Consider the following 144,179-nt stretch of genomic DNA (forward strand, 5'->3'; position numbering starts at 1 on the left):
ATTTTCTAACTTAACTACATTGTGATCAGATAATGTGGTTTGTATGACACTAGTCATTTGGCAATTGTTGAGGCTTCCTTTATAGCCTATTATGTGGTCAATTTTTATAAATGTGTTTCTTTGAAAACAATGTATTCAGTTGTTGAGTTTAATGATCTTATATTTGTTCATTAGTTCAAGTTTGTTAATTGTTTGGCTAAAATCGCCTTTATCCTTGATGTAGTCTTATTTTGTCTGCAATCTTTATTAATTGCTGGGAAAGGAATGTTAGATTATCTCACTATAGTGGTGGATTATTTTTATTTCCCTTTGGAATTCTGTCAGTTTCTTCTTCCTGTAGCTTGGAGCTCTCTTTTAGAGGTAGTGGTTTGGAACGTAAAAAAAAATTGATTCCTACTAAACAATGTCAGTGATACACTTAAAAGATTATATTATATTTGGTTCAAAGTGAATTTAACATTGATTTGCTCCCAAGTAATTATCTTAGCATTTTTATAAGTGACTAAGAATATTGTACGCTGTTATTTTTATTTGGGAATTAAAGTTTTCCTTCTAAATCAAAAGCTAGTGCTTATACATCCTCTAAGGGTCTCTAAGTTTATCATCTCATGAAATCCTTATAGCCTCTAGCACAGTGCTGGCTCTTTGATCTGTATCTTTAAAATACCAAAGGCTTCATTAACCATCTACTGACAGAAAGAGATAGTACACACTTCCTTTTTTGGTTATAGTAATGAAACTTTACCTCATTTGCCTCTGATTTTTATGTTTTGTTTCTCTAGATTTTCAACACATCATTATTTGAACCACCTCCTCCAAGATATGAAAATGTTTCAGATGTTCCACCTTTTAGTGCCTTTTCTCCACAAGGTATGCCAGAGGTAAAAATGCATGCAATAAAATAAAAATAACAAAGAGAACTTCCTTATACATACAAGCAATAATTAAAGAGGTATTAAGAAGGTTTTTGATGTAATCCAAATTCATCTTTTTTTACATTGAAGAAATAGAATTTCTTAGTAATAAAAAGGAATACATACTACTTTGTGTTCGTAGTTTTTTTAAGATAATAAAATTTACTATACTGAGATGGAGAAATCCAAAATGTACATTTATTGACTTTTGACAAATGCATACACCTGTGTAATTCAAACCCCATCAGCATATAGAATACTACTATCACTTCAGAAAGTACTTTTAAGCCCCTTCTCAATCAACTCCACACACTCTCAAGGCAATCATTCTTCTGATTTTTTTTTTTTGCCACCTTTGATTAGTTTTGCCTATACTAGAAATTCATATAGATAGAATTGATAGCATGTAATCATTTGTGTCTATTTTCTTTCACTAAGCATAGGGTCTGTGAAATTCACATGTTTTGCATTTATCAGTAGATTGTTCCTTTTTATTGCCAAGTAATTTCCATTGTATGAAAATACTACATATCTTACTACCACTGTATAACTTGGACTAATTTTCAAAGAACTTGAATGAGAATTTGAAATTGTTGCCATTTTCAAGTGAAGAGTACGAATGTCCGTTTTAGAAAATGTTATGTGGTTTACTCAATAAAGCAGTGTCGGGGCTTCCCTGGTGGCGCAGTGGTTGAGAGTCTGCCTGCCGATGCAGGGGACACGGGTTCGTGCCCCGGTCCGGGAGGATCCCACATGCTGCGGAGCCGCTGGGCCCGTAAGCCATGGCCGCTGAGCCTGCGCGTCCGGAGCCTGTGCTCCGCAATGGGAGAGGCCACAACAGTGAGAGGCCCGTGTACCACCAAAAAAAAAAATAAAGAATAAAGCAGTGTGTATAACTATCATCTGAGATGTCACAGTAAATCCCCAGATTCTTGCATAGTACTTTTTTTTAATAAGAAAGTTAAATTTGAAAGAGTTGAATATAATTTATTAATGTCTTTTAAAATGTTATGTCTCCTACCATAATATTTAACATTAAGTAGATTCAGTTTTGGACATACTGAGTTTCAGGTGCCTAAGATATATTCCAAGAAGTTGCTAATAGACAGTTGGGCATATTGAAGTATCACTCAATAGGGAGATAAGGGCTTGACTATCATCGAAACATCCTAAGTAAAAAATTTACATTTAGAATTGAATTTATTTATTTATTTATTTATTTTTTGCGGAAAAAAGGAAAAATAGCTCTTATTTTTCTTAAATCTGAAGAAATGACAGAAAATGTGTTTTTATTTTGAGGTGGAGTTTACATGTAACAAAATGCACAGGTCTTGAGTTAATTCAATAAATTTTTTAAATTGCATGTATCTATATCACTCAAAATAAGATATAGGACATTTCTGTGACTCCAGAAAGTTCTCTGGTGCCCCTTTCTGGTGAATTTTTGCCATATCCCCCTAGAAGCAACCACTTCCTGATATCTGTCATCATTGATTAGTTTGGTTTTGAACTTCATATAAATGGAATCAGATAGTAGCTATTCTTTTGTGTGTTGGTGGAAAATCAAATAACAGTCAAGCTAAGAAGAAAGAAAAGAGAATTTTATTTGAGTCAAACTGAGGATTATAACCCAGGGAACAGATTTGCAGAAGCTCTGAGAACTGTTCCATTGGTCAGGAGTTAGAGATGCAATTTTTTGCATTTCTGAGACAAAGAATTTCTGTGTTATATTGACAGGTTAGCATTCTACATAAAGTTGATCAAAGATGTTTTGGTCAATACAGCTCCCTGTATGGGATGAAAAAGAAATTAAAATAACCTTAAAACTACAACGTTGGTGTCTGAATAAAGCAGCCATTTTTCTTAAAGGTTGAGTACATCCTCCTGTTTGAGGAGGTCTGGTTAATGTACAATACAGATGCACATTGCACATTGGGAAAGGCCTACCACAAAGCAGGCATACTATTCTTTTCCTTTCTTAGACTGATTTCCCGGTCGTAGAAAAGTTTATGATTTTCCCTCATCATTTGCCTTGCTGCTCTCACTCAGTACAACGATTAGAGATTAGTTATGTTATTGTGTGTGTTAATAGTTTCTTCCCTGTACTTGCTGAGTAGAACTCTATTATGGGACTGTTCTACAAATTGCTTATTCATTCTCCTATTTACAAACAGCTGGACTGTGTCCCATATGGGCTACCTAGATTCAGCTGCTATGAGCAATTTTGTACAGGTGTTTTTGTGGACATATGTTTCCATCTTTCTTGGGTAAATACCTAGGAGTGTAATTGTTCTGCCACAGGGCATAATTCTGCATAACATTATTTTTCAAAGAAGTTATTTAAAGTGACTCTCTAATTATACATTCTTACAAGAATGTATGAGAGTTTCAGTTGCTCCACATTTTCGCTAACATTTGAAACTGTCTTTCTAATTGTAACAGTTCTAGTAGATGCAATTTAAGAATGTGTGTGTGTTTTTTTTTAACATCTTTATTGGAGTATAATTGCTTTACAATGGTGTGTTAGTTTCTGCTTTACAACAAAATGAATCAGTTATATATATACATACGTTCCCATATATCTTCCCTCTTGTGTCTCCCTCCCTCCCACCCTCCCTATCCCACCCCTCCAGGCGGTCACAAAGCACCGAGCTGATCTCCTGTGCTATGCGGCTGCTTCCCACTAGCTATCTACCTTAAGTTTGTTAGTGTATATATGTCCATGCCTCTCTCTCGCTTTGTCACAACTTACCCTACCCCCTCCCCATATCCTCAAGTCCATTCTCTAGTAGATCTGTGTCTTTATTCCTGTCTTACCCCTAGGTTCTTCATGACATTTTTTTTTTCTTAAATTCCATATATATGTGTTAGCATACGGTATTTGTCTCTCTCTTTCTGACTTACTTCACTCTGTATGACAGACTCTACGTGTATCCACCTCATTACAAATAGCTCAGTTTCGTTTCTTTTTATGGCTGAGTAATATTCCATTGTATATATGTGCCACATCTTCTTTATCCATTCATCCGATGATGGACACTTAGGTTGTTTCCATCTCCAGGCTATTTTAAATAGAGCTGCAATGAACATTTTGGTACATGACTCTTTTTGAATTATGGTTTTCTCAGGGTATATGCCCAGTAGTGGGATTACTGGGTCGTATGGTAGTTCTATTTGTAGTTTTGTAAGGAACCTCCATACTGTTCTCCATAGTGGCTGTATCAATTTACATTCTCACCAACTGTGCAAGAGGGTTCCCTTTTCTCCACACTCTCTCCAGCATTTATTGTTTGTAGAGTTTTTGATGATGGCCGTTGTGACCAGTGTGAGATGATATCTCAGTGTAGCTTTGATTTGCATTTCTCTAATGATAAACGATGTTGAGCATTCTTTCATGTGTCTGCTGGCAATCTGTATATCTTCTTTGGAGAAATGTCTATTTAGGTCTTCTGCCCATTTTTGGAGTGGGTTGTTTGTTTTTATAATGTTGAGCTGCATGAGCTGCTTGTAAATTTTGGAGATTGATCCTTTGTCAGTTGCTTCATTTGCAAATATTTTCTCCCATTCTGAGTGAACCCTATATTTCTAATAATTTGTCTATCAATGCAAATTAATGATTAGATTTTAATGAGAATGTTTCAGGTATTTACACATTAAGGATAATGCTTGTTAAGGATGTGTATATTTGTGTTCTGTACTTTTTTCCTGATTTTGTTTACATAGGCACTCTTTCTATAATGGTAGATTTTTATTTGCGTCCCCTATTTTATTATAACGTGATATGCTTGTACTTTTCTCTCTTTTCTCTTATGTTTATGTTTTTACACTTTTAATGGTCTACAAATTGCATTTTGGTTTCAGTCATCATTTCTATTGGGTGTTATGTTTTCTTTTGTAATTGTTTCAGCTTATATCATTGTTTTCCTTTCCCTAATTTTTCTTTTGGGTTAAGCCACCCAATTTCTTGAGTTGAGTGCTTAACTCCTTTCTTTTCAAGCTTGCTTAATGTCCTTACTGTTCAATTAGATATTCCTCTTTTTCTGTCTTATGATTTGTCCTAATTCTTTATTTTTAAATTTCAGCTTTATTGCTGTATAATTGACTTTTAAAATTGTAAAATATTCAGTCAACTTTATGGTGATTTGCTATACATTGTGAAAGGATTCCCCCCATCTAGTTAATTAACACATTTCCTTCATATATTTACTTTTTTTGGTAAGAACATTTAAATCCTACTCTTCTGGAAAATTTCAACTATACATCACGTTGTTATCAACTATAATCACCATGGTTAACATTAGCTCCTGAGACTTTTTTCACTGTGTACCCTTTTACCCTCCCTTCCCTGCCCTCCCCCGCATCCACTTTTCTACTCTGGTTCTGTAAGTTTTACTCTTTTTTTTTTTTTTAAGATTCCACATATAAGTGATACCACGCCATATTTGTCTTTCTCTGTCTTATTTTACTGGACATAATATCCTCCAAGACCATCCATATTGTTGCAAATGACAAAATTTCATTCTTTTTATGGCTGAGTAGTATTCCATTGTATCTATGTACCACATCTTCTGTATCCATTCAACCATCACTGGACATGTTGGTTGTTTCCATAGCTTATCCATTGTGAATGTGGGAGGGCAGATATCTCCTTGATATTGTTTTTATTTCCTTTAGCTATATACCCAGAAGTGAGACTGCAGCATCATATGGTGGTTCTAGTTACAATTTTTGAGGAACCTCCATACTGTTTTCCATAGTATGCACCATAGCTGCACCAGTTTACATGCCTACCAAAAGAGTGTACTTTTTGCCCTTAAATTCAAACTTTGAAATTAATATTGCTCTACAATTTTCTTTTACTTGATGTTAAATCAGTTTGTTTTGTCATCCACTTATTTTCAATATTTTGTACTTTCTTTAGGTTTGGCTTGGAAACTTCCATGAAGAGACTTGCTGCTACAGTGAGGTGAGAAGCCACCCATGCACTCAAGTGTGGGAATCTAGAGAGGTCTCAGGCACTTATACCCCCAACAGAGGAAACTCACAGAGCTGCAGACTGAGGCAGGACTTGGCTTAGAGAGCCGTCTCCTCTGGGAAATACTGGATTTCCTTTGGCTCCAAAATGCTGACAAGAGTGGAATCCTTCTGGTGGATGGACAAGCCTGGAGAAGATACCACCTCGTTTGTTTAAAAGTTCAAGTCTGAGTTCCAGCCCTAACATAGAGCTTGTTGCTTTTGTGTGGATAGAGAGGAAGCTCATTTGTATCTGGGGCTAGAGAAGGGAGAGGCAGCATCTTGTAGCTCATGTTAAATATTTGAGTTTTTTCAGCTTGAAATGAGAAGGCATTGGAAGTTGAAAACAGCATTTGACATGATATAATTTGCATATTTAACTAATCACCTTAAGTGTTCTGTGGACCCCTTGGGGGCAGGAGAAGTAGATAGAACATCTAAGTAATACAGGTGAGAATCGATGGTTACTGACTTAGGCCATATTGTTGAGAATGCACAGAAGTGGCCAAACTCAGAATAAATTTTGGAAATTGAAAATGATAGTTTAGATGCAGAAGGAAACATTTTGGAGAATCAAACCACATCTCTCTTCCCTCCAGCTGTCCCCTACAGAATTTCAGTAAGATTCTGAAATTTGAAGCACCATGTAAAACTACAGGCCAGGAGCAATGAAAAAGTAAGGCTTCTTTGAAGTTCTCATTGAGGAGTAGCAAAAGCCCATGTGTCCTCCCTATCACCATGCAGCTAGGCAACTCTGTGGTAGTATATTCTGTGGAAAACTGAAGCTGAGAGACTGAACTCCGGATCCTCAGTGGAGGATGGCAGTGACATGCTTGGCTGAAAAGATGATTAAGCCCTGTATTGAGATGGTGGAACCACATGATGGAAGCAGACTGGAATTACTGAGAAGGCAGCAGCCCTGGAGAGCAACTGGACCATAGTAGATCTCATATGAGCAAGGAGTAAACTTTCATGTGATAAGTAACTGAGATCTTGGGGGCTTTTGGTCCTTTAATTTAGTCAGTTGTGGATATGGCAGTGCAGAGAAATATGGGAACTCTGAGAAGCCTCTATGAAGACAGTAGCCTGGCTCATATTGCTATTTTAAATTTTAGAACCTGAAATTTTCCTTGTTACATTTCAGGGATATCACAATCTCTTCCCGGCAGATACACGCTCCAAATAGCCTAGGATAACAAAATGGGGGGTTTTGAAGCAAAAGAAACAAAAATAAATTTCAGAAAATATTTCTTCCACTACACTCCCTATGTTTTCACTTCACTTTTGTACTTGAAAGAACATTTCCTTTGCCCAATAAAGAGAAGCAATGTTAAAAATACAGTTTAGTTTTACCAGTACACTGGTTCCTAAATTAGTCTCCTTGACCTAAGTAGGCATTTCTCAAAAGAAGATATACAAATGGCCAACAGGCACATGAAAAGATGCTCCACATCGCTAATTATCAGAGAAATGCAAATCAAAACCACAGAGGGGTATCACCTCACACCTGTCAGAATGGCCATCATCAAAATGTCTACAAATAATAAATGCTGGAGAGGGTGTGGATGAAGGGGAGCCCTCTTACACTTTCGGTGGGACTGCAGATTGGTTCAGCCACTATGGAAAACTGTATGGAGGTTGCTTAAGAAACTACAAATAGAGCTACCATATGATCCAACAATCCCATTCCTAGGCGTATATCTGGAAAAGACGAAACCTCTAATTCGGAAAGATACATGCACACCAGTGTTCATAGCAGCCTTATTTACAATAGTCAAGACATGGAAACAAACCAAGTGCCCCTCAACCGATGATTGGTTTAAGAAGAAGTGGTACATACATACCATGGAATATTACTCAGCCAGATAAAGATGAAATATTGCCACTTGCAGCAGCATAGATGGACCTAGAGAATATCATACAAAGTGAAGTAAGACAGAAAAAGACAAATATATCACTTACATGTGTAATCTCAAAAACAATACAAGTGACTCTATATACAAAACAGAAACAGACACACAGACATAGAAAACAAACTTGTGGTTAGCTAAGGGGAAAGGGAGCAGGGGAGGGATAAATGAGGGCTATGGTATTAACAGATACACACTACTGTACAGAAAACACATAAGCAACAAGGATTTGCAAAACAAAACAAAAACAACAAAACAAAACACACAAGGATTTGCTATATAGCACAGGGAACTGTATTCATTATCTTGTAATAACCTATTATGAAAAATAATCTGAAAAAATATGTATATAACAATCACTTTTCTGTACACCGGCGACTAACACAATATTGCAAATCAAGTATACTTCCGTTAAAAAAAAAATTAGTCTTCTTGAAAGGATCAGGAGCTGGGGGTGGTAATGAAGGGGGTTCATCAAGCAATTCTATTGAAAATTCTATTTTATTTCAATTCAACCGGCACACTCAGTTTGGATACCCACAATCTGGACCACTCTTCTCAGGAAAAGATGCCCAAATCCAGCTGTTCTTCCATGTCCAGTAAGTTTTTGCTATACTTAATCTTGGAAAAGCAAGGGACATTGACAATGACAATTACATAGAGGCAAGGATAGAGCCACCTTTGTTCTCACTGCCACGATCTCTCCTAGGCCTCTCTCCACTTCTGAAAAATAACAATCACGAGTCCAGTGTATATTCATCAAGTTTGTAGACAAAAGGCTGTGAAACCGAAAGTAGTATGTCGTGTTGGTTTAACAACTTACCCCCACCATCACCTTTTAGAAGAGTCAGTATTACATCACAGGTGCTCAATAAGTGCAGCTATAGATATGTGCTTGGCGGGTGAAGGAGAGAGAATATGACCCAGAACTTGATACAGTATTATTCCTCTTCAAAATAAAGTCCTCTCAATATGCTGAAATGGAGTCCTCTCTGGACGCCTCCTGCCCCTTGCACGATAGGCCAGTAGTACATTGGGAAAGACCTGGGAATTCTACTCAGGATATCTGGCGTGCTGGTTTCAGTAATGTGGGGGTAATTACTTGGCCTCTCTGATCCTCCAGTTAAGAGGCAGCATATTGTTACCAGATTTTTTTCAGAGATTTCAGGAATTTTTAATACAACATGAAAATTCTGATTTTTGTGCATCATTTTCCATAGTGTTTATTTTAATAATGTCACTAATGGCTTCTAAAAGGCTTTACAGTGCTGGGCATAAATTAAACCCCCCCCCCTTTTTTTTTACCATTTCCTAATCTGCTGAATTCCAGTTATATTTATTATTTATTTTATTTTAGTGAAGTATAGATGATTTACAATGTTATGTTAGTTTCAGGTGTATAGCGAAGTGATTCAGTTGTAAATACATATATATCATTTTTTTTCAGATTCTTTTCCCTTATAGATTATTACAAAATATTGAGTATAGTTCCCTGTGCTATACAGTAGGTCCTTGTTGGTTATCTATTTTATATATAGTAGTGTGTATATGTTAATCCCAAACTCCTAATTTATCCCTCCTCCCCCTTTCCCTTTTGCTAACCATAAGTTTGTTTTCTAGGTCTGTGGATCTATTTCTGTTTTGTATATAAGTTCATTTGTATCATTTTTTTTCAAGATTCCATGTATAAGTAATATCATATGGTATTTGTCTTTCTCTTTCTGACTTACTTCACTTAGTATGATAATCTCTCAGTCATTCCATGCTGCTGCAAATGACATTATTTCATATTTTTATGGCTGAGTAATATGCCATTGTGCATAATATATACCACATGTTCTTTATCCATTCAACTGTCAGTGGACATTTAGGTTGCTTCCATGTCTTGGTTAATGTAAACAGTGCTGCAATGAATGTTGGGGTGCATGTATCTTACTGAATTATGGTTTTCTTGGTGCAGCCACTATGGAGAACAGTATGGAGGTTCCTTAAAAAACTAAAAATACAGCTACCATATGATCCTGCAGTCCCACCCCTGGGCATATATCCAGAAAATCCTGATTTTAAAATGATATTTATTTAAATAATTTAAATAATAAGTAAACAAATAACAATACTGTGTGACCCAACACCCTGCAGTTCAAAGAAAACATGCCTTTAGGTTAGCGTTTCCCCGTGGACCACCCTTTCCAACTCTGAAAACAGCCCGACCCCCTTATCTCTGGTTGACGGAACAGGAGTAAACCTAGTGTTTATGGCCTATGGAGTGAGTCATTGTTTTTAACACCCCCTTTCTCTGTATGACAAAATTATTTTGTCATAATCAGGAAACAAAATGAATAAGAATACTGACTGGAAAGGAAATGCAGAAAGTGAAATTTTCAGTTACTGAACATCGTAATGAAAAAGTTTTTTTTTTCAGCCTGAACTTCATTGTAATTGATCTTTGCACATTTGGGTTAAAATTTGTCAGTATATCTTGACTCATAGTTAATTGAAGAACAATTTTTTTTGGATTTGCATTTTATTTATTTATTAAAAATTTTAAAATTTGAAATATAGTTGATTTACACTGTGCAAATCTCTGCTGTACAGCAAAGTGACTCAGTTATACACTTATGGACATTCTTTTTTAATATTCTTTTCATTATGGTTTAATCACAGGATATCAAATATAGTTCCCTGTGCTATACAGTAGGACCTTGTCATTCATCCATTCTGTATATAATAGCTTGCATCTGCTAACCCAAAACTCCCAGTCCTTTCTTCCCCTACTCCCTTCCCCTTTGACAACCACAAGTCTGTTCTCTATGTCTGTGAGTCTGTTTCTGTTTTGTACATACGTTCATTTGTGCCATATTTTAAATTACACATATAAGTTATATCATATGGTATTTATCTTTTTCTGACTTACTTCACTTAGTATGATAATCTCTAGTTGCATCCATTTTGCTGCAAATGGCATTATTTCATAAAGAACACGTCTTATTAATTTAATTTTAAAGTTTTCTTTCACATGGAGCAACCAACATACAAATAGGAAAAATCTTAAACTTAGGGCTAATTTTGTCAGAGTCATAAAAAATCTCATTTCACATTAATTTCCAGAAATCACAGTGCTGTCCATGTCTGTTTCTTTGGGATTGAATTTATCATCTTTCATATGTCTCTACAGTTGAAAATTTTAAAATACCAAAAAACTCCACATGGTCACAGGGAATGACAGAAATGATGGAATTCAAATTCTGTTTTCTTATTTTTATAATCCCATATTTTGATTATCTCAAATCTACTGTTTAAATACAGGAATCAGTAGTGCTATAGAAATTGGCAAAGCGAATTTTACCATAGTGAGCATGAACTGTTATGGACTTACTTTTAAGGGTATGTGTGTAGCTGAGTCCTCATTAGTCCACAGTTAACTTCAGCGAAAAGTTCTCTAAATTAAATTCTATGTGGGACACAATATCTATTAAAGATAAGTAATAAAAATATGCTAACTTGAAGTCTACATATACATTATTAAAATTCAACAGTAATTTCAATATTTATTTAGAATAGAGACTAAGACAAGATTTTTGGAGGGGGATTATTTCATCAATGCTATTTATTAGAATTTCTGGCACATGGAGACTGAGATTTAGTCATTCTGGAAAGATGAAGCAAGCCATCCAAGAACTCAGAGTTCATTAGCAGAAGACCAGGACTGGAACTCAGATATCTTGTTTCCTAGCACTGGGTAATAAGATGGGTAACACTGCAACATGAAACAATTCCTCAGGACTGTAAAAGGGAAATAAAAATAATTATTAATTATTTTAATATTATACCAACCATTAATTTATTGCTTATTGTGAACTAGGCATTGTGATATGTGTTTTATATAGACTGTCTCATTTAATTCTCACAACAACAATTCTGTAATTATTATTCCCATTATGCAGATGAGAAAACTGAGGCTTGTGAGATGTGTGTCATCAGAAAGGTAAAGGTGGGAGAGAGCACATTGATCAACAGGGCTGTCTAGAGCTGTGAGCTCCTGCTGCAGCCACTGCCACTTTCCCTCCCACCTCCACCCACATAGCAATTCATCTTTTCACTTTTGGGTTCTGGGAATTTAGGTGGGGTCTGAGTTCTAGACTCTAACAACCTGTGGGTTTGCAGGTGTAATATCTAATCTTCATTGCTTGGTGAACGAGAGAGGGTGGGACAGATGTCACCCAGGGCCCTTCCTCAGTGAAGCATGAACCCCTTATAATGATAGTACGTTGACAACAGTAGCTCCAATGGGATCCAGACAGCCTGTGGGCTGCTCTTTCATGCTCCCAAATCCTGTTTGTGTCTGGACCTTTAACAGTTTGTCTGGGAGAGTTTGAAACTGCCTTGTCTCAGGTTACCAATTAGAAAAATACAACCCCTGTGTACTGATACTTACTTCTCATTTTTCACTTTGTATTCTCCTCACTCAGGCTATGAGACTTGGGCTGGAAATCCTGCCCTTCCTTCATAAGATTCCTGAAGCTAAAACATTCCAGCATTTTGTGATTTAAAAAAAAAAAAAAAGGTGTTCTCCCTATCCTGGAGAGGCAGAGCAGTAAACAAATAGATTTCTCCAAAGAATAATTAATAATTCAAATACTTTTATCAATTAATAGGCTACCAGTATACTTAATAACAGAGGCTGAAATATTTAATGTTGTATTTGTTTTTCATGTTCCTCTCTGCTGCCTTAGAAAGCTGTCTTCATATTTTATTTTCTCATTGCCCCTTATGTCCCCTCATTTGATGTAGTTTTTGGAGGATTTGAGGCAAGAGGCAAACACTAAGAGGTAGATTGCCACTTGGATGTTTGACTTAGTATCTTCTGTATTTTGGGGAAACACAAATTGCTAGGGACTTGGAATCTGAAGAACAAGATTTTAACCATTCTTCTGGCACTAATTTGTGTTAAATTAGGCAAAAATCTTAACCTCTGTGGGCCTCAGTTACACTGCTTGTTAGGTGAGAGTAATAACCTCAACTCCCAGGACCATTCTGAGAATTACACTCTTGGCATAGAGTAGGGGAACAAAAAAGCTTCTTTCACAGGGACCACAGGAAATAGGACCTAAATATCTGATGTGTAAATATTATGCACCTTGAAGTTAGAACTGTGTTTCAGATCTCTGGAATATTCTTTTGTATACGACAAGAGTTTGTTCTTCAGTTTGACTCGCCATGTGTTTGCTGCCTATTTGTGTTGGCTGCATAATCTAGAGGTGCCTTATTTTCCTGGTGGGAATAGTGGAGAGGAGAATTTTGTGCATCCTTTGATGTGGCCAATCCTTAACTTGAGCTTTTGTCTGATGCCAGAGACATGATTCATCTCTGAGACCATGTCCTCGAGAAGTACTTTTACCCATGAAAGAGCAGAAAAAAGCCCCGGCTCTGATGTTTGACCAGGTAAGGGAGAGACTAGCTTGAGAACTGCTCTCCTTCCACCTACAGACTCCCGGAAGAGGAAAGCACAGGTGCTTTCACCATGAAACTAATAAAACCTGAGTCAGAAGCTTTGAAGTTGTTTAAAACGTTCAGAGATCTGGGCTGCTGCCGAAGTTGGAAGCCTAGAGTGCATAGTTTTCTTTTAAGGATACCACTTACGATATTTTGATTCTGAAAGTTCAAGATTATGAAATGGGAACTGGAGGCAAAGGAAGCTATCAGTAAATCGATCTGTGTAATAAAGTAATAGGAATTTCCTATTTTTCCTGGTGGTCCCCAGGAAGTGTTCAAAGGCCTCTGAACTTGGGGAAGCATAAGGGAAAATACAGGCAAGAGGAGAGGGAAGAGTACCACAGATGTTGAGGATAAGGGTCTGAGAAGAGAAACAGCCAGGAAAGGACATTGGGCTGATATGGTCAGGAAATGTTACAAGAGAGCCTTAATAGTCAGTTGTAAGTTGTTTCCTCTTCTGTGCTCTAATCTTCTCCTTAAACCTGCTACTCACATCAACTCTGTGATTGTGATGACCTGGGGCATGGGGAAGAGGGGCTGTGTCCATGCTGAAGGGGACAGCAGGCCCAGGGAGGGTGACAAGGCACAGATGACCATAATGATGATGATCTGAGGAGGAGCTTGGAGAAAAGATGATGGAACAAATAAGAGATGAGAGAGAATGCAAGCATCCCCCCAGCATGGAAACTCTCAGAGGATCTGACTGGTGATAACTTAAACTCAGTGCAGAAAGGGGGCTCTCATTTTTGTATTTAGATAGTGAAAATTGTGACCTCAGAGGTGGAAATTTGGACCGAAAATGCAATACTCTGAGCTGGCTCAGACACATGTCCACCCAGAGAGTAAGGCCAGGCCAACTTGGATCTCAAAGAGGGGAAGATACCGATGATCTGTGCACAGACACACTCCACTTGTGGGTTGTGGGAAGGTGGTCAGACACCCAGAGGCTCAGAGCACACTTCCCAGGCTTTACCGGGCTCAGCTCATCAAAGAGACTGCCAGAATTTTAAGAGGAATTCCCATCAGAGTGGGAGGATAGACCAGCACCAGGGGAATGAGAAAGAGAGGAAGAAAATTCCACTTAGAAACAAGAAACAGAACCAAAGAACAAAGGGTGGAATTCCAGGAAGAGAGAACAGAAATTTTCTCCCCAAGGTGAAATGTGTGTGAAAATCACTTTTTCATTCAGAATCGTGGCGTCTGTAGTATTCTGGGGAAAGCTCCAGAAAGTCAGACAACTCACTTCTCAGGAAGTCATATATGCATGAGGCTGCAAGTGCAGAGCACAGAGCAAGCCCAGTCACATAGCTCTTTTTTTTTTTTTTGGCTGCGTTGGGTCTTCGTTGTGGTGCGCGGGCTTCTCATTGCGGTGGCTTCTCTTGTTGCAGAGTACAGGCTCCAGGCACATGGACTTCAGTAGTTGCAGCACATGGGCTCAGTAGTTGTGGCTCGCGGGCTCCAGAGTGCAGGCTCAGCAGTTGTGGCACATGGGCTCGGCGGCATGTGGGATCTCCCCAGACGAGGGATCGAACCCGTGTCCCCTGCATCGGCAGGTGGATTCTTAACCACTGCGCCACCAGGGAAGGCCCAGTCACAGAGCTCTTGACCTCACTTGTGTGTTTTCCACCTCCCAGCCTTGCCTAAGCCATCCTTCCCCTCTTTCCAAATCTCTGAATCATCTTCCCATGCTAACTGTATCTGGAAGGCTTGTGTCTGCTCCCATCAGCCCTCAGGCATATCCCCATGCAGAGCTGACCGTTGACTGATGTGCAGAACTAAATGCAGCTCTTCCTTTACTGCATTGAGGGGTATTTTTCATATGTGTTTGCTCTGGATGCACTGAAGTCTTTCTCAGGGAAGGCTTAGTGGCTTACAGCATTGGACATGGGCTCCAATCCTGGCTCTGCCTCTTTTTAGCTATATGACTGGGGCAAGTTCACCTAACCTAGAAATAGAGAAACAGTAATACCCACCTCACTGAGTTGTTGTGAAGATCAAATAAAACTACACATGAAAAGCACTTACACGGTGTCTGGCACATACTAAATGCTCAATAAAAAAGATTATTCGGGCTTCCCTGGTGGCGCAGTGGTTGAGAGTCCGCCTGCCGATGCAGGGGACACGGGTTCGTGCCCCGGTCCGGGAAGATCCCACATACTGCGGAGCGGCTGGGCCCGTGAGCCATGGCCGCTGAGGCTGTGCGTCCAGAGCCTGTGCTCCGCAACGGGAGAGGCCACAACAGTGAGAGGCCTGTGCACCGCAAAAAAAAAAAAAAAAAAGATTATTCACTGGAACTCACACACTGCTGGCTGGAGTGTACATTAGGACAACCCCTCTTGAAGATAATTTTTTGGTATATATTATATATTAAAGCTGAACATATACATAGATTATGAACCAACAATTCTACTCAAAGGTAGATAGTCTTTTGTTAGTTTAAAAGATCACCGTCTTGGGAAATATGTTCTGAGTTCTAAAGAGCCAACTAACAAAGTTTTGAAATACAACCTAAGTATAACTTGAGGACTGTTTTGTATTTTATTAATAATGCTGTGGTTTGGTACTCTTTGGTACTTAAATTCCTGAGCCTTACTGGCTTGAAGTTTTTGGCATTCTGTGGTTAGGTTAGTCACATGGTCATGTTTTGGAATTTGGGGCTGTGTTATTAGAAGAATAGTTACATCTTGGGTTGACTTGAAATTGACTTGGAATTGCCTGACTTCCTCAAATAGACAAGAGTAAGTCCCATGATGCTAGGCCACTAGCAGAGTTTCTCGGTGTGACAAATGTCACATTGAAATGCTTGACAATTTTCACCGTTGAGGACATTATTACTTGTGTAAAAACTAAACTCTCATCAAACTCTCACTTGGTGAAATTATACTCAATGTTCTCTTATTCTCTCCTCAGTAGAATTTTCACACTTGGTTGTAATGTTTTATGAATAAAGCCTTACTGAAATATATTTTGGTGTAATTATGAAATTCTTGGCTCATTCTACTTCTCTTCCTACCACTTTCCCTCTTCCGTTGTATCTCCTCTGTAATGTTTTTAGATATCTCATAAATATAAACATATTATGACATACTTTACAGATGACTTTTAGTTTGAAAACTTGCTGAATGACATTGTTGATATGACAAAAAGTTTGAATTTAAGGCACATCATTTTGAATGGCTCCATTCTATGGACTAGGGCTACCCAAAATGTGCTCCACAGGGCAATGCTGGTCTGGGATCTGCTTGCTACCAGTCTAATGACATGCATACAGAACTTGAGGGTAAGCATTTATAAGCTTATATAAGCAATTTCTCAGAGTAATTTTACATCTGTTGAGTATGTCTGTAATAATATCTTCCAAAGAGAAGTAAGTGGTTTGTCTCATGCTGTTGCTTCTCTTCCTCTTTTTCTTCCTCCCCACCCTCCTTCTCCTCCTCCTCTTTCCCATCATCCTCTTTCTCCTCCTCCTTCTCTTCCCCCTCCTCCTTCTTTCTTTTCTTCTTCTTGTCCTCCTTGTCTTTCTCCTCCTCTAGATATAAAAGTCCATGATATTTACATAAGGTACATAAACAATTGTTCCTCTCAGTCAATGCAATGGCAACTTAGTTTAAACCATTGTGGGAGGAGGTCATGAGAGGACATGACTGCTGGTTGACCCATGAACTGGACCTGGGCAATCAGAGGCTCCTCACTCCTCCCCTATCCCTGGAATGTATGTTCTGCCCACTGCTCCCAATGCTGGAGCCATTTTCAAGGATGCAGCCTTGAGAGAGCCTGTGTTGTTGAGATCACATGGACTGGATATGTGAGTTTGACTGAACCCAGTTAAGACCTCTGTATAAACAAGGTTCTGGGGGCAGGTGCAGAGATCTACTCACCTTGTGGTCGCCCAAGACAAGCCTCATATGTAAGTTCCCTTGCTTATCAAATCTGCCACCTACCAGTCTGGAGTGATCTTCCTTTCTTCAGTCTCTCTTTGCTTTCTGTGTGTGGGAGCCAGTTTCAAATTTCACCCAGGGAACTTCTGAGGTTGTGAAGCTGTAACAGGGAAGAACCAAATCTGACTACATGTTGGATCTGTTTCTTTTACTTTAACCTTTGCTTTCCACTGCTTTTGTTCACTAAAAGGATACTGTCTATACATAATGGCCTGCCTCAGGGGAACCCTGCCCCTCTGCCTGAATGTTAAACCAACGTGCCTTTGTTCAGGGAAGCATCCTGACCCTGTCCACCTGTGGATGTCTGCAAGAAAGAAGAAATTAACACACCCCCTCCCCGAGGCTGGCCATTCTAGGGGACATTTGCAAATCTTATGCCTTTTTTACTTTCCTTCCTCATCTCCTCCCCGTCTCTGTTCTATAAAAGAAATTGACATCAAATCCCGACAAGATGGTTTTTTGGAGACACCTAGTCTGCCATTTTCTTGGTCTGCGGGCTTTCCAAATAAAGCTGTATTCCTTGCCTCGACACCTCATCTCCCGATTTACTGGCCTGTCGTGCAGCAGGCAGAACGAGCTTGGACTCAGTAACAAACCAACAACCATTATTTAAAATACCCCGTTTCCTCTGTAGCTCCATTTAAAAAAATTCCGTTTTGCAACCTGCATTCTTCGTTGAATAAAGTCCAGTTCTTCAGCTTGATCTCCTGTATCTTTCATAACATAGCCCAATATAAGTTATATAATATCTCCTTATTGTCTATTTAAACCATTTCCATTCCCAGAATGTGTTCTCTGCTTAGGTATTTATTAATTTATTCACTCATGTAATGAATATTTATTTAGCATCTACTAGATGCTGGGCAATGGGTTTCTGCCACTCAGTAGTTTAATAACTAGTACTTCAAATACATACCTGTTTTTAGGGGACTAGCTCAAGTCTTGCCTTCTCCATGAGGTGCAATTAGAAAAAGTACTGCCTATCATGAGAAAAGTTGAGAATCAGAAGACTTGGCTGTAAATCCCAGCTGGTCAAGTTACTTTACTCCTTGAGTCTCATTTGCATATTCATCTGTGAAATGGGGATGATAGTGATCTTTTCTTCATGTAGATTTATCTTAAAAAAAAAAGATTATGTGGAATAATGATGTAAAAATGTCTGGCATAACACGAAGCCACTCAATGCTATTTTCCTCTATTCTCCTATGAAAAATTTTACTTTTTATTAACTCTGCCACAAAAGGCATTTTTTTTCCTGTCCTCTACACCATACACATTCTAAATTAGTTCCTTTATCTGGTACTATCTTCCTATTCCAACTTCCCCTTTTGCTGGAATCCTCCCCCACCCTCCCTTCCTTTCTCATCTGCCCCAATTCTATATATTTTTTCAGGATGGGATTCAAAACCTCGCTCCTCTGTAACTACTCACAGGTCCCTTGACTTTCTGGCATTTTCTTATAGAACTCCTTCAGCTCTTAGTCATGTTATCTTGGGTGTTGTTTGCCATCTTATTAACTCCATCTTGTCTGTCTAATGAAAATAAATATTCTTTGATGGCAAAGAGAATGTCTTATATGTTTATATTCTTCTACTCCCTGGAGTATAGAGCATACGATAGGTAGTTTAAAAATGCAGCAGAACCTTGACACTGGTGAAGGACATTGATTGGTAAGCCACGCTATAATGCAGATGCCCAGTGGCTAGCAGGATCTAGTGCTCAGGTGCTCCTCTCATGCACACCATCCTCACAATGCCACTGCACCCAGTTTTTCCTTCAGCAAAATAATGAAGCCATGAACTTGGACATTCTGTGCTTGCAAAAATCTGAAATTTCAAGGGTAAAAGCTTCAGATTCCAAGGGTATCTTATGCTTTTGATAAAGCTGGTTGTACCCAAAAATACTTAATGGGAAAATTCTTATTTGGCCAATTATACTGGCATTGTACTGCTTCAGCAAGAGACATATCTCCAAATACCTGTCAAGTGTGGGTTGGAAGGCTGGTTTCTGGGTAAATATAGACAAGGGAATAACTGCTAGTTCCTGCCTGGAGGCTCTGGACCTGCCTGAATTTTCCCAGCTCTGAAGGAGCAGATGCCAAGCACTCCTTTAGGTGCTCAGTGAACTTCCAGAGGCCACATCAGCTGTCTTCAAAAGTCCCGCTCCAGGAAGTGTCCTTTCTCAAATATTCCATCTCTCAGTAGCTCTACCCAGTAACCAACTTTCTGAAGAATATTGTCTGGCAAGATGGAAGGATAAAGCAGGGTTTTGACCTAGAAAACTGTCTTTTATTTAATTTGAACTTTATTTATGTTGATTTTATTTGTAAAAATTACTTCAAAAGGAAAAAAAATTCAAATTTCCACCATAATATTAGGAACTAATATTAGAAATAACATTCAAATTATGGCTAACCCTAATGGAAAGCTTATAATGTACCTGTATAGATTTTCTTAGCCCAGATAGATATATGAAAGCAGACTGCAGGCTCAAAATCCAGCTGAAAAAAGAATTAATTAGAGATTGCCTCTTCCACCAGAGGGCAGACAGCAGAAGCAAGAAGAACTACAATCCAGCAGCCTGTGAAACAAAAACAACATTCACAGAAAGATAGACAAGATGAAAAGGCAGAAGGCTATGTACCACATGAAGGAACAAGATAAAATCCAAGAAAAACAACTAAATGAAGTGGAGATAGGCAACGTTCCAGAAAAAGAATTCAGAATAATGATAGTGAAGATGATCCAGGACCTTGGAAAAAGAATGGAGGCAAAGATCTAGAAGATGCAAGAAATGTTTAACAAAGACCTACAAGAATTAAAGAACAAATACAAACAAACAGAAATGAACAATACAATAACTTAAATGAAAAATACAGTAGAAGGAATCAATACCAGAATAACTGAGGCAGAAGAATGGATAAGTGACCTGGAAGACAGAATGGTGGAATGCACTGCCATGGAAGAGAATAAAGAATGAAATGAAATGAGGACACCCTAAGAGACCTCTGGGACAACATTAAATGCAACAATATTCGCATTAGGAGGAGAAGAGAGACAGAAAGGACTCGAGAAAATATTTGAAGAGATTATAGTTGAAAAATTCCCTAACATGGGAAAGGAAATAACCACCCAAGTCCAGGAAGTGCAGAGAGTCTCAGGCAGGATAAAGCCAAGGAGAAACAAACTGAGACATATAGTAATCAAACTGACAAAAATTAAAGACAAAGAAAAATTATTGAAAGTAACAAGGGAAAAATGACAAATAACATACCAGGGAACTCCCATAAGGTTAACAGCTGATTTCTCAGCAGAAACTCTACAAGCCAGAAGGGAGTGCCATGATATATTTAAACTGATGAAAGGGAAGAACCTAAAACCAAGATGACTCTACCCGGAAAAGATCTCATTCAGATTTGATAGAGAAAACAAAACCTTTATAGACAAGCAAAAGCTGAGTTCCGCACCACCAAACCAGCTTTACAACAAATGCTAAAGCATCTTCTCTAGGGAAGAAACACAAGAGAAGGAAAAGACCTACAATAAAGAAAGCAAAACAATTAAGAAAATGGGAATAGGAACATACATATCGATAATTACCTTAAATGTAAATGGACTAAATGCTCCCACCAAAAGACACAGATTGGCTGAATGGATACAAAAACAAGACCCATATATGTGCTGTCTACAAGAGACCCACTTCAGACCTAGAGACACATACAGACTGAAAGTAAGGGGATGGAAAAAGATATTCCATGCAAATGGAAACCAAAAGAAAGCTGGAGTAGCAATTCTCATATCAGACAAAATAGACTTGAAAATAAAGACTATTAGAAGAGACAAAGAAGGACACTACATAATGATCAAGGGATCAATCCAAGAAGAAGATATAACAATTGTAAATATTTATGCACCCAACATAGGAGCACCTCAATACATAAGGCAAATACTAACAGCCATAAAAGGGGAAATCGACAGTAACACATTCATAGTAGGGGACTTTAACACCCCACTTTCACCAATGGACAGATCATCCAAAATGAAAATAAATAAGGAAACACAAGCTTTAAATGGTACATTAAACAAGATGGACTTAATTGATATTTATAAGACATTCCATCCAAAAACAACAGAATACACATTTTTCTCAAGTGCTCATGGAACATTCTCCAGGATCGATCATATCTTGGGTCACAAATCAAGCCTTGGTAAATTTAAGAAAACTGAAATTGTTTCAAGTATTTTTTCCGACCACAATGCCATGTGACTAGATATCAATAACAGGAAAAGATCTGTAAAAAATACAAACACATGGAGGCTAAACAATACACTACTTAATAACGAAGTTATCACTGAAGAAATCAAAAAGGAAATAAAAAAATACCTAGAAACAAATGACAATGGAGACACGATGACCCAAAACCTATGGGATGCAGCAAAAGCAGTTCTAAGAGGGAAGTTTATAGCAATAAAATCCTACCTTAAGAAACAGGAAACATCTCGAATAAACAACCTAACCTTGCACCTAAAGCAATTAGAGAAAGAAGAACAAAAAAACCCCAAAGTTAGCAGAAGGAAAGAAATCATGAAAATCAGATCAGAAATAAATGAAAAAGAAATGAAGGAAATGATAGCAAAGATCAATAAAACTAAAAGCTGGTTCTTTGAGAAGATTAATAAAATTGATAAACCATTAGCCAGACTCATCAAGAAAAAAAGGGAGAAGACTCAAATCAATAGAATTAGAAATGAAAAAGGAGAAGTAACAACTGACTGCAGAAATACAAACGATCATGAAAGATTACTACAAGCAAATCTGTGCCAATAAAATGGACAACCTGGAAGAAATGGACAAATTCTTAGAAACGCAAACCTGCCAAGACTGAATCAGGAAGAAATAGAAAATATGAACAGACCAATCACAAGCACTGAAATTGAAACTGTGATTAAAAGTCTTCCAACAAACAAAAGCCCAGGACCAGATGGCTCCACAGGCGAATTCTATCAAACATTTAGAGAAGAGCTAACACCTATCCTTCTCAAACTCTTACGGAATATAGCAGAGGGAGGAACACTCACAAACTCATTCTATGAGGCCACAATAACCTTGATAGCAAAACCAGACAAGGATGTCACAAAGAAAGAAAACTACAGGCCAATATCACTGATGAACATAGATGCAAAAATCCTCAACAAAATACTAGCAAAGAGAATCCAACAGCACATTAAAAGGATCATCCATCATGATCAAGTGGGGTTTATTCCAGGAATGCAAGGATTCTTCAATATATGCAAATCAATCAAAGTGATACACCATATTAAAAAATTGATGGAAAAAAACCATATGATGATCTCAATAGATGCAGAGAAAGCTTTTGACAAAATTCAACACCGATTTATGATAAAAACCCTGCAGAAAGTAGGCATAGAGGGAACTTTCCTCAACATAATAAAGGCCATATATGACAAACCCACAGCCAACACCTTCCTGAATGGTGAAAAACTGAAAGCATTTCCACTAAGATCAGGAAAAAGACAAGGTTGCCCACTCTCACCACTCTTATTCAACATTGTTTTGGAAGTTATAGCCACAGCAATCAGAGAAGAAAAGGAAATAAAAGGAATCCAAATCAGAAAAGAAGAAGTAAAGCTGTCACTGTTTGCAGATGATATGATACTATACATAGAGAATCCTAAAGATGCTACCAGTAAACTACTAGAGTTAATCAATGAATTTGGTAAAGTAGCAGGATACAAAATTAATGCACAGAAATCTCTGTCATTCCTCTGCACTAATGATGAAAAATCTGAAAGTGAAATCAAGAAAACACTCCCATTTACCAGTACAACAAAAAGAATAAAATATCTAGGAATAAACCTACCTAAGGAGACAAAAGACCTGTATGCAGAAAATTATAAGACACTGATGAAAGAAATTAAAGATGATACAAATAGATGGAGATATATACCATATTCTTGGATTGGAAGAATCAACATTGTGAAAATGACTATATTACCCAAAGCAATCTACAGATTCAATGCAATCCCTATCAAATTGCCACTGGCATTTTTCACAAAACTAGAACAAAATATTTCACAATTTGTATGGAAACACAAAAGACCCCGAATAGCCAAAGCATTCTTGAGAATGAAAAACGGAGCTGGAGGAATCAGGCTTCCTGACTTCAGACTATACTACAAAGCTACAGTAATCAAGACAGTATGGTACTGGCACAAAAACAGAAAGCTAGATCAGTGGAATAGGATAGAAAGCCCAGAGATAAACCCACACACATATGATCACCTTATCTTTGATAAAGGAGGCAGGAATATGCAGTGGAGAAATGACAGCCTGTTCAATAAATGGTGCTGGGAAAACTGGACAGGTACATATAAAATTATGAGATTAAATCACTCCGTAACACCATACACAAAAATAAGCTGAAAATTGATTAAAGACCTAAATGTAAGGCCAGAAACTATCAAACTCTTAGAGGAAAACATAGGCAGAACACTCTATGACATAAATCACAGCAAGATCCTTTTTGACCCACCTCCTAGAGAAATGGAAATAAAAACAAAAATAAACAAATGGGACCTAATGAAGCTTCAAAGCTTTTGCACAGCAAAGGAAACCATAAACAAGACCAAAAGACAACCCTCAGAATGGGAGAAAATATTTGCAAATGAAGCAACTGACAAAGGATTAATCTCCAAAATTTATAAGCAGCTCATGCAGCTCAATAACAAAAAAACAAACAACCCAATCCAAAAATGGACAGAAAACTAAATAGACATTTCTCCAAAGTAGATATACAGACTGCCAACCAACACATTAAAGAATGCTCAACATCATTCATCATTAGAGAAATGCAAATCAAAACTACAATGAGATATCATCTCACACCAGTCAGAATGGCCATCATCAAAAAATCTAGAAACAATAAATGCTGGAGAGGATGTGGAGAAAAGGGAACACTCTTGCACTGCTGGTGGGAATGTGAATTGGTACAGCCACTATGGAGAACAGTATGGAGGTTCCTTAAAAAACTACAAATAGAACTACCATATGACCCAGCAATCCCACTACTGGGCATATACCCTGAGAAAACCATAATTCAGAAAGAGTCATGTACCAAAATGTTCATTGCAGCTCTATTTACAATAGCCCAGACATGGAAAGAACTTAAGTGTCCATTATTGGCTGAATGGATAAAGAAGATGTGGCACATATATACAATGGAATATTACTCAGCCATAAAAGGAAACAAAATTGAGCTATTTGTAATGAGGTGGATGGACCTAGAGTCTGTCATACAGAGTGAAGTAAGTCAGAAAGAGAAAGACAAATACTGTATGCTAACACATATATATGGAATTTAAGAAAAAAATGTTATGAAGAACTTAGGGGTAAGACAGGAATAAAAACGCAGATCTACTAGCGAATGGACTTGAGGATATGGGGAGGGGCAAGTGTAAGCTGTGACAAAGTGAGAGAGTGGCATGTGTATATATACACTCCCAAATGTAAAATAGATGGCTAGTGGGAAGCAGCCACATAGCACAGGGAGATCAGGTCGGTGCTTTGTGACCACCTAGAGGGGTGGGATAGGGAGGGTGGGAGGGAGGGAGACGCAAGAGGGAAGAGATATGGGAACATATGTATATGTATAGCTTATTCACTTTGTTATAAGCAGAAACCAACACACCAGTGTAAAGCAATTATACTCCAATAAAGATGTAAAAAAGTCACCTTAGGGGATAAAAAAAAAAAAGACAAGAAAGGACACTACATAATGTTAAGGGAACATTCCTAGAAAGAGATATAGCAATTATAAACATTTGTGTACCCAACATAGGAGCACCTCAGTACATAAGGCAACTGCTAACAGCTATAAAAGAGGAAATCAACAGTAACACAATAATAGTGGGGGATTTTAACACCTCACTTACATGAATGGACAGATCATCCAAACAGAAAATTATTAAGGAAACACAAGCTTTAAATGTCATAATCGACCAGATAGATTTAATTGATATTTATAGGATGTTACATCCAAAAACAGCAGATTACACTTTCTTCTCAAGGGCACATGTAACATTCTCCAGGATAGATCACATATGGGGTCACAAAGCAGGCCTCAGTAAAATGAATAAAATTGAAATCATATCAAGCATCTTTTCTGACCACATCGCTATGAGACTAGAAATCAATTACAGGGGAAAGAAACGGAAAACACACAAACACATGGAGGCTAAACAATACGTTACTAAATAACCAAGAGATCACTGAAGAAATCAAAGAGGAAATCAAAAAATGCCTAGAGACAAATTACAACAAAAACAAAATGATGCAAAACCTATGGGATGCAGCAAAAACAATTCTAAGAGGGAAGCTTGTAGCAATACAAGCCTACCTCAAGAAACAAGAAAAATCTCAAATAAACAATCTAACCTTACACATAAAGGAACTAGAGAAAGAAGAACAAACAAAACCCAAAGTTAGTAGAAGGAAAGAAATCATAAAGATCAGAGCAGAAATAAGTGAAATAGAAATAAAGAAAACAATAGCAAAATCAGTAAAACTAAAAGCTGGTTCTTTGAGAAGATGATAAATAAAATTGATAAACCATTAAACAGACTCATCAAGAAAAAGAGGGAGAGGACTCAAGTCAATAAAATTAGACATGGGGCTTCCCTGGTGGCACAGTGGTTGAGAGTCCACCTGCTGATGCAGGGGACACAGGTTCATGCCCCGGTCCAGGAAGATCCCACATGCCATGGAGCTGCTGGGCCCGTGAGCCATGGCTGCTGAGCCTGCGCGTCTGGAGCCTGTGCTCTGCAACGGTAAAGGCCACAAGAGTGAGAGGCCTGCGTACCGCAAAACATAAAAAATAAAAAAAAATTAATAAAATTAAATAAAAATAAAATTAGACATGAGAAAGGAGAAGTTACAACAGACACCACAGAAATACAAAGCATCCTAAGAGACTACTACAAGCAATTCTATGCCAATAGAATGGACAACCTGGAAGAAATGGACTAATTCTTAGAAAGGTGTATCCTTCCAAGACTAAACCAGGAAGAAATAGAATATAAGAACAGACCAATCACAAGTAGTGAAATTGAAACTGTGATTAAAAATCTTCCAACAAACAAAAGTCCAGGACCAGATGGATTCACAGGTGAATTCTATCAAATATTTAGAGAAGAGCTAACACCCATCCTTCTCAAAGTCTTCCAAAAAATTGCAGAGGAAGGCACACTCCCAAATTCATTCTATGAGGTCACCATCACCCTGATGCTAAAAAAAAAAAAATTACAGGCCAATATAGATGCGAAAATCCTCAACAAAATACTAGCAATCAGAATCCAACAACACATTAAAAGGATCATACACCATGATCAAGTGGGATTTATCCCAGGGGTGCAAGGATTCTTCAATACATGCATGTCAATCAATGTGATACACCATATTAAGAAATTAAAAATAAAAACCATATGATCATCTTAATTGATACAGAAAAAGGTTTGACAAAATTCAACACCCATTTATGATAAAAACTCTCCAGAATGTGGGCATTGAGGGAACCTACCTCAACATAATAAAGGCCATATATGACCAATCCACAGCAAATACCACTCTCAATGGTGGAAAACTGAAACCATTTCCTCTAAGATTAGGAACAAGGCAAGGATGTCCACTTTAGCCACTATTATTCAAAACAGTTTTGGAAGTCCTAGCCATAGCAATCAGAGAAGAAAAAAAATAAAGGAATTCAAATTGGAAAAGAAGAAGTAAAACTCACTGTTTGTAGATGACATGATACTATACATAAAGAATCCTAAAGATGCCACCAGGAATCTGGTGCCACCAGGAATTCATAGAGCTAATTAATGAATTTGGTAAAGTTGCAGGATACAAAATTAATGCACAGAAACCTCTTGCATTCCTATATTTTAAGGATGAAAAATCTGAAAAGAAATTAAGGAAACACTCCCATTTACCATTGCTATACAAAGAATAAAATACGTAGGAAGAAAGCTACCTAGGAAGACAAAGAACCTTTATACAGAAAACTATAAGACACTGATGAAAGAAATTAAAGATGATACCCATAGATTGAGAGATATACCATGTTCTTGGATTGGAAGAATCAATATTGTGAAAATGACTATCCTACCCAAAGCAATCTACAGATTCAATTCAATCCCTATCAAATTACCAATGGCATTTTTTACAGAATTAGAACAAAAATTTTCACAGTTTGTATGGAAACACAAAAGACCCCAATGGCCAAAGTAATCTTGAGAAAGAAAAACGGAGCTGGAGGAATCAGGTTCCCGGACTTCAGACTATACTACAAAGCTACAGTAATCCGGACTATATGGTACTGACACAAAAACAGAAATATAGATTAGTGGAACAGGGTAGATAACCCAGAGATAAACCCAAGCACATATGTTCACCTTATCTTTTATAAAAGAGGCAAGAATATACAATGGAGAAAAAACAGTCTCTTCAATAAGTGATGCTGCAAAAACTGGACAGCTACATGTAAAAGAATGAAATTAGAACACTCCCTAACAGCATACACAAAAATAAACTCAAAATGGATTAAAGATCTAAATGCAAGTCCAGACACTATAAAACTCTTAGAGGAAAATATAGGCAGGACATTGTGACATAAATCACAGCAAGATTCCTTTGATCCACCTCCTAGAGAAATGGAAATAAAACCAAAAATATACAAATGGGACCTAATGAAGCTTAAAAGCTTTTGCACAACAAAGGAAACTATAAACAAGATGAAAGACAACCCTCAGAATGGGAGAAAATATTTGCAAATGAATCAATGGACAAAGGATTAATCTCCAAAATATTTAAACAGGTCATGCAGCTCAATATCAAAAAAACAAACAACCCAATCCAAAAATGGGCAGAAGACGTAAATGTACATTTCTCCAAAGAAGACTTAGAGGTGGCCAAGAAGCACATGAAAAGCTGCTCAACATCACTAATTATTAGAGAAATACAAATCAAAACTACAGTGAGGTATCACCTCACACCAGTTAGAATGGGCATCATCAGAAATCTACAAACAACAAATGCTGGTGAGGGTGTGGAGAAAAGGGAACCCTCTTGCACTGTTGGTGGGAATGTAAATTGATACAGCCACTATGGAGAACAGTATGGAGGTTCTTTAAAAAACTTAAAATAGAATTACCATATGACCCAGCAATCCCACTACTGGGCATATACCTAGAGAAAACCGTAATTCAAAAAGACACATGCACCCCAATGTTCATTGCAGCACTATTTACAATAGCCAGGAAGCAACCTAAATGCCCAATGACAGACGAATGAATAAAGAAGGTGTGGTACACATACACAGTGGAATATTACTCAGCCATAAAAAGGAATGAAATTGGGTTATTTGTAGAGACGTGGATGGATCTAGAGATTGTCATACGGAGTGAAATAAGTCAGAAAGAGAAAAACAAGTATCATATATTAACGCATATATGTGGATCCTAGAAAAATGGTACAGATGAACCGGTTTGCTGTTCAGAAATAGAGACACAGATGTAGAGAACAAACTTATGGACCCCAAGGGGGGGAAGTGGCAGGGGGTGGGGGGTTGTGGTGTGAAAAAAAAAGAATTAATTATATAGGCCTTAATAAATTGATATTGGAAACTTTTTTTCATTATTTATTTTAAATTTCAAGAACAATTATGAGACTTGAAAAATCGAGAAAAAAGAGAGCACTAACTGTTCTTTCAGTGGAGTGGTCCTTAGTGTTATCTAGCTGATCCTCCAGAGATTATTTGGTTGTATTTGATTATTTCACTGTCTGGTTGACTAATCTATTTCATAGCTGTTTAGGGATAGAAACTAAGTTGTAGAAAACCAATAACAATCTAAGTTTTTCCAGTCCACAGTAATGCAAACAGTCTTGTCCATAGAAATGCAAAGACTCTAAAAAACAAAACAAATGAAGAGGGACTTCCCTGGTGGCACAGTGGTTGAGAGTCCGCCTGCCGATGCAGGGGACACGGGTTCGTGCCCCGGTCCGGGAAGATCCCACATGCCGCGGAGCGGCTAAGCCCGTGAGCCATGGCCGCTGAGCCTGCGCGTCCGGAGCCTGTGCTCTGCAACAGGAGAGGCCACAACAGTGAGAGGCCCGCGTACCGCAAAAAAAAAAAAAAAAAAAAAAAATGAAGAAAGAGTCTCATAGAAACAGTGGATAAACTGGTGGTTGCCAGAGAGGAGGGGGAGGGGCTTTGGACCAAATAGGTGCAGGGGATTAAGAGGTACAAAACTTCCAGATAGAAAATAAATGTCAAGGGGATACAATGTACAGCATATGAATTATAGCCAATAATATTTTAATAACTTTGTATGGTGACAGATGGTTACTAGACTTATCATGGTGATCAATTCATAGTGTATATAAATGTCAAATCATTATGTTATACACCTGAAACTAATATAATATTATATGTCAACCATACTTCAATTAAAAAAATTTAAAAAAGGAATGCAATGGCATATTGTTGCATAGAGATAAAACTTTTAAATGTAAAATTTATATTTAATTGACCTATAAAATTTTAACCAGTTTTGTGTTTATTAGCAAAATCACTTCAATGTTCCTATTTGCACATATATATTCTCCAAAATCTCTTACTAGTACACTCATTAATTAATTGAATAAACAAATTCTTTGACATATGTTTATTTTATGTTTGTTTGAGAGTCATAATTTTACCTTTTAGAAAATTATAGTTTGGCAGTTTGGGAGGTTACACTGAGAAGCCCAAGTGGGCTGTCTTGGCAAAGTATCAAGTAAACCGCATTTCTGGAGAAGTTCACTAATGTTTATATAACCTGGACACATCCTTTCTTGGCCTCTAGAGTGAATTCCAAGTAACGATAGAATTTTAGCTTTGCTTACTCTGTTTCTCTAGTTTTTCTTCTCTGTCTACTGATTTTTTTTTTCTGACTTTCCCATAGTCAACAATATATTCCCAAGTGGTTGCATCAGTGACTGGAAATTTGGTTTTATAGCATAACCATTTGATGATGTTTCTAGATGATGCAGATGAATTCTCTGTTGTGTGAGAAACAACAGAGAAACTGATTGGTTAGTCTTTTTTGTTTGTTTTTCTGTTCATCTATATTTTCATGAGCTCACATCAATTCAGAATTTTGTGCCCCCTGGGAAAGAGGATAACTCTTTAAGATCGAGACCAGTTTGTCTTTGTATTTCTGTGTTTATCCTCGACTGGGCTGAGATGTGAGACTGAAGCCATAAGTTCACATTCTTCCCATCCTTATTTCTTCTTTCTTTCATAATGTGCAGCAGCAGGTAGAGAGATCTCTTGAAGGTTACTCCAAAGCCCATGGAAGTGAATGTTGTGGTAAACCTCAGGCTCTGCTGATGGGGGCCAGGCCATCTAGGAGCAATGTTGGCACCAGGCTCGGTCACCTCTCTACCACTTGTGGCGGCTAAGTACAGACAGAACACGGGTAGCTCCCCAGGAGGAAGCTCAGCACCACAACAAACCCCAACAAGAAGACAATCCTTGGGAAGGTCAGGAACAGGTGCTGAATAAGAAAGACAGTGTCAACAACCTGCAAGTGTCCAAGGTCTTCGATGTAAGTCTCCAGGTACAAGTCAGGCACCACCAACTGGTCCAGAAACAGTGCTCTCCACAGCCGTGGTGGCAGCTTAGGCTGTCACCATCAAGAGGAAGAAGAGGAAGTACCTGGTGTTCCAGGCCCCAATGCAGTTGTTCACCCACACACAGTGATGGTCAAACTGATGTACACACCAGTTATACATGCTGCAGTGCTTGGATCATGCTGGTTTCCTTAAATCACATGTGGAGCGCTTCACGTTCTTTGGGAACATCATTTCATCGAATTCATAAACTTGAAGAAACAGTAATTCGTTTGCTTTTGTTATGGTACCAGGGTTGGTTACACAACTTAGGGCAAAAACAAAAAAAAAAAACAGGTTTACAACCAGCAGCAGATAAGGCAGAAAAAGGTAATACAAGGAGAACTCCAGCTCTTGACAAAGGCAAAATATTTCCCAGGTGTATAAACTATCCCTTGCAAGATGAGATGGCATAAACTATCCCTTGCAAGATGAGATGCAGGATAACGAAGGTGTGGTTCCATGTATGAAAGTGGTAATGAAGCAATCTTACTATGGCTGTCCAAAAGCATTCTGGAATCATACAGGAAAAAGAATCTGAGCTCCTCCTCTGACCAGGCCTTTCAAGCAATGGGTTTTTGAGCAGATGCAGATTGTAACAACACCAATCAGCACCAAAGCCAGGTAGAACAAGAAGAGAACCAGAAAGTCCATCCTGGGGGAGGTGATTCAGGGTCCCCAGCCTACATATATCTTTTGTTTGGATAGTTTTCAGCTGGTAGCTCTGGCATTCCTCCTCCAAACATTCACAGAGAATTCAAATGGCGTCTACTCTTGTGCAGTGGCATCCGCCTGGCACAACAGGTGGCACCCAAAGCTGCAGGACATGGTTCCTCTAAGACAGCAGTCCCTAACTTTTTGGCACCAGGGGTCAGTTTCGTGGAAGACAATTTTTCCACCGAAGGTGGGGGAGTGGTTCAGGAGGTAATGCGAGTGATGGTTCAGGTGGTGATGTGAGCAATGGGGAGCGGCAGATGAAGCTCCACTCACTCGCCGACTGCTCACCTCCTGCTGTCCGGCCTGGTTCCTAACAGGCCACGGCCCGGTACTGGTCTGCGGCCCAAGGGTTGGGGAACTCTGCTCTCGGATGCTGGATCTGGCACCGGGATCCTTACATAATCTTAGTATGTCCCAAATTCACAGAAAATGAGAAAAGTAGTTTTAATATAGAAAATGTATTATTTTTTTAAATTCTTTTTTACAGATACTATTAACTCAGAAACATCTTAAGAATTTAAGTTCACATAATAACAGTAAGTCTCTGGCAAATCAGAATGGTTTAATAATCTTGGTTTTATGAAAAAAGCTAAGTCTTCTCTGATTTATTAGTGTTAAGTATAATACAAGAATACACTTTATTTTAAAATAAGAAGTGAGTTTGTTTTCTCATGAACATACTAGTTAATTTGTACTTTCTCAGTGAGTCCTTCCCTGACTTAGAACACTTCAAGTTAAGAACTACACCTTAACCCCTGATTCCCAATTGCCTGACACTGCCTTACAAGTATTTTTCCTATAGAACTTATCATCTTCTAACATACTATATAATTTAATCACTTATTATGTCTACTGTTTATTGCCTGTCTTTCTCAGGCACACGGGAAGCTCCATGAGGGCAAGGGCTTTTGTTTCATTTGCTGACATAATCCAAGAGCCAAGTAGATGCTCAATAAATATTTTTGAATAAATTAATATGGAATTGAGGCTGAATGCCAGCAAAGATGGGAAGTCAGTAACAGGATATATAGTCAGCCTGACCAGTTCCTGAAAAATAACTTCTCTCACTCCTCCCCAGACTAGACACTAGAAAATTACAGAAATAGCAGCAGCCCTCAGAAATTCTCAGAACCTGATGTTGAATTTCTGAGGTGTCCCTGAGGGGAGGATCCACTGATCAGGTTGAGATATGAGAGTGGCTGAGTCCAGACTTCCAACACCAAGCTTCCTGTCCTGAGGTGCTTCAATTTCTTCCTGGCCCCTAAACTAGGCAAGAAGGCACAAACTAAGATGAAGGCCCTCATCCCTCCCCCAGCTAGGGACACTGATAATCCATGAAAATATGAACTCACAGAGCAAATAAGTGAGGCATCTGAGGAGAGAAAAGATGTCCAAAAGAAAGTTCACATGCTGAAAACCTATGTCTGTGAGATAGGCTGGGACCTGGGAACTGGGACCTTTACTGGAGTGCTTGCACCTGGGAAAATGTCTCCTCCAGCAACAGAATACAAAGAAACCTATAAGGGACTAAAAATAATTGCTTGCATGTGCAGTTGGGGCAAATTATGAACAATAAGATACAAAAAGGCCAAAACCCAACTGCCACTTCTGAGGTGTCGGGAGCAAAAGCAGGGTACTGTGCATGATCCCTGCACACAGCACCACCAAGACCACATAGAGAAATATTGAAAGACCCCAGAATCAGATTGCTAGAGTTTTTCATGTGATATACTTTCCGGAACAGCCTTTACTTTCTGTAGTAGTTTGAAGCCTGCTTCAAATACAGTGAAATTTCCGTTCATATGCATGTAACCTATTTAGGTTTCAGGCTTTCAAACTAAATTTGATCTGGCTGAAACTTATTCACATATTTTTGTGACTAGCCTGTAATTAGCAAAGAGCGAGAGTAGGGGGAGAGAGGGAAGGAGAGAGAGATACAGAGAAGGAGATTGATTATGTAGTTGTGTTTATGGGACGTGAAAGTCCTGGCAGTTAAACCTAACCACTTTCGAGTATTAATATTATGAAAATAACAGAATTGAACTTCAGGTTCACTTGTAGGAAGGAAAATCTGAGACTCCTTTCCTCCTTTTTTTTTTTTTTTTTCCGGTACACGGGTCTCTCACCACTATGGCCCCTCCCGTTGCGGAGCACAGGCTCCGGACGCGCAGGCTCAGCGGCCGTGGCCCACGGGCCCAGCCGCTCCGCGGCATGTGGGATCCTCCCGGACTGGGGCACGAACCCCATGTCCCCTGCATCGGCAGGTGGACTCTCAACCGCTGTGCCACCTGGGAAGCCCCTCCTCTTTCCTTCTTTCTTGCCACCTTTTCCTTATTTGGGTTTCTGTAGCATGTGTGGTTCGTGCTACTTGCTTGGCAATTAGTTAGCATTGATCTTACTCTCTGTACACATTCATGTACATTTCTAGTCTTACCCTTGTGACCGTGGAAGTAATAATACCTCTCAGGGTTACTGTAAGTCTCAAAGCAGATTAGGTATGTAATGATGCTTGAAAAACTATGGTACTAAATATAATTCTAGGACACCAGCCAAGGGATCTGGGGGTTCAGCCAAAGTAGGGTTATGAATCTGTGTACTGGGAACAAACACTGAGGCAAGGGCCTGTTTGCACACACTGGGTTAGGCAGAAGAAGGTGTACATCTCTGGGATTCATCCTAACCCTTGGTATACTGGCCCACTGGAGAGCAAGACTGGCCCTTCTGATATGAGCGCCACTGATGGCTGGACTGAGGTTCCAGGCATAATGGTTGTTTTGAAGATTGACTTGGGTACTGGGGAAGGCCTTGACTGAGGTAAAGACAAATTGACTCTGGCTTTCAGGCAAAGACAGAAGAATGTTGTAGAGAACTTGCTAGTCACTTTCTCTGTAAGGCTTGGTAAGATTAAAAATAGAAGTGTTTTCACTATAAGAACAAAATGGAGTTTTTAAAAAAAATCTTGAAACTTCTTTTTTAACCTTTTAAAGAAAGTCCTAGGCTACCAACAACTTTCTTCCGGAAGAGCAATCCTTAAGATTTTGTATTTTCTTTTGTGATTTATTCTTTGATTTTTGTACCAAGAAATGTAAATATCAAGGGAGAAAACCCCTCAAAACCTCGAAAATTCTTGTTGAAAATTAAACCACGTTCTTGAAGAGGAGAAGAAGAATGGATTAGTAGACTGAGCACTGGATGGTGATTTAAAAACTTGATTTTATCAGCTTCCATATTCTTTTATAATCCTTTTTCCCCGAGTTTCCTGGGGGAAGGGGGCTCAAAACATTGTAGATAACAATATAAGGGCTATCTATGACTCCCAAATTTCTAACTCCAAATTCTTCCTTGAACTCCGGCTTTTATATCTACTACCTAATTGGACATCTTCTCTTGGATGTGTAATAGGCAACTCAAACCCAGCAAAGTCAAAATTTCCCTCTTGATTTCCAGCCCTCATAAACCCATTCTTCCTCTAATCTTCCTCATTTCACCACCTTTCTCCCACTTGCTTAGGCCGAAAACTTTGGAGTTATTCTTGACTCCCCCCACCACCTTTTTTCCCTAAAATCCCACAGGCACTTCAGGAACAAATCCTGTTGGCTTTGCCTGGATGAATTTCCTCGATCTGACCATTCTTAGCATCTTCATTGCTCCTTCCTTGGTCAGCACTGTCATCATCTCTTCCTTGGCAAATGCCACAGTCTGGTGTCCCTGCACCCGCTCATAAGCTTTTACAATCTCTTTGCCACCCGGCTGCCAGACTGACCCTTTGAAACCTAGCTGAGATCATGTTATGTACCTGCTCAAACCCTTCTCATGTCATCAACATGAGGTCGATCTCCACTGGTGGCCTGCAGGCTCTGGGTAGTTTGGCTGGCTTTCTCTCGGACCTCACCTCCTTCTACTTTTCTTCTCCCTTGCTGCCTCCAGCCATACTGGCCTTTCCGCTGTGCCTCAAATGTGCCCGACCCCTTCCTAGCTCAAGACCTTGCACTTACTGCTTCCTCTACCTGAAACCCAGAGACACCATGTCTCCTTCCTTCCCTCACTCACATCTTTGCATAAATTTCCCTGACTCAGCATATCCTTTCCCTACACATGCTTTTATAAAATGTCACTCCAACACCCTTTATCCCCTTCCCTGCTTTATTTATTTTTCACATCATTTTTAATGTCTTTCATTGCATCTAGATTTATTCATTCATTTGAATATTGAATGTCTCTCCCATTAGAATGTAAGCTCCTTGAGGGCAGTTTACACTTGAAAGCAGCTGAGCCTAGACTGGTGTCCACATAAAGTAAACACTTAATAAATATTTTTTCATGCATTAAGAATGAGTACTGAGGGTGATGGTGGGATAGCTAGGGCCTTCAAAAAAGGCTGAATTATTTGTGGAGATAAAACTGTTTTAGGGAAGGGGTGAAGTCTTTCAAAATAAATGGTCAAAAATTTATTAACTTCCAGAAATTGTCAGTTCATACATGCAAATATGCCTAAAGTTTAGTAAAGTGACACACTACAGTTGTTGGGCAGCCTGCGATTCATGTGGAATGTGCTCTAATAGGACTTTTGACATCCCATCCTCTACCGAGGCAGCTGTGAACAACCAACCTCAAAAGCTCACATTATTTACATTGCATTACAGGCCTGGGCTTTTCCAAGAATAAACAAGTTACTAACTATTTACACAGACTTGCTTTTTTTCCCCCCACTGCAGATGAGCTAAAATGGATTTGAATGTTACATTTCTCAACTGGTCTTTTGCAACAGTTTTTTTTCATCCTTCTATCCTTATCTTTTCTGATCTCTCCCTCTACTCTTGTAGGAACAACATGCTGCATTGTGCAACAAAGGTTTAATATTATCCCCAACCATTTAAAATGATATATTGAATGAAAGGAAAGTGTGTTGGATTAAGAATAGTGGAGAAGAGATTAACATGAGGATATGTGCATTAGAAGCATCCTCTTTTGGACTCCAAAGTCACTCACTAATTTCCTACTCTAACTTATTTACCAGCAGGCTTCCCAATTCTGCTGTATTTCAATTCCAAGAGTCTAAGTGGTGGAACCAAGGCAGAGATTATGGCATTTTGAGTATAATAGATGCCTTTTAGTCTTGCCATGTTGACAAGCCACTTGGGGATGGGAATGAGACCAAAGACAGGGTCAGCAGATGGAAGATGATCAGAAGATGCTGTTTAGGCCTACTCAGGCCTGTAGGAGAGAGACGCAGTGAATCTTTTGACCTAGACTTTTCTATGATCCATTATGGGAGTCTAAAACTCCAACCTGTTGACAAACATTATGCATTTCCTCTCAAATGGTACTTTGCTAGGTAATTTGGCTATAAATATTCACAAAAAACCTTCAATATCATTGTACATATAAATGAAAGCACTTGAAGACCCTGTGATATGTTTTAAACATATCACACAGAATTCCAAATAAAAAACGGTAGTTCATTTGTGATCTACCATGTGAAATGGAAGTCCAAGGTGTTTCCAAAGAAACATTTGAAAAAGAACAGAGGACCTAGAAAGGTGGGTCTGCCATTTCACACCAGGCTAACTGGAAGAGAGCTTGGTCCAGCCACAGAAAATTTAAGGCTGAGCTGTTAGGGAAGCCCCTCACCTAGGTGAATCCATTTGTCCTTCAGTAGCCTTTCTGGTACTTTCCAAATAGTTATCACTGAGGTTAATAGGACAATACACAGAGGTCATCAGAAAGCAAACTCTGTTCTGCTTCCTCTTGATCTCAAAAGAAGCAGTCAAACCACACTTTGTTCAAAACTGTTATTTAACTGAATATTTTTGCACTGTTATTCTGAAAACAAGTGAGGAGCATATGTTATAAATTATTTCTGCACAAAATTCCTCTTTCAGATGAGCATATAAATGCTCTGACTGAGTTCTGACACAAACAAAATCACTATTTCTTGTGCTTTAGAGAGACTATATCTTTCCAAAATACATACAACTATATCTGGAAGCCAGTTCTCTTACTCAACAAAGGAATAAGGATTTGTAAGAATTACTTTCAGGGAATGGAGGTTAACTACAGTCAGTATATTATTTGATTGTTGATATAATTTGGAATTTGGAAAAGAAAAATTTCAGGTCACTGGTTATCAATCCTTGTGGTACTATAGCTCAGCTATCTCAAGGGATATACACAAATTCTCCAAAGCATCTCAAAACAAAATTAATTCTAATTGTTTCAAAAACAACAATTATAGAGCCCTTATAAGGTACCAGGGACTATCTAGAGTTCTACATATTTTGACTCATATATTTAAGCCTCTAAATATCCCTAGGAGGTAAGAACCATTCTTACTGTAATTTTACAAAGGAGGAAACTAAGACAGAAATTAGGGAACTTGACCAACCTCACAAGGCTAAAAATAGCAGATCTGGGGTTTGAATTCAGTCAGGCCTCAGAGCACATGCTTTTTGCATCCAGTAACATTCATTTATTTAGTGAAGTGTTTACAGTGGACATGCCCCTTGGCTAGCCCTGGACATAAGGAGGACATCTGGCTGGTTGTGCTCGGCACCAGATGCCTTCAGGCTGATGTTTCATTGCTATGGGGTCCCTGTCACAGCTGACCAGATTGCACGGCCTGCACAGATAATTGCACCACCTTGATCTCCTTGCTTATTATTTAAAACAAATAATAGGTTTATTGAAATATAATTCACATACCATACAATTCCTCCATTTAAGGTGTACAATTTAATGGCTTTCAGTTATTCACAGATCACCTTTAGCATGTCATCCATCACCTTTAGCCACCATCACCTTTAGCGTGTCATGCCTATTAGTAGTCACAGCTGCCCCCTCCCTCCAGCTGCTGACAAGCAGTAATCAGCTTTCTGCGTCTATGGCTTTTCCTATTCTGAACATCTCATATAAATACAATCATACAATATGTGGCCTTTTGTGTTTGACTTCTTTCACTTAGTGTAATGTTTTCACATTTCATTCATGTTGTAGCATGTATTAGTCCTTTTCTAAATTGCCAAATAATGTTCCAATATGTGAATTTACCAGGTTTAAAAAAATCCATTCCTCATTTAATGGCCATGTTTCTACTTGTTGGCTATTATGAATAATGCTGCTGTGAACCTTTGTGTGGACATATGTTTTGATTTATCACAGGTATACACCTAGGAGTGCAATTGCTGGGTTATGTGGTAACTCTATGTTTAGTGTTTTGAGGAGATGCCAGACTGTTTTCCCTCCTTGCTTATTGATACTAAGAAGTTTTCCTCAGCTGACTGTTTTTGCAAAAGTGACTTTTCTTACTCTGTAGAATCAGTTGACATTGGAAAGCAGGGATGCCAGATTCAACATCTGGTTGGCTGTAAATAGCCACTTTCAGTAACAGAAACAAAATGGAAAGTTTAGAGTAACCTTGAGTAACTGCTCCATCCTTTTTTTTCCAACATTTTAGTTTTTAAAAAATAATTTTCTACTTCTTATACTTTATTTATTTATTTTATTATTATTATTATTTTTGGCTGCGTTGGGTCTTCATTGCAGTATGCGGGTTTTCTCTAGTTGCTGTGAGCTGGGGCTGCTCTTTGTTGTGGTGTGTGGTTTCTCATGGTGGTGGCTTCTCTTGTTGTGGAGCAAAGGCTCTAGGCACGTGGGCTTCAGTAGTTGTGGCACGTGAGCGTAGTAGTTGTGGCTTGCTGGCTCTGGAGCGCAGGCTCAGTAGCTGTGGGGCACGGGCTTAGTTGCTCTGCAGCATGTGGGATCTTCCCGGACCAGGGCTCGAACCCATGTCCCCTGTATTGGCAGGCGGACTCTTAACCACTGCGCCACTGGGGAAGTCCCCAGTCCCTTCCTAATATTGTCTTTTTAGTGAGTGTATGAAACAAATTTAATAAATGATGGCAATAATTATAGCTAATATCTGTTGAACACTGTAGATGTTCCAGTCTATGAAATATGTTAAATGTATTTTATCATCTAATTGTAGAAGTACTGAAAATTTATTTTAATTGAAATGTAGTTGATTCCCAATGTTGTGTTAGTTTCTGGTGAACAGCAAAGTGGTTCAGTTATATGTATACATATATATATATGTTCTTTTTCATATTTTTTTCTGTCATGGTTTATTACAAGATATTGAATTTAGTTCCCTGTGCTATATAGTAGGTTCTTGTTGTTTTCTATTTTATATATAGTTGTTTGTATATGCTAATCCCAAACTCCTAACTTATCCCTCCCCTCCCTTTCCCCTTTGGTAACTATAAGTTTGTTTTCTATGTCTGTGAGTCTGTTTCTGTTTTGTAAATAAGTTCATTAGTATCATTATTTTAGATTCCACATGTGACATCATATGGTATTTGTCTTTCTCTTTCTGACTTGCTTCACTTGGTATGATAATCTCTAGGTCATTCCATATTGCTGCAAATGATATGATTTCATTCTTTTTTATGGTTGAGTAGTATTCCATTGTATATACATACCACATCTTCTTTATCCATTTTTATGTTGATGGACATTTACGTTGCTTCCATGTCTTGGCTATTGCGAATAGTGCTGCTATGAACATTGGGGTGCATGTATCTTTTCAAATTAGAGTTTTCTCCGAATATATACCCAGGAGTGGGATTGCTGGATCATATGGCAACTCTGTTTAGTTTTTTGAGGAACCTCCATACTGTTTTCCATAGTGGATGCACCAATTTCATTCCCACCAACAATGTAGGAGGGCTCCCTTTTCTCCACACCCTCTCCAGCATTTATTATTTGTAGACATTTTAATGATGGCCATTCTGACCGGTGTGAGTGATACCTCATTGTGATTTTGATTTGCATTTCTCTAATAATTAACGAAGTTGAGCATTTTTCATGTTCCTTTTGGCCATCTGTATGTCTTCTTTGGAGAAATGTCTATTTATGTCTTCTGCCCATTTTTTTGATTGGGTTGTTTGTTTTTTGTTATTGAGATGTATGAGCTGTTTGTATATTTTGGAAATTAAGCCCTTGCCAGTCTCATCATTTGCAAATATTTTCTCCCAGTCTGTATGTTGTCTTTTTGTTTTGTTTATGGTTTCCTTTGGTGTGTAAAAGGTTATAAGTTTGATTAAATCCGATTTGTTTATTTTTGCTTTTACTTCTATTGCTTTGGGAAACTGACTTAAGAAAATGTTGCTATGATTTATGTCAGAGAATATTTTGCCTATGTTCTCTTCCACGAGTTTTACGGTGTCATGCCTTATATTTAAATCTTGAAGCCATTTTGAGTTTATTTTTGTGTAGGGTGTGAGGGAGTGTTCTAACTTCATTGATTTACATGTGGCTGTCCAGCTTTCCCAACACCACTTGCTGAGGAGACTGTCTTTTCTCCATTGTATATTTTTGCCTCCTTTGTCAAAGATTAATTGACTGTAGGCATGTGGGTTTATTTCTGGGCTCTCTTTTCTGTTCCATTGAACCATACATCTATTTTATGCCAATACCATGATTCCTGTAGTTTTGTAGTATTTTCTGAAGTTTGGGAGGGTTATGTCTCCAGCTTTGTTCTTTTTCCTCAGGATTGCTTTGGCAATTCTGTGTCTTATGGTTTCATATAAATTTTAGGATTATTTGTTCTAGTTCTGTGAAAAATGTCATGGGCAATTTGATAGGGATAGTGTTATATCTGTAGATTGCTTTGGATAGTATGGCCATTTTAACAATATTAATTTTTCCAATCTAAGAACATGAGATATCTTTCTATTTCTTTGAATCATCTTCAATTTCCTTTATCAATGTTTTATAGTAGAACTACTAAAATGTAAGATTAAAACAAATAAGAATGACAGACAGCAGTATTTTATCTGTACTAATGAGTAGGTAGGAAAAAAATGGTTTAGCTTGAAGTGAGAAAAACTAAAACAAAAGATAAACTTCCCTAGATGGAAAGCTGTTCAGAAGAGACCCACTTAGATGGGTTAAAGATAGTTTCATTGAGGGCATTTTATTTTCGGGAAGAAGGAAAAAGAGTGAATTATGAGTATTTTTTCTGGGTCTGCATACTCATGATACTATACCAAGGTTTGAGTTTTCTATAGGTACACAGAATTTGTTGCCAAAGTGTGATAGAAGCTAGTAAACATTAACGAAAGAGAAATGAGGAACTATTCTTATACAACATTTTTATTGGCTTTTGTTAAAAGCCTTCCTGTTGCAAAGTGCCCACCTCTTACATAGTATGAAAATCCATTTGAGTAGGTTTGCCAACTGTAACCTACTTCAAAGACCAGTGAGCACACATAGAGTCAAACAAACAAACAAACACAAAAACAATGAGAAACAAAACTTATACAGTATGTTGTCTGTGATATGTTTAAAGTAAAGGCGGATACATTTATATTCATCATAACAAATGTTAAGGTCAAAAAAGCCACTGCTTGTAAAGAATTATTATAATTTGTATAGTAATGCTATTTCCTATTAAAAGAATTATAATACATGTCAGGGAGTCCACAAGTAGGCTTCTTCCTGGAAATAAAAACCAAACTTATCAATTTGCCTCAGTGTATTAGGTAAGAAAAAAATGACCGGTGTCTAACTGAAGCGTGCATTGTGTTGATTCTGATTTTGTGTAAAACTGACCATATAGGAATTTTCCATTTGGATTAAAATTCTGAATCCAAAACTAAGAAACAGTTTAGAAGCATAATTATTTTCAACAAATTCTAAATTTCCCTTAGAATTGAAGGCCATGGGAAGAATACGTAACCTGAGTTCTGATTTAGTCCTTAAGATCCGGTTACCAGCTGCTCTCGGTCATCTTCATTCCTTAGGAAAGACTAGACTTTTCTATTTAGCAACCAATCCAGGAACTAGATTTCAGCACACTAACCACATCTTCCTTTTCTGTATCATACTTGTACGCTTTGGGTCCTGAAAAGAAGTAAATGTAGCCTAAAAGAGACAAAGTTGAAATTATGATTACTGAAAATGACTTGCAAATTTATAAATGGGATTGTCTTGTAGTTGTAACTTTCTTGAGGTAGCACCAAATGGGGACTGAGAACGTGTCAGGTGGCAGTTAGCTAATCCTCTTCACAGCTCTCTTTGAGCCCTAGAACTTGACACCCCTAACATGTTGATCATCTCTCATCTCTCTTCTCATGCCAGAGGTGGTTTTTGCTTCTACTCAGGCTGTTCCCCTCCAGGAAATCCAGCTCCCACTGTTTTCTTTCCCTAATCAAACCTCTAGCCATTCTTTAAAACCCAGCTGAAGTCCCAGCATGAAATCTACAGCACCTGATGCCTGTTTTGATCTTTTCTTCCTCAGATCACCTCTTGCAATTATTGTGAAGACTACCACACAATTCAATACTAAATTATAGATTGTCTTGTTTTCTAGTAATTTCATCTGTGTTGGATAGAGGGTCATTTCCCAAAGAGAATAACCATTCCACAAGTGCAGAGACCATATCAGACTGTATTTGCATTTCTGAACAGTGTCCAGCTCTGTGCTATGTACTCAAGAAGAATGTTTTGACCGATTCAAAAGATCCAATTAAACTTATTCAACCCACTTCAATTCAATTCAACTTTCCCAGCTATGTGTTAAATTTCAGGAGTTGGGTGATGGTGTGGGGAAAGCCCCTGGGAAGGCTGAGAGTATGTGCATTTTAAAGATGAAAAAGGTAATTTTGACTGGATGGCCTTTATGATGTAGCTGACTAATGCACTGAAGGTATACTTTTAAAACTTTCCATTTGTAAAGAGAGAACCATAATGACAGACTTTTTATACTCTTTCTGGTGGTTAATCTTTTTAGCTAAATTTATAAGGGACTCAGGGACAAAAAAATAAGAACCAAGGACTCCCATTTGGAAATCCATCTTCTTCTATGTTACAGCAGAGACCAGATTTCTTGTTACAATTTCTATAAAGAAACTTTACAGTGGAAACACTCACCATTTAACTCCATAGCAGCATCTATTTGGCCATTAACTCCTGAAAATTCTTCTTCAGTATTCTTTGGATAGTCCTTTTCCATTTTCCTTTTTCGTTCATCATAGCTGGAAGAAATATTATTTCATAAATAATATAAACAAGAAGTACTTATCGATTGTAGAAGACACTGCGCTATCAGGCATATTTAGCCAGGGCTGATTTATGATTTACTTTAGATCTCTCTCTGTCTCTCTGTCTTTCACACACACACACACACACACACACACACACACACGCACACACATTCTGCCATTTCTCTCCCAGTTTCCAGAGATTCTGGGAACACTAGTTTGGGAGTCATTTGCTGTAAACATTCTATTGTTAAAAAATTTGCCAGATATATTGTTTAGAAATAGTTATATTGTTTAGAATTATAGGATCATATTTCTATAATTAAAAAAATACTACCTTTCAATGGGAACTCTGCATATATTTTTAGTGCTTTATTTACTGTTGCAATTTCTGTCTCTCTTTTGTTCTCTATGTATGAATTTCTTGGCTTACCAAACAGTTAAAAACCCTTCACAGAGGCTTTCATTAATGAGCTTCTTACTGTGTACCCATAGAGGAGGGATTGAACAAATAATGCACAGTGAATGAATAAATACATGTGTGAATGCTCAATAGATAAAGACAAGAAATGAGAAAATCTGGAATAATGGAGACTGCCTTTTAAATTGTTTTAATTGAATTAAATTTTTTTGTTTCCTAGAAAGATTATACAACTGACCAAAAGAGTAGATTAGGTTTTTTTTTTTTCTGAATCCACAACTGCCGTGCAATGATAACTCTGAAGATTGGTTAATACCTCTCTTTGTGATCTAAATTACCCCTTGTAGAAAAGACTGTGACTTGTATGAATCAGTATGACTTGTATGAGTTCAGCATGTAGGCAGGGCAGACTCTTTTCCCTTCAAGAAGTTTTCATTTAAAGTGTGAGAAAGTCCCTTCTTCATTAGCTTAGAGCTCCCAACGCGGACATTCCCAAGGTGGACACGCCGCTGCTTTCCCACCCAAAGGTCAATTTCTCCTGTGTCTGGGCCACTGAGAGTTTCCTGCAGCAGCAGATCACATCCACCTTCTCCTGAAATGTGCCTTTCTTGTAACTATGACTGCACAGGCCAGGGGACAGATCTCTCATGATACTGAGCAGACCAAACGTTGGGAAAGAAGTATTCAGGCTGAAACTGACTAGTGGACTGAGGTGCTTTATGGGGTGTTGCGGATAGGAGTGGAAGCTAAATCCTAGAAGTATCAATAGGAGTCCAAACTCCCTTTCCAGGAGAGCTATTAGAATCTTCCAAGTAGGCCAAGGGGAAAACCAAGTTATATGAGTTACTGTAAGCACAAATAAACATGGAAGCCATTTACCATATTTTGTTGTCATCAGAAGTGCCAATAAAGAGTGGGGACAGGACACCTGTATGGTATTAGAAGCAGTGGTTGCAAGGTATCAGGACTGTAATGAGGGAAAGACTGGAGAGAAAGAACAGCCAGGCATATTGCCTCTCCCATGGCTTAGACTTCTTTTGTTCTGAAATCTAGAGTCAGACACTGAAAGTACAGGTTGTTTACATATTAATCTCTGTTCACTAGGTTTTCTTCTCTCAATTCCCTGAGGCAGTTGTACTGGGAAAATGGATGCTTTGAGTGAAGGGAGTGAGGAAGATAATTCCAAAGCTTAAAATATTTGGGGAGAGGGATGCAAAAGGAAGAACAAAGAAGTGACCAAGAGACATTTGGTGTCTGTGGATATAGAGGAAAATGTGGTGGGGGGATGCCAGAGAACATGACATTTTGAATTCTTTGCTTAATGTTGACCCCTAAGCTCAGGGAAAACGGTGAAAAGCCTTTCATGTCTTTATCCTCTTTTGTCTGCTCTGAATAGAGGATTAGAAGCTGAGCTATTATAATTAGAGCTATGCCTTACCTTTGTGTTCATTAAACATTTATGAGTGATTTTGAGAACTTAATCACCATTTATATTGTTTTATGGCAAAAGGTGTTCTCAGTTCCAAACAAGTGACTGACTAAAGAATATCTATAGGGAAACCTATTACAAGTTGGGATCTGCTTGTATATTTAAATTGGATTGAGAAATCTGGAAAGTATGAAAGGAGAGAGTAAAGATCTTTTCTGAGACTAGAAATACTGTTTAAATAATATAGGAATAAGTTTTAAAGAGAAAATGATGACTATTAATCCAATAGAAAAATCTGAAAAAGAAATCTTTCTCTTTTTATCTGTCTGTTTAGTTTGCTAAGGTGGGTGATGGTGACATCTAAAATCTTATATTATATATATATATATATATATATATGTTCAGAGGATAATGGAGGTAATAATATTATATGTAAATAAAATTTCAAAAGAAATTTTAGAGATGCAATGTCTGGCTGAGAATTTTAATTTTCAATTGCATTTATAAAAACGTAGGCAAAAATTTTGGCAAAACTATGAAATCATTTTTTTTCCTCCATCCCTTCTACCACTTATGTATTTAATAGTCCCTCTCCCTTTCTGCCAACCCCCTCTCTGCCCTCTTGCCTCTTATCCTATAACTGCTTTCCAAAGAGTATTACTCTCAATAAAATCTATCTCAAAGTATCAGTCTGACACATAAGTCACCATTTTAAGATTAGCTGATAACATGTATATTTCATTTGGACCTTTTACGTAGTCACTGTGTAGATGGGCCTACATAATTAACATAGGGTTACCTACTTTTCATTTTACCAAGTAAGAACATTACCATCAACCCTCAAAATAAAAATTACCACCTATTTCCATTATCATTTCAGAAAGAAAAGAAACTTTAATACTAAAAAAGGCAGAAAGGACATAATCTCAGAATAAAAGATGGTTCTTGCCAATAATACTGACCCAGATCACACCCCCCTGTGTTTATTATATTGTGCTATTTTTATTTTTCTGTGGACTGCTGAAAACTTTGTGATGATCTAGCCCTTGGTTTTTGGACAGATATTTGAGGATTTCTGTTATAGAGCAAAGAGTGTATAGTCAGATGGTTCTGGGTTTGAGTTCTGACTCTGTTACCTGCTGGCTCTGATCAGGGGAAAGTGTTCTGAGCTCTGAACCCTGGTTTCCTTATCTGCAATACAGTAGTCATGAGGATGAGAGAAATCACACACACACAAACACACACACACACACACACACACACACACACACGTGCCTGGTACATGTTAACGTCAAGGTCTGGCCCAAGCTATAAGACTTTGTAGTTTATTTTGGCCCCAAGAACCAATAACTGACTGGCTAGTATGACATTTAGTGGATGTTGCGATTTGGTCTGGGATCCTAAGTCACCAAAGAGTTTAGTCTTTACCTAATTTTTTAAACACACTTCATTAAGATAACATGCAATAGTAGGCAAGGTTGAGAAGAGGAGAAAGGAGGGCTAGAGAATGTTGGAGGTAGTCCAGAGACCTCAGCAGAAAGGGGTTAGGAGGTCTACTAGTATGTTGAGGATTTGGCTGAGGGTAAAAGAAAATAAAATTATATGACAGGATGAGAATTATGGGCATGGGTATTTTAATTGACAGTAAATAAATAAATCAGTGGTGAAGAGAATAAAAGGTGACTACGTATGGTAGATGGGACGGATCTCTGTATTTGGATTCAGAGGGCATAAAATATATCCTCAGATGGACTATTTTTAGCTGTGTGACCTTGATCTAATCACTTAATCTCTTAGATGCAATATTTTCAACTATGAAATCGAGATAGCAATACCTACTTCTCAAGACTGTTGAGAAGGCAGATGGGAAAATGAGAGAATATGAGAAAATACTCAGTGTGATTCCTAACACATAATAAACCATCAATATTTGAATACTAAGAAAATATTTATTGTAAATATACTAGAAACCTGCTAAAATCGTTGCATATGTTTTCTCATTACTGAGGTCTTTTTTGTGAAATCTAAATATCAGCTAAAAATGATTGACCAGTAATTATGTTTATGTCCTTTAAGGGTATTTGTTTAATCATTTAATATTGATCAATGGGTATAGATATTAACTAAATCATTACTGACAGTGACACTTTACTAGTGATATTGCTATAGATATCTGATGTGGTTTTTCATATATATTATCTTACTCTCTACCTTTGTAATCTAAGAATTTGGGGACTATATTGGTAAAGTACTTGCATATTGTTTAACTGTGTGCTCAGACCTTAGATTTGTTAGGAATTTCTGGTGTTTTCATTGTGATGATTTCTAACTTATGTCAGTGGTAAAACTTAACTCCATTCTGCCTTCTTTGAATTACTGAATAGGCAGTTCAGTCTGCTAAAAGATGCTTAAAGAAAATGTGAGAAAGGATGGCAAAAAGAGGAATTTATTGGTAAGTATTTATGGTATATGTTTCAGGAAGTTTCTTCAAGGAGACCTTTCTAGTGAAATCTAGTGGAATTTCTAGTGGAATCCCCTTTGAAGTTAATAATCCACTCCTAGCCAGGAATCACATGGCTTTCATGGAGGAAGGGACCTTTGTGATCTCACTAGAGAGGGCAGCCAGGAGAGTGGTCAGGAATGAAGAGAATGGAGAAGAGTAAGAAGCTGCCATGTACCATCCTAGATAAGGGTCAGGAACCAGGTCCCCATGAGGAAAGTGACTGTGAGAAAATTCTGAAACAAAGAATTAATAACAATGTTGAAATGTATTGATGGTCTCAATTACTATCTTACTGTATGATGAAATGCAAATTTATATCTCCAGCCTGAATTCTCTGAATTCAAGACCTGTATTTCCAACTGCCTTCCAGACATATCCATTCATCGGTCTCACTAGCATTTCAAACTACATATGTACAAACTGGAATTCCTGTTTACTCCTTTAATTTTGCTTTACTTCTTAATTTTATTCTTTCCCTATTGAATGGCCTTAGCTTCCTTGTAAAAAATCAACTGAGCATAGATATATGGGTTTATTTCTGGACTGTCAATTTTATTCCATTTACCTATATGTCTATTCTCATGTTAGTTTCACATTGTCATGATTACTTTTGCTTTCTAGTAAATTTTGAGATTGAGAAGTCTGAGCTCTCCAACTTTGTTCTTCTTTTTCAAAATATTTTGGCTATTCTGGGTCTTATGAGTTTCCGTATAGATTTTAAGATCAGCTTGTCAGTTTCCCTGAAGAAACCAGTGATATTCTGATAGGGATTGTATTGAGTCTGCAGATCAATTTTGGGAGAAACTGCCATCTTAAAAACATGAAGCCTGACCCATGAACATGAGATATCTTTCCACTTAGATCTAGTTTAATTTCTTCCAACAATGTTTTGTAGTTTTCATATTACAAGTTTTCTACTTGTTCTGTTAAAATTTATTTCTTAGTATGTTTTTCTTCTTGATGCTATTGTAAGTGGAATTGTTTTCTTAATTTTATTTTTGCATTGTTCATTGAAGTGTACAGAAATACAATAGATTTTTTTCATTTTGAACACATACTCTGCAAACTTGATGAACTCATTTATTAGTTATAACAGTTTTTTTTTTCTTTTGAGGATTCTTTAGGCTTTTCTATGTAAAAGATTATATGACATACAGATAAAGATAATTTTACTTTCTTTCCAATCTTTTCTATCATTAATTTTTTATAGCATTCATTCTTGCTTAATTGCCCCACTAGAACCTCCAGTAAAATGTTGAATAGAGTGGTGAGAATGGAAATTTTTGTCTTGTTCCTGATATTAGGGGGAAAGCATCCAATCATTCACCACTGAGTATGATATCAGCTGTGGGTTTTCATAGATGCCTTGTATTAGACTGAAAAATTTCCTTCTATTCCTAGTTTGTTGAATGTTTTTATCATGCAGTGGTGTTTGATTTTGTCAAATGCTTTTTCTACATCTATTGAGATGATCATATGGTTTTTAATTTTTTTATTCTATTGGTATGGTGTATTATATTAATTGATTTTCAGATGTTAAACCAACCTTGCATTCCTGGGAAAAAAAATTTCCCCTTGGTAATTCTTTTTATATGTTTCTGGATTTGGTTTGCTAGTACTTTTGGAGGGTTTTTGCATCCACATTCACAATATATTGGTCTGAAGTTTTATTTTCTTGTGATGCCTTTGTTTGGTTTCCATAGAAGGGCAATGCTGGCCTCATACAATAAGTTGGGAAGTATTCCTTCCTCTTCTATTTTTTGGAGGAGTTTGTGAAAAATTGGCAATAATTCTTTAAATGTTTTGGTAGAATTCACCAGTGAAACATGTAGGCCTAGGTTTTTCTTTGTGGATAATTTTTTAAATTATGAATTAAATCTCTTCACTGGTTATAGGTGTATTCAAGCTGTCTATTTCTTCCTGACTCAGTTTCATCACTTTGTATATTTCTAGGAATTTGTCTGTTTCATCCAAATTTTCTAATTGATTGGCACATAATTGTTCATTCCTTTATAACCCATTTTATTTCTGTAAGGTTTGTAGTAATGTTCCCTCTTTCATTTCTGATTTTAGTAATTTTGGTCTTTTTTTTACTAGGTCAATTTAGTGAGCAGTTTGTCAATTTTCTTGACCTTTTCAAAGAAACAAATTTAGTTTTGCTGATTTTCTCAAATTGTTTATATATTTTCTACTTCATTCATTTTCACTGTAATCTTTATTATTTCCTTTTTTCCTGCTTATTTTAGGATTAATTTGCTCTTTTTTCCAGTGTCTTAAGTGGGAAGGTCATTGATTTGAGTTTTTTCTTCTTTTTAAACATGGGTATTTACAGCTAGAAATTTCCCTTTGAGCACTGCTTTAACTTCATCAATAAGTTCTCATATGTTGTATTTTAATTTTCATTCACCTTTACATATTTTCTAATTTCTCTTGTGATTTCTTCTTGTCCCATTTGTTGTTGAAGAGCATGAAGTATAATTTCCACTTATTTGTAAATTTTCCAGTTTTCCTTCTGGTATTGATGTCTAGCTTTATTCCAATGTGATCAGAGAAGGTATTTTGTATGATTTTAATGGTTTTAAATTTACTGAGGCTTGTGTTTTGGTCTAACATGTCATCTGTACCGGACAATGTTCTACATGCACCTGAGAAGTATGTGTAGTCTTCTTTTGTTGAGTGAAGTGTTCCATAGATATCTGTTAGGTCTAGTTGGCTTATAATGCTGTTCATGTCTTCCTTTCCTAATTGCTCTTGTTGTCCAGTCGTTCTGTCCATTACTGAAAGTGAAGTATTGAAGTCTCCAACTATGATTATTTCAGTTGTGGTTTTCTCCCTGCATTTTTGTCAGTATTTTTGCTTCATCCATTTTGGGGCCCTGCTGTTAGGTTGTCTTATATTCCTGGTAGAGTAACCCTTCTATCACTATAAATTATCTCTCTCTATTCCTAGTAATACTTTTTATTTTAAAAGTATTATTTTAATATGTTTTGTTGCCTGGTATTAGCATAGCCACCCTGGCTATCTTATGGTCATTGTTTGCATGATGTATATTTTTTCCATCCTTTTACTTTCAGTCTATTTGTATCTTTGAGTACACAGTGACATCTTGTTTTTTTATCCAGTATGACAACCTTTGCAATTTGATTAGATTGTTTAATCTATTCACATTTAATATTATTGATATAATTAGATTTATATCTGCCATTTTGCTTTTATTTTCTACAGGTCTCATATCTTTTTTAGTTCCTTTTTTCCTCCTTAATGTTTTCTTTTGCTTTAGTGAAGAATTTCCAGTGTACCATTTAAATTTATTTTATGAGGTTTTTACTTCATTTAATAAAGTTATTTCCTTAGTGGTTGCTATAGAGCATACCATATATATTTTTTAACTTAACATAATCTGCTTCAAAGTTTATATATAAATGTATATTATATTTCTATATGTTATAAGCCCAACCATATATATATATATATATATATATATATATATATATACACACACAGCTTTATACAGTTAATTTTAATTAATTTAAAAATCAGTTAAGAGAACAAATACACATTTATACTACCTTTTATAATTACATAATTACATTTACTGGTACTCTTTTTTTATGTGGATTCAAAATTTCAAATAACTGTCTGGGGTTACTTGCTGAAGCCTGAAGAATTTTCTTTAGTACTTCTTGTAAGGAAGATGCTAATGACAAATTCTCTGTTTTTGTTTATCTGGGAATGTCTTTATTTTGCCTTCATTTTTGAAAGATAGCTTTGTGCAATATAGGATTCTTGGTTGAGAGTTTTTTCTTTAAGCACTCTGAAGATGCTTCCCACTACTTTCTGGCCTAACTGGTTTGGCTGACTTCCAGTCTTGTCCCCCTCTAATCCAGTCACACTGCTGCCAGAGTGATATTTTAATAACACAAATCTTAATGGGTTACTTCCTTGTTTAAGACATTTAGAGATATCCCTCTTTTCTATAAATTAACACTGATCTCCCTAGAAAGACATAGGCCCTCCATGATCTCCATCCTTGGACCAAATCTCTCATTCTAGCCCACATTCTAATCATACTGAACTACTTGAGGTTTTCCTCCTATACACAGGCTTTTTTATGCATCAGTGCTTTTGCTTCAACTGCTCTCTCTGCCTGGAAGCGCCCTTCACCTCCTGTTTGGGAAACTCCTACTCAAGTCTCAAGATGAAGCTCAGTCACTGCTTCCTCTAAGAACTCTTTCTTGACAATTTTACTAGAATTGGCCATTTCCTCTTTGTTTTGCCCCACTGATCCCTGTGCAGTCTTTTACGAGGCCACCTGGATTATCTTAATTACTTATCTATACATTTACCCTCAACTGTAAGACTTGTTGAGGGCATTAATAACACCCAATATGAACTGAGTACTTACTATAGGACAGGCATTTCACATTTTCTCATTCATTTCCACAACTCGATGAAGTAGTTACTATTTCTGCCTCCATCTGCCTCCATAAACTAAAACAGAAAGGTGATCCAGGTTGCCAGATGACTGCTGTTAGAGTTGATATTAACACTCTCTTACTCTTGTCTACACTCTTATAAACAGCAAACTTTGTGCCTTCTCATGTGTCAAGGTCCTAGTACAGATCCTGACATGTAATCATGCCCAGTATATGTATGTTGAATGTGGTAGTTTGGCAATACATTAAAAAAAATTAAAAAACCAAGATTTTGAACTCCACCCATCTTTTAAATTTTTATTACTTATTATTTATTTCTCTATGGTGACTAACTATAAAATCCTTAAATAAACAGATCCAGTTCCAGTATTCTTGGGGTATCTAGGAAGGAAAGAATTTAGAAGACTGTATCCTATTTTGCATCAATCATGCCTCCATATATATAGAAAGAGTGATTTAGGAGTGGAAAAGGGCTGGAACCTGTAGATTTGTAAGTCACTTTACACAAAATTTAGAAAACACTGACCATGTCAAAGAATGATGGAGTTGATAGCGCCTCCCCGTCCCCCCGCCCCCCCCACCCCCCCCCAGTTCTCAGGAACTACTTGGTGTAATCACTGCTCTGGTATTAGTAGGCAAGGGAGAACATCTATTGGGAGAAATTAACCGTAGGTAGTGGAAGTAATGTAAAGAAAAAAACTGGCTGGATCATTTAGGCCTTCTAGGAAAAGAAAAGGAAGGAATGAAAGCAAACAAATGTATGGGGAAGTAGCCCTTGTTAGTAAAGTTTAACCAGTATGTCATTTGGTAATGTAGCATGTGATGGCATCAGCATGGCAGAACCCCCTTTTGGATTTCACTTTGTAGTTCTGTGAGCTGCTCCTCCGTAAGTTATTATCAATATTACACTGACATGTGGGTTCTTACTCTTACAGCCTGAATCAACCTAGCCCCAAGCCAACACTCAAACCTCAGTGGAGGAATTCTTCAGTAGTTTTCTCATGCCATTTCATTCACTAAAACGGGTCCCCAGCCCTAGGGGTTCATGGAGAATTTCCCTGACAACCTGCACATCCAGAGACTTTTCTTCCCTTGGCACATTACTTGTGTCACAGACTGAACTAGCATGAGGACCAAAGAAGAACCTGAGGAATGACTAAGGAAAATAAATCCTAACACAATGTCAATGGGTGTCAATAGTAAAATTATTCATCTGTAACTTGAGGCTTCTGTATTTTTTGAGTGTGTCCATGTGCTTTACCTATAGAACTTCATTGCCTCCTTTGCTTTTTCCTTCCAGCCCTCTTTCTTCCTATTTAGAATAGGATGTAATGGCTGAGGCGCCATTGACCACCTTGAATCCTGTGGCAACTATGAGAGTGGAAGCTACCTGTTAATACTAGAGCAAAATGCCAGAAGGAACTTGGGTCCCTAATGGCCATGGACCCACCTTACCAGCTCTAAATCTGATAAACTTCAGACATTTTACATATATGAGAAAGAAAGACCCTTATGTGTTTAGGTCACAGTTATTACTAGGTCTCTCTTACTAGCAGCTGAACATAATTTCTAACCAATATAGGCTTTACAAGACAATAAGATGTCATACTCATGCGTGAAATGTGTGGAATTCAGGGGGATTTATTAATAAAGATGATATGTTAGCTTTTCCTGAACTTTTTTTTTTTTTTTTGCGGTACACGGGCCTCTCACTGTTGTGGCCTCTCCCGTTGTGGAGCACAGGCTCCGGACGCACAGGCTCAGCGGCCATGGCTCACAGGCCCAGCCGCTCCTCAGCATGTGGGATCTTCCCGGACTGGGGCACGAACTTGTGTCCCCTGCTTCGGCAGGCGGACTGTCAACCACTGCGCCACCTGGGAAGCCCTTTCCTGAACTTTTGAGGTTATTTGAAAATAACCTTTTCAAGGTTATTTGTCTTATTCCTTAGTATGTAAACCGGTGTCTGTGTTGGAGAGTATGAAGTAGAAGACTCCGATTGCTGAAATGACTGTCTCTGCCTTGCCAAAAGCAGAGATTTCAGTGCAATTTCAGGGCCCTTCAGTATTGAAAAAGGAAATCCCCTTTGACCAGCTCTTTGACTGGATTGCTATTTATAGGAATACTGAAGTTTAAGCAATCATTTGTTAATTATCACAACTTTTAAAGCAATTATTTGCTAATTACCATATAAGTTCCTACTGTTACTGAACAGTCACTCTTTTTGAGCACCTATTATATGCCAGGCACTGTGCTAGGTATGTACATGTATTATATCACTTAATACTCTCAATAACCTGGGGAGGTTAATATCAAAAGTGCCTACTGCAGTTTCTTTTCCTTTCCAGCAAAAGGAGCTCTTTAATATTTGTATTAGTGCCCTAGGCCAACTTTTTAATGACTTTGTTTTATCTAGATTACTAAAGACTTTTCCTTAATAGACATTCACAGAGGTTCAGTTGGAAAGGTTCAAAATTATTTCCTCAGGGGGATAAGGCATCATTAAAATCAGGGACCCTCCCCTCCCCATCTCTAAATTTATGGAGTATTATAAACCTCTCACCAGGCCCCTTGTGTTAGCCGTTAAGCCTCAGTCCTGCCTGGTTGGAGGTCCATGCTTTACTGCGGGTGCTGGTGGGTGGAAGATTAGTCCAAAGACCAGGTGATGAATGGAGAATGGAAATAGTAAGAGAGTGGATAATCCCCCCAAGGAGAATCAGGCTATGAACAGGCTTTGACAAATAACCAAATAATCATAACTCATACTCTCACACACTTGCTCATACACGCATCTCTGGATGCCATTCTCTGAAAACCTAAAATGGGAGTTGGATTTCTCAATATCTATCTTCCTGTATGTCAACACGGTGATTATAGCCACCTTACCTTAAAGAAAGAATTTGGAGAATATGCCCAGCAGATATTAGGGACTTAATAAAGGAATAACTATTGCTATTTCATAAAGGAAGTTCTGAAAGAAAATTAGCTGGCTTAGTGGTTTAAACATTGGACTGGAAGTGACAACTCATGACAGCAAGTAGTACTTTGAGCAATGCTACCAGGGCTTTCAGTGGCCCAGAAAAGTCAGCAGGGTCCACATTTTGACATTCATTTTTATGAAATAAATTTTTCTTTTCATGAAGTATATCTGTGCTTCAGTTATATTACTTTCTCAGCTCTAAATTGAAGAAGATAACAGATATTTATTTATAAATTTATTTTATGCCACAGAAATGGTTATTAAAATAGATAATAGAAAATAGAATGAAAACCTTTGGACCAAAGCTGGGTCCTCTGCCAACCAGACCCTAACAGGGACCTAAAGTGTTTAGCACAGTCACCTGTTTAGAGTCTGTTTTGGTTTCTTTCTTATAGTTCAGAAAAACAAGCAATGCTAAAGTGAGAACTGTGAATAAAGAAGGAGCAGAGGCAGCGCTTGACAAAGAGCTGCACTCAGTTCTCTAACATGAGTCAATTAAAGTGGTAAGATGAGGCAGGAGAGATGAGGTGTGACCCTGTGTGCAGTGATTGGATCTGCTTACAATAACCTCCTGCAAGACAGGCATGGAAATGATATGTAATCCTCCTTGAATAAGAAGAATCTTCATGTTCCGGGTTAAAGGAATTAGCAATAAGGCCTTTGCCTTTCAGTAAAAATTTCCTTCAAGGAGCCCCATAGTCATGACCACATTCATTTTGCACAAAATCACAGACTATGCTGGAATGCATAGATACTCAAGAGGAAATCAGTTCTTCTTTCAGGCATTCCCAGTGGGTAATTATATACTGGGAGTGCTACATCCACTCTTTTAGGCCACTGGGGGTCCAGTTAATGAGTGATTTGAAAGCTTTGGATGATTCATGTGCTAAAGACCAAACAATGGGATTATTGAATGAATGTTTCACTTATTTGGACGGTTCAGTACCTTGAAGACAGTATCAACCATCAGTAAATGACACCCCAGTGGCTGAGAAGAGTCAATGGGCCTATAGCAAACTTGCCTTGCATTCTTTTCTGCAAAAGCATTTTTCCTTCTCACTGAATACATCTGGACAATCAAAAGGAGAAAAGCCATACCTGTAGTATTCATCTCCCACAAAGAAAAGGGTCTTCTGTGCATCCTTGAGATAGACGGCAGCATCTATTCGCTGCACGTATCTTGGGAACCCAAAGTCATAAATAGTCCGAGGAGTACCTTGCATTTGGAATCCTCTTGTTATCCAGTAGTGGGGTCCTGGAAACAGAAATTAAAATTTACAAAAACTCTGTACCATTTAGTGATGCTCTTTACTCATGAGGATTTCTATGCAGGATCACAAATAGGGCTAGTTTATCGGATATTTACCATGGCTAAAACCTAGTAGGAGATAAAAGCCCCTATTCAATTCAGTAAAAGACTTAAAACTTGCTCTGGAGGCAAAATCCCTAGTGACGCCTTAAGAAAGCAAGAATATTGATACAATTATGTTTTAAATTTAACACATTCAATTTTTTCAAGATAACTTTCATCTGTATAATCTCATTTCAGTCTCATATATGTATGAGAGACAAGGGGCAAGCAACTCACAAAAGCTGATTCTTGCTTAAATTGGCACTAACCTTCTACCCTTAGCCCTCAGCATCAAGAAAATACAAACTAAAACTGATAGTTATCACTTATTGGACAACTTCCATTGGCTAGCCATTGTCATATCTTCAAGGTTGTTATTATTATAATTATTTTGCACAGAAAGAAATGAAGACTGAGAGCAGTTAGATAACTTCCCAAAGTCACTCAAGTAGTAAAGGTCTGGAGCCAGAGACATATTGTATGCGTCCACCTCCTGAAGTTGCAGGCGTCTCTCTTCTCTCAGCTGCTTGTATTGTTCTCCTGAGGGTTCCATGCTGATTTTTGTGAATTAGAGGCTCTCAGAAGAGTATACCATGTCACTCAGAGCAGAGGTCCAGGGGACAGGGACTAGGTTTCTACCTTCCTGGACACTGTCACTTATCACAGTGCCTCACTAGACGACATCTTTGGCTCTGAGAAGAGTTTGATAGTCACTGTCACTCCTGTCATGGTCACAGTACAGAAGAGGGGTTTTTCATCCGCAATCTGAGGAAGAGTGACTGGAACATGCTCTGTGATAGCTAACAAATGCTGACAGTACTAGGTGTTCCAAACACACCAGGCACTGTACCCTGCCACTTCTTTCTTTGAGGGTTCTTTAGGGTACCTTTAAAGAAGTAAGCTGTGCCCCTCTCAGCCACTTCATAAGCTGCATCCACATTGGACATAAGCTGGGGAAAGGAGCTGGTGATGGTGTTGGGCCGGATCCCTGACATCAAGTGAACCTGCCGACGCCAGAAAATCCTATTGGGCAATGGAAAAGAAATCAAGATCAAGGGTTGACTTAGATCTTCAATTGAGCCTGGGCTGAAATATACTGCAAACCACACTTCAGAGGCCATTTCTAAATGCCTCTTGCTCTTGCCTTGTTTTTAAGGAGAACATAATTTTTTTTAACATATCTGGGACAGTCATAGTCTAACCAAGTTTGTTTTATTTATTTATTTTTGATTTTTTTAAATATCTTTATTGGAGTATAATTGCTTTACAATGGTGTGTTAGTTTCTGCTTTATAACAAAGTGAATCAGTTATACATATACATATGTTCCCATATCTCTTCCCTCTTGCGTCTCCCTCCCTCCCACCCTCCCTATCCCACCCCTCTAGGTGGTCACAAAGCACCGAGCTGATCTCCCTGTGCTATGCGGCTGATTCCCACTAGCTATCTATTTTACGTTTGGTAGTGTATATATGTCCATGCCACTCTCTCGCTTTGTCAAAGCTTACCCTTCCCCCTCCCCATATCCTTTTTTGACTTTAGTAAACAATTTCTTCTCCCTTTTCATTCTTTTAGCATCTCTGTAATCCTCTTTCCTTCATTTATTTAAGGATGTTCAAAACATGAAAGGATAGCAAGGGTTGACATCAATAATTTATACACTTAAGCTGTGCACCTTCCTATTCCAAGTATCATTTGCTACAAATTTCCCTTTCCACTTCTGATCTTTTAAAAATTAAAATCTCATAAAGATAAATACCATCCAGGTGCACTTTATGGATATTATATAAATGAGCCAAACTTTTGTGGTTGGAAGAGCCTAATTATTTCCTGTAAAAACTGCAAAAACATTAACAATTATAAATGATGTTGCCTATGTATTTATCTACTGAAAATGTTTATATCTTTGCACCTAATGGCTACTTCAGAGAAACTCTGGTACACATACATTAACTTAAGATTTATCAACTCAACCACCCATCTATCCAGTATTATTTATATAAAATTGTGGGAGTATACAAGAGGGTACTGGGCTGAAACCTTCAATGCAAATGAAGTCCACTTTGAATTTTGGAGATGAAAATCATTCTTATAAAATACAAATAGTTTACCTGACTCCACAGAAGCTAGAATCAACACATAAAATTATTTGCAGACAGGGAAATTGTAATAAAGTTCTGACATTTAATTTTCCATATAGTAAGTTTAGGCACTCCTCAAATCTTATGTTGAGTTTTAGTTAATTTAACAAATATTTATGGAGCACCTATCAGCAGGCACTGAGGTAGACGTCAAGGATGAAACACTGAACAAGACTCAGGCTCTGCCCTCAAGAAGCTAGTAGTAGAGGCAGATAAGTGATTAGACAATGATAATTCAGAGCAATTCGTGCAATGAAGAGTCAAGCTCATGATGCTCTGAGAACATAGAGTGTATTCCACAGGAGGGATGTGTCATTCCATCTAGGGGGCTGGCGAAGCCATCCAGGTGAGGCACTTTAAGCTGATGACAAAATCTAAAGGAGAGCTGTACTGAGAGAGAGAAATACTTCATGTTCCTAAGCAACATCAAGAGGCAAAAGGAAAAGCACATCATGTTTTAGAAGGCTGTAAGCTGGAGCTGCAATTCCAATGCTGACCAGTATCGCCAAGTCTGTTCCATAATCTTTTTTTTTTTGGTTCACTAAATTTATTTTAAAAATCATAAAACGTTTCTTACAAAAGAGTATTACATTCTGCACACTGCTCTGAATAGATGCCAGGGACATATGGACTATTGTTACTTTTCCTCCCTGTCCCACCCCCCCCAATGTTACAGTGACCACAAAGCAAAGTGTTCACAATAATTACGTGGGGGAATTTTTTTTTTTTTTTTCGGTACACGGGCCTCTCACTGTTGTGGCCTCTCCCGTTGCGGAGCACAGGCTCCGGACGCGCAGGCTCAGCGGCCATGGCTCACGGGCCCAGCCGCTCCGCGGCCTGTGGGATCTTCCCGGGCCGGGGCACGAACCCGTGTCCCCTGCATCGGCAGGCGGACTCTCAACCACTGCGCCACCAGGGAAGCCCAATGGGGGGATTTTTTTTAAAACCACCAACAATGAACAAAAATTAAAATTCACTCACTCTGCTGCTGTTTCAAAATTTCAATGTTAGTTTCTGCACACCCTCCCCCACCCCCACCCCGGTTTGTAAGGAACTAAAACATTACATTTGGTGAACAGCAAAGATTTCACTGCATCTCAAATGCAGGACACCTATGAAGCAGAGGAATGTTGGCTTTTTAAACAGAAGCAGATAAAAAAATATGATGCAGGACTCCTTCAGTTCTTCACTAGTCTTAGATAAACTTTCCAGAATACTGCTTCACACTATAAAAAAGAAAAAAATATCTTGCATTAGAATCCTTCAGCATCTGCATACTGCTTCACACTGTCCTGCAGCAAATATTGTGCATTCTGTATCTGGTCCTGTGTTCCTATAATGGTAATGATCTGATCTTTGGACCCTTCTAAAGGCTCATCAATTTTGATCGAAGCTCCTGAGTCATGACGGATTTGTTTAATCTGCTTACCAATTTTGCCAATAATAGATCCAGCCATAGATCCAACTATATCTTTGGGAATAATTACTTGTGTAGTAATAATAGGTCCACCAAGAGCACCATATGAGTCACGACCCCCTGCATAGGAATAATCATATCCAGAGCCACCCTGTGGTTCATAAGTCATCTGCCACTCTGATGGGCTCCATGTATCTCTTGCAGAGCCCCAGGTTTCATCAGCACTGAAACCAACCATGCCATCATAAGTCTCCAGGTCTTTCTCTTCTGTCATAGGCCATTAGATCTCTTCCTCTAGGTGGCGGTGGAGGAAGAGGAAGATTCCGAGCTCTGCCACCACCCCGGCCCCCTCGTCCAGGAGGAGGTCCTCGACAAGGGCTCCTATCATCATAATCTCTTTTGGATGGAGGCATGGGACGCCCACCCCGACCAGGAGGCATTCTGTCAAAACCACCTCTTCCCCACATGGGAAATCCCATGGGACATCTGGCGGTCATTGAACATCATTGAACCATCATAATCATAGGTTTCATCGTAAAAATTGGGATCATAAGGCTGAGCATGTCCTTTGATGGGAGACTCTGATATAAGATCAAGGATGATCTTTATGCACTCTACAACCCTATCAGGTTTTCCTCCAATAAGAACGACTCTGTCAGTGCATTGAGGACGACGTTCCTGGAAAAGCTTGATTGTGTCTGAGTGTTCTCTCCAAGTTCTCTGATTTTAGCACCTTTGACCCCAATAATTCCTCCAGCCAGACTCTGGTGAATCAACAGTCTCAACTCACGGTCAAAGTCGCTTCCTTTATAGTGTTGGTAATTTAAGCATTCCACAGCATCAGATTTGAGCCGGAGCTGGCTGGTTGCAGTGGGTGATGGCAACTGCAGGCCCTCTTCCAAGGTACGGATGATTTTCTTCAGAATTTCTCCAATTGTTTCAATATCAGCACTGATACTCAATATGCGCTCGGGGCCACTGCTGTCTGGGACTCAAACACTGGCATTGTAGTCTGTACAGAGAGCCTTAATATTCTTGCCTCCTTTTCCAATCACTGCCCCAGCATTCTTGCTCTGAAGCAGAATGCGTAATTCAACCATCTCATCAATGCTTCTAGATCTTTTAAAAGCTTATTCCTCTTCCATATCTTCAGGAGGGCATTTACCAAATTTGCCATTGGTTTCGGTGTTGGGAAAGGTTTCCTCTGGCTGTTCAGTTTCCATTTTCTTGTATTAACTAGACACACCAATCTATTATTAAATATATCCTTGCAGGGCAGAACTGAAGTGTTCTGCTGCAGTTGCCAGGCAAGGCTACCATCCCTATGCCGCCGTGCTGCCTCAGCCCTGTTTCATAATCTCGTAAATGCAAATAATAATAACTTGCCTATCTCCTGAGATCCTTATGCAGATCAATTGAGATAAAGCATATGAAAGTGCATTATAAACTGTAAAGTGCCACTTGGCTGGATATTGTCCATTTTTAAAATTATTATTTGGGCATCTACCATAGACAATACTTAGTGTGGCAGGAGGCCATTGAGGGTACACTTCCTCTCCCCAAGCTTTACACATCACAGCCTTATCTAGACCATATGTATTAACAGATGGAAAACTGAGACCCAGAAAAGCTGATGGGCCCAAATGTCAGCAGTGGTTAGGGGCAGACAGAGCCGATTAGACTCCAGCTATGTTGATTTTCATCACATGTTCTAACTAATCTACTTGCTCTTTCCCAGACTATGACCTCCGGTTTTTCTCTGTTTATAACTTGACCCCTTACCCAATGAGACCTAGCCTTTGCTGAAGGCCAGAGGGACTGCTTTCCCCCTCTCCCTTCTCTTCACCATCACAGAAAGAGCACAGGTTTGGGTATCCAGAAGAATCAGGTAATGAAAATAGAAAAAGAGATCATGTCAACAGTCCATAATCTCATCTTTGATAAGGAGGACAAAACAATGGATTAACTGGGAACCTGATGAAGCATCCAAAAAGCAAGTGTTTTACAATTAATTCAATTTAATACATACTACTGAAATGCTGACTCTGCTCAAGTCACTGTGCTAGATTCTCATTAAGTCACAAAGCATGGCTTTCAGGCAATTATAATAGTGGGGATGAAGAAATGAGAAAAGTGGGCAGGGGGAGCAACGCTACTGGAGTCTAGTGAAGACAAGGGGTGACATTTTAGTTTACATCCTACAATGCACAGGACAGCCCAACATGACAAAGACCAGTCTGGCTCAAAATATCAGTAAGTACCAAAGTTAAGAAACCTTAGTTAAAACACTTAGACATATTATAATGTATACACTGTATGTATAAGGTAGTAATAAACACTACCTATATGTGATATATGTGTGTAAAGTATCACAAATTCCAAAAGAATCTGTACTCATGAAAAATTTCAGTACATTAATGAAGAAAAATTATGTCTGCTGGGTAATAAAGCAATAGAACACATATTCAGAGGATTTACAAACTTAGAGCTATAGATTACAATAATTAATAAATTAAAATTGACAAAAAATGTATAGCAAGTAACCTCCTAATACAGCTGTAAATGGATTTAAAATATAAGCAAAATGAAAATCTATAAAACTGTTGTAAAGGAACAGCTAAGGGGGATGTAAAAAGGTATTCTATGCAAATGGAAATCAAAAGAAAGCTGGAGTAGCAATACTCATAAGAGAAAAAATAGACTTTAAAATAAAGACTGTTAAAAGAGACAAAGAAGACACTATGTAATGAGCAAGGGATCAACCCAAAAAGAAGATATAACAATTGTAAATATATATGAACCCAACATGGGAGCACCTCAATATATAAGGCAAATGTTAACAGACATAAAAGGAGAAATTGACAGTAACACAATAGTAGTGGGGGACTTTATTGTCCCATTTATGTCAATGGACAGATCATCCAGACAGAAACCCATAATGAAACACAGGCTTTAATGACACATTAATGACAGATTAACTTAATTGATATTTAAAGAGCATTCTATCCAAAAGCATCAGAACACACATTCTTTTCCAGTGCACATGGAACATTCTCCAGAACACACCACATGCTGGGCCACAAAGCAAGCCTCAGTAAATTTAAGAAAATTGAAATCATATCAAGCATCTTTTCCTACCACAATGCTATGAGATTAGAAATCAACTAAAAAAACACAAACACGTGGAGGCTAAACAATATGCTACTAAACAACAATGGATCACTGAAGAAATCAAAGAGGAAACCAAAAAATACCTAGAGACAAATGAAAATGAAAACATGATGATCCAAACCCTGTGAGACTCAGCAAAAGCAATTCTAAGAGGGACGTTTATAGTGATACAAGCTTACCTCAGGAAATGAGAAAAATCTCAAATAAACAACCTAACCTTACACCTAAAGCAACTATAGAAAGAAGAACAAACAAAGCCCAAAGTTAGTAGAAGGAAAGAAATTATTAAGTTCAGAGCAGAAATAAATGAAATAGAAAGGAAGAAAACAATAGCAAAGATCAATGAAACGAAAAGCTTCTTTGAAAAGATAAACAAAATTGATAACCCTTTAGCCAGACTCATCAAGACAAAAAAGGGAGAGGGCCCGAATCAATAAAATTAGAAATGAAAAAGGAGACGTTACAACTGACACCACAGAAATACAAAGGATCATGAGAGACAAGCAACTATATGCTGATAAAATGAACAACCTAGGGGCTTCCCTGGTGGCGCAGTGGTTGAGAGTCCGCCTGCCGATGCAGGGGACGCGGGTTTGTGCCCTGGTCCGGGAGGATCCCACATGCCGCGGAACGGCTGGGCCCGTGAGCCATGGCAGCTGAGCCAGCACGCCCAGAGCCTGTGCTCCGCAACGGGAGAGGCCACAACAGTGAGAGGCCCAAGTACTGAAAAAATAAAAGGACAGCCTAGAAGAAATGGACAAATTCTTAGAAAGGTACAATCTCCCAAGGCTGAACCAGGAAGAAACAGAGAATATGAACAGATCAATCACAAGTACTGAAATTGAGTCTGTGATTTAAAAACTCTCAACAAATAGAAGTCCAGGATCACAGGTGAATTCTACCAAACATTTAGAGAAGAGTTAACGCCTATCCTCAAACTACTCCAAATAATTGCAGAGGAAGGAACACTTTTTTTTTAATTTTTCTATAAATATATAACTATATTTATTTTGAATATTAAATAGTTATTAAATTAAAAGCAGTTTATTGAATCACACTATGCATCAATATACAGTAAAAATCTTACAATTTAAAAATGTACACGATTTAAACTGAAAGTTCATTAACTATTATATTGCCGTGAACCTCTTACAACCGTGTTAAAGCACAACAGGGAAACCTCGGAGGTGGGATGGCCCCACGCCTCCTCATTTGCTGCTGGAATGAAGCAGTGGGTACTCACAGCGGGCCGCTGTTACTGTCTATCTACGCCCGTGCCAACTTGAACTTAACCATGTTCCAGCCATTCAAATAACAGGTTGTTGGCGATTCAATACTGTCCACACATCTTTTAAGAATTAATTTACATACTAAAGAGTGTTTTACTTTTTGATAGCCAAAGCTTGGGCCAGCCCCGTTACTAAGGAACGTTGTTTTTGAGACTTACACCTGAAGTAACTGTGTACATCCATTCTATTTTAAGGCTACTTCTCCTAAGGCTAATATTTTGAAGACCCTCGTAACTGAAGCCCGGCATCTCCAGCCTCACACTTGGTTCACTTCTGGAATTTTCAGATGACGGGCTGAGTAGAGTAAAACCAGGAGCTGCCTCCCTTGCACCTGGGCCCTCAGGACAAACGTACAGAAAGTCATTAACCCCACGAACACCCTGTGGAAAGTGTTAATAAAAGAAGTAGGCTTTGAAAGGGGATTCAGGGCAGCAAGACATAACAAGACCTTTCTTAGATAAACCCATTTTCATAGAAACAATCGCCTGTACACTCAAAAATAGAACAGATACTCTGTTCTCCATTCAGCTGAACTCATTCTATGAGGCCACAATCACCCTGATACCAAAATGAGTAAAAGATACCACACAGAAAAGAAAATTATAGACCAATATCATTGATTAACATAGATGCAAAAATCCTCAACAAAATACTAGCAAACCGAATCCAACAATACATTCAAAGGATCATACACCATGATAAAGTGGGATTTATCCCAGGGGTGCAAGGAATTTTTGATATCTGCAAATCAGTGTGATATACCACATTAACAAATTGAAGAATAAAAATCATATGATCGGGCTTCCCTGGTGGCGCAGTGGTTGAGAGTCCGCCTGCCGATGCAGGGGACACGGGTTCGTGCCCTGGTCAGGGAAGATCCCACGTGCCGCGGAGCGGCTGGGCCCGTGAGCCGTGGCCGCTGAGCCTGCGTGTCTGGAGCCTGTGCTCCGCAACGGGAGAGGCCACAGCAGTGAGAGGCCCGCGTACCGCAAAAAAAAAAAAAAAAAAAAAAATCATATGATCAACAGACACAGAAAAAGCTTTTGATAAAATTCCACATCGATTTATGATAAAAATGCTCCAGAAAGTGGGCATAGAGGGAACCTCAACATAACAAAGGCCTTATATGACAAACCCACAGCTAATAACATCATACTCAACAGTGAAAAGCTGAAAGCATTTCCTCTAAGATCAGGAACAACACAAGGATGCCCACTCTTGCCACTTTTATTTAACATAGTTTTGGAAGTCCTAGCCATGGCAAGCAGAGAAGAAAAAGAAATAAAAGGAATCCAAATTGGAAAGGAAGTAAAACAGTCACTGTTTGCAGATGATATGATACTATACATAGAATATCCTAAAGACACTACCAGAAAACTATTAGAGCTCATCAATGAATTTGGTAAAGTTGCAGGATACAAAATTAATACACAGAAATCTCTTGCATTCCTATACACTAACAACAAAACCTCAGGAAGAGCAATTAAGGAAACACTCCCATTTACCATCACATCAAAAAGAATAAAATACCTAGGAATAAACCTACCTAAGGAGGCAAAGACTTGTACTCCAAAAACTGTAAGACACTGATGAAAAAAATCAAAGATGATACAAACAGATAGAAAGATATACCATGTTCTTGGATTGGAAGAATCAATATTGTCAAAATGACTATAATACCCAAGGCAATCTACAGATTCAATGCAATCCCTATCAAATTACCATGGCATTTTTTTGTAGAACTAGAACAAAATAATTTTTAAAAAAATAAATTTATCTATTTATTTTTGGCTGTGTTGTGTCTTTGTTGCGGTGTGCGGGCTTCTCACTGCGGTGGCCTCTCCTGCCGCACAGCATGGGCCCTAGGCGCGTGGACCTCAGCAGTTGTGGCGCACAGGCTTAGCTGCTCCGCGGCATGTGGGATCCCCCTGGACCAGGGCTCGAACCCACGTCCCCTGCACTGGCAGGCGGACCCTCAACCACCGCGCCACCAGGGAAGCCCAGAACAAAAGAATTTTAAAATTTGTATGGAAACACAAAAGACCCAAATAGATAAAGCAATCTTGAGAAAGAAAAACAGAACCGGAGGAATCAGACTCCCTGACTTCAGACTATACTACAAAGCTACAGTAATGGTACTGTTACCAAAACAGAAATAGAGATCAATGGAACAGGATAGAAAGCCCAGAAATAAACCCATGCACCTATGGTCACCTTATCTTTGATAAAGGAGGCAAGAATATACCATGGAGAAAAGACAGTCTCTTCAATAAGTGATGCTGGGAAAACTGGACAGCTACATGTAAAACAATGAAATTAGAACATTCTCTAACATCACACACAAAAATAAAGTCAAAATGGATTAAAGACCTAAATGTAAGACTATAAAACTATAAAACTCTTAGAGAAAAACATAGGCATAAATTGCAGCAATATCTTTTTGGATACATCTCCTAGAGTAACAGAAATAAAGACAAAAATAAACATATGGGACCTAATTAAACTTAAAAGCTTTTGCACAGCAAAGAAAACCATAAACAAAATGAAAAGACAACCTACAGAATGGGAGAAAATATTTGCAATTGATGTGACCGACAAGAGATTAACCTCCAAAATATACAAGTATTTCAATATTAAAAAAACAATCCAATCAAAAAATGGGCAGAAGATCTAAATAGACATTTCTCCAAAGAAGACATATAGATGGCCAAAAGACACATGAAAAGATGCTCAACTTTGCTAATAATTAGAGAAATGTAAATCAAAACTACAATATGGTATCACCTCACACTGGTCAGAATGGCCATCATCAACAAGTCTACAAATAATAAATGCTGGAGAAGGTTTTGAGAAAAGGAACTCTCCTACTCTGCTGGTAGGAATATAAACTGGTACAGCCACTATGGAGAATAGTATGGAGGTTCCTTAAAATACTAAAAATAGAGCTACATGTGATCCTGCAATCCCAATCCTGGGTATATATCTGGAGAAATCCATGATTTGAAATGATACATGCACCCAGTGTTCATTGCAGCACTATTTTCAATAGGCAAGACACTGAAGCAGTGTAAATGTCCATGGACAGATGAAAGGATAAAGAAGATGTTGTATATATATATACAATGGAATATTACCCAGCCATAAAAAAGAATGAAATAATGCCATTTGCAGCTACATGGATGAACCCAGAGATTATCACACTAAGTGAAGTAAGCCAGATGGATAAAGACAAATATCATGATATCATTTATATGTGGAATCTAAAAAATGATACAAATGAACTTATATACAAAATAGAAATAAACCCACAGACACAGAAAATGAACTTATGGTTATCAAAGGGGAAAGTGAGGAGGGATAAATTAAGAGTTTTAGATTAACATATACACACTACTATATATAAAACAGATAACCAACATGGACCTACTGTATAGCACAGGGAGCTATACTCAAATTTTTGTAATAACCTATAAGAGAAAAGAATCTGAAAAAGAATAGATATACATGTGTGTATAACTGAATCACTTTGCTGTACACCTGAAACTAACACACATTGTAAATCAACTATACATCAATTAAAAAAAAAACAGCTGCAGGATGTATTGGAACTGGTAATGAAAATAAACAGATCATATCAACAGTCTGTAACCTGCTCTTTGATAAGGAGGGCAAAACAATGGAGTTTATTGATATTATAGACCTGCTGATAAATATTTAACCGCCCTGTTTATCTTTGTGTAACCAGGAGCCACTGCTGTGCCTGGCAGATAGTCAGGGCTCAATAAATATCTGTTGGCTAGATAAATGGGTGTCAGAGGGTTGTGTGGAACTCATCTAATGATCAGTTTTCATATTCTCTGAAATTTTCATTCTCTTTTACTAAAGAACAGCAATTAAATCATCAAGTTTGAGATGAAGTCACTGGTAACATTCTTGAACCTCTTTGCCAGTCCTGTGAGCTCCTTGGAGCAAGGTCATGTATGATTCATCTATGTATTCTCAGGCTTAGCAAGTGCCTGGCACATCTGGGACTTGATTCATATTTGTTGAACTTTTCTTTTTTTGTTTTACCCCACTGTTTTCACTCCCCATCTACCTAAACCGATCCCCTCAGTCTTTCATTTTCAGGAGAGACATTCACCTCTTCTTTGCTGACTGTCAAGGTAATCCAGCAGGAGCTGATGGGTGCTTTCATTTTCTACTGTCTTCACCCCTTACTCTCCTTGACTCTCTTCTTCTCTGTCACTCTGTTCCCTCGTTTCAGGGGAATAGGTGTCTTTCTTCTTTTTATCATTTTGATGCTCTCAGTTGAACTGATGCTTCTCTCCCCTGAGACTGGACACTGTAGTGCAGTGAAATAAGAAAGGGGTGCTGGAGACCTTGTTTTATTATTGGATGTGTGACCTTGTATGGGTTACTTAATTTTTCTGGAAGTCAGTTTCTTTCTGTCAAATAAGAATGATAATAATAATAAACCTGTGCTAATATTTCAAAGGATCAATTGAGACAATGCATATTAAAGCATTTTATAAACTCTGGACTACTCTTACAATTATTTGTAAATACTTTAAGGAGACATGTTTTTACTCTACAAATTTTTTAATTATGTAAACTTAGAGTTTATCAGTAGAGATAAGTTTCCTTCTAAATTTGTCTCGCTGATATAAAATTTTGTCCCTGGAAAATTTGAAGTACAGACAGTCACATCATTGGCCAAGAAGCCATTCATTTGAGGGGAGCTCACTAACCAGGGCTGTTTATATGAGGATGTTTCAGAGGCCAAAAATCAGACATGAATCATCCATCTCACTGAACCCAAGAGAAACAGAGCTTATAAAATTAAAAACCCACATGTAGACAGTGGTTAAAATAGCCAAAGCTGTGCACAGTGTCCTTAAATTAAGTGTTTATACCCATCTGAGGAGCCTACAGAGATCCATATTTATAAGTCGTAACCTGTGAAGATGTAAAGAACCTCGTCCTTAGTCAGAAGGAGGGTGTTCAGAAGAAATGGCAGTGAATCAGCAATCTTAGTACACCTTCTGCCTCTTTGTCTGAATTTGTAGTACATAACAGAGAATCAGTCTAAGTAAATATAATGCCTGTGTTGACTTTCAGTGACGCAACCTTATAGCCAGAAAAGAAAGATCCCCAGGGAGACTGAAGGAGGAAGACTTCCTCTTTAGCTGTGCAAGCTTTCCTCAAGCCCACGGAACCCTGGGAAATGCTAGGTTCCAATGGTGCCATCTAATAGCAGAGGTTACTGATTTTATTGTCCCTCTTTCCCAAAGTGCTTTGCATTTCTTTTTCTTCATTGGTTCCTTTTCATGTCTTCAAATGCGCCCAGGTATTTCTCATCTTGAAAAAAATCCTCATTTGACCCTGCTGCCTCTTCCAGCTATTATCTTAACTCTTTGTTATTAACAAGATTCTCAAATGAATGACCTACATCTACCATTACCCTTTGCTCCACACCATTTGCCTTTTCACTCCTCGGGATCTGGGTTCATTCCTTACTATGCCACTAAAACTACATCCCTTCATCATCCTGGCCAGTCAGTCCTGTTCTTCAGTCCTCAGTCTGGTGACCTCAGCAGCATTGTCCACTATTGATCACTTATAGAAAAGATAATTCTCTTTTCCCTGGTTTATCTGGGGCTCCATTATAGGGATTCTGCCTCTGAAGTCAAGTAGACCTAGGTTAAAAATTCTAGCTGGGAAAAAGAACAGTGTGGATTAAATGAGCAGATGTCTATAAAATGCTTAGCAGAACACACAGCATATTGTAAATGATCATAAAATGTCAGCTATTGTTATTATAATTATTAGAGTTTATTTTCAAATCTTTCAGTGCTTCCTCCATGTGGGAGATTCTATAACCTATGAAGGCTCCGACTGTGATCTCTCCCCAAGCACTGGCTTATTTCTATAAAACCCCACTAGAATTGTCATCACCTTAAATTCGACACATCTAAAATTGAGTTTTTCTTCATTTGTCCCATAAGTCTTTTGGATTTTCCTATCTATGTGGGCCATGCTGCTTCCTTTTCCATTGTTCTCACCAAATCAGTGTCCAAGTCCTGCTGGTGACTCCTTCAGGATGCCTCTTACATTCGCCCTTCTCTTCAATCCCTACTTGCATGACTCTTAACCATATGTTTCTTTCCATTCGAATCTAGTATACATAACGTCTTTCAAATGTGACAATTAGTGATTGACAGATGTTTTTAAATAAAGAATCCTATTTTGAGAATAAAACAGAATGTGGAGAAGCCTAGCAAACATTTTTGGGAAACCTGGATAGTCTAGAACCTCATCCTTCTTTACCCTGAAGGTTGGGTAAAGATTGTGGCTCTTTACCCAGCCCACAGGCCAAGGGCCCAGGAGAACAGGAGCCACCCCAAAGTGCTTTTCCTACTCACTCCAAATGCATTCCAGTCAAAGAGCATTCATTCATTCAAGTCAAAATTCAGCGTTCTCTTCGTAGTTCCACTGCACAGTCAGAGGTTATCTATGTGAGTGATAAGATAGACTCAGCATCATGAGTCAGCAGACCCGGGTTGCAGTGGAGGGTCTGCTGGGCTGAGAGACCTGGGCCTAGCTTTCTTATCTCCAAAATGAAGGATTAGGACATAATCAACCTTTATGCTTATTCCATATGTAAAATGCTATTATTCTTCTAAGGTCTATAGCTGATTGTGATATTCTTGATTTTATTGCTAAATTATATCATGTAAAACCGAGAATAATCAGAGAGATGCGAATATCATTTGGGTATGACTGGAGTTCCAGTCACCTCGAGGAAATCTGGGATAACTTTAATATTTTGTCATCTATTATAAGGAGAAATCTATATGAATTAAATATATACATATATTTATATATATATGAAAGTAATATATACTTATGACTTTCAACTTATTATAGCTGAAGTTTATTTCTCTTCAAACAGAACATTTGAATGTACCAATGTACATTTATACACTGCAACAATCTCACGGTGACTTTAAAAGACACTGCATTCCATCTTGCTTTGGAAACAAACTGTGTGGTTATTACATGCACAGCCTGAAATGTCTCATCAACAGGTTATTGTTGGTGATGGGGAATTCCAGGCTGGCAGGTGGGAGAGAACAGACTGGGAACTCTTTCATCATGGCCCCCAGGTTGCCATGATGGCTGTGGCTTGAAAGAATTCTTTGTTCTTTGTCCAGGCTTAACAAGCACTTGGGGACTTTTGGTGACAGCTGGTAGGAGATCAGAGCCATGGGATTCTAGCTCTGGACAGCACCTTAGGAGGTGGTTAGGCAGGGAGGTTAGGAGCATGGGCTCTAGCAGAGGACAGTGTGGGTGTGGGTGTGAGCTTGAACCAGTTGTCTTTTCTATGTCTAATAAAAAAGGAATAATAATCCATACCTTACAGGGGTGTTGTAAGGAGTTGATAACAAAGAGCTTAGCATAGTAAGTACTGGACACACTGAAGTCGCTATGAATATCAGACAACACCTCATTTTAAAGAGGAGAAATAGAGGTTCAAAGTCCCAAGTTGGGTCAGTGGCAATTCCAGTGTTGAAAGGGTACCACTGCTGGCTCCTTCTAGCTCCTCCTAGACCTTTGGTATTACCTGCCCTACCACAATAGCTCATCAGATCAGAAATGGGAGAAGATGACAAGGTGATGGCTGAGCAGATACAAGTTCGCTTTCTTTAATCCCTTCCCTAACCACTCCTTTCTAAATGTCCCTTATATCTATGCCTCCCTTTCTATTCTGTTACCACCCTCAGTATTTACAGTCAAGATTTAGTCAAAGGATGTATTATCTTCACTTAGTCATGGCAATTTTTGAATGCTCACAGTTTGATAAACAGAAGGTTAAAAAAATTTTCTTTTGCTTTTTTAAGAAAACAATTATAATTGCATGAAAGGGCATAATACCTTTGACTGCACTGTCTCCTTTGCCTCTATCACAAACATTGATATTACCAAAAGAGTAAGCTGTGTGCTGCACTGGGGCACAAGTGCTACATGCACTTGTATGGGCAGCAGAGTCTGACAAGGTTATCCCTCAGATGAAGCTGATGTCATCTTGCACGGTGTCCAGGATTCCTGCTCTGTGCCTTGCCTATCACTCCTGGGTCAACGTTTACTGATTCCCCTTTGGTTTACTTTTTGGTTATAAACAATAAAAATAAAGTAAATAATCAATAAGTCTTAATAAAAAAGATAATAATTAAAAATACCTCAGGTTGTTTCTAATCCCTAATCTGTTGTACATGTTTTTTGATTTCCACTCCTAAATATAGTAACTGCCTTTTATTGAGTGCTTACTGCGTGTCTGGCACATTAGTTGCCCAGTGTCACCTGATCAGTAAGAAGCATGGCCAGATTTAAACCAACTTAGCCTAAGTCTAAAGCCTGAGTTCCTGGGCTTTCCTCTCATTTGCCTTTGAAAATCCGATGCCCATTCATTATTGAAGCTGTTCCTAATTTTTAAAAATCAGAAACAATCCAGATGTTCATTAATTTGGGATTGGTTAAATAAGTTAGGACAGATCTGTATATTAGGATAATATATACATACATAAAATAAAGATGAAAATTAAAATTCATTGACATGGAAACATGAGAGATAATTGAGTGAAAAAATGTACAAATCAGCACATCCAGCACATTACAAAATCCCACTTTTGTGGACATCCCTGTCTCCCTCCCATATTTACAATAAATCTCTACCCAGAGAAAAAGTCTGGATGGACATCCAATAACATATTTAACAATGTGATTACTCTGTGTTATGAGCTGAATGTTTGTGTCTTCCCGTAATTCATCCCAACCCCCAATGTGATGGTGTGATGGTATTTGGATGGGACCAGTGGGAGGTAATTAGGGTTTGATGAGGTCATGAAGGTGGGGTTGATGGGATAAGTGCTCTTATAAAAAGAGACACCAGGACGTTTTGTCTCTGTCTAAATGTGCACATGAGCACACAGATGGCAGTGCTTTTTGAATGTCCCTCTCCCTCATCTAACCCTAAAGTGTACAAAAGCAAGGGGACTATTGATCCATCTTTATAGCTCCAGTCACTACAACAGTTTTTAACACTCTGTATGAGCTCAACGACCACTTTTCCAATGAAGAAAAAAGAAGAAAAAATAATGTCACACATGCATATGCCTGAGCCACCTCTGCCTATTCTGATGTGGTTGAATTCAGTCCCCAGTAAGGGGAGGAGAAGAGGTGAGAGTTGGGATGTTTCTCTTGCTGTCCAAGGAGAGAAGTAATTATGCTCCCTGAGAAGCCACAGAACGAGGAAACAAGGAACAATTTAATTTAAACTCATGAGATTTCCAACACATCTTCATGTTTAACCTTGGTCATTATCTGCTTCTAGTAAGGGGGCTTCCAGCTTGGCCTCACCCACGACTTCCCTCAGCCACAGGAAGCCCAGCAACAGCCTCAGCATCATTCAAACACAAGAGTTGAAACAGGTGTCTTTTTACTAATTTGTTTTACCATTGATAGAAAATAATAAAACTATTCAAAACACTGACACTCTGTCTAGGTGCTATCACCACACTAACTATTCACAGCAAAATGACATCAAGCAGACTGTTGTCTTCTCTACTTCAAGCCAGTTAGGCCTAATAGTTACCATTGGTATTACCCAACCATACTTAGCACCCTTCACATCTGCACACGTGTATTTTTAAATTCCATGTTATTTATATGCTCTGGGTCTATTATTTGTAACTTAATGAAAGAGACACCTGAAAAATAGGCAGCTTATTTAGAGCTTTACCCTTTACTTCAACCTCACTTATTATCAGAAGCCTAGAGCTCACAGGTAGGCCTTCCCTTACAGGCTTTTACTCCAAAGCCTTAATTATCAAACTGCTAACACACTGTACACCAATGCCTGAGCCCTATTATTTACTCTTGTTGCTACTTCCCTAGCAGCTGCCTATAGTGTTCAAATTATTTTCTTCACCTGTCTAGCACAACCTCATTTTTCAACACTAATTCTAATGAATGAAAATAATCCTCTCCTAATCGATTCTATTAAACACCTTTCAATCAGAAGCATTTTCACTAGATTTTTTACTTCCAACAAGATTACCCCAACAACTATGCCCTACGACCTAAAATGAGCAGCTCTCCCTGTAGCTGTTTCAGGTTTTATTCTAGCACTTGAACTTAACTTTGTAACACAAAACCTAAAATTTAATTCCCCTTTGCACCTGTATAAATTTTCCAACCTCTTCAGGGTTTTTCCGATTATTACTCACTGTCTGTCACCATTCATCAACATTTCAGCAAGCCAAAAAGTTAGCATCATTAATATTACGTTTAATTTTGATAGAAAACTTTATTCCAGAAACTACTTCTTATCTTCAGATAAAAACTTCCACATTGGGACTTCCCTGGTGGTGCAGTGGTTAAGACTCCGTGCTCCCAATGCAGGGGTCTGGATTCGATTCCTGGTCAGGGAATTAGATCCTGTATGCAGGCCGCAGCTAAGAGCTTGCATGCCACAACAAGGAGCTGGCAAGCTTCAACTAAGGAGCCCACCTGCCGTAACTGAGACCTGGCACAACCAAATAAATAAATATTTAAAAAAAAATTTCTACATCAATTTCAAACCAAAAATGTTTAATTTTCCTCTTTTTCCTTATTACACTAATGTTAAACTTACTTATTTTACTTTTTTAAAAATTTATTTATTTATTTATTTATTTATGGCTGTGTTGGGTCTTCGTTTCTGTGCTAGGGCTTTCTCTAGTTGTGGCAAGTGGGGGCCACTCTTAATTGCGGTGCATGGGCCTCTCACTATCGCGGTCTCTCTTGTTGTGGAGTACAGGCTCCAGACACACAGACTCAGTAATTGTGGCTCACGGGCCCAGTTGCTCCGTGGCATGTGGGATCTTCCCAGACCAGGGCTCGAACCCGTGTCCCCTGCATTGGCAGGCAGATTCTCAACCACTGCGCCACCAGGGAAGCCCCATACTTATTTTCTTTTGATGAATAATCTCCATAACAATAAAAATACTAAAAAATAAAGATCAACCACCTACCACCACTAATCATAGCTGTATCTGATACTATAGCTACTCCTATAGCTCCTATAGTATCTTCACTAAAAACCCAGGATCTCTAGTGTCGTAAATTACTCAATCTCCTATGCTATTAAAGTTAAATACCAATGCTATCTCATCATTCTTTACAACTCACAGAACTACTGAAACTTCTATTAGTAAGCCCAAAAGAAACATTCCTAAAACAACAGTAATAGAAACTCAAACCTCAGGGTATTCTTGAGTAACTAAAGCTGTAACTAAACACCCACCAATATTGCCTCCTTCTCTGTGCTTTCTGACAGCTGATAGTTGAAAAGTCAGGAGGCCTTGAGAAAGAAGCGTTTAGGAAGAATACTAACTTTAGAACCATCCACCCATCTATCTATCCACCTGACTATCCATCCATCCATCCATGAATCCATCCATTCTTGCAACAACCTCTCTGTCCATCTTTCCATCTATCCACCCCCATTAACAAATATTTATTGAGAATATACTATGTGCTCTCGCTAGGGATACAGTGGTGAGCAAAACAGACATCAGATAAATCTGGGCTGGTGTCATAACTCAGCCACTTAATACAACTGTGTCACTTTGTGAAGTTACATGTTCTCCTGAGCTTCTGTCTTCATCTGTAAATTTGGGATTCTAACTCTGCTTCACAGTGAAAAAGGTTAGAAGAAACACTGTACTCATACCAAAAACAGTACAGTGGCAAGAGCACAGTAGGTGCTCTTTGGGTTTTGGCAGTTCCATATCTCCCCAAAGACTCCTGCCTCCCATCCAGATGCCACACAGGACAGCACTTCTGCATGATTGCCACCCATGGCAGCAACAAGGTCCTCTAGAGTGACGTGTGTCTGGATACGGAGCTGAGTTCTGATAAGAGTTGGTGGCATGTCTTAATGCTTACCGGTCCCTGAAGAACAGGAGCTCCTTTCCCAGCATTGTCACAGCATCAAAGGCTGAGCTGGAGTCACAGAGGTCGGGGATAGAAGGATTATGAGGGGGGCTGTGGGGCACAGCGGGCTTCCCTGGGAATGTCTTCCGAGGTCCTAGGATTCAAAGCAACTTGGTAAAAATGGTACCAGGAATGTAGAGTCTGTGCACTTCTGCTCCAGGGACCTGCTTTCACTGTATATGACAAGGTAATAAAGAGCATGGCTGTCGATGACAGGCAGACCTGGGTTTGAATCCCGGCTTCATTAGTTGCTGACTTGTGTGATACAGGTGAACCTCTCTAAGCCTCCGTTTCCTCATAGTAAAATGGGGCAATAATGGTACCTACCTCAGAAGGTTTTTGTGAGAATTAAATAATGCCTAAAAAGCACTTAGTGGAGTGCTGGGCATATAATAAAAGTTCCAAAAATGGTAACTATTAATTTCATTACTATGCATAATTTCTTTGATAGCTATGGGTGTTTCAAATTAGGAATCTATTTTGAAAATTGCCTCTGATTTTTTTTCTTTTTGATAATTAAGTACTCTTGTTCTCAATAAGATTATAACTTTCTTGTGTGTTTTCTTATTGTTTTCAAACAACTTCTGGGTGTCCTTCCCTGTGCACAAGCCTTTTCTTAGGCACCCAGAAGAGACTGAGCAAATTCTTGGGGCACTGAAGTACCTTGGAAGTGTTTGCCATTTAAAGTTATCTTCTGGTGGACCCTCTTGGAATGTAGGACCCGCCCTTTGGGAGAGGTGCTGGTGAGTTTTCATCCCCCATTCTGTTCCTGAGGACTGTCTGCCAGCTACAGAAGAGTGAGCTGGGGCTGCCTGAGCCACTGCCCCTCGCAGATCTCTGTGCTTGATGGAGTCTTGTTGTGACCAGAGCTGAGGATCAGGGAAGGAGTGAGGCACAGGGAAGGGTCCACTAAGAGTGAGAGATGGGTGAGATCAGGGTGGAGAAGGGTCAGCAATGGGGCGAAGATCTGAGCTGGGGTGCAGCTTTGGGAAAAGATCAGAAACTGGAAATTGGTCAGATCAGAAGTGTGCTGCCAGGCACTCTACCAAAGATCAGGGTGCTCAGGTGGTCAGGGGTGGCTGATGTGTGTGCTTCTTGGCAATATAAAACCATGTTTCTGCATTTTGTTCACCTGTGTAAAAATGGCCATGTCAAAATATATGCTGCAGCTCCTGGCCGAGTAAGAGTGGCCATCAGATGGTGGTGACTCTCTAGTGCACAAGGACCCATAAAGGGCAGGCATGGATTTGGAGTGGGTTCTTCTTGGTGGCCACAGGAAGTGTTTCACATTGGAGTCCTAGGGCCAAATGTGTTATATGGAGAGATTCACAGTATTTTTTCTTCCTGTCAATCAAGGCCGGAGCAGGACTGCCATATACCCCTCTCTGAAGCGATACAGCTGGCCGAACACGTTTGGGGATGAAATTTGTCTTTTATGCCTCAGGTAAAATCTGACTGCCCATTTCTGTGTGCCCATTTCTGACTGCCCAAATCTGTGTGCCCATCTCTAAGCAGCAGATGGGCTGGCTGGCATGCAGGAAACATGGGCGAGCTGGACTCTACAGACCCTTTTCTAGGCTGAGAGGAAAAGGAGGAACTCCTATAACTAAAGCCTGAATAACCAGGCTCTGAGGCTTAAGGAAAAGTCAGTTTCCTAGATTCTTCAGCTTTTCTCCATCAAACACAAAAAAATGTCAAGGTCTAATGACGTTTCAAGATTTCATCTCATGGATTAACAGATTTTTCTTTCTGTTAAGCAAAATTGGATATAGAGTTCCTAATAATCCTTTATTACCTTTGAAAGAATGTTAACGCTTGAGATCATTTTGAATATTTTGGGATAGTTACTGTCTTCGAGCCTCAGCTTTCTCAACTATCAAATAAGGAAAACATTTCACACCCCACAGGCTGATCCTGAGGATGGTAGGGAGATGACTCATATGAGCATGATTTACAAACTGAAGATTGCCTATATGACTGAATGGTACAGTTATTACCATTATCATTGCTATTTTTAGGAAGATAAGGTCACTTATCTGCAAATGGATAAGCGTGATATATATGAACTATAAAAAATATCCATCCTCTCCCAATGTCTGACTCCTGATCGACACTCAAAATACACACAAATGATTGTATTTTCTATGGCCATCAAGGGACCAATATGCTCCGGAGGAAAGATGTAAAATTTAATTGTACATCTTACAAAAGAAAGCAATACTCATATCTGGTAAATAAGCTCTTCATAAGAGGGCATAGCTGGGGCTGTAGTTTCTAGCTTAATCTTCACTTATGTAGGCAACTTCTGACAAAGTATACTTTCTTTAAGTTGGAGACCAAATGCCTGTCACTTTCAGGGTTTGTGGTCAAAAAAAGCGTAGTGATTGTACCGTACAGTGCCTGGATCCCTTTCACATCATCCTTGGGAAGGTGGAATCCATAGGGATGCTGATACTTATAAGTTGGGTACATCAGTGCTGATGGGTCTGTGGAATGGGCCAGGCCCAGTGCGTGGCCAAATTCATGAGCAGCAACAGTGAATAAATTGAAACCTAGACAATATGAGAGAGAAAAAGACAGCATCAGCACAAGGTTTTATTTTCAACATTTCCTGTCTTCACAGGAGAATTTATGCCCAAATCACAGTTTATTCATTTTCTTTTCATAACTGGGTTATTCAAAGGTTGGTAGGTTGTCCTGGCACTTAACTTTGCTGACTTTAGTCCAGTTCTCCGCATCCTGGCTAGGAAGGGCTTGGGGGTGGGAGAAGATGGAAATGTAAATCAGTTCATTTTGTTCATTGTCAATGGTGCTCAGTAGATTGATAAAGAAGGGCCTTAGATCTAACAGTGGCAATAATACCTAGATTTAGGCCACAGATGCCTTACTAGTTCCCTGCCTACTCCCTTTTATCCACACAAGTTTCACACTGAAGATTTCCACATGACATGCATGATGTTCTAGAACTTTTATACCCATCCCCATCGTACTTCTCAGGAAAGTACTGACTCCCCTCAGGTCATTTCTGAATATAGCCTATTTCCAAGTACAAGTAAGAATCAAAAAATATTATGTAGTTGAAGAAAAATTGAGCTGTGTGTGGAGTAGGGGATTGCTGCTTCTTGAGATTATACACTATGAACCAGAGATCAGAAAAGTCTACAGCACATTTGAGGGTGGATCTTTTTCCCTTACGGTGTTCCCTTTTGGATTTTTGGCTTACTTGTTTTTCCTAGCCAGCCCCCCTAGTTAAAGGGTGGCTTGGGACGTTGAACCTCAAGGTTTCATGATGGAGGCCCAGAAGAAGGTACAATATTTTCCAGGTTATGGTGAATTGTGCATATATACCATTCATTCCCATAGTCCACTTCTCAGCATTGTCGAAATGTGTATCTCCTCCCAGGCCTTCTCCAGGTGCAAATGCATGGGCTAGAGTCCCCCGAGGCCCATCGAATGGATAGGAATCCCCGTGATCTAAACAAGTGGGGAGAAACACCAACAGGATTTAGTCTTTCTAGCAATTTTTGAAGGGTACCTAATATCACAGTGAACAGAAAACTTTTTCAATAGCATTGACACTTCTCATACAAACAGATTTACTTTTCAATATTCATTTTTTTATAAGAAGAAGCTTACATGCCAATGAGTAACCTATCCATTAAAAAAATAAAAGGGTTATTTTGTATTTTAAAGATAGTAAGCATTAAAAATAAAAAATGTTCTTTTGATACTGTATTTGTTGCAATGTCTATTAATTGGCACAAGGCATACTGTAGACTATGACCATGCCACAGATTACAAAAGGAGAAAGAGCGGATGGTCATTCAATCGCAACCTTGTCCACTGACTGGAATGTGAACACGTTGGCAGAGTGCTTTCAATGTATGATTCGGGGTTAGGTGGGGAGGGATAAATTAGGAGTTTGGGATTAAATATACACACTACTATATATAAAATATAACCAACAAGGACCTACTGTATAGCACAGGGAACTATACTCAATATTTTATAATAACCTATAAGGGAAAAGAATCTGAAAAAGAATGTATATATATATATATATACACACACACACATATATATAACTGAATCACTTTGTTGTACAACTAAAACTAACACAACATTGTAAATCAACTATACTTCAATAAAAAATAAAATTAATAAGAAAAACAAAAAAACAAACAAAAATATGATTTGACTAAGACAATTATAGTAAATTGAACAAGTGTGTGCTTTCTGTTTCTAGAGCACAATATAATTTAAGGAAGCATCAAAAAAAGAAAAAGAAAAAGAAAATTTCTCTGTAATTTTGATATACTTTCATGCATAAAACTCATGAAAGCAATAAAGGTGTTTATAAAATTACAACTTTCAAAGCTTAATATGCTTTTGTATTATTATCTACATTTAATTAAAAGTTCATTACAAATATAATAGAAAAGGAGGAAGAATAAAACGAGAGATATTATAGAAACTACATTTCACAGTTTTTCAGGATTTTCGTGAGGATACCTTGTTTTATTAAAAACCAACAAAACAAATTCTGGTGTGCCATTTCCCAGGTTTCAGTGCAATGTTGTTTAATCAGATTACATGCCCTGAAGGCCTGGTTAAATGGCAGCACAGTCCTAGTTAACTCTGTTTTAGGGAACAGAGCACAAGCTTGGAAGATCAAGAGACAGCCAGATGTTAACTCCATCACCTCCAGAGCTGCCCTGAGCCCACTGCCCTGCTAGTTCACTGGGGGGTGGCCTTGGTCCTCTGGGAGAACAGGATCTGCCATGGACCAGGCCACACCCAGGGCCACCTCTCAAGGGGTCACACTCAGGACTTACTTGATCTTCTCTCTCCCAGCTTCTAAGCATGTATTTCCCCAGTGACATCAGATTAAAATTAAGATAAGGACTTGAAATAGAACACTTAGAAATGTTATCTGTGAAGGGGAAGAGGCAGTGATACTCACCTTGACTCTGAAGAAACTGAGAGGGGAAAGGAATTACATGGCCTTTCCATCATCTATTACTAGACATGCTTCTCTGAAAAGGGCTCCACTCCTCGCTGCGGGGAGTTGGGGGATGGAGAAGTGGGCAGGTTGGAGGCAGGCCTGGCATCTCCAAAAGATGGTATGCAAGTGTGGACAAGACGGCAATGCCAGTCACTCTCCTAAACATTGCTGCACGGGAAAGCTGTCAGGGCTCCTGTGAAATTAATCCTCAGTGAGGATTCAAGGTGGGACATCCTTGGCTAATATGGGAGGGGGTATATGGCGATGGGTATCATCATGGGAATAGAATGAGGTCAGATGACCTTCTAGCCAATGGGAAAGTTAAATCTGACAGCATTTGTCCCTGATGGGGCAATACCACTATGAAAGCTGATTATGCTGAGTCCATTCTACAGCTCAGTCTAATGATGACAAGAAATGCTGAGAACTCCTCTGGTTTTATATTCTGACCAGACGAAGATTGTGACTTTGCCATGACCTTGTCCTCTGCCCTTCACAACTGTGTGAAGGAGGATTGTGCTGATCACATGGATTAAATACTGTAGAAGGAAAAGTGTTGAAACATTTCTCCTCTGATTAGTAGACAAAATCTAAGAAGCACCACAGTACCTCCAGTTTCAAAAGATATCATAATATCTGCTTCTCCTGAGTTTATTCTGACAAAGCTCAGAGGGACGGCGCTACTCCAGGCCTGCAGGGCCATCTCCACTGCTTTGTCCACTTCTGCAGAAGTCATGGAAGGTGTGTATTTGGATATTCTGTGAAAACAGAAGGAACATGTTTTGCTTTCAGTAAGTGCTCCTAAGTGAAGAAAGCAAGAATTGCATCAAGGTTGTATTAAAAATAAAAATATTGAACATAAATCTACAACTTAGATTTTTTTCTCCAAAATAATAATTCTTATTTTGCTTTCATATTTGTTAAATTACTGAAACATGTTAAACAGTAAGAAAAATGAAGGGGAGAAATGAAAGAGTTGAGATAATCTGGTGCTGAAACAGTTTGGCTTTCATTGTTATTATATATCACTAACTTTAAAGAATAATACCTTGTGTAACTTTAAGAGTAGCCGGAAGTCCATTTTCCCTAAAGTGGTTTTAACTGAGAAGGGACCTCTTTCCCCAAAAGGTACTGAAAATTTTCAATTGTAAAAAATAAAAACACAGAGTTTTGAGGGTTTTCAAATTCTTGTTCAGAGACCATCAGGATTTCCCCAGGGCCATGGGGGAATGTTTTTTCTTAAAATAATATGTATCTTAAAGGGGAAGTGCTAGCTCCTCACAATGATGCTCACTTGAACTGAAAAAGGCTTGAGTCTTTCATTAAATCCTGGCCTGGCCATGACATTAGAAGGCAGAAAAGTACAGAGCATTTTGGACAAACAGTGGGCAGAGACAGCTGGTGTTTTTCTAGGACATGCCATGCTGGAGGCCAGGGGCTGGGGGCTCTTGGCAGCATGTAAAAGAAGGGCGAGAGAAAGGAACTGCCATCCAGAACCTTGGGCTCAGACGGAATCATGGGTGCAGAGTTAGAAGTGAATTCTGTGAGAGTCAATCTTGAGAGCAGACACCTAGCCAACTTTCTCTTTCTGCAGCTCCTAGTCCAGGCCCTTGCACATAGTAGGCACTTAGCAAACACTTGCTAAGTGGATGAACTAATGAATAAAAGCTAGTGTTTTTTAGGGCCTACTCAGTAGTTCTCAAAGTTTAGGACTTGTGATAACTACTTAGGAAACTTGTTAAACACACATGTATGATCCAGAAATCTGCATTTAACAAGTAGTCTAGGTTATTCTGATGCAGGTGGTGCATTCTCAGCCAGAAACCAACAGTGGTTATCCTGGGGGTCCAAAAGGAAGGGACCATGTCCCACAGAGAGGATGGGAAATAGCTAAACCTCAGTAATGGGAAATAGCTAAACCTCAGTAATGGAGAGAGAAGGATCAAGGAGATCTCTAACTCCAGGGACTGGGGGAGGGAGGTAGAGTGTCTGGGGGGAAACCAGAAGAACCCTTGAAGAGACCATTTAGTGTTTTCAGAATATGCCACGCCCACTGCATGATATGAAACTGTGATTTATCATGGCTCTGTGTAGTTGGTATCTCGAAATTCGCTCACATTATAGACAAGCTATCCATTCCCACAGAGCTGCCTGTGTGTTGGGCTGGAGAAGACAGAGATGGAGAAGGGACGACACCAGAAAGGAAGAGCACATGGACAGAGGTCCTGACCCAGGGTCTGGAGACCGACACAGCAGCAGTGATGACAGCTAATGTTCTGTGAATACACACTACGTGCTGGACCTTGTTCTAGGCACTTTTAAATGTGCCTAGAACACATTTAACGCTCACAGTAACCTTCACAGATTATAGTAACACTCTACGTTTTATGACTGGTCAGGACTTGAGCCCAGTTCTTTAGACTCCAAAGCCTGTGCACACAAGCACTATGCTATATTTTGTCTTTTGCAGTCCTTTGGGCTATGTTAAAAGGAGTTATTCTGAGATCCAGTAGCTATACAGACAGAGTACTAAGATAGTCTCTAGTTCCTTTTTGGGTGGGGCGGGGGAGAAGGAGAGTTGTTTGGGAGCAACTGGATGGGCAGTGTGGAGGGTGCTTTTGGGACTGCCCAAAATATTATCACAAGAATATTATACTTCTTTAAGTCCCAAATTAGCTTGATCTCTCCCCTTGTCTTTGCTGTGCATAATCACTGACTAAAATTCTATGATACAGTTTATTTTAAGAAATGACAGAAAAAACTTCATGAGTTTATATAAAATATTTCTGTCTTGCCCTTAATCATCTCATAATCTTTTGGGTGTTTAATTCTTTATAGGGTGTTTCTTTCCCAAATGCTTTGATTTTTGTGGAATTCTTATGCTGGAGCAGAGGCTAATAATTGTGTTCAGCACCACCTTAATGGACTCTTAGGCTCATAGCAACTGACAAGTGGCCTAGAGGAATCATCTGATCTCTCTTTGGGTTTGAGCCCCCATTTGATCACAGGGAATCACTGGTGTGCTGCTACAGTTTAACAACCAGTTCTATGACCAAAACTCCTCATCTGTAGGGTTTGCTGATTTCCATACTGTAAGTACCCTCACTATGGCTAATTTCAACAACCAACTTGCCATGAGTGAACGTAAAGTTGGGAGGAGATGAGTAGCAGCACATCATTTCCATCATACAGATAAGAGATGTAAATGACCTCGTGAATATAGATAATAGTAAAATGTAGTATAATAATTAGGAAGCACCATGGACGGTCCAATGGAGGAGGGTGGACCAACCTGGGAAGGAGGCCTGTACTGGCCCCACAAATGGATGCAGGCTGAGGGGCTGGAATTCTGGCCTGAAAACCCAGAGTACAGTGAGGGTGTAGATTCTGGTTGGGTGAATGAGTCCTCTTGGATCATGCGGAATCCTTGTTCCGCCTGGGACAGGAGGAATCCAGAGGATGGCCAGGTGGGGGCCAGGCTCAACTGTGGAGGTGGAGGGGGGTAAGGTGGGAGATGGGAGAGCCTGGGGCTAGGGGCTGACTGGCTCCCGCTTTGCCTACAAGTCAGGTTCAGATGTCACTGGCCAGTCCCTGGGTGACTTGGTAGCTCCCTCCATGTGCTGCCACAGTTCTCTGCTTAGACCTGTAGTTTCACACTTCTCACCCGGAGCTGCGACTGTTTGTATGCGTGTCTCCCCCAAAGAAGAGGAAAGGTGATCTACTCACCTTTACATCTCCAATACTGAATGCCTATGGTAGACATTTAATAAATTGTCAATAAATTATTATTGGAATTAATAAAAAACTAATTTATCAGTAGGTGAGTTTATTTACTTCTGATTTAAAAGATTGTTTTAAGAAAACTGGTTGGTACCATCAGGTTATTAATCCTAGACTAGTTTATTTTTCTTTAGAGAAAAATGTGTTGTCTCTGATAAAATTGTAATGCCTAAAACAGCCAGCCATTATGATACTCTTGACATCATATTTTCTAGTGAATTCTCCACTGTCATTTTCTAAAGATTAGACCTAAAAAGTTCTTATGCTCTCTTATGATTGTGATGAGTCATGATTTTTTTTTTTTTTTTTTTTGCGGTACGTGGGCCTCTCACCGCTGTGGCCTCTTCCGCTGCGGAGCAACAGACTCCGGACGCGCAGGCTCAGCGGCCACGGCCCACGGGCGCAGCCGCTCCGCGGCATGCGGGATCCTCCCGGACCGGGGCACGAACCTGCGTCCCCTGCATCGGCAGGCGGACTCTCAACCACTGCGCCACCAGGGAAGCCCGAGTCATGATTTTTATACATCAGAAGGAAGATATTTTTAAATGAAAAGAAAGAAGGAGAGAAAGGCTCTTTCTCTCCGAATTTGGAAAGACTCGATCTCATTACCTGTATGTCAAAGTATTTTTTTTCCATTTGGGTTCACCTGGGAAGAGGCGATAGTTTGCCACATCAGGAACTCCACAGCGAGGCCTCTTGATCACATCCATGGTGGCCCGGTCTAACTTCCCGGTGACTCGGAGGCCGAAGAAAGCCTGCAGCTCCTTAATGTTTTTAACCATGGAATTGCCTCCTCTTGCAATCATCTCACCAATCTGGTGCCCTCCTTTCTTTGTGTAATATTTGTCAAGGTATGCCTGAAATGGAGAGGCAGGCTGACATCCACAGCACAATCTCTGGACAACACTTATGCTCAGGTAAGACAGGGAAGGTATTCTTGATATGCTAAAGATAGTGTGCAGAGCATATTCCCACTTTTGAAAAAATTAGATATATTTGCATAGATGAAGCTTAGACAGATATATGCCAAGTTATTAACAACAATTGTCTTTGGGCAGTGGGATTTTAGATTTTTTTATGTGCGTGCCTTTTATACTTTTTCTACAATGAATAGTTGTTTGAAGAGAAAAAAATAATGGAAGGAGAATAATGTGAACATTTTCCCCATGGACCATTTATTTGTCATTGAGGTCTTTACCAATTTGTAAAACAAAGACTCTCCTATTTTTCTAGTAAGCAGTTATTTGTGTCGTATTTTCATTATACATTATGCAAGATCAGTATGTTCTTAACTCTCTGTGGCTTTATATTGCAGCCTCTCATCTTATACAAAGGCAGCAGGTCAATCTGTTTCCCAGCTGAGACTTTTAATTAATTCAGGTGTGTTCAATACATGGGGTGCAAATTGTTTCCAAGGGGCATGTTTCCTAGGACTGGCTCTTTGCCCCTTGAAGCAAATGAAATTAGCCATAAATTATAAGGCTTTTACTTGCGCTTAAAGGCTTAAAACCCTAATGTACCACTCAAAACACTCTGTATGACTTCTTGGGTGAAGTGAGTGAGACAGGGTCGTGAAAATGCAGGGTCAGAGCCTGCTGTTGGCCCAGGAATTTCACCCACCCAACTTATTTCAGGAAAACAAAAAGCAGCTAAATCTTTATATCTATATTTTATTAAATATAAAATTTTATATTTGTATATTATTATAAGGTACTTATTTGTTGTATATAAATAATATTATTTATATATTTTTGAAAAATACTTAATGGCATGGAGTAATGAAGTCAATATAATGGCAATATACTGAGAAAGGTAGAAGTAAAATATTTATACATAATTTCATAAAATCGTATAATGTAAATAGATTATATTCATGTTTATTATATCTGTATATTAATATAATAATGTTAGCATCTATATTAACACTTAAAATTAAGACATTAATCAAGACATTGATAATTAACATAGATATAATTTATAATAAACATAAGTAACATAAATAATGGAAGGAAATAAGTCTGAATATTAATCTTGTTTATCTCTGGGTTTTAAAATTATGGGTGACAATTTATTCTTTATCCTTTCCTATATCCCAAAGTTTTCTGCTATGAACATGAACTGTAATTGTTAAGGAAAAAAAGAAAAGGAGTAAGACTCGCTCACTTGTTTGGACAAGGTGTTCTGTGTCCTTACTGTGGGGTCAACCAATCCTTACTCCTTGCCCTGTTTATGAGAGGAGCTCACTTCCCTGGTGGTCGTTCTTTGTAAAAATCTTACTGAGATGAGAACCCAAGAGGAGGAAAAGGGCGATGGAGCCCTGAAACAAAGCCCTGCTCTTTGTTTCAGGGCAGGTGCCCTGAAACAAAGGTGTAACTATTTGCTTTCATTTCCATGTCTGGTTAGGCCATTTTAAATCAACATTTTATGTTCCTGATCTTTTTGGCAGGATGACGTTGATTCTCTGAGCCATTCTGTTTGCTCAAGCTGATGCTGTGATAACACGATGCTCATGGTAAGTCTGAATTACTCTCTTCAGAGGTGAGCTCTGTGTGGAAAGCCAGATGCTCCATATTTTCTGAGGCCGTTTTGATTTCAAATATTTTATTCCCTTGTTAGGTTATGTGTTACACTTACACTCTAAATTCTAATTTTGGTTTTATGAAATATGGTCATATGAGAAGATGCTTCTGATATATTAAGTGAAAAGAGGTTTACAACTATTATTATAGTACAAGCCACCTTTGTAAACAGAAGTCTGTGCATATTAATATACACAGATATATAGTCCTAAACTAGGACTAGGATGAGGAAGTGGGTGGGGGTTTGCCAAATACTCAATGATCAAGAAAAATAATGTTTAATGAAATATTTTTGGAAAAAATAAAAATTAATGCATAAAATCTATGATGGACAAAATATCAACATTTTAAATAAAGACAGGGTCCAAGCTTGTGTCACTCCTTCATGTTAGTCCCAGCACTGAGTCATAGAAAAGATTTTGAAAAATGTAGACTAAGGGATTAACAGGGGTTATATTTTAGTGATGGAATTGAGAATCATTCATTTTTAGTTGTATATGTTTTATATATATATTTTTCAAAATATGCTTAAGATGCTAGACCTGCAACTCAAAAGGTTTAAGGCAAGTCATAGTAAATAGGATTAAAACTATCTTTAATGAAGTAATGATAAAATCAAAAACTATTTCTACTTAAAGAGACCACAAGGATTGGTTACTGCAGTGACACAGGTGAGTTGCTCCCTACTGGGTGCTCCCACGGAATGTGGCTCTTAGACTAGTGAACACCTGCCACCTTGTACCATAGTCTACCAGCTTCTCATCACTCTCACCTCTGGTTTCTCAGGCTGGGGATCGTGATGCCTTCACAGATATGGCCCTGGCCTGACCCAGTTCTAGGTGCAGAGTAGATGTTCAGTTACCATTTGAGCTATTTTTCTTTAGGTAAAATATAGAAAATATGCTTCTTTGAAGAATTATCAAGCTCTCTGAAGTACAGAGAGCCCAAATTATTCTGTACACTTTCTTGCCAAAGTTATTGATGAGGTTTTAACATACTTTTCAGAGTCAAAATGTTCAGTTAGGCACAAAGATGCCCACTTAGAACTGTGTTTGTGTTCTATTCTAACACTTGTGTGCTGTTGGCTCAACACCTAATTGTGGGCCTGGGTCAAAGATTTCAGGACTCACCAGAATTGTCCTACGTGCCTCACCACCCTCCGTACTCCCCCACTGTTGAAACCACAGGAGTCTAGGGTTGGCAATATGGTGGTCCCCTCTCCGTGTCTCCAACAATATTTGACAGATAAGAATAGCAGAGGCCTCGAGGGCAGTCCCAGAAGCTAGTGGCCCAGGTCCCCCTCCCAACTCTTCTTTCAGTGCACTTTCCTAGTGTCCTTCCTGAGAGTGAAGAGCTTAAAGTTCAGATTTAAGTGTGCTTCAGGACAAGGTGAAGTTCAAGATATGGTTCTTCAATATTTCTTTCTGTTTTGGCTAAGCCACAGGAATGGAACTGTGGGAACTTTTTGTTGTGTGACAAATCCTAGGTTCTAAAAATCTTGGGCAATTCCTTTTGGTGTCAGGTTTCTCGTCTATAACATGGGGCTGGTGTCTATCCTACCCATACCAGTATGAGGATCCAGTGAGATCCTTAGTGTGAAAATACTTTGAAATGTATCAAAAGACTTTAAAATGTATATACCTTTTTACTCATTAATTACACTTCTGGAAATCTATCCTGAAAAAAATAATCCTTTAGGTTAGGCTGATGTACAAAAATGTTCATAGAAATATTATTCATATGGAAATATTCCATGTATCCAACAAAGGAAATGGCTAAATAAATTATAACTCACTTATATTCTGAAATATTTGTAACTTTATAACATGATCTTTATGAACATAGTATAAAATCAAAATTTTATTGTGTTATAATAATAAGAAAGGTAGGAACCAAATTTTGAGCATAATGACAATTAAAAAATATCTATGCACAGAAAGTAAAATGGTAGTAAAAGTACCTGAATTTAACAGTTTGTATTTGGAAGGTTTTTTGTTTATTTTCTTTAATTATAAGCTCATAATAATGTGATTATAAAAGCTTATATTATTTTAAGAACAATTTAACAGCCTGTATTAAATGTTGTATTGATATTATTATTTTAAAAAAAACCAAACAAAAAGTAGAATAAAACTCTGGATTATGAGACTAAGTATGTCATCATTTTTCCAGGCCTTTATGATAATTAGCCAATCAGAATTTAAAAGATACAAGTGGGCATTAAATCAACTAAAAACCTGTTCATCTTTTCAAGCATAGATTATCGTGTTCATGGGTTTAGGAAGAAGCGAATAGTATTTGGAAACGTTTCCTGCCTCGAGTTTCCAGGCACAGGAAACCATTTGTTATCTCTTAGTGAGCGATCTAGAAAGAAGAGAACAGTGTAGAAGGGGCTTAACCTGACCTGGACCCCCAGGCCCCAGGTGTATGCTGGTCTGGCCTGACTCTGGGACTCAGCCAGTATCTTCTTGCCATGCTAGCCCGATGCTCCAATCCAAGCTCTTTCAGTCCCCGGCTGCTGCACTCGCTCTTTTCTCTGCCTGGACTGCTCTGTCTCCAGATCTTCACACGACTGTGAAGTTCAGGTTCACGTAGCTCTTTATCTCAAATATCACTTCCTCAGAGAATCCTTCCTGGACTACTCAAGTGAAAATGCCCCCCAGGGTCCCAGTAACTCACTATCATCCTAATTTATTTTTTAATATCACTTGGTGACTTATTGACTGACTTGTTTGTCTCCTCCCAGCATCTTCCCACTCCTCCATCATCCCCATGCCAGCGCCATAAGAACAGGGACTTGACTTGTTTTGTTCACTGATGTTTGTCCAGTGCTTAGAACAGGTCCTGGCACATAGCATACAGTAAACTTTCAATAAATAATTGCTGAATGAATGAACTTAAGCTATTTTAATGAAATAAGCCTATTTTCATGTCATTTCATTTGTTGTATTGTAAGGCTGCCTAAGTTGTTAAATATTTCTATAAACTATAAGATGGGACAGTAATTCTTTCTAGGCACTGGGATCCACTTGAGAGGTTTGCCCTGATCATTCCAGCTTGCTGCCATGGCCTCAGCATGACCCTCCTTCTGGAGGTCCCAAAGCCTCTAGTTTCTGAATCAGGGTGGCATGAGGCTAGGTGATGGAAGATTACATTTGGGGAGAAGGGATTCAAAGCTTGGTGCCACCAGCAAAATACAATTTGAAATAGACCCCCAGTATTGTGAGATATGTTATTTGGAATTTAGTTCGTCTGAAAGTGGGCTCAAGTCAAAGGAGGTTCAATTCAACAGGTCTGTGCTCGGCATCCACTGTGCTGTTTACATGCAGGGCTGATGTTCAAAATGTTTAACGACTGGTGTGGCAGGGGGATGGACCAATTAGAATGGAAGAGTGGTGTAAACAGTCAGTAGGGACACGCCGGTGTGTACAGGTGACAATCAGCTCTGCAATGTGTACCCAGTTGTAGCCTGGCAGGTAGGAAAGCAACCCTGAGGCAGGGTTGGCAATCACAGATGCGCTATCATTTTGACAGACACTTGAAACAAAGGCCCTGGTGCAAAAACATCTCACTTACACATCTTTCATGAATGTTGGAAATTCCTTCATTGAAGACTTTTTCTTAAGGTAAAGTTCGCCACTTCTCTTTAAATGTTAAAAACAAAACACTTGGAAACAAATATACATTGAATCACTTTGAGTCACACTTAGTCTTTGAAGAAATTCTGATATGTATTATTTTATCAGATCCTCTCCGACAGTCAGGAGAGATTTTAAAGGAGGGGAAGGTACAGAAATTGTAAGTAAATAAGGTACTTGGTGAATATGCTTTAGAGAGGAGAGACCCTCACATGAGAAGCAGGTAGCCACCCAGCAAAAACTTGGTTCACTTCAATTTTTTTTTTTTTTTTTTTTTTTGTGGTACATGGGCCTACTCACTGTTGTGGCCTCTCCTGTTGCGGACGCGCAGGCTCAGTGGCCATGGCTCACGGGCCTAGCCGCTCCGCGGCATGTGGGATCTTCCTGGACTGGGGCACGAACCCGTGTCCCCTGCATCGGCAGGCGGACTCCCAACCACTGCGCCACCAGGGAAGCCCGGTTTACTTCAAATTTTGATCAAGTTTGCCCTGAGTACAAGAGCCATTTTTCTAAAAAGTGAACACAGGAAATCTTTCTGTTGCGACTGTTAGGAATCTTAGCACTAAGTTTCCGACCCACCTCTACTGTGCAAATCTTACACTTTGATTTTTATTTTTCTGCCCTTATTTTTCCTCCTACGTTGCTCCTCAAATACTTCTTTTGTCTTTTTTTGTAATGCATGTATTTTTGCTAGCCGCCTCAAATTCTGTGTGCAGCAAGATACCCGAATATACATTCATTCATTTATTTATGCAATCATGCAACACAGGCACTCAGTGTGTACCAGACACCAGCCTTAGCTGTACAGGGGATCATATCCATTAGACTTTAGTGGACTTAGAAGATGATTTCAAAGCCATAACAGATTTTCCTTATTTTCTCATTATCCCCTTTAGGTTTTCTGGGGCAGGAGGGGGAAGAGGGAATTGTGCAAAGATTCACAAACCTGTGCGAGGTGGTAGCTGTTCCTTGAGGTCCTGGGGGTGGCTGCAAATAGGGAGGGGGCTGCAGTGGAAAACTTCAGAGCCGTGACGAGGAGGACAGCAAGGCCAGATGCAGGGAGCACCTTCATCTCCTCCTGGTGGCTTGGTAATTATAGCAGCCTGGGGGATGGCAGACAGTGCACGTTTGCACTTCGACCTTGAGCTGCTTTTATAGAGTCAAACAGGTCTGGGCCCTCAGAGCAAGGATGATTCATGTCTCAAAAGGTAATTATACAGCTCCTTTCTCCGCTGATGATGGGGTAACACAGCAGTACACAGGAGTCAGGGAACCTTCACTCTTTGCAATTTACCAAGTGGCAAAACGAGAAAAACAGTCACTTTTAATGCAGTTTTCAGCTACTTACATGAATTGGAGTAAACGTGATTAATTTGAACCCACATCAACTGAAACATTTGATGAGTCTCAGTTTGGGGCTTTTCCATTCTGCTGGCAGAGAAGGTAAATGAGTAGAATATACTTTAACTTGACTTCTACCTCTGGGCTCCCCACACATCTACCCCATTCACCTTCTTCTGTATCCACTTGGACATTTCTCAGAAACAAATGCTGTTTATAATGATGGTTCTGGGACACGTAAGATCCTGAATCATCAAGGAAGCATTTACATTATACCATGCTGACTTAGGGTGGAAGGTGCACTGGTAATTGTTAGAAAGCTTTTGAATAAGTTAACATAAGAGAGATGTTCTTCATTAACCGAAACCGTCAATTCCCCATTCTCTGTGCACTCTGGTTAACTGGAGTCATACTCTTGTTCCTGGCTCTGATTTGGATGGATCCTGATTTAGAGATAGCATGGAGAAATGGTGTTGTATGGTGGAAAAAGTACTTTGGCATCAGACAAACTGAGATTAAATTTTGTTTAAGATACTTCCTAGCTGGGTGACTTTGGGCAAGTTATGTAACTTCTCTGAACATCATTTTTTTTTTTAATCTGCAAAAGACTGACAGTAATACTGTGTGTAAGCCCCTCATGTTACAGAGGTAGCATAGCATGTGACATGGTGTCTGTGGGTGTCACTTGCATCCAGTAGACCTGGGTTCAAGTCTTAGTTCTGACACTTGTCCATATGACTGAGCAGGTTACTTAATCTCTTTCAGCTGTGGTAATTTTGCCTGAAAAATAGGGAAAAAGGTACCTACTTTGAAGAATTGTCATAAAGGAGTAAATCAGGTCATAACAAAGCCCTCAGCAGAGTGCTCAGTAGACGTCAGCTCTTACAGAATAATGTTCAGTTTATCTTTTTACTTTATTACCAGGCACCAGGTAGGCTTTTTTTAAAAAATGAATTAATTGTTCTTAAATTATTTCACTCTGGAGTTTTTTTTTTAATTTTTGAAATTTATTTAATTAATTTATTTATGGCTGTGTTGGGTCTTCGTTGCTATGCGTGGGTTTTCTCTAGTTGCGGCGATCAGGGGCTACTCTTCGTCGTGGTGTGCAGGCTTCTCATTGTAGCGGCTTCTCATTGCAGAGTACGGGCTCTAGGTGTGCGGGCTTCAGTAGTTGTGGCATGCGGGCTCAGTAGTTATGCCTCGCGGGCTCAGTAGTTGTGGCGCACGGGCTTAAGTGCTCTGCGGCATGTGGGATCCTCCGTGGCATGTGGGATCTTCCCAGACCGGGGCTCGAACCCATGTCCACTGCATTGGCAAGCAGATTCTTAACCACTGCACCACCAGGGAAGTCCCACCAGGTAGGCTTTTAATTAATGTTTTTTGAATGGATGAGTGGATGACTCAATGATTCTCAAAGTGTAGTTCCTGGACTAGCAGCATTACTATTACCAGGGAACCTGTTGGAAATACAAATTCTCAGGCCCCACCCAGACTTACTGGATCAGAAACTGTGGGAATGGGGCCCAGCAGATGCATTTAAACAAGGCTTCCAGGTCATTCTGATGCATGCTAAAGTTGGAAAACCACTGGAGTAGATGAGCAAACAGGATTATGAAGTATGGGATGAAACGAAAATATATACAAAGTGCCAAGAACATCCTGGTCACAGAAAGTATTCAGTATTGCCCTTGCCATCTACAGCAGTGTGTCTAAGTGGTGACATACCTGGTATTTAAAGTCATTTGTGAAGTCTGTTGCAAATAATTTAATACTATTATTTGTTAAATGATAAAAATACATAAATGTCTTACTTTCGCACTTAGGCTAGATTCAAAGTTATTACTATAGTGATCTCTCTCTCTCTTGCTCTGTTTGCATGCTGACACATTTTCCTGCATGAAGAGAAAACAGTGGGGTTATGGCCATGTACGGTGTCTAGTGAATAACCCCAGGTACTCAACGAGAGTTTGTCACACATGTGAACATCATCTCTGTTATATGCTGTGAGGCACACAAAACATGATCCTCAGAAGAAAAAAGAAAGAAAACCGCAGATCTAGTAGACTAATTCAACTAACTGAATTATAAGTTCCTTGGAGAATGAATGATATAAAAGTCACGTAAGTTTGTTTTATAAATGAATGAATGAATGTACAAACATATACTCATTGTCTCTTTTTGGTCTAAGTAAAGGAAAATACTATGACAACAATCTTTCAAAATTTGCATTTATATGTTCTCCTGTCCTCTGCAGTGCTACTACTACACTTTCACAGCAGCTGCCACAATTGAAAAACAAAGAATGAGTCCTTGAAATTTCCCTCTCTTTGATCATCTCATTCCCCCAATTTCTCCCCAAACCACTGTTGCAATTCATCGTGATGGCCCCAATGCAGGCAGGGAGTGAAGGAACGATAGCAAGAAATTCTCGGACCTATAGAGAGAAAATACTGTCACCTCCAGAACTCCAAAGAATTTGCTAAGTTCCATTTTTGGAAGTAGACTGAAGTAAATAACTGCTTATAAGGTATGATCTAGATATTTCTAGAAGATTCCAGTATCCACTCTTCAATTGCGTGAATGCAATGAATCCCAATATTCCCAAGTATGACACTTCGATTGTTAAGCGCAAAAACTGAAGAGGAGTAGCAATTTATGTTCTTATAAGTCATTTACACATTAATGTGAGTAGGTATTACCTCAAGGCCAGTGCTAGGCAACACCTTTGACCCTTCCAAAGTGACAAACTCAAGCTGGTAATTTCTCACTAGGTGTTTTTTTGTCCTGACTTTCTCTCTTCACAGGGGAGCAAAAGTTTCCTTTCTTTCTATCATTCTTGTGTCAAATCTAAACTAAATCCAAATCATTCTAACCTAAAAAGATCATATCAAAGCAAGTCAATGACTAAAAGGGAATAGAATGAGAGCCCGTATCACAGAGAAATGTGGAAAGCATAGTATCTGTAGAAAAATCAGATTATAAAAATAATACAAATGAAACAGGAGGTTGGTAGCCTCTGGGCAGGGTTGATGTTTTGGGGTCCTGCAGACTTTGTAGAACTTTACACAGAACTAAAGTTTCCATGTACCACTAATGTAAGAGGATAAGCATTTTAAATTACAGAATCAAGTTTACTGCAAAGAACTGCTTTTCTCTAGACCCTAGCTGAATTTGATTCCATAGGGGTTTTAGTAAATCCTCAACATTGAAGTTGCTGAGATGGTGCCTGCTGTGCATGTTATGCATTGATGAATAATTGTTGAATAAATTACTGATTGCCCAGTTGACTTATTAAAGGGCTCTGTATTTAGACAGACCTAGAATTAAATATTGACTTGGTCACTTTCTAGATATATTACTAGTCAGTGTTATTATGTTTCAAGCTATGAAAACCAGTTTTGGATAATTTAAGAGAAAACATTTGTTTTTTAAAGGATATCAGGTAGCTTAGAGAACTGCCAGGAAGCCTGGATCATCAGGCTGGAAGAACCAGCAGGACTAAGGGCAGAAGAAACCAGAGCCAAGGAATTATCATTTGTGGGACCCTTGCCTCTTACTACTGGACAATGTTCCAGATGGACAGTCAAGGCTACTGCTGCTCTTGTTTCTATGTCTTTTTCTCACTCCCTCAGCATTCAGAGTCTTTAATGAGAAATTCTATTGGTTGGGCCTGGGTCGTGTGCCCTCACCCTGATGTCCAGAGGCAAGAAGCAGGCCTCCATACTAAGAGGCGGGACAGCTTCCATAGAGACAACCAATTATATATAAATAAATAAATAAATAAATAAATAAATATGAGATGGGAATATCCCCCAGAGAGAAAATTGGTGCTGGGCAACCAAAGAACAAATCAAAACCAGACCCAGAAAATGTCTACCACAATCTGTGAAACCTCCTAAACTACTCCTGCATTGTCAAATGGTGTGGGGGCGAGGTGGGGATAATACCTATGTCAAGGGATGTTGAGAGGATTAAATGGATGCTTAGTGTTCAGTCCAGTTCATAAATAGGAGACTACAGAATTGCTTTTTGCCATGATTTTCAAAAATTCCACAGAAATATTGTGAAGGATTAATAAAAAATGAATATATGACATTTTCTTACTTCTAAGATACCATCGGCTATTGAATTGACCCTTGATTAAAATAACAGTTGTAGGGAAAAAATAAAGCATTACATCATTAAATGTATACACTGACATGCTATATATTGTTCAAGTGTGTTTTGTCTGTCTTTCACTTCTAGAATGTAAGCTCCATAAGGATAAGGACTCTATCTTTTGTCTGCAGCAATATCCCTAGTGCATAAAACAGTGCCTGGTACAAAATAGGTTTTCAATAAACAGCTGTTGAATAAATGAATGTATGAATGAGTAACTGATTGAATGATTAAAGTTAGGAATAAGAAAAATAAGATTGCCCTTAGGGAGAGAAATTTTTCCTTAATCCATGTAATGAATCAAACAAAGGTGTGTAGCATTACCCTAAGGTATTGAAATTTTTATTAAACCCTTATTATATGCCAGACATTGAGCCAAGCACCTTACGTACATTTTCCACACAACTATAGAACACCTCATTTTACAAATGAAGAAACTTGGGCTTAGGTAAGGTGAATAATTAGTTGAACTGCATGTAGATATTAAGTGGTAGCTCCATGATTTTAACCCAAATCTGTCAGAGCTCAAAAATCTGTGTTCTTGACAGTTACAGGAATACATACATTGATGCATGTGCCATGCAGTGTCCTAGGGAACACTGGGCTCAGAGTTGGCTGGAGGTGGACCACTTGGCTGACCCTGTGGCCAGGCAGCTTCCTAGCACTCCCACGAGTCTTGCCTACACTGAAGGGGGGCCAGCCAACCTGCCCAAGCTCCCTGACTGATGCTATTTCTCATTGCAAATGATCCAACTCTCTCTCTGGTTTCTACATCTCAATCTCTAGTGAGTTCAGCTCTCATAAATGATTACATTTCTTGACTTGCAAGGAGTTCAGCCCCAGGCTGGATGAATGCCTTCCAGTGAGGCAGGCTACTAGCAATCAGCGACCACCTGGGCTTCCAGCCCACAGCCAGCCATATCACAGTCTTTCTTGCAGACTTCCCCAGTAAATATACTCCACTTTGAATGCCTGATTTGTAAAAATGTTTTCTTTAACCCATAAATCATATCATACTCCATTTTGTAATGATACATATATTTTTAGTTTAGAAGGTCTTTCTTCAGACTATAATACAAAGCTATAGTAATCAAGACAGTAATGTACTGGCACAAAAACAGAAATATAGATCAATGGAACAGGATAGAAAGCCCAGAGATAAACCCATGCACATATGGTCACCTTATCTTTGATAAAGGAGGCAAGAATATACAGTGGAGAAATGACAGCCTCTTCAATAAGTGGTGCTGGAAAAACTACATGGGAAAAGCTACATGTAAAAGAATGAAATTAGAACACTCCCTAACACCATATACAAAAATAAACTCCAAATGGATTAAAGACCTAAATGTAAGGCCAGACATTATCAAACCCTTAGAGGAAAACATAGGCAGAACACTCTATGACATACATCACAACAAGATCCTTTTTGACCCACCTCCTAGAGAAATGGAAATAAAAATGAAAATAAACAAATGGGACCTAATGAAACTTAAAAGCTTTTGCACAGCAAAGGAAACCATAAGCAAGACCAAAAGACAGCCCTCAGAATGGGAGAAAATATTTACAAATGAAGCAACTGGCAAAAGATTAATCTTCAAAATATACAAGCGCTCATACAGCTCAATATCACAAAAACAAACAACCCAGTACAAAAATGGGCAGAAGATCTAAACAGACATTTCTCCATAGAAGATATACAGATTGCCAACAGACACATGAAAGGATGCTCAACATCACTAATCATTAGAGAAATGCAAATCAAAACTGCAATGAGGTATCACCTCACACGGGTCAGAATGGCCATCATCAAAAAATCTACAAACAATAGGGACTTCCCAGGTGGTGCAGCAGTTAAGAATCCGCCTGCCAGTGCAGGGGACATGGGTTCGATCCCTGGTCCGGGAGGATCCCACATGCCACGGAGCAGCTGAGCCCGTGCGCCACAACTGCTGAGCCTGTGCTCTGGAGCCCGCGAGCCACAACTGCTGAAGCCCACACGCCTAGAGCCTGTGCTCCGCAACGAGAAGCCACCGCAATGAGAAGCCTGCATACCACAACGAAGAGTGGCCCCCACTCTCTGCAACTAGAGAAAGCCCACACAGCAACGAAGACCCAATGCAGCCAAAAATAAATAAATTAAAAATAAATAAATTAAAAAATATCTACAAACAATAAATGTTGGAGAGGGTGTGGAGAAAAGGGAACCCTCTTGCACTGTTGGTGGGAATGTAAATTGAAAGAGCTACTATGGAGAACAGTATGGAGTTTCCTTAAAAAACTCAAAATAGAACTACCACATGACCCAGCAATCCCACTACTGGGCACATACCCTGAGAAAACCGTAACTCAAAAAGAGTCATGTACCACAATGTTCATTGCAGCACTATTTACAATAGCCAGGACATGGAAACAACCTAAGGGTCCATTGACAGATGAATGCATAAAGAAGATGTGGCACATATATACAATGGGATATTAGCCATAAAAAGAAATGAAATTGAGTTATTTGTAGTGAGGTGGATGGACCTAGAGACTGTCATACAGAGTGAAGTAAGTCAGAAAAACAATTACCATATGCTAACACATATATATGGAATCTAAAAAGAAAAAGAAAAAATGTTCTGCAGAACCTAGGGGCAGGACAGGAATAAAGACACAGACGTTGAGAATGGACTTGAGACATGGGGAAGGGGAAGGTAAGCTGGGATGAAGTGAGAGAGTGGTATGGTCATATATACACTACCAAATGTAAAATAGCTAGCTAGTGGGAAGCAGCTGCATAGCACAGGGAGATCAGCTCGGTGCTTTGTGACCACCTAGAGAGGTGGGATAGGAAGAGTGGGAAGGAGATGCAAGAGGGAGGGGATATGGGGATATATGTATACGTATAGCTGATTCACGTTGTTATACAGCAGAAACTAACACACCAATGTAAAGCAATTATACTCCAATAAAGATGTTAATAAAAAAAATCTATTATGGAAGAATGGTTATCTAAATAATAGGTTTTTAATTTGATGAACATGTATTTATTTTGGTCCTCTGGCATTTATCTTAGCAATGTTCTGTAAGATTTAGTGCAGAGTTATTTTATAAGTTTTGTTGAACTTATCCCTAAACACTTTTGCTTTACTTTCTGGTACTTTTAAATTTACTTGTATAGTTCTTCCTTGATTTTTAAATGTTGACTATATTCTCCAAATTTGCTAAATGCAGTTATTAGCTTTAACATTTTTGTAGATTAGTTAGAATAATCTATGTGAATTATTAGGCTATCTGATACCAGAGATCTAACTTTTGTTTCTAATTTTTGTGCCTTCTAATACCTTTCTTATTACCCCGACTTTTACATTAAATCAGACAGTTACATTGAAAAAAAAAAGAATAGAGAATAATATTAACTGATATTCTGAATTTCTAGGTGAAAACATATTTTAGAATCAGGTGGAATAAAAATAGAAGAAAGAAAAAGTGTATTTGAAACCAAAGACTACCTTCAGAACACCATACAGAAAATGATCAAATGATCTGGCATCACTTGTGAGAATGAGAAGCTCAAAGAGGGCCTGCCAGCCCCTTCCAGAAGCAGAATCCAACTTGTTTATCTTCACCAAGAACAGGAAAAGAAGGAAGGAGAGGAGAGGAGAGGAGAGAAAGAAAAAGGGAAGATTTTATATATATATGAATACCTACATTCATTCACATATTCAATAAATATTTATTGAGCATCAATCATTTTTTAGGCACTGGAAGTACAGAGATATGAGACACTGTTTTTACACTTTAGGAGCTTAAAGTTTTCTCTTGTAATAAGATTGAGAACTTGAGTAAGATATTAGAAATGGCCTGAATCTTTGTGACAAAAAAATGTGCCTTTACATTGCAAATTGGTAGAATCCTTCTAAAAGGCACTATATACCAAGAACCATAAAAGGGTTCATATTTTTTGGACATATTGCATATTCCTAAGAATTTTCAGTGAGAAATCAATTTAAAAGAATAAAAGCAAAAGTTTATTTTATTCTTAGTTATAAGAGCAAAAAATTGGAAACAATCTAAATGTCTAAAAATAGGGAAGTGGTTACGTAAGTGATGACAATTCAATGTTATATAATTTAGTCATTAGAAAGGAAATAGCAGTGCATAAAATATTAAAAGAACAATTTTAACCAAAAAAGGAAAACACAAAATTGGGCACATTTGTTTCTGTCTGCTAAAGAAAAGTATAAAGGCAAAAAAGAAAACCTGGGGAAACGACAACAATAGTGTTAAGGTGGTAAGGCCTTATACCTAACCATATCTGTAAATCTTCCTCTAATGCTACCATACATTTTTTAAAAAACAGTGAAAATTTCAGATATAGAGAACAAACTAGTGGTTATTAGAGGGGAGAGAGAAAGGGGGAGGGGAAAGATAGGGGTAGGGGACTAAGAGGTACAAACTATTAGGTATAAAATAAGCTACAAGGATATATTGTATAACACAGGGAATGTAGCCAATATTTTATAATAACTATAAATTTACAAATTGTGAATCACTATATTGTACACCTATACTTATATAATAATGTACATCAACTATGCTTAAAAAAAGTATGACATTTGTGCCACAAAAAAACCAGTGAAACTTTGAGAGACTATATCCATGTACCCTTTAAGTTTGTATTTGAGAAAATCAGTATGATGAACTCAATGGCATATTTTACTTATTCATTTGCCCACTCTTCATTTATTTACTCAGTCGAAAACTCTTGCATTTAGTCTATATGCTGGTACGAGGCTTAGTGCTGAGATACAAAAGGTAAATAAAAACCTGTTCCTATCTACCATGGTCTCAGAGTCCCCAGGGAGAGACTCAGATGTAAACTCAAAGTGTCCTTGCAGTGTAATTAGTGGAGTAACAGAGGTATTTCGGAGTCTAGATGAGGGCAGAAGAGGGCCAGCCTGTTTCTTCCTGGGCTGTTGAGAGTGGGAGTGGGATGGAGGAAAGGAGGGGTCAGGGTAGGCTTTCCGTACAGAGGAGCTTTAGCTGAGTTCACCAGCAAGATGGGTGAGGTCAGAAGGAGGACTGAGCAAGGGAAGTGGGGAGGGGAGAATTCCAAGCTGAGGGATTATGGGGTGAGGAGATATTGAAAGGCATCTATTCCTAGGAAATTGAAGGTATTTCTATGCACAAGTCTATTTGGCGGCAGAACCAGGAGATGGGGCAGAAAAGGGAGGCAGAGAGCTGTCTGTTGGAGGACACCTCTCACTCACAGTTCCGATGACTGAATCGGCAAGGCAGAGGCCAGGAATCATTTGCTGGGTGAGCCATGGGCAATGGTGAAAGCCAGGAGAACAAGTCCTACCCCAAGCTGAGGTCCACGAGCAAGAATGAAATGAGGTTCCAGGGCACAGAGCTGGAACATGTTGGCAAAACAAAGAAGGCAGAAGGTGAGCCGAATGCCCAGAGCAAGTCTGGAGCAGCCACAGTAGCAGCAAGGGCTTTTGAGGGCTTGCTGGGTTTATTTAAAGGGCACGGAGAGGAGTGGACTGGGCAACGTCATGGAGCCTTGTGTGCCAGGCTAAGGCATCTACACATTAAGGGTTTGTGATGGGAAACCACTAGAGCGTTTCTTTCCCAGGAATGACATGACTGGGTTTGCATTTACAGAAAGACTGCTCTGAAAGGAGCAAGCACACAGTGTAGACTGGAGGGGGTCACCGAGGGGTGAGTTGTAGGAGGCTGGGGTCAGAGGGCTAACAGTTATGTTTTTCTTAGATCACGTACCATGAGAGACAAACATGTCAATATAGTTAGCATTTTGTTTATTCTTGTAAAATCCCAGGCCTGTAATGCAATGATCACTAACGTGAGCTTCTGAGGTTGGATAGTAAATGTGTTTACAGCAGTCTCTGTAAGGGGTGGGATGTCAAAAGTCCCATAAGAACACATTCCACTTGCCGAATCATTTTAATGAGTCAATTCTCTAAATTATAAACCTATTTCAGTATAGGAATCAGCAATTTCTGGAAATTGATAGCTTGCCCAGTAGTTTCTTTTGAAATCTCCATTTGTTTCATCTAGAGTTTTGTCTTCATGTAAAATAAATTCAATCACTTTGAAGGATCTACCACAGCCCCACCACTTCCTCCTCTTCTATTTTCTTTTATATATGTTCGAAAATGTTTTTTGAGTGTCCTCTATGTGTTCCAGGCACTGTTCTGGGTTCAGGGAATGCAGAAGTGAGAACGCGGCATTTGAGCAGAGATTTAAATGTAAGGAGAAAGTGGGTCTCATCAGTATTTAGGGGGAAGAATATTCCAGGCAGAGGGAACAGTAGCTACCAAAGCCTTTAGGTGGTACAGAGTCTGGTGTGTCTGGGGAAGAGCCAGGAGCGAGTAGGAGGCCAGAGCAGAGTGAGCAAGGGGAGCGTGGTGGAGGGGTCAGAGCGGCAGCAGGGTGAATCTTGGCTGGTCTTGGATTCCTGCACCAGACTCCCCATGTGATGGGAGGCGCTGGGAGTGAGGAGATTGAGCATACGCACCACAGTGCATCCAACGTGTCTAAAAGGAAAACTGGCTGCTGTGGACATGTGTGAGTGTGAGCAGGGAGACCAGCTGGGCTGCTTGGTGTCCAGGCAAGAGGTGACGGTGGTTAGACTGGGGTTCTCAAAATGTGGCCCCTGGACCAGCAGCATCAGCATCATTTGGGGATTTGTAAATTCCTGGTCCCCATCAAGACCTACTGAATCAGAAACTCGGGATGGAGACCCAGCAACCTATGTTTTAACAAGCCTTCCAGGAGATTCTGATATATGCTTATGTTCCAGGGCTGCTGGTGGGAAGAACTTATCTGATCTAGGTTACAGAGAGAGAGAGCGAGCTTCTGAGGCTTGCTGATAGCCTGTATGTATCATGGACGAATCAAGAATGAATCTCATGTCTGAGCAAATAGTGAGGGAATGTAGTAAAGCATGGTGATTTTGAACATAAGTTTGAGGCAGTATGTCTGGATTTAAGTCCTAACTCCATCACTAAGTATGTGTGACTTTGGGCAATTAATGTCTCCTGCAAAAGCAGACTCTGAAACGATTTAGGTGCAGTGATCCCCAGAAGTGCTAGGAGGGGCTTCTTGTGTCATTTCCCTGGGGAGGGAAGAAAGCTAATAAAGGGTACATGAATGAGAAGCTTACCACTGTGGGCATTTGGGGTTCAGCCCCACTGGGGACCTTATGTGGAGCGTACTTCAGAACTGTCCCAGGAAGGGGGGCGGGCAGCTGGGCTATTTATCTAGTAATTACTGTCTTCATTGGTTGAGGTTGCTCTTGGGACATTCCTTTTCAGAAGCCTCTAGACTATCCCACATGGGCCAGGTATGTGCCTGTGACTAGAAAATGCCTTCAGAAAGAGGTAGGAATTGACTGTAGGTAACCTCTGATGTAGGCTAAAGGACTCTGAGAGGGTCACTGACACAGCCTGCAGCACAAATTTCTCTGTGCCTCACTTTTCTCATCTGGAAAATAGGAAAGACGGTAATAATACATCCCTTCCAGAAATGTTGTGAGGATTAAATGTTGGGGCATTTAAAGCTATTGGAACTGTGTCAGACACATACTAAGCACTCAGTGAATATCAATTATTATTTTTTACAAGATAAGAAAGACGACGGGAGGTGTGAATTTGTGAGCAAGGGCAGTCACGAGTTCTGTGTCTGATCGATTACATATGATTTCAGGAAGGCAGTGGGTTGTAAAGCTGGAGTTAGGAGAAAGGTTGAGACTGGAGATAAAAATTTGGGAGGCATTAAGTATAGGTGATGGTGAAGCTACAAGACTAGATGAGATTACCTACGGAGAGAGTAGATGGAGAAGAGAAATAGCGCAGCCTTGAGGATCCTTTAACCTTGAACATGGCATCCACTTGCCTCTTTCTCTAGCTGTTGAACTGGCTTTTGCTCTTCTCTCCCCAACCCCCCCCACCATTAAAAAATAACCTGTTGTCTTCCTTCTTTTCTTTCTTCTTCCGTCCTCCTCTGACCTGTTTCCCTCTCTCTTTCTCCCCGCTTCCCTTCCTTCCTTCCTTCCTTCCTTCCTTCCTTCCTTCCTCACTCCCTCCCTCCTTCCCTCTCTCCCTCCCTCCCTTTCTTATCAAAAAGCCATTAAATTAGGCCAAATGGGGTTGGTAACTTGGAGAAGGCAAGCTTAAGCAGGGGTCAGGGTGTGTGTATGTGAGGCAGGATCAAGAGATTGACTACACCTCGAGGACTAAGATAACAGGAGCCAAGTTTCTCACCATTAGAAAAGAGAAGTACAGCTACAGACAGGAGGGAAGCTACAATGAATGAAGCCTGAGCAAATGGGAATGATGGTATTGGTGTAAACTCATAAGACACAGAAATAAATATGGAGCCAAATGTGCAAGCATGTGTGTACGTGTATACATATATGTATTTCCTATCAGTGTCCACTGAGAGAGCCTAGGAACAGGGATACACCAGCTACAACATGCATACTTTGCAGCCAGATTTTGTTTTCCAAATGCTACCTCGACTAAAAAGCACCAGGACTTTTCAGAAAGGGCAGATTCTAGAGCTGGGGGAGGAAAATGAAAAGATGAACCCAGAACATCGTGTGGTGCCAGGTAGCAAGGAAGTTCTCAAATAATGATGGAGGCCTGTCAAAAGAACACAGCTAGCTTGTTGGGCCCCTCTGGCCTAATCTGGGATGCTGTTTAGCATCAAGATACATAATGATAGTAATAGGTTACAGTCCATTAAATAAAATAGGAACCTATGATAGACTATGAACTAAACAAACTAATAATGAAGAGAAGAGAAATCTCTTCCTTCCAGTAGAAAGCCAACTAACAAATAATCGTGGAAAAAAAATTGACTTTAGGAAAATAGCCATTTGGAAACCATCTTAGTGATAATTGATTCAGGCAAGAAACATCAAGGGTTGCTAAAACTAGTGGGTGAAATGGAGGGAAGAAGGGGATTTTTACATGGTTACAAAGTATCATCTCACAAAATGTGTATTACTCAGGAAAAAAATTACCATCACCTGTAATGGGATTAAACGGACACTATATCTCACCCAATAGTTTCTGTGATAGTGTGGCCAAAAACACAAATACAAATTGAAGAACATTCTATAAAATAACTGCCTATAATTTCAAAAATGTCAAGGTCATGAAAGTATGAATAGAACATATTGTCTGCCATATCAGTAAACAAAGGATGCTGCAGCCATCAACCCACCACATTACAGCCACTCCAAAAGTGAGAGTTTTTGTAGTTTTTGTAGTTTTTTAAGGAACTTCCATACAGTTCTCCATAGTGGCTGTATCAATTTACATTCCCACCAGCAGTGCAAGAGTGTTCCCTTTTTTCCACACTCTCTCCAGCATTTATTTTTTCTAGATTTTTTGATGATGGCCATTCTGACCGGTGTGAGATGATATCTCATTGTAGCTTTGATTTGCATTTCTCTAATGATTAATGATGTTGAGCATTCTTTCATGTTTGTTGGCAGTCTGTATATCTTCTTTGGAGAAATGTCTATTTAGTTCTTCTGCCCATTTTTGGATTGAGTTGTTTGTTTTTTTGTTATTGGGCTGCATGAGCTGCTTGTAAATTTTGGAGATTAATCCTTTGTCAGTTGCTTCATTTGCAAATATTTGCTCCCATTCTGAGGGTTGTCTTTTGATCTTGTTCATGGTTTCCTTTGCTGTGCAAAAGCTTTTTAAGTTTCATTAGGCCCCATTTGTTTATTTTTGTTTTTATTTCCATGTCTCTAGGAGATAGTTCAAAAGGGATCTTGCTGTGATTTATGTCATAGAATGTTCTGCCTATGTTTTCCTCTGAGAATTTGACAGTTTCTGGCCTTACATTTAGGTCTTTAATCCATTTTGAGCTTATTTTTTTGTATGGTGTTAGGGAGTGATCTAATCTCATACTTTTACATGTACCTGTCCAGTTTTCCCAGCACCACTTATTGAAGAGGCTGTTCTTTCTCCACTGTACATTCCTGCCTCCTTTATCAAAGATAAGGTGACCATATGTGCATGGGTTTATCTCTGGGCTTTCTATCCTGTTCCATTGATCTATATTTCTGTTTTTGTGCCAGTACATTACTGTCTTGATTACTGTAGTTTTGTAGTATAGTCTGAAGTCAGGGAGCCTGATTCCTCCAGCTCCGTTTTTCGCACTCAAGATTGCTTTGGCTATTCGGGGTCTTTTGTGTTTCCATACAAATTGTGAAATTTTTTGTTCTAGTTCTGTGAAAATTGCCAGTGGTAGTTTGATAGGGATTGCATTGAATCTGTAGATTGCTTTGGGTAGTAGAGTCATTTTCACAATGTTGATTCTTGCAATCCAAGAACATGGTATATCTCTCCATCTATTTGTATCATTTTAATTTCTTTCATCAGTGTCTTATAATTTTCTGCATACAGGTCTTTTGTCTCCTTAGGTAGGTTTATTCCTAGATATTTTATTCTTTTTGTTGCAATGGTAAATGGGAGTGTTTTCTTGACTTCACTTTCAGATTTTTCATCATTAGTGTATAGGGTTGCCGGAGATTTCTGTGCATTAATTTTGTATCCTGCTACTTTACCAAATTCATTTATTAGCTCTAGTAGTTTTCTGCTAGCAGCTTTAGGATTCTCTATGTAGAATATCATGTCATCTGCAAACAGTGACAGTTTCATTTCTTCTTTTCCGATTTGGATTCCTTTTATTTCCTTTTCTTCTCTGATTGCTGTGGCTAAAACTTCCAGAACTATATTGAATAAGAATGGTGAGGGCTTCCCTGGTGGCGCAGTGGTTGAGAGTCCGCCTGCCAATGCAGGGGACGCGGGTTCGTGCCCCGGTCTGGGAAGATCCCACATGCCGCGGAGCGGCTGCGCCTGTGAGCCATGGCCGCTGAGCCTGCGCGTCCGGAGCCTGTGCTCCGCGACGGGAGAGGCCACAGCGGTGAGAGGCCCGCGTACCGCAAAAAAAAAAAAGAATGGTGAGAGTGGGCAACCTTGTCTTGTTCCTGATCTTAGTGGAAATGCTTTCACTTTTTCACCATTGAGGACAATGTTGGTTGTGGGTTTGTCATATATGGACTTTATTATGTTGAGGAAAGTTCCCTCTATGCCTACTGCCTGCAGGGTTTTTATCATAAGTGGGTGTTGAATATTGTCAAAAGATTTCTCTGCAACTATTGAGATGATCATATCGTTATTCTCCTTCAATTCGTTAATATGGTGTATCACGTTGATTGATTTGTGTACATTGAGGAATCCTTGCATTCCTGGAATAAACCCCACTTGATCATGGTGTATGATCCTTTTAATGTGCTCTTGGATTCTGTTTGCTAGTGTTTTGTTGAGGATTTTTGCATCTATGTTCATCAGTGATATTGGCCTGTAGTTTTCTTTCTTTGTGACATCTCTGTCTGGTTTTGGTATCAGGGTGATGGTGGCCTCGTAGAATGAGTTTGTGAGTGTTCCTCCCTCTGCTATATTTTGGAAGAGTTTGAGAAGGATAGGTGTTAACTCTTCTCTAAATGTTTGATAGAATTCGCCTGTGAAGCCATCTGGTCCTGGGCTTTTGTTTGTTGGAAGATTTTTAATCACAGTTTCAATTTCAGTGCTTGTGATTGGTCTGTTCATATTTTCTATTTCTTTCTGGTTCAGTCTCGGCATGTTGTGCATTTCTAAGAATTTGTCCATTTCTCCCAGGTTGTTCATTTTATTGGCATAGAGTTGCTTGTAGTAATCTCTCATGATCCTTTGTTTTTCTGCAGTGTCAGTTGTTACTTCTCCTTTTGCATTTCTAATTTTATTGATTTGAGTCTTCTCCCTTTGTTTCTTGATGAGTCTGGCTAATGGTTTATCAATTTTGTTTATCTTCTCAAAGAACTGGCTTTTAGTTTTATTGATCTTTGCTATCGTTTCCTTCATTTCTTTTTCATTTATTTCTGATCTGATTTTTATGATTTCTTTCCTTCTGCCTACTTTGGGGTTTATTTTTTCTTCTTTCTCTAATTGCTTTAGGTGCAAGGTTAGGTTGTTTATTCGAGATGTTTCCTGTTTCTTAAGGTAGGATTGTGTTGCTATAAACTTCCCTCTTAGAACTGCTTTTGCTGCATCCCATAGGTTTTGGGTCATCGTGTCTCCATTGTCATTTGTTTCTAGGTATTTTTTTATTTCCTCTTTGATTTCTTCAGGGATCACTTCGTTATTAAGTAGTGTATTGTTTAGCCTCCATGTGTTTGTATTTTTTACAGATCTTTTCCTGTAATTGATATCTAGTCTCATAGTGTTGTGGTCGGAAAAGATACTTGATACGATTTCAATTTTCTTAAATTTACCAAGACTTGATTTGTGACCCAAGATATGGTCTATCCTGGAGAATGTTCCATGAACACTTGAGAAAAATGTGTATTCTGAGGTTTTTGGATGGAATGTCCTATAAATATCAATTAAGTCCATCTTGTTTAATGCATCATTTAAAGCTTGTCTTTCCTTATTTATTTTCATTTTGGATGATCTGTCCATTGATGAAAGTGGGGTGTTAAAGTCCCCTACTATGAATGTGTTACTGTCGATTTCCCCTTTTATGGCTGTTAGTATTTGCCTTATGTATTGAGGTGCTCCTATGTTGGGTGCATAAATAATTACAATTGTTATAACTTCTTCTTGGATTGATCCCTTGATCATTATGTAGTGTCCTTCTTTGTCTTCTCTAATAGTCCTTATTTTAAAGTATATTTTGTCTGATATAAGAATTGCTACTCCAGCTTTCTTTTGGTTTCCATTTGCATGGAATATCTTTTTCCATCCCCTTACTTTCAGTCTGTATGTGTCTCTAGGTCTGAAGTGGGTCTCTTGTAGACAGCATATATATGGGTCTTTTTTTTTTGTATTCATTCAGCCAATCTGTGTCTTTTGGTGGGAACATTTAGTCCATTTCCATTTAAGGTAATTATCGATATGTATGTTCCTATTCCCATTTTCTTAATTGTTTTGGGTTCGTTATTGTAGGTCTTTTCCTTCTCTTGTGTTTCTTGCCTAGAGAAGTTCCTTTAGCATTTGTTGTAAAGCTGGTTTGGTGATGCTGAACTCTCTCAGCTTTTGCTAGTCTGTATATGTTTTAATCTCTCTGTCAAATTTGAATGAGATCCTTGCTGGGTAGAGTAATCTTGGTTGCAGGTTTTTCTCCTTCATCACTTTAAATATGTCCTGCCAGTCCCTTCTGGCTTGCAGAGTTTGTGCTGAAAGATCAGCTGTTAACCTTATGGGGATTCCTTTGTGTGTTATTTGTTGTTTTTCCCTTGCTGCTTTTAATATGTTTTCTTTGTATTTAATTTTTGACAGTTTGATTAATATGTGTCTTGTCATGTTTCTCCTTGTATTTATCCTGTAAGGGACTCTCTGTTCTTCCTGGACTTGATTAACTATTTCCTTTCCCATATTAGGGAAGTTTTCAGCTATAATCACTTCAAATATTTTCTCAGTCCCTTTCTTCTTCTCTTCTTCTTCTGGAACCCCTATAATTCGAATGTTGGTGCATTTAATGTTGTCCCAGAAGTCTCTGAGACTGTCCTCAGTCTTTTCATTCTTTTTTCTGCTCTGAAGCAGTTATTTCCACTATTTTATCTTCCAGGTCACTTATCCATTCTTCTGCGTCAGTTATTCTGCTATTGATCCCATCTAGAGTATTTTTAATTTCATTTATTGTGTTGTTCATCGTTGCTTGTTTCATCGTTAGTTCTTCTAGGTCCTTGTTAAATGTTTCTTGCATTTTGTCTCTTCTATTTCCAAGATTTTGGATCATCTTTACTATCATTATTCTGAATTCTTTTTCAGGTAGACTGCCTATTTCCTCTTCATTTGTTAGGTCTGGTGGGTTTTTATCTTGCTCCTTCATCTGCTGTGTTTTTCTGTCTTCTCATTTTGCTTATCTTACTGTGTTTGGGGTCTCCTTTTTGCAGGCTGCAGGTTCGGAGTTCCCATTGTTTTTGGTGACTGTTTCCAGTGGCTAAGGTTGGTTCAGTGGGTTGTGTAGGCTTCCTGGTTGAGGGGACTAGTGCCTGTGTTCTGGTGGATGAGGCTGGATCTTGTCTTTCTGGTGGGCAAGTCCACGTCTGGTGGTGTGTTTTGGGTGTCTCTGGACTTAGTATAATTTTAGGTAGCTTCTCTGCTAATGGGTGGTGTTGTGTTCCTGTCTTTCTAGTTGTTTGGCATAGGGCGTCCAGCACTGTAGCTTGCTGATCGTTGAGTGAAGCTGGGTGTTGGTGTTGAGATGGAGATCTCTGGGAGATTTTCACCATTTGATATTATGTGGAGCTGGGAGGTCTCTTGTGGTCCAGTGTCCTGAAGTTGGCTCTCCCACCTCAGAGGCACAGCACTGACTCCTGGCTGCAGCACCAAGAGCTTTTCATCCACACGGCTCAGAGTAAAAGTGAGAAAAAGTAGAAAGAAAGAATTAGTAGAAGTAGTAAGAAAGAAAGAAAGAAAGGAGGGAGGGAGGGAGGGAGGAAGGAAGGAAAGAAGGAGGGAAGGAAGGAAAGAAAGAAGTAAAGAAAGAAGATAAAGTAAAATAAAATAAAGTTAGATAAAATAAAATAAAGTTATTAAAACAAAAAATAATTATTAAGAGAAAAAAAAAGGACAGATAGAACCCTAGGACAAATGGTGGAAGCAAAGCTATACAGACAAAATCTCACACAGAAGCATACACATACACACTCACAAAGAGGAAAAGGGGAAAAAATCATAAATCTTGCTCTCAAAGTCCACCTCCTCAATTTGGGATGATTCGTTGTCTAAAGGAGGGAAGGAAAGAAAGAAAGAAAGAAAGAAAGAAAGAAAGAAAGAAAGAAAGAAAGAAAGAAAGAAAGAAAGAAAGAAAGAGTAAAATAAAATAAAGTACGATAAAATAAAGTTATTAAAATAAAAAATAATTATTAAGAAAAAAAACGGACAAATAGAATCCTTGGACAAATGGTGGAAGCAAAGGTATATAGACAAAATCTCACACAGAAGCATACACATACACACTCACAAAAAGAGGAAAAGGGGAAATAATCATAAATCTTGCTCTCAAAGTCCACCTCCTCAATTTGGGATCATTCCTTGTCTATTCAGGTATTCCACAGGTGCAGGGTACATCAAGTTGATTGTGGAGCTTTAATCCACTGCTTCTGAGGCTGCTGGGAGGGATTTCCCTTTGTCTTCTTTGTTCTCACAGCTCCCGGGGCTCAGCTTTGATTTGGCCCCGCCTCTGCGTGTAGGTCGTTGGAGGGGGTCTGTTCTTCGCTCAGACAGGACAGGGTTAAAGGAGCAGCTACTTCAGGGACTCTGGCTCACTCAGGCCGGGGGGAGAGAGGGGTACGGAGTGCCGAGCGAGGCTGCGGTGGCAGAGGCTGGCATGACATTGTACCAGCCTGAGGCGCGCCGTGCGCTTTCCCGGGGAAGTTGTCCTTGGATCCCGGGACCCTGGCAGTGGCAGGCTGCACAGGCTCCCTGGAAGGGGGGTATGGATAGTGACCTGTGCTTGCACACAGGCTTCTTGGTGGTGGCAGCAGCAGCCTTAGTGTCTCATGCCCGTCTCTGGGGTCCACGCTTTTAGCCGCGGCTCGCGCCCATCTCTGGAGCTCCTTTAAGCAGCGCTCTTAATACCCTCTCCTCGTGCACCAGGAAACAAAGAGGGAAGAAAAAGTCTCTTGCCTCTTCGGCAGGTCCAGGCTTTTCTCCGGACTCCCTTCCGGCTAGCCGTGGTGCACTAACCCCGTGCAGGCTGTTTTCACGCCGCCAACCCCAGTCTTCTCCCTGCGCTCTGACCGAAGCCGGGGCCTCAGCTCCCAGCCCCGCCCGCCCTGGTGGGTGAGCAGACAAGCCTCTCAGGCTGGTGAGTGCCAGTCGGCACCGATCGTCTGTGCGGGAATCTCTCCGCTTTGCCCTCCGCACCCCTGTACTATGCTCTCCTCCGCAGCGGCTCCGAAGCTTTCCCCCTCCGCCACCTGCAGTCTCCGCCCGCGAAGGGGCTTCCTAGTGTGTGGAAACCTTTCCTCCTTCACAGCTTCCTCCCAGAGGTGCAGGTCCCATCCCTATTCTTTTGTCTCTGTTTCTTCTTTTTTCCTTCACTCTACCCAGGTATGTGGGGAGTTTCTTGCCTTTTGGGAAGTCTGAGGTCTTCTGCCAGCGTTCAGTAGGTGTTCTGTAGGAGTTGTTCCACGTGTAGATGTATTTCTGCTGTATCTGTGGGGAGGAAGGTGATCTCCGCGTCTTACTCTTCCGCCATCTCTATTTTGTATCTTCTAATCCTATTTGACCTCTTGAACACTGAGGCGATCCTCTGGCTTACACTGCAAAATAATCTGAACACCTGGCTGGTAGCCCTTAAGGAATTATACTCCAACTTTTTGCTCAGAGACTATTTGGCATCATTTGGCATTATTATCCATCATGTAGTTTTGTTGTTTGTCTCCACAGAGGTTTGATATAGTTGCCATTGCCATGTTTCCATCAGGATAACAGGATATGATAGTACTACAAAGAACAATGCTGAATATTTTTAGTGGCTCTATTTCTTCATGTCTTAAATAAGAATTTTTATTAGGTAGCATTTTCATATAACTCCATTTCAGTACTTAGTCCCTTTCATTTGGGTTATTTATTGTATTTCTGTTTCCCACATTATATTATGCGATCTCTAAAAGCAGAAATCATATTTCACTCATCTTTGGTTTCCTAGTCCCATAAGATCTAATACAAACTGCAGAGAACCGTTTAGAAAATATACACTGTGTCAAATAAATTATAGCAGCAACAAAAATATTGACTTGGAACCAGAATTGTGCTCTGAATTCAGAAGCATTTACTTTTTTCCCCTTGGGAACCCAGGATCTTTTAAAAAATGCTAATTTGCAGTTTGAAACTGTTGAAAATACAAGAAGCAGCAGCAAAAGAGACCAAGCAGGCACTTTTGGATATTATAATTACACCTAAGGTTTGTTTTTTATTATAGCTCTTCAGGTTTAATCATGCTCTTGATTCGATGAAATGTCATAGAATCACAGGACTGAGAAGGTCTCAAAAGGTCTTTAGTCTTTGTCTCTAAAGAGACAGGAGTTTGAATTTCTGCAAACATTTGCTTACCTTATAATTTTCTTTCAAAATACCCAGGAAAAGAAGGACACAGAGAAGTCCAAAGATTTTTTTGAATAAATAATATTTCACTTAAGCCTATTTTGGTTATGGTTTAACAGATATATCTGTTCTCAGTTCCTCCTTTTCTTGCCACTTCTGACATTTCCCTTTCTCTGATCTCTTTCTCCTTCTCTTTTCAAAGACAACTTTAAATCCCTCACTTCCTGGCCATACAGAACAACTTAGCAATGATTCTGGTTTCTCCAGCATGCACCTGCAGCCTGCTGGTGATTCTTACCTTTGACTTGTAGTGGTTAATTCAGACAGTTACTCTATGACAAATACAGTGCTTTCTCTAACAGAGATTTTGGTGACTGAGATATTTCTTCATCTCATTACATTTTCATGTACTCTTCTTCTAAATAAGTGACTCCATTCCTTCATTCTTTCAACATAGTGCTTCCTTTCCAGAAAGAAAATACACCTTTGTTTCCTCTCTTTTTGGTCCTCTGCTCAGGTCAACACCCATCATCTAGGTTGAGACCTAGAGCTGATTACAGGTTTCTATAAAAGGCCAGACCACTCCAGATTGTAGCATTCATAGGTGGTTGAAAGTGCTGATGACTCAGTTCCTGGGATTTGCCAGATACCACCATTTGCAACTCAAACTATATTTTATCATTATTATTTTTAAATCTTCATTTGTTTTCTATCAGATTTCTGGGTTTTCTACCCTACTCATTTTGTTCTATTCTCAGACTCAGTAGAGTAAGGCTGTTCCTTTTTTTCTACTCTTCAAGGCCAAAGGATCCTAAGGGTTAAAATTGGGTATATGCTGGTTGTCTGACTACTTTTCTTTGGTCAATTCAAGGCATATAGATTGTACCCACTCTGATCACTTATTTGTGGACTTCCTGGCCTGCTGTCTTGAGAAAGACTTTGGATAAATGTGATGATAGACATACCATGCAGTGTGCTAAGGGAAGAGGACAGGAAGGAAAATGCTAGGTGTGGGGAGTCAGAGAAGGATTCCCAGGAGAGGGGAACTCTATCTGGTGTCCTAAAGACTGAGAAGGAGAAGGCCAGGTGAAGAGGACAGGACAGTAGAGGGAGAGAGTTCCAGGAAATAAAACAGCAGGTTCAAAGACCTGAAAATGAAAGAGAACATGGTCACGTTTAGGCAAACTTGTGAAAGATTGGCATGGCTTAAGCATCAGACACAAGGCTGGGTGGGTAAAGGGTAAAGAAAGATAAAGCCGGATAGAGACTTTTGTCATGTTGGGGCTTCTAAGTCATGTTCAGAAGGCTAAGAGTGATGGCAAACTACTTAAGGTTCTTAAGAAAGGGGATGACATTATTAATTTCAGAGGGCTTACTCTGGCCTTGCTGTATAAACCTAGAGGCAGTGGGATCCCAATAGCCTGATGTAGCAATAACTCAATAGTGGGATAATGGAGGCCAGAACTGAGGTGGGAAAAAATTAGATGAATTTGAAAAATAAGATAAAATGGACAAAAAAGATGAAATACACTGCCACTCCTATCATATTTGCCATTAAAATTGTACAAGACTTAACCCTAATCAGTGGAATTGGGAGCTGTAGTAAGCTCTTGAGGGGCCACACTGAAGAGCAGGAGTTCCTTGGCTTCTTTGCTTGACAATTTGCTTCTGAATAGACACTGTCTAGAAGCAGAGTGACCAGCCTTACATGGCATGTATTCTGGGATTGGATGCAGGAGATGATGTGCCAGCGCAAATGCTTCATTGATCTCAGCACTGATCGAAACACACCTGCACCGTTGTGACCAGCTCTAAAGTCTGCATTTGAAAGTGGTCATTGGGCTTCCCTGGTGGCGTAGTGATTAAGAATCCGCCTGCCAGTGCAGGGGACATGGGTTTGAGCCCTGGTCCGGGAAGATCCCACATGCCGGGGAGCAACTAAGCCTACGTGCCACAACTACTGAGCCTGCGCTCTAGAGCCCGTGAGCCACAACTACTGAAGCCCGCATGCCTCGAGCCTGTGCTCTGCAACAAGAGAAGCCACCGCAATGAGAAGCCCGCCCACCACAACAAAGAGTAGCCCCCGCGAACCACAGCTAGAGAAAAGCCCACGCACAGCAAAAAAGACCCAGTGCAGCCAAAAATAAAATAAATTAAAAAAATTAAAAATATAGTGTTCATAACTGGAACCTCTACAGAGAGGAATCAGAAAGTAAGAGGTGCTCAGAACACATCATATAAGGAATCGGTTAAGAAAGCAAGCATATTAAAGACTCAGGTGGAGGCACATAATAGCTGTCTTTGAATACCTACAGTGTTCTTAAACTTGTTCTGCGTGACTGCAGAGGAGTGATCTGGGATCAGTGGAGAGACAGAAGTTCCGAGGGGATACATAACAGCTCACCCTGAGATCCAAGTCTTGGAGTTAGCTGAAAAGTGGAGGCAGTGTGCTTCCTCCTAATAGAAATATTCAGCAGACCAGGTTAGGACCTCAAAAGCACCTTCTAACAACAAGTTACTTCCGTTTTTAAAATACTTCTATTTTCCCTTCATTCATTTTTCCTGCTGTTGGATCTTGCACAGAGCAAAACAAGAGCTATCTTGTCACTTGCATTAAGCATAGTAAACAAGTAATAAATATATTTTGAATACTGCAAACCCTTTCTGTATTATTATCTCAGAGTTGCCACCATATTCTCTTTTTGTCTGGATCTTTATAAACCTATCTTAGAATAAGGAGGAAAAACAGTAATAATCTTTGTCTATACTGATTTCCTAAGTTTCCTATTTGTACCAGTCTTTGCCAGAAGCATTGAAGGTGACAGTGGGCATGGGATGCCAGTGGGAGTGAGGGTAGTCATAACGGAGAAAGCAGGGGGATGGTTGAGAGTGAGGACATACACAGACATATTTATGTTACAGTCCACATATATAGGCCATCTCATTGGCAGCTGAGAGATGTAATATCTAAACATCTTGCCCACCTTTTAGCAAAAATTTTGAGACTTTTAATATCTACTTGCTCACATTTCTTATCAAAACACTATCTCAAAGATTAAATTCCTCATTCTTCCTCTTTTTTCCTTTTTCAAACAATTTAACTCAGAAACCATTTCATTGGGTGAAATCAAGGAAAGGTAGGCATCTGTGCTAGTGGGGGGAAATCTGTGGTGGTCCAGAGCAGGATATAAAGCCCAAATGGGATGAGGAAGTACCTGTCAGTGGGGGAGCCCAGCACAGTGTACTTGAGCATAAGGGAGGTGAAGAGGGTGTCCATGCAGGGATGTGAGTGATGGCAGCCCAGTGAGGGACGTTGGAGATTGAGAGGTGTGAAAAGGGCATCTGTATGAGGTCTAGAATAGCAAGGCATCCAGGAGGTTTGTTACATACAGGAGGATAAATTAATTCAGTAAATTTTGTAAGGATAATGGGAGATAGGTTTTCCAAAGTCATAGAATGGCATTATAAGTAAGGGAAGAGAAAAAAAACTAGGTGGTGGATTGGGATTGGAGGTACTAGTGTGAACTCATGGTTTTCAATTTATATAGACAGAGAAATATGCATAGTTGTGTATATACACATGTATGTATACACATATACAAGTGTATATATGCATGTGTATGTTTGTATGTACATCTACATCTAGCTTTATCCAATGAAGGAATCCTGGAGCTGTGGCACCCCAATAGTAATAAACACAACTAGCACCTAGATCTTGGTTTCTAAATACCATTCTCTCCTCAAAGGGACCAGGGCTCCTTGGAGAGATGACTAATTCCTGGGATGGGGAAGGAAAAGTATAAGATAAGCCTGAAATATCTTGTTTGGCTAGAGAGTAAGGAATTGTTTAAAGAATAACAGAGACTGGCAAAAAGATGCAATAACTAGCTTGAAGGGGTCCTGCTGACCAAATCTGGAGCACTTTGAGTATCAAAATAAATAATGACGGTAGCATAATTTAATTGAATAAAATAGGACTCCATTAGTCCGTATACATGCAAATTAAAAATAGATAGCTTAATGACAATTAAGATATTTGTGTGGTCTCAAAGTACTTCCTTTATGAAATACTTATTAATTACAAAGAGAAAAGGAGGAATTCAAGAGTTGAGAAAACTGGAAAGAAAAGAAAATCTCACAAGAATTTTGAGAGAGGGGCTGAGGTCTTGAAATTCTATATACTGGGATTAAAAAATTTAGACAACGATATTACTGTGACTATATTTATACTCACAAGCTGGTGAGGAATGTGAGTATTCAGATTAAAAGTTCACGATCTCACTAAAGTTCATCCTCACAACAACTGTAAAACAGAGGCATTACTGTCCCCCATTTTACACATATGGGCAAACAGATGAGGAATTAAGCAACTTGTCACAGCCAGTAAGTGCAGCTCCAGGATGTGGACTCAGGCCTGACTCCAAATCTGCTGCACTTTGAGGAACAATGGAGAATCCCTGTTTTATGCTTACCATAGCCAAGATCTGCTGCAGTTTCTTTATTTCACTAAATTAGTAGGTCGGAAATTTGCCTGATCAATGTATGCCGTAATTTATAATGAACACATTTCATGTAAAACTCCATAGGCTCCAAAAATAAAAACATCAGCCTATGGATAAAAGGTCTGTACTGTGTTACGGAAATAGTTCTACTGAGAAATTAAGGGCTCTGTTCTTATGTTATACATTGCTGGGGCCTTTGAGGGGGATCCAAATAGTAGTTCTCCGAGAAAAGCATTTGAGACATCACTGATTTCCTATAAAGTTTAGAAATCTGTAAAATGGGAAGGTCTGTAACCAGTTTTTGTTTTAAGTGCCTTCCGTTTCCATCTAGTATATTTGAATGTCTTAATCCACTTCCCCTCTTCCTTTCCTGTGTTCTGAAGCAATTGAAAAATAAAGCAAAGAAATAAGGCAGGTGGGATCAAGGTATCTCTTTTGTTAAGCTGATATTGGGAAATCTCACATGTCCGCTAGCTCCCAAGCATTAGGCAGCTTGCCCCACCACCATGGCTTCCAGCACAGGCTGGGGAGAGGGGTAATATGTGCTCCCTGCAGGCAGACACCTCCCAAAAGAGAAGGGGGAGCACAGGGAAGGGCTAGGCATGACCACGTACCCCTTCCAACTCATCAATCAGGGGAGTAGGTGAGCTGGTGGGCACTGCATTGTGGCTGTAGGCTTCCACCCAGGAAGGAAACATCAGGAGTGACGACACAATGACCTCACTCACTTCCTTCCCCACCCCCATCCCCGTCCCCAGTCCAATCCAGTGACTGGAACAGTAAGCCCGTGGTTAACCAAGGGTGGCCTATCCTTGTCATGGGAGGAGATCAGCCATCTTTAGGACAGACCTGTTCATACTTCCATGAGGCCACTGCCTCAGTAACAACCTCTGCTCTTCTGGGTTCTATCCTGGAACTACTGAAAAACAATGTGGATTTTTACCTCTCAAAGATTATAAGTGAGAAGTGTACATTAATCAAACCAATGTGTAGCTGAATGTTGAACTGCTTTGCCAATACCCTGAAGTTACCTGTATCTACTAAAGACCTATAACTTTGCTGAAGACAGAGAAGTCAGAGTTTGTTTGCCAGCCCCTGTGTGAACTGCCTCCATCTGAGGTCCTCTCACCTACACCAGATGTCCTGCCATTGAGAAGATCCATGGGCTCCAGTGTCTTTGCTGAGGCCCAAGTGGCCTCTAGTTGCCATTTCTCTGAAACCACCCATGGATCAAGTTCTGCCTGTGGAATTAGCCTTCTTAACCTATAATCACCCACAAAAGTAAAAACACTGGACTTAGAAGCCTCTTGTGCAGGTTGCAGCATTTAAAATCAAACTCCCCAACTGTAAAAACCTCCATACAGGCAGTTAGCTTCCAAAAGAGCAGAAGAAGAAAGGGATTGAACTATGCATGTCCAGCTTCTCCCTCTAAATTCATCAGTAAGTGAGAAAGTAGACAAGTCAGAAGTGTTAAAATGACGAGGATATCCTCCTTGTAGAAGGAAATATCAGGAGTGGTGAAGAAATGACCCCTTCAACCGATGCTGCTGTTACCAGAGAAGTAGTTTAAAAATCTGGCTAATATTCAGAATCTCCTGAGGAATATTTCTCTCCTGAGAATTACAGACTCCTAGGCCTGATAGTGGAGATGGGAAATCCTAAATACTACTGCAGCTTTGGATTAGTTTCCTGTGGCTGATGTAATAAGTTTTCACATACAACTGAAATTTATTATCTTAATGATTTGGAGCACAGAAGCCGAAGCCAGCTTCACTGGGCTGAAATCAAGGTGTTAGCAGGGCCATGCTCCCTCTGGAGACTCTAAGGACAAATCTGTTCTTTGTCTCTTGCAGCTTCGGGTGGCTGCTGATACTCCGTGTCTTGGGGCAGCATCACTCCAATCTGCCTTCATGGTCACACTGACTTTTCCTCTTCTGTCTGTGTCAAGTTTTCCTCAGCTTCTCTCTTATACGGACAATTGTGACTGGATTTGGTGCTCACATTGATAATCTAGGATAATGTCCTCATCTCAAAATCCTTAATTTAATTGCATCTACAAAGACCCTCTTTCTAAATAAGGTAACGTTTATAGGTTTCAGGGATTAGTGTGTGGACATATCTCTGGTGAGTGTTTTTTCAGCCTACCACAAAGTTTCACGATCATTTGCAGACATAAGATGGTAGCATCTACCAATATTTTCTTTTATTATGTATTCTCAACCATTGAACTAATGTCTTCTTTCCAATTCTTCCCTTTTCCACTATTTTATATTTGTTTTTTATGGTTATCTTTACAAATTAATCCATAGGTTATAGGATATTGAATAGAAGATGGAATTATGACATGACCAGAAGAGAAGGGACATCAACAGAGATCCTGGCCTTGGAATGGAAGCAACAAATGATAACAAGACTTTGACTGACTATTTTTTTTAATACTAGGACAAAAGATGAGCATGTTTTCAGTGGAACAGGGAATGGTTGGTTACATTATGGTATGTAGGAGCATTTGTTTTAGAAGTGTAAGTATAGAAGAATGGTGAATATTAGTGTAGGACAGATAAAGGGATGGACTTCACTGAACATTTTCATCCTTTGTGATTACCTAGTAGTATCTGAGCTCTCATCCTATATTTAGAAGATTCCCTATTTATGAGGCCAAAGCAGCCTCCAATTTTGAAACTGAATATACCAAGCATTTGCTTTCAACTAGGGCATGGTCAGCTTCTCCATACTTTGAATTAGCATCTAGTGGCGGGAAGACTCAAGTGCTACACAGATCTGTTCTGGTGAGTCTGGCAGTTGTGGTTGCAGCTACTTTTAGCTTCCAGGGGTAAATTGGAAAAGATTCTAGTGATAACATGCAGAACTGAGTGTTGGTGACATTGGCAGTGCGAGCTGTGGTGACTATGCCCAGTGATGGTGAAGCAGCATCTTTATAGAAAAAGTTCTGTAAGGTATTTGGGTTTCTCGGCTGTTGTATCCTCCAAGCTTGTTCCTTAGTCTCAAAATATTCCATAAACTACTCCCAATGTTTTAAGTACATTCGCTTTCTGTTTAATTAGCCATAATTTGCTTCTCATGCTTTCAACTAAGTACCCTGACTGATACTTAGTAAATTGGTTAATCTTATTAAAAATAAAAGTATAGATAAAGTGAAGAATCTTGTCCAGAAAATAGAATGAAAATATGAAGAGGTAAAAAATTGGAGAAAAAGATAAAACTGGAGATCGAACCAGGACAATTGACATCCAAAGGAGAAAATTTCCAGAAAGACAGAACTGAGGAAACAGAGAGGAAGAAATTATCAAAGAAATAACATAGGAAAGTTTCCTTCCTTTGAAGGCTGAGAATTTCTAGACTGAAAGGGTCTACCAATTACCCAGATCAACAAATACAAAAAGGCTTATATCAAGGCATATTGCCTTGAAATTCAGAAAACAAAACAAGACAAAATAGATAAAGTAAAAAAACCAGATCACAAAATTTAGGAATTGAAATGGCCAGAATACTACAAGATGGTGGAGAAATGTCTTCAGATTCTAAGGGAAAATGACTTTAACTTAGGTTTTTATACCCAACCAATCCATCAAGCAAGATAAAAATCAATAAGTAAAAAAAAAAAACCAATTTTCCATGTATCTTTTCTCAGAAAGTCACTGGAGAATATGGTTCAGAAACTTAATAGGGTAAAAAATAAAGAAAAAGACATGATACTTAGGGGTTGAGGAAGGCAGTATGGAAGGAAATGAAGGGAAGTTTCAGGATAAACAACTCAGCATCAAGGTTAGAGACCTACCTGTTCAGGATGGACAGCTTAAATCTCAGGAAAAATAGAACTAAGTTAAATGGTTGGGTAGTATTTGAGTTGGGTAATAGGCACACATCAACTCAGCTGGAACATTTGAAAAAAACTTGGAATGGACACACAGAAAACTAAGCAATGAAAACAATAAAGCAATAACTAACTTTTAGGAAAAAAACCTCTTTAGGAAGAACAGAAAGTTTATGTAAATGGAAATTTAATCATAGTAAACTATCACAACTTAGAAGTAAACAATATTTACATAATCAAAAATGTAAACTATTGATTTAATTTAAATGTGATATGAGTAAAGAAGGAGTGTAAGCAAAGAAAAGGGACAGAGGGTTGGGAGTGTGATAGAGCTAAATCCTGTCTTAACAGAAGTCAGTTGATTATGTATAAAACAGATAATAAAGAAATAAATGCATAAGCATATTATTTAGAGAAATAAAGTTGAACACTGGAAGACACAATTCAGTATGCAGCCGTGGTTGCCTCTGAGTTGTCAGACTGGGGCATAGCAGAGATAGCTTTATTTTAAGTCTTTTAATACTATTTGATTTAACTCTTAAGGTTAATTGTAAATGGATTTGCATCACATACACTGTTAACTTAAATGCACCCCAGCTTCAGCTCTCTTCTTCCTCTCACCCTTCCTCCCAATGAGGACCTCCCTTTGCCCTCCATAAACAGAGCTCTCACCTGAAAAACAAAGAGAGGTAAAAACTCATTTATTCTTTGCCTTTGGGCTTTCAGATCTTTAGGTGTTGATAATTTAGGGATTACCCAAAAGTAATTTTGATTTAGCTTGAGTTTTGCATTAATTATTAATTTTATAACTTAATCTCAAATCATATCATAAATTATTGAAACAAAAGATAATAAATCTTTTTCATTGTAATAACTGTTAAATATTATTGAAAGTTTGTCATGTGCCAAGTCCTATTCTAGGCATTTAACATATTCATCTAATTTATTCCTCATAAAACCCTAAAAGTAGCACTATAACTACCCTCATGTTTAGTACAAACTGATGTCCAATTTTGTCCTTGGATTGTGGGTGGGAAGATTCCCTACTCTTTTTTGCTGTTACTCAGTGATTTGAGATTATGCACTTGGATGAACTTGCGAAGATTGGGATATTGTGGGTCTCATCCATGTGTCCATTGTACGAGTCTGATGTTTATGATTGCCATTTTCTGTTCATGAAATCTTTTCCTATAACCTTAAGTGGAGCAGCTACAGATCAGGAGCCAGGGTGCAGGCAGGAGCCTTTCCATAAATGCTGGAGGTGGGCTTGAGGTCTAACAGAGTCCTTTCCATGACCTGAGTCTGCAATGCCAGGCATGAGTGCTGGAATTCGTTTCCCTTCTGTACTCATGGAAGACATAACTAATTTCTCACAAAACTCTTTCTGAGTCTGGACATGGCTTCAGGATTTTTTTTTTCTTTCACAATGCAGCACTTCTTTCAGCAGCCACTCATTGAATGGGGCTGTCCCTCCAGGTGAAATCTATTTGCCTTCCTTAGTCAATGAGGCCTTTAAAAATTGTAATCCTTAGTTCTAAATATTTGCATTCCACTAAGGCTTGGCTTCCTCCCACTCTCAGATAACTATATAGATTACAAAGTGCTTTCATGTAAATTGTTTTATTTTATCAGTGATAACAACCCTCTGAGCTCTCATGTATTAAGTATCTATTACATGCCAGACAGTCTAAAATATACCAACTTTAATCCTTCTAGGTGGGTATTGTGATTCCCATTTTATTGATGGGAAAACAGGCTCAGAGAAGTGAAATGGCTTGCAGAAGCCCACCAACTGGTAAATAGCAGAACCAGAAGTAGAACTTGGACCTCTTACAGGGCAAGTTCTCAGATTCTTTCAAACACTGTAGCTACATCGAGTTTCCAAACACTGGAGTAAATCCAGCCTTTTTAGCCAGATGCCTGATGGAATGCTGCTGCTGTTCAGTGGGAGTGTTGCCCCTCCTCACACTTCTACCCCCATCTTCCCTGTGTGCATGTGTGTGTGCATTCACGTGTGTGCACAAGTGCACACGTATGCAATGTCCACTTATTTTAGGCCCTTGAAACCTTACTAGGTCTCCTATCTGGCCAAACACAAAGATTAATAGTCTTGCAAACACAATCATTTTTCTTATGAGACTCAGTTCTCTACCTCCTAGAAAGACCTGTATACATAACCGAAAAGTAAATTCCCAACACTGCTCTTAACCTGTGCAATGATTCTGCTGACAGCAGCTGAGTGAGTATAACTAAAGGGTACATAGATGCCTAGCCTTATATTAACAAAGAATCAAGGCAAATAAACATGCAGACAGCTTTTCTTCAATTTTCTGGACTCTGTCTTTGCCATATTGTAACGAAAGCATTTGGATCCTTGCTGGAAAGGTATATTTAAAATGGAAACATTGTTATTATATCTAATTTTCTGTCTCTCACCACTAGATCTTCTAGTCAAAGTTAATTTGCAGTCACTTCCTTCTATTGAAATTGTAGTACCCAATTTCTTTTTTTCTTTCTTTCTTATTATTTTATGCAAGTAGAATCTATCACAATATATTATATCTGTTCTTTTTTTCCTTGAAAAAATTTTTCTAAGACATGCACTTAAAGATTAGAAGCCGTTATCTTGGGGGCAGAGGTAGTTTATATATGACTGTTGTCCCTTTTCCTTTGTGCTTTTACGTATTTTGTAATTAGGAAAAAATTACATAAAATATATTTTATTTCAGATTGTGCTTTTTAGAATGGTGATCAAATCTCCATAGAAACACACATGTGCCAGGTTATGCCTCAATCTATAATATTTTTATGTTAAGCAAACACACATACAATGAAATAGAATGCAAAATTCAGATGACTTTTTAAGTGAAAACGGGTATGTTTAGAGATATTTATATTTGCAAATCTAATTTGTACTACATCTATAACTACTTCTTTGCCAAAAAGTATTATGTCCTTAGGGCACTTTGGAGGAAAAATTTGAGAAGCCCTAAGTGTAAGGGAAGTGCTCAAGCAATAACTGATAGGAATGTTCTAAAGAGGATTTCTATACTGATAGGAGAAGGGACGATGACCTCTTAGGTCCCTACATTTAAAGTCCTCCAAATGCCTTTAAAAAAGAAGACAGGGCCTAAAACAAGTCAAGAGGAATCTTAGATTTCTAGTTTTGAGATCTACTGCAAAGAAGATCATTTGTGTTAACTAGCATTTACTTATACAGCAATTTTCTTTTCTTCCATACAAGATCAGGTCATAAACTAAATGATGCTTTTCAAGGGCAAAATACCCCTTCTGCAATTGCCACAGAAAGTTCATCATGTTTCCCCACATGTCCAAGACATAGAGTGATTCTCTAGTTGATGATTATGGAGTTCACACCTTATATTTAAGTTTCAGATTCTTAGCTCAAGTTTATTTGGTTTTCTGGCCATGACCCATCTTATATCCCTAGGGTATGGTAAAGCAAAAGTGGTTGTGTCGGTGGATTCCCCATGTTCACCCCTAGGTTCCACGATTGCTAGGAGAATGGACAGGACTCAGCATATAGTCATACTCATGGCTATGATTTATTATAGTGAAGTGATACAGAGAAAAATCAGCAAAGGCAAAAGCAGAAGGACCACGTCTAGGGGAAGCCAGGTGCAAGTTTGCAAGGGTTCTTTCCCAGTGGAGTCACATAGGGCGTGCTTAAGTCTCCTAGCAACAAGTTGTGACAACATGTCTGAAGTGTTGTCAACCAGGGAACCTCACTAGAGACTCAATCCCCAGGGTTTTTATTGGGTGCAGTTGACATGACCCCTCTTCCTGCCTTTGCCAGGCATGAATCCGAATTGCCAACTCCCAGAAAGAAAGCAGGTGTTCTGCATAGACCATACTGTTTGCATAAGCAGTTTAGGCACAGTGAACCACTCAATCTGTTAATGGTGGGAACCCTTCTAAAATCCATGTTACTTGAAGCCAGCCAAAGGCCAACTTTGTAAGCAGAGCTTTCTAAGGATAGCAGCTCAGACCTGCTATGTTCTTTTCCACACAGTGGTCCTTTAACACTTTCTGAAAAAGAGTTCTAGTCTTGCTAACAAAGAAAGGACCTCTGGCTTTTCTTTTGTAGTTTTTGGAGTGAGCATAACCACTCTACAAACTTTCCTTCTTTTCTAAGAACCAGAAAGAACAGGAAGAACTACAGTAGGAGAATCAGAAGGAGGACTTTTTTTTAATCCTTCAAATGGGACCAAATAAGTAGAGACTTGTCCAAATGAACATCACAGCTTGGCTCAGGTAAATAATAATGAATGAGATCCCTCACCACAGCCCAGTGTCTGCCTTAAGTATGTGTTGGAGCAGGAAAATATACATGTGCAAGAGCCACAGTAAACGCTTAGAGGCATCCTGCTGACTTACTGACAGGGGCTAAATGCTGATTTCAGGTTTAATACACAGTCATCACATTAAACAATGTTTACCTGCCAGGATCCTATTGTGTCTGGCTGGTGCAACTTCTTGAGGTTCTTTGCTCTCCTCACTGGAATGCCCCATCTAGCACATCATCTCATAGCCCTTTCAATTCCTTCCTGATGGCTCTGGGTCCCCAGTGTATCTCCTAAGGCACCCTCACTCCAGGATCAAGAGAGTTGCCAGCATTTCCTTCCTCCCTTACTTAATACTGTCCCTTGGGAAAACCTGGCTCTACTGGTTATCCAGTAAGGGAACGGTGGTGGGAGAAAGAGAAGTCGGTGGGGGAATAACCTCTGGAAAGTTGAATGGATTGGACCAGATGAAGAATGGCAAATAGGTGACCAGTCCCCTCACCCCTGCCACCTGGGCCCTTGGCAGTCAGAGAGCACTATGGCAGTCATTGCCAGTTCCTCAAAATTGGCATATAAATTGAAGCTTACTTCTACCAGGAATAAATAGCCATTATACTCTTTTTTATTTATAAAATAAGTAATTCTTTCTTTAATATAAAAAATTTTAATGTGCTTGATTTTCACTGATGCTGACAGAAATTATAAAACCAACAGTACTTATGTTTTAACTGTATTAGGAACATCCCCAGATTATGTTTGTTAAGCAAAGTGAAAAGCAGGACTTCCCTGGTGGCGTAGTGGTTGAGAGTCCGCCTGACAATGCAGGGGACACGGGTTCGTGCCCCGGTCCGGGAAGATCCCACATGCCGTGGAGCGGCTGGGCCCGTGAGCCATGGCTGCTGAGCCTGCGCGTCCGGAGCCTGTGCTCCACAAAGGGAGAGGCCACAACAGTGAGAGGCCCACGTAGCACAAAAAAAAAAAAAAAAAGAAAAGAAAACTGAAAAGAAAATGCAGTAAAATAAAAATGGTACCAGACACTTCTCTAGCAAAGGGACACTATGGACATGAATAAGTACTTGAATTTATGGGAAAATAATTATCACCTGCAGTATTGGGTTGTTTGTGTTTGTATATAGAAGGTGCATTTATCATGCGTGAAATCCAGGTTAAGCTGTATCTAAAAAGTGACGCCCTTTGTGCAGGACCGGGATGAGACTTGGGAACACACTCAAAATTCTCAGAATACGGGATTTTGTAATTTGCAGTGAAGGTTCCACTTCTCACTTTCTCTGGTCTGAACAGAAGTAAATTTTCAATCTTTTGTTGCCAGAATAAAAATTTTTGAACTGCCTCTTCACTGTATTATATGCCCATAATAAAGAGAAAACTTTGCCCACATGGAGAATAACTTAGTCAGGAAAATTCCATTTTTATGAGGAAGCACAGTTTCTTTCCCTTGAGAGGGCTGATTGGATTGTAATCTAATAACAATTCCTACTGGATTACTGACAAGAGCTTATCATTATGGTCCTGTATTATTATAATTTGATTCTGGTATGAGTACAAGTTATTACTATTTTGCACAAGGAATAATTAAAATATTGATTTATGGGGTACTTTATATTTCTCACAATATTATCCCATCAGTTTCTAATTTTATTTTTCCTATAGCACCTCAAAGAGCTGTAGCCTGCAGTGTTATCCATATGAAATAGATAAGAGAAAGTAACTGTTGAGAGAATTGCCAACTGTACCAAAGCTATTTAAGCAGTAGACTGAAGTCTAGAATTGAAGTCCTGTATTACTTTAACTACACATTTCTGGCTCTCTCTCTTTCACTATTATTCTTTTGTAAATTTTTTTTTTTTTTTTTTTTTTGCTTTCTCTCTCTCTTTTGTGGTAAAAAACTCATAACATGAAATCTGCCTTCTTAAATTTTTAAGTGTACAGTACAGTATTGTTAACTATATGCACATTGTTGTACAGAAGATCAACTCATGTAAATCAAAACAGGCTCAGCATCATGGTCCAGTACTGCATTGACCAAGTACTGTGGAATATTTGATATTTTTAGGTGAAAGGTGGACAAACATTTAAGAATTTTGTATTTATTTTAATGTGAATTAGGATAAGTGGCCAACACATCAATCTCATTTATGAAAATGAAATGAAGTTTACACTATATTTATTTAAAGGAAAAAGAGCCAAATTAAAGAATACTTAGTAAACAATAGTACATATATGGCAAAAGTCTCATAAGTGGTATGCAGTTGACTGAAGTTTGGAAAGAGCAGAGAGGAGAGAGACAACTTTGGGTTCAAATCCTTGTCCCAGCACTTCCTGACCATGTGAATTTGAGAAAGATACTCAACTTTTATGGGCCTTAGCCCTCTTAACAGTTGAAGGAGGAAAATTTGCCTCCTTCTGGTGTTGTCATAAGGATTAGATGTAATATATGTCAAGTTTCTGGCATCACAGTTGATATATAACATATGCTTAATAATAATTAGAATTAATTGAATGCTTACTATTTGTCAAGATTGTTCCAGAGCTTTACATATATTAACCCAATCCTCCAAAAAAAAAAAGAAAGAAAACAATTTATGGGAAAGGTACTATTATTACCACCTTTTTGCCAATGAGGCCCATAGAGGTTAAAGTAATACTTTTCCAAGTCACACAACCAGTAAATTGTGGAAGGGAGATTGGAACCCAGGTAACCAGGCTCTAGACTCAACTAGATGACAGTATGATCTACCATCATGTACTAAAGTTTATTATTCAGAGGTCTTTCTCCACGGGCACTAGGTCGTCCCTGATATGTGCTACAGGGACTCCCAGGGTGGCCAGCAATGCCTGGGAGTGGATGTGGGGAAGCAATTAAGAGACATACTGGTGCCCTTGAATGATAGGACAAGAGGTTGGGATTTATTTGGCAGGTAGTGGGAACCAATTATGGGCATCACTATGTTGCAGATCCATTTTTAGGTGCTGGGCGTAAAAAAACAATAACAAACAAATGAATAAAATATGGCCCAGCCCTCATGTTACTCTAGTGAGAAACAGCTGGTAAAAATTCTTTGCAATAAAGAGGGATAGATACCATGAGAGAAATCTACATGAAACAAGTGGAGACACATGGAACAGAGGGTCAATTCTACTCAGAGAGGCAGGGAGAGAGAAGGCTTCGCAAAGGAGATGAAATAAGCTTATCTTAAAGGGTCCATAGAAAGTTTTGAGCAGGTCATAGTCAGAGCTGTGCATTTTGTCAAATAGCCTTTTGTGACAGCCCAGGGAAATGAGGGCCCTGGGTGATGGCAGTAAGAATGGGAAAGAGGAGTGTAGAGGCTTGAGGTAGGATTATTAGGGGGTGACAGTTACATGTGGTGTCCAAGGAGAGCAATGAGCTGAAGTCCTATGACTGGGGTGCCATTATCAGGGACAGTTTGTGGAAGAAGAGAATGAATTTATTTGAGTTTGAGGCACCTATAAAATAGAGGTGTGGATAAAAGACAAAACAAAGGAGTATTGGGTTTTGGCAATAGCTTTTTCTCCAGAATGACTATTAAAAGCCATGTTACTGATAAGGAAAGAAAAGGATCATTCCTGGCTTTCCCCCATTACCTCAGGTCAGTTTATTAGCCTTGCCATTGTCACCGGAGGCTCAAGCAATGTAGGAGATGAGATGTGATTTCCACCGGTGAGGGGTGGTGACCATGGCCACATTCAGTCCTGGGCTGGTTAGACAGAGTCTCTCTCCTTCTCTGGCACCTGGATTTGCTTTCTTAAGGAAAAGAGAAAGAGTGTTATTTTAGCTAGTGGAGAACTGACGTATTCATTTAACTTTCATTTGACAGATATTTATTGGGCAAATGTTTATTATTATGTAGTAGGCACAGTTATTGAGGTTGGGGATGTTGTAAGGAACGAAACACAGCCCCAGCAGTCCTGGGACTTACGTTATGGGTGCTGTGAGCTAGTAAGTAAATACATAAAGGAGTACGCTATACAAATGATAGGGGAAGAGGATCCAGGAAGGTGGGACAGCCAAGTGCAAAGGCCCTGTGGCAGGAGCAAATCCAGGTTAGCTGAGTGAGTGGGTAATAAATTGTTCTGGACCATCACCCCTTCCCCCGCTGAATTTCAGGAATGGGCTCTGAATTTCTTGGTTACTGAGTGAAACAAATTCTCCTTGAGAGGATAGACACCCTGTTACTTGGTGTGGCTCTAGGCCTGATCTGTAACATGAATGAGAGCCTTGGATAAGCTTTGGAGATTTTACTTCCTTGGAGCTCAAATGCTCTGGGAAGCAACTGCCATCTAGTGGCAAAATGAGGAAACATGCCTGGTAGATTGGGAAGAGAGGAAGCTCAATCTTGGATCCCTGGCTATGAAATTACTCTGAAAATCTGCATATTTTCCACTCTCACAAAATCCATGTAAGTTGAACAGTAAGCCCCAAAGTAACCTCTATCACAATTGTTTTCTGACAGGAGTCATTTTCTTTGACATCTACTTGGCATTTTAACGTTTCCATATTTAATCTTCATAGCAACTCTGCAAATTGGCCATTTTTATTATCCTCATTTTGAATAGGAAGGTAAGTAAAGATTGAATCACTTTTTCAATGTATTAGATCTGTTAAATGACAGAGTTTGCATTTACCCTGGTTTGTGTGAGGACAAACTTGAGCTACATTGTCTACCTGTAGGCAGCTCTGAGCACTTAGTAAAGGAACTGGTTCTTAATTGGATGCCAGCAAGTCCAATTAACTTACTATGAAACCAGGTCTACAATTCTCATTTTGAAGGAAATGCTCAGAACTAGGATTAATAGGGGAAAATCACCACAGGTAAATGTCACTTCAGCATAAAGAACTTTCTAGTAATTAGACTTGTCTGCAGTAGAACAGGATGCCTTAGCAAGCAGACACGGATGGGGTCACTACTGGGCACTGGCAGGACATTGCTGTGTTTTTTTGGCCCAGGCTGAGTCTTACAAACATTTGCATTTGAATGCTTTGTCTTGGAGTTCTTTCAAGTTTGTCACAGTCTCAGCCATTTCCTAAATACTACACATGGCTCAATTCACACATCTACCTTACCTGACTGGCCCACTAGGCATTTGGATTGTTGACCACTGAGGAAATTAGAGGTGTTTTAAGTGATGTCCTATCATATATTGGATGGGCTTAACAACATTTTAAAACTAACTTTTTTTCAGTAGAAGGGTTAATACAAATAACTTAGTCCTCTGTTACCATAAATATTTTCTTGTACAAAATAGATTAAAATATACGGAAGAGAAAAGAAAATAACAATTACTGACATTTGTTGAGTGCATACTATCAGTGACCATAAACTCTGATTTTCCCATTTTTGTCCTGTCAGTGCCTGTTGTCACTGTACAATTATTAATATGGCCCCTTTTCACTTTTCAAAGTGTCTCTTACCCCAATCTCTCTCCTGCCCAGGGGCAGCCTCTACTATTATTTTCCTGAATATCACTTAGGAAATTTCTATGACTATATAAGCATATATACATGCATATATGGCCCTTCCAAAAGAAAAAATAAATAGGAGCACACCACTTTAATACATCATTCTTAGCCTTGCTTTTATCTCACTTAGTGTGTCTTAAAGACTTTTTTTTCAATACATAAATGTTAAATTTAACATGAATATGTGTTTTTTAAACCTTTTATTTAAAAATGGTTATAGATTCATAAAATAAATATAGACTATAGATTCACTCTGTACTATAGAGAGAAAGAGGACCATGAACGTTTCTCCCAGTTTCCCCCAGTGGTTACATCTTACACAGTTATAGTACAATATCAAAGCCAGGAAATTGACATTGGTGCAATGATTGTATATTGTTCTATGTCATTTTGTCACATGACTCATGTAGCAACCACTGCCGTCAAGATAGGGAACTGGTCCATCATCAAGAAGATCTCCCTTGTGCTATACTCTCTTATAGCTGCCCCCTTTGCCCAACCTCCCACCATCCCATAAGCCTGGCAACCACTAGTATGATTTCCATCTCTATAATTTTGTCATTTGGAGAATATTATGTACATCAAGGGTCCCTAACCCCCAGGCCACAGACTGATACTGGTCTGCAGCCTGTTAAGAACCGGGCCACACAGCTGGAGGTGAGCAGCAGGCCAAGTGAAGATTTATGTGCCGCTCCCCATCGCACCCCATCGCTCCCCATTGCTCCGCATTGCTCCCCATTGCTCGCATTACTGCCTGAACCATCCCACCACACCCTCAACCCCTGGCTGTGGAAAAATTGTCTTCCACGAAACTGGTCCCTGGTGCCAAAAATGTTGGGGACTGCTGATGAACATGGCACCTTATAGTGTGTGACATCGAGATTCGCTTTTTTTTAGTTAGCATAATGTATTTTTGAGATCCATCCAAATTGTTGTGTATTAATAGTTCATTCCTTTTAACTGCTGAGTTAATTACTTCCTTTTAATTTCATAGTATGGGTATACTACAGTTTGTTTAGCCATTCACCTATTGATGAACATTTTGTTTGTTTCAGTTTCTGGCTGTTACAAATAAAGCTGCTGTAGCACTCATATGTAGAATCTAAAACAAAACAAAACAAAACAAAAAAAACTGAGCTCATAAATACAGAGAACAGATGGGTTGTTTCCAGAGGCAAGGGAGTGGGGAGTGGATGAAATGAGTGAAGGGGGTCAAAAGGTACAAATTTTCAGTTATAAAATAAGTCCTAGGGATGTAACGTATAGCATGGTGACTATAGTTAATAAAACTGTATTGTATATTTGAAAGTTGATAGGAGAGTAGGTATTAAAAGTTATCACAAGAAAAAAAAATGTATCCATGAATGGTGACAGATGTTAACTAGACATATTGTGGAGATCATCTTGCAACATATGCAAATATCAAACAATTACGTTGTAAATCTGAAATTAATACGATGTTGTATGTCAATTATACTTCGATTTAAAACTTTTTAAGGCTGCTATAACAATCATTTACTGGTTTTGTGTAAACATAGGTTTTTGTTTCTTTGGTATAAATACCAAGGAGTGAAATTGTTGGGTTGTATAAATGTATGTTTCATTATTTAAAAACACTGCCAAACTGATTTCCCAAGTTTACCATTTTACATTCTCACTAGCAATATATGAGAGATCAGATTCTCCATTATGTCAGCATTTGTTATTGTCACTATTTTTCATTTTATCTGTCCTAATAGATGTAGTGATATCTCATTATGGTCTTTTAAAAAAATTTTTAAACCTCTTTGTTGGAGTATAATTGTTTACAATGTTGTGTTAGTTTCTGCTGTATAACAAAGTGAATCAGCTATATGTATACATGTATCCCCATATCCCGTCCCACTTGTGTCTCCCTCCGTCTCTCCCTATCCCACCCCTCTAGGTGGTCACAAAGCACTGAGTTGATCTCCCTGTACTATGCGGCTGCTTCCCACTAACTATTATACATTTGGTAGTGTATATATTTCGATGCCACTCTCTCACTTCGTCCTAGCTTACCCTTCCCCCTACCTGTGTCCTCAATTCCATTCTCTACTTCTGCTTCTTTATTCCTGTCCTTAACCTACGTTCATCAGAACCTTTTTTTTTTTTAGATGCCATATATATGTGTTAGCATACGGTATTTGTTTTTCTCTTTCTGACTTACTTCACTCTGTATGAGAGACTATAGGTCCATTCACCTCACTACAAATAACTCAGTTTCGATTCTTTTTCTGGCTGAGTAATGCTCCATTGTATATATATGCCACATCTTCTTTATCCATTCATCTGTCGATCGACACTTAGATTGTTTCCATGTCCTGGCTATTGTAAATAATTCTGCAATGAATATTGTGGTACGTGACTCTTTTTGAATTATGGTTTTCTCAGGGTATATGTCCAGTAGTGGGATTGGTGGGTCATATCGTAGTTCTATTTTTAGTTTCTTAAGGAACCTCCATACTGTTCTCCATAGTGGCTGTATCAGTTTACATTCCCACCAACAAAGCAAGAGGGTTCCCTTTTCCCCACACTCTCTTCAGCATTAATTGTTTGTAGATCTTTTGATGATGGCCATTCTGACTGGTGTGAGGTGATACCTCATTGTAGTTTTGATTTGCATTTCTCTAATGATTAGTGATGTTGAGCATTCTTTCATGTGTTTGTTGGCAGTCTGTATATCTTTGGAGAAATGTCTATTTAGGCCTTCTGCTCATTTTTGCATTGGGTTGTTTGTTTTTCTGATTTTGGAGATTAATCCTTTGTCAGTTGCTACATTGGCAAATATTTTCTCTCATTCTGAGGGTTGTCTTTTCATCTTGTTTATGGTTTCCTTTGCTATGCAAAAGCTTTGAAGTTTCATTAGGTCCCATTTGTTCATTTTTGTTTTTATTTCCATGTCTCTAGGAGGTGGGTCAAAAAGGATCTTGCTGTGATTTATGTCATAGAGTGTTCTGCCTATGTTTTCCTCTAAGAGTTTGATAGTGTCTGACCTTACATTTAGGTCTTTAATCCATTTTGAGTTTATTTTTGTGTATGGTGTTAGAGAGTGTTCTAATTTCATTCTTTTAGATGTAGCTGTCCAGTTTTCCCAGAACCACTTATTGAAGAGGCTATCTTTTCTCCATCGTATATTCTTGCTTCCTTTATCAAAGATAAGGTGACCAGATGTGCCTGGGTTTATCTCTGGGCTTTCTATCCTGTTCCATTGATCTATCTTTCTGTTTTTGTGCCAGTACCATACTGTCATGATTACTGTAGCTTTGTAGTATAGTCTGAAGTCCAGGAGCCTGATTCCTCCAGCTCCGTTTTTCATTCTCAAGACTGCTTTGGCTATTCCTGATCTTTTGTGTTTCCATACAAATTGTGAAATTTTTTGTTCTAGTTCTGTGAAAAATGCCAGTGGTAGTATGATAAGGATTACATTGAATCTGTAGATTGCTTTGGGTAGTATAGTCATTTTCACAATGTTGATTCTTCCAATTCATGAACATGGTATATCTCTCCATCTGTTTATTTCATCTTTAATTTCTTTCATCAGTGTCTTACAGTTTTCTGCATACAGGTCTTTTGTCTCCTTAGGTAGGTTTATTCTTAGGTATTTTAGTGTTTTTGTTGCAATGGTAAATGGGATTGTTCTCCTAATTTCTCTTTCTGATCTTCTGTTGTTATTGTATAGGAATGCAAGAGATTTCTGTGCATTAATTTTGTATCCTGCTAGTTTACCAGATTCATTGATTAGCTCTAGTAGTTTTCTGGTAGCTTCTTTAGGATTCTCTATGTATAGTGTCATGTCATCTGCAAACACTGACAGTTTTACTTCTTCTTTTCTGATTTGTATTCCTTTTATTTCTTTTTCATCTCTGATTGCTGTGGCTAAAACTTCCAAAACTATGTTGAATAATAGTGGTGAGAGTGGGCAACCTTGTCGTGTTCCTGATCTTAGTGGAAATAGTTTCAGTTTTTCAACATTGAGGACGATGTTGGCTGTGGGTTTGTCATATATGGCCTCTGTTATGTTGAGTTCCCTCTATGCCTACCTTCTGGAGGGTTTTCTCATAAATGGGTGTTGAATTTTATCAAAAGCTTTTTCTGCATCTACTGAGATGATCATATGGCTCTTCTCCTTCAGTTAGTTAATATGGTGTATCACATTGATTGATTTGCGTATATTGAAGAATCCTTGCATTCCTGGGATAAACCCCACTTGATCATGATGTATGATCCTTTTAATGTGCTCCTGGATTCTGTTTGCTAGCATTTTGTTGAGGACTTCTGCATCTATGTTCATCAGTGATATTGGCCTGTAGTTTTCTTTTTTGTGGCATCTTAGTCTGGTTTTGGTATCAGGGTGATGGTGGCCTTGTAGAATGAGTTTGGGAGTGTTCTTCCCTCTGCTATATTTTGGAAGAGTTTGAGACAGATAGGTGTTAGCTCTTTTCTAAATGTTTGATAGAATTTGCCTGTGAAGCCATCTGGTCCTGGACTTTTGTTTGTTGGAAGATTTTTAATCACAGTTTCAATTTCAATGCTTGTGATAGGTCTGTTTATATTTTCTATTTCTTCCTGGTTCAGTCTCAGACGGTTGTGCTTTTCTAAGAATTTGTCCATTTCTTCCAGGTTTTCCATTGTATTGGCATATAGTTGCTTGTAGTAATCTCTCAAGATCCTGTGTATTTCTGCAGTGTCAGTTGTTACTTCTTCTTTTTCATTTCTAATACTATTGATTTGAGTCTTCTCCCTTTTTTTTTCTTGATGAGTCTGGGTAGTGGGTTATCAATTTTTTTTTTTTATCTTCTAAGAGAACCAGCTTTTAATTTTGTTGATCTTTGCTATCGTTTCCTTCATTTCTTTCTCATTTATTCCTGATCTGATCTTTATGATTTCTTCTGCTAACTTTGGGTTTTTTAGTTCTACTTTCTCTAATTGCTTTAAGTGTAAGGTTTGGTTGTTTATTTGAAATGTTTCTTGTTTCTTGAGAGAGTATTGTATTGCTATAACTTCCCCTCTTAGAACTGCTTTTGCTGCATCCTATAGGTTTTGGTTTGTCATGTTTTCATTGTCATCTGTTTCTAGGTATTTTTTGATTTCCTCTTTGATTTCTTCAGTGATCTCTTGGTTATTAAGTAGTGTATTGTTTAGCCTCAGTGTGTTTGTGTTTTTGACAGATTTTTTCCTGTAATGGATATCTAGTTTCATAGCGTTGTGGTCGGAAAAGACACTTGATACAATTTCAATTTTCTTAAATTTACCAAGGCTTGATTTGTCACCCAAGATATGATCTATCCTGGAGAAAGTTCCGTGAGCACTTGAGAAGAAAGTGTATACTGCTGTTTTTGGATGGTATGTCTTATAAATATCAATTAAGTCCATCTTGTTTATTGTGTCATTTCTTTTTTCACACACACACACTTTATTTTATTTTTTCCAGAGATAAATAAACTGACACCAAGCATTGTAAATGGATGAATACAACAAAAACAACAATGATTGCAATTACCAAACATGAAACACACTCATACTATGTCATAATATTGACATTCAGTCCAGTAATCCTCCACTGTAACAGCTCCTTTACTTTGCAGTGAAAATTGATTTGTATATTTTTTGCCTCTGAGTCTTTTTGGGATTTTTTTTTTAATTCAAACAGAAAGTCACAAAAATTATAATCATCCTCATCAGTTCACACAGTCCCATGTAATTAATTTTTTTTCATCTTGATCTTTTGTTAGCACTTTTATGAATTCATCAGTTTTCCATTAGAGTTCTGAAAATGCTTTTCATTCAGTTCAGCAGTATAGTCAGTTACCAAAACCTCTACTTGTCAGAGTCTTTTCCATGAATTCCTTGAAGAGGAATGTGTCATTTAAAGCTTGTGTTTCCTTATTTATTTTCATTTTGGATGATCTGTCCATTGGTGAAAGTGAGGTGTTAAAGTCCCCTATTATGATTTTGTTACTGTCGATTTCCCCTTTTATGGCTGTTAGCATTTGCCTTATGTATTGAGGTGCTTCTGTACTGGATGCATAAATACTTACAATTGTTATATCTTCTTCCTGGATTGATCCCTTGATCATTATGTAGTGTCCTTCTTTGTCTCCTGTAATAGTCTTTGTTTTAAAGTCTATTTTGTCTGATATGAGAATTGCTACTCCAGCTTTCTTTTCATTTCCATTTGCATGGAATATATTTTTCCATCCTCTCACTTTCAGTCTATATGTGTCCCTAGGTTTGAAGTGGGTCTCTTGTAGACAGTACACATACAGGTCTTGTGTTTGTATTCTTTCAACCAGTCTATGTCTTTTGGTTGGAACGTTTAATCCATTTAAATTTAAGGTAATTATCGATATGTATGTTTCTATTACCATTTTCTTCATTGTTTTGGGATTGTTATTGTAGGCCTTTCCCTTGTCTTGTGTTTCCTGCCTAGAGAAGTTCTTTTAGCATTTGTTGTAATGCTGGTTTGGTGGGGCTGAATTCTCTTAACCTTTGCTTGTCTGTAAAGGTTTTTTTTTTTTTTACATCTTTATTGGAGTATAATTGCTTTACAATGGTGTGTTACTTTCTGCTTTATGACAAAGTGAATCAGTTATACATATACATATGTTCCCATATCTCTTCCCTCTTGTGACTCCCTCCCTCCCCCCCTCCCTATCCCACCCCTCTAGGTGGTCACAAAGCACTGAGCTGATCTCCCTGTGCTATGTGGCTGCTTCCCACTAGCTATCTATTTTATGTTTGGTAGTGTGTATATGTCCATGCCACTCTCTCGCTTTGTCACAGCTTACCCTTCCCCCTCCCCATTTCCTCAAGTTCATTCTCTAGTAGGTCTGTGTCTTTATTCCTGTCTTACCCCTAAGTTCTTCATGACATTTTTTTTCTTAAATTCCATATATATGTGTTAGCATACGGTATTTGTCTTTCTCTTTCTGACTTACTTCACTCTGTATGACAGACTCTAGGTCCACCCACCTCATTACAAATAGCTCAATTTCGTTTCTTTTTATGGCTGAGTAATATTCCATTGTATATTTGTGCCACAGGTTTTAATTTCTTCATCGAATCTGAAGGAGATCCTTGCTGGGTAGAGTAGTCTTGGTTGTAGGTTTTTCCCTTTCATCACTCTAAATATGTCCTGACACTCTCTTCTCACTTGCAGAACTTCTGCTGAAAGATAAGCTGTTAACCTTATGGGGATTCCCTTGTATGTTATTTGTTGTTTTTCCCTTGCTGCTTTTAATATTTTTTCTTTGTATTTAATTTTTGATAGTTTGATTAATATGTGTCTTGCTGTGTTTCTCCTTGGATTTATCCTGTACAGGACTCTCTGCCCTTCCTGGACTTGATTAATCATTTCCTTTCCATAGTAGGGAAGTTTTCCACTATAATCTCTTCAGATATTTTCTCAGTCCCTTTCTTTTTCTCTTCTTCTTCTGTTATTCCTATAATTCGAATTTGGTGTGTTTAATGTTGTCCCAGACGTCTGTGAGTCTGTACTCAATTCTTTTCATTCTTTTTTCTTTATTCTGCTCTGCAGTAGTTATTTCCACTAGCTAATCTTCTAGGTCACTTATCCGTTCTTCTGCCTCCGTTATTCTGCTATTGATTCCTTCCAGAGAATTTTTAATGTCATTTATTGTGTTGTTCATCATTGTTTATTTGCTCTTTAGTTCTTCTAGGTCCTTGTTAAATGTTTCTTGTATTTTCTCCATTTTATTTCCAAGATTTTGGATCGTCTTTACTATAATTACTCTGATTTCTTTTTCAGGTAGATTGCCTATTTCTTCTTCATCTGTTTGGTCTGGTGGGTTTTTGCCTTGCTCCTTCATCTGCTGTGTGTTTCTCTGTCTTCTCATTTTGCTTAACTTACTGTGTTTGGGATCTCCTTTTTGCAGGCTGCAGGTTCGTAGTTCCCATTGTTTTTGGTGACTGTCCCCAGTGGCTAAGGTTGGTTCAGTGGGTTGTGTAGGCTTCCTGGTTGAGGGGAATAGTTCCTGTGTTCTGGTGGATGAGGCTGGATCTTGTCTTTTTGGTGGGCAGGTCTGTGTCCAGTGGTGTGTTCTGAGGTGTCTCTGACTTTATTATGATTTTAGGCAACCTTTCTGTTAGTGGGTGTGGTTGTGTTCCTGTCTTGCTCGTTGTTTGGCATAGGGTGACCAACACTGTAGCTTGCTGGTTGTTGAGTGGAGTTGGGTCTTAGCATTGAGATGGAGATCTATGGGAGAGCTCCTTCAGTTTGATATTATGTGTGGCCAGGAGTTCTCTGGTGGTCCCATGTCCTGAACTCCACTCTCCCACCTCAGATTCTCAGGCCTGACACCTGCCAGAACACCAAGACCCTGTCAGCCACATGGCTCAGAAGAAAATTTAGAAAAAGAAAGAAAGAATGATAAATAACATAAAATAAAGTTATTAAAATAAAAAATAAAAAAATTATTAATATTAAAAAATATATAAAATAATAAAAAAAGAAAGAAAGAATGAAGGGAGCAACCAAACCAAAAACAAATCCACCTGTGAAAACAGGGGCTAAAAGCTATACTAAAACAGACAAACAAACAAAAAAACCAAAAAAACAATAAAATAAAATAAATGCACAGACAGAACCCTAGGACAAATGGTAAAAGCAAAGTTATACAGAAAAAAATCACACAAAGCAGTGCACACAGACACACTCCCAAAAAGAGAAAAAGTAAACAAACAAACAAATATATATATATATATATATATATAAAGGTTGAGAGCATCCAAATGCATAACCAAATGTACCAATGACAATAATCTCTAAATAGTAAACTAAGATAAACATAAAAGCAGAAAGAAATTAGATGCAAAAAGCAAATCCCAAGTCTACAGTTGCTCCCAAAGTCCACCACCTCAATTTTTGGGTGATTTTTTTTCTATTCAGGTATTCCAGAGATACAGGGTACATATAGTTGATTGTGGAGATTTAATCCACTGCTTTTGAGGCTGCTGGGAGAGGTTTCCCTTTCTCTTCTTTGTTCGCCCAGCTCCTGTGCTTCAGCTTTGGATTTGGCCCCACCTCTGCATGCTCGCCTGGGGTGTCTGTTCCCTGCCCAGACAGGATGGGGTTAAAGTAGCAGCTGCTTAGGGGGCTCTGCCTCACTCTGGCTCAGGAGAGGGAGGGTACGGAATGCAGGGTGAGCCTGTGGTGGCAGAGACCACTGTGACGTTACAACAGCCTGAGGTGCCCCGTGTGTTCTCCTGGAGATGTTGTCCCTGGATCATGGGACCCTGGCAGTGGGGGGCTGCACAGGCTCCCAGGGTGTGGTGTGGTTAGTGACCTGTGCTTGCACATAGGCTTCTTGGTGGTGGCGACAGCAGCGTTAGCGTTTCATGCCCGTCTCTGGGGTCTGAGCTGACAGCCGCGGCTCATGCCCGTCTCTGGAGCTCCCTTTAGTGGTGCTCTGCCTTCTGTGGACACATAGGGTGGGAATCCCCTTTCCTCGTGCACCCCGAAACAATGGTCTCTTGCCTCTTAGGCATCCAGACTTTTCCCCAGACTCCCTCCTGGTTAGCTGTGGTGCACTAGCTCTCTCAGGCTGTCTTCATGCAGCCAACCCCAGTTCTCTCCCTGGGATCTGACCTCTGAAGCCCTAGCCTCAGCTCCCAGCCCCCACCCACCCTGGCGGATGAGCAGACAAGCCCCCCAGGCTGGTGAGTGCTGGTTGGCACTTTTCCCCCGTGTGAGAATATCTCCACTTTGCCCTCTGCACACCTGTTGCTGTGCTCTCCTCCATGCTTCAAACTTCCCCCCCACCCGACCACCCACCGTCTCCACCAGTGAAGGGGCTTCCTAGTGTGTGGAAACTTTTCCTGCTTCACAACTCCCTCCCAGAGGTGCAGGTCCCATCCCTATTCTTTTGTCTCTGTTTCTTCTTTTTTCCTTCACTCTACCCAGGTATGTGGGGAGTTTCTTGCCTTTGGGGAAGTCTGAGGTCTTCTGCCAGTGTGCAGTAGGTGTTCTGTAGGAGTTGTTCCACATTCAATGTACTGTTGATGTATCTGTGAGGAGGAAGTTGATTTCCGCATCTTACTGCTCTGCCATCTTGAAGGTCCCCCAATTTTACTGCTTTTGTCTTTTAATGTTCATACTAGCTTTTGTTCATGGTTGATTTACTATCTTTACTGTATATTTGCCTATATCAATGAGCTTTTTCCTTTTGCCATTTTCATATTTATAGTTGTGACCTTTTCTTTTTCACTTAGAGAAGTTTGTTTAACATTTCCTTCAAAGCCCCTCTCGTGGTGCTGAACTCTTTTAGCTATTGCTTATCTGTAAAACTTTTGATCTCTCCATCAAACCTGAATGAAAGACTTGCTGGAGACAATAATCTTGGTTGTAGGTTTTTCCCTTTCATCACTTTAAATATATTGTGCCACTTTTTTCTGCCCTGTGGTATTTCTGCTGGAAAGTCAGCACTTATCATTGTGAAAGTTCCCTTGTTGATAACTTGTTGCTTTTCCCGTACTGCTTTAATGTTCTCTCTTTATCTGTAATTTTTGCTATTTTATATTTTAAAATATTTGTTTATTTATTTATTTATTATTTTTATTTGGTTACACTGGGTCTTAGTTGCGGCAGGAGGGCTCCTTTGTTGTGGCTTGCTGGGTCCTTAGTTGCGGCTTGCCAGCTCCTTAGTTGCAGCTCACCCACTCTTTAGTTGTGGCGTGTGAACTCTTAGTTGTGGCCTGCGTGTGGGATCTAGTTCCCTGACCAGGGGTCGAACCCAGGCCCCCTGTATTGGGAGCATGGAGTCTTAACAACTGCACCACCAGGGAAGTCCCAATTTTTGCTATTTTAATTATAGTGTGTCTTGGTGCTCCTCTTTGGGTTGATCCTCTTTGAGACTCTGTTCTTCCTGAACCTTGATGTCTGTTTCCTTTTCCAGGTCAGGCAAATTTTCAGCCATTATGTCTTCAAATATGTTTTATGCCTCTTTCTCACTCTTTCTCTTCTGGGACACCTATAATGCAAATGTTAGTACACTCTTTGTTGTCTCACAGGTCTTTTAAATTATCCTCATTTCTTTTTATCTTTTTTTTTTCTGTTCAGCATCAGTGATTTCCACTATTCTGTCTTCCAGCTCACTAATTCGCTCCTCTGTATAATTTAATCTACTGTTCATTCTGTTAGTGTAATTTTTGTTTCAGTTATTGTATTTTGCATCTCTCTTTGGTTCTTCTTATAACTTCTCACTCTGTTCTGTTCATCCACCCTTCTCCCAAGTTCTTTGATCATCTTTATGATCATTACCTTGAGCTCTTTATTGGGTAGATTGCTTATCTTCACTTCACTTAGTTCTTCTGGGGTTTTATCTTGTTCCTTCATTTGGAACATGTTCCTCTGTCACCTCATTTTGTCTAATTTGCTATTTTTATTTCTGTGTCTTTGGTAGGTTGGTTACATTTCCTGCCCTTGGAGAAGTGGCCTTTTGTATG

The 144,179-nt window shown here is 39.0% G+C and overlaps 2 protein-coding genes and 2 pseudogenes across 2 annotated transcripts in view; 1 reads left to right on the forward strand and 3 right to left on the reverse strand.

The window, feature by feature from the left end:
• LOC117197602 (glutamate carboxypeptidase 2-like) overlaps positions 1-15,612 on the forward strand; it is a 37,507-nt gene extending 21,895 nt beyond the window's left edge. The window contains exons 5-7 of the mRNA XM_049713838.1: positions 783-881; positions 5,836-5,880; positions 6,527-15,612. Of these exons, the coding sequence (XP_049569795.1) occupies positions 783-881; positions 5,836-5,880; positions 6,527-6,550 (168 nt within the window). The 3' untranslated portion in view covers positions 6,551-15,612. The remainder of the gene's footprint in view (positions 1-782; positions 882-5,835; positions 5,881-6,526) is intronic.
• A 14,995-nt stretch (positions 15,613-30,607) lies between these two features.
• LOC101272220 (palmitoyltransferase ZDHHC4-like) lies at positions 30,608-31,815 on the reverse strand (annotated as a pseudogene).
• A 10,225-nt stretch (positions 31,816-42,040) lies between these two features.
• MMP20 (matrix metallopeptidase 20) lies at positions 42,041-93,004 on the reverse strand. Its single transcript, XM_004282198.3, has 10 exons — positions 92,873-93,004; positions 86,319-86,566; positions 82,539-82,687; positions 80,273-80,398; positions 79,315-79,476; positions 76,877-77,018; positions 57,758-57,894; positions 56,619-56,775; positions 43,645-43,748; positions 42,041-42,636 (listed from the first exon to the last, which is right to left on the reverse strand). Exons 1-10 carry the CDS (start codon positions 92,996-92,998, stop codon positions 42,536-42,538), a joined length of 1,452 nt encoding a protein of 483 aa, XP_004282246.1. The 5' UTR covers positions 92,999-93,004; the 3' UTR covers positions 42,041-42,535.
• Positions 59,921-61,716, reverse strand: LOC101271968 (heterogeneous nuclear ribonucleoprotein K-like; annotated as a pseudogene).
• Positions 93,005-144,179: the final 51,175 nt, after the last annotated feature.

This window comes from Orcinus orca, chromosome 8, assembly GCF_937001465.1.
Source record: "Orcinus orca chromosome 8, mOrcOrc1.1, whole genome shotgun sequence".
Classification (NCBI taxonomy): domain Eukaryota; kingdom Metazoa; phylum Chordata; class Mammalia; order Artiodactyla; family Delphinidae; genus Orcinus; species Orcinus orca.

Bases quoted from the DNA above. Each gene is read 5' to 3' on its own strand.
- MMP20 (XM_004282198.3), bottom strand. From the start codon at position 92,998: ATGAAGGTGCTCCCTGCATCTGGCCTTGCTGTCCTCCTCGTCACGGCT. The intron at 82,688-86,318 runs GTAATGAGATCG...CTGTTTTCACAG, and splicing joins AAAAATACTTTGACATACAG to AATATCCAAATACACACCTT. The intron at 79,477-80,272 runs GTATATATGCAC...CATATTGTCTAG, and splicing joins GTGGACTATGGGAATGAATG to GTTTCAATTTATTCACTGTT.